The 144,179-nt window shown below is 42.5% G+C and overlaps 1 protein-coding gene across 7 annotated transcripts; it reads right to left on the bottom strand.

Annotated features, from left to right (window-relative positions):
* Nucleotides 1–42,691: 42,691 nt before the first annotated feature.
* Nucleotides 42,692–140,944, bottom strand: LOC148041858 (putative ion channel POLLUX-like 2). Of its 7 annotated transcripts, none has more exons than XM_087683364.1 (24): nt 130,812–130,906; nt 130,414–130,592; nt 130,133–130,326; nt 129,868–129,939; nt 122,492–122,567; nt 122,255–122,353; nt 118,237–118,391; nt 117,962–118,066; nt 76,963–77,049; nt 76,653–76,737; nt 62,440–62,587; nt 61,760–61,836; nt 57,505–57,585; nt 57,121–57,279; nt 56,923–57,036; nt 56,320–56,412; nt 48,701–48,857; nt 48,523–48,599; nt 48,327–48,374; nt 43,912–43,981; nt 43,652–43,725; nt 43,449–43,559; nt 43,233–43,364; nt 42,692–43,100 (listed from the first exon to the last, which is right to left on the bottom strand). In XM_087683364.1, the coding sequence occupies exons 3-23, from the start codon at nt 130,195–130,197 to the stop codon at nt 43,281–43,283; spliced, it is 2,037 nt and encodes a 678-aa protein (XP_087539490.1). In that variant the 5' UTR covers nt 130,198–130,326; nt 130,414–130,592; nt 130,812–130,906; the 3' UTR covers nt 42,692–43,100; nt 43,233–43,280. The 7 variants fall into 7 exon arrangements, with proteins under 7 accessions (XP_087539490.1, XP_087539501.1, XP_087539509.1 ...); XM_087683375.1 differs by having other exon boundaries at nt 42,692–43,167; nt 43,258–43,364; XM_087683383.1 differs by adding an exon at nt 140,682–140,932 and having other exon boundaries at nt 42,695–43,364.
* Nucleotides 140,945–144,179: the final 3,235 nt, after the last annotated feature.

Genomic DNA, 144,179 nt, shown 5'->3' with positions numbered 1-144,179 from the left:
ACAAGGTAATGAGGAATGATTATAAAGGCACAACAAGGCAAGCATGATGACAATAGCAATAATCACAGGAAGGTGGCAAGGTCCGTAGGAGAGGCTATAGGGTGTAGGCACTAGGCTAAAGGCAATGAAGAAGGTAGAGGTTGGAGGTGGTGAAGAGAAATAAGGGGGCCAAGTTTATGTTGGAGGTGGAGAAGAGGAAGAAAGGGGTGGGGAGGATGTAGACAGAGAAGAGGAGGAAGGGGCCAAAGAGGACATATGCAAAGAGGATGCAAACATCAAGGAGGTTGCAAGTGGCAAAGAAGGGGGTGGAGATTGGAGGCTGTTAGAAGGGCATAGAGAAGACATAGTAGGTGATGAGCTAGGACACATGCGATGAGGTCTGAGGAGGGAAATTTGCAGTACGATGGTAGCCAAAAGATGCACAATGATGGCAGACAAAACGCAAAAAATGAGCAATCAATAAGAAATACAAAGGGGGGCCTAGGGTTTGCCCCTCTTTATAAAGGTAAGCCCTTTTTTTTAAAATAAAAAGTTTAAAATAGAATAAAGTGAGAAAGAAGAAATGTAAAGATAATAATACTAAATTTATTAAAATATTGCCCATTGTGTCAATAGGTTCACATGCAGGACTCACTTTACTTTTTTCTTTTTTTTTTCTTTTAAAACAACAAGTAGGAGTGGATGTTTACATGCGGAAGCTCCCAATCCTTCATTGCAACACTATAATGTCCATTTTATTTTTTAGTGTGACAATGGCTCCTTCTCTTGTCCAACCCCATGCACTAGTCTCGTTTTCCAATACTCAAGGCATCTATAATCATGTTTCTCTCTCTTCCTTCTTGAGATATTCCGTTTTATATGTGAAAAGCATAATCAATACATTGTAAGGAAGGAATTACAAATAATAAATTTTTTCCTCTCCAAACCCTCTTCAAAGCATGTCTCGAAATTTTCTCTCTCTTTCTTGTTCTAAATGTTTACTCTACTCTTTCCCATGTTATGATTCAAGAAAAATGGTGTACACACACAACTTTCATGTTACTCCATAAAAAATGAAGTGTAACATTAATCGAGCTTGCAATGCACATTTCGAAGTCAATATACATATACGTAACTTCTCCTAATCCACATCATGATATGAGCAAGCAACTTCTGGCACATGTAACATTTGGTCTTGACAACTGAACTAAAAAATGTATTGTGTTTTCATGCCACATTGGGACCAAGGACATGCTCCTATTTCTTTAGGAGTTTTCACTTATGGAGCTGAGACGATCTCTCACCTAGCTCACTTGCTCATTGACAAAAAAATATACGAACTAAACTAATAATAATAGATTGATTTGAGGTGGTGTATCAAGCACACTTATGAACTACTTACCACAATGTAGTTGCAATAGGTTGATGAAGCATTGCTCCACGATCCACATGCGATACTCTTTTCTCAAGACCCTTGCTTTCAAGGTTACCACATATAGAATGAGTAGTGATATGCAAGCTTGGGAAGAAAAGAGGAAGAGAGCTTCGTGCAATGTGCCCCCTCACTCCCTCAACCTCACATACCCTTGCACATATACACATACACACTCTCTCTCACCAAGATGAATCAAAGAGAAGAGAACTTCACTCATTGTCCCTCACCCTCTCACACTCACACTTTCTCTTCTTCACTCACTCACATAGACCATTATAAAAAGATAAGGAGCAAAAGTTGCCACACACATGAATAATCTTTTCATTCTCTCTCATTGCTTTTCTACAAAAGCTTAGGGTTTCTCACCCCCTTTGGGCATCCCACCTATATTTGTGATCTCTTGACCACCCACAATTGCATGCACCTTGGTGTTCCCATGGAACTCACTAGAGTTTTAAAAGTTCATAATTACAAGTTGCACAAGAGTGACCCCGACCCTCGTTTTCCATAAATAATAACTTTATCACAAAGATAATTTCATGGCACATGACCACAAAAAATTATGCACATAATTAGTGGATGGTTCCATCCTTTAAATGCTTGCAAGGTTTAATAGAGAGAGTAAGAAAAGTTAAAAAGTTTGAGTCTAGAAAATAAGAAAAAAATATGAAAATTTAAAGAAAGAGATAGAATAAGAGAAAAATTAAAAAAAGAGAGAGTAAGAGAAACACACACACACACACACACACTTACACGGGACACATTTTGAAGGGGATATCATAGCCCACAAGGCCAAGCCCTATTCATTGTAGTCATCTTGGCATTCAACTATGCCAAGGACCAGCACGGAGAAAGGGTCGAATCCTCCAATGATTCTTGGCAAAGGACTATGTAGTCATCCTCTAACTTTAGCATGATTATGCCCTCAAACTACCCAACACTCCATTTACCTACTCCACCTCTTACTCTTTCTCTCTCTCTCTCTCTCTCTTTGTGTGTCTAGTGCAAGCCATGCATATTGGAAACTTAATGTGGCGAAGGCCTCTTGCAAAGTTATATAGCCACATGATTAGTAGAGAGACCATTAGAATTCCAAAAGCCTTGACAAGCTCTATATCTCTATGCATAATTTGGTAGTATATACCAATGAGTAAGAACGATATTAGCGATATTAGTTACCCAGCCCCAAACACAGGCAAAGGCCATCTATGTAGGAAGAAAATGTGTTATAGTGGGAGAGGTTGATCCAGATGTGGAAGCCAAGGACCTTAATGGGGGGGTGTCAAGGCAAGGCCCTCAATGTGGCAATTTTGGAGCCACAGTAGATGGGGAGGGTTTGATGTTTGCTTGATGTACAAACTTGTTTTGTTTCGAAAATAAACAACAAATTTTTCATTCATACATGTAAAGGGATAGAATAAATTGGCTGGATGTCAAGACGATTTCTTTTTTTCCTCAGTGAAAAGCATATTTTATTGATAAATCCTCTCAACACAAAGCATCCCATGGCAAAGGAAAAAAACTTCTTTTTGGAGTTGTAAAAGCTTATGGAGAGATCATAGTTATGTGAGGTATACATGGTTTGATGTTTGCCCGATTTGCAAACTTGTTCTACTTCAAAAAATAGAGAACACAGATTCAAATTCATGTGTGCCAATCGATAGAATAAATTGGCTTAGAAGAGCCTAATTAATCTCCACACGACAAAAATTGCCGATAAGGGGGTTCCAAGACCCAAAAACATACAAAAAGATGTGGCTAATTATATTACTCAGAACAAAGAAGCAACAACGTACAAATGCTCAATAGTCTGGTTGAAGTTACATGCAAAATCAAATCATATGTATACACAAGGCCTCTTAGGGTGGCTGGGGAGAATGGGGGGAAAGAATCCATGGGGAGTGTAATACCACGAAGATTTATCATCCTGCAGGGTGAAGAACAAGCTATGGCAACCGTAAGCTATCAAAGCTCTTGTCAATGGCCGTGAGAGTCCCCAAGAATCTGCTCCGAATGGCCCCTTAGGAAGTGGATGACAGATAATCCAAGCTCCTACCACTGAAGATCAATTGGGCAGTGGCGCCTTCCAGATATGCCACCCTGTGAGGTTGCCACCAATCTCCCAATGCAGTAGGCTCCAGATACGCGATGGCTGCATTAATCCTGCCATTTCGCCCCGATCCGATCCCCTCCAACATCCCATAGCTTGCTGAAAGACCATCAGGTCTGCATCCACGCAAATGTCTCTCCAAACCCTCATGGAGAGTTTGTGCATCTGCTCCCCGAGCTGCAACCTCTCTCAATCCCAGACCTATGGATTCCAGATGACTGCCTGTCCATCAATCTCCTCCTCACAAGCGGGGGGCGTTTGCTCTACAGCCTACCGCAAGCTTTGCCAAACTTGTAGCAAGTTGCGAGGTAAGGATGAGCGGGTGAGCATCCACTTCAAAGATGTTTTACACTCACCTCCAAGGTGCGGCGCCCTCCTCGACGCTCGAGGAGGAACTTCCAAGTCTATCGGCTTGGTGTGAGCCCTCGCATCACAAACTTGCTTAGTAGGGCTCTAGTTCTCTAGCTCAATAATTCCTAGCCCCCAATAATTCCCAGCCCCCCTTTCAGGGTGGTGTTTGATGATAGTTGCCAAGCCATCTTAGCATGAGAATCCCTTGATCCATCCAAACCGGACCATAGGAAGTTCCAGACTAAGTGGCACAGTGGAGTGACACATGATGGAGAGAAACACCAACAAGAAGCTATATACCTAACAAAAGACAATATTATGCATCTTTTGTACAAGTTGGAAAGGATAATCATTGTGTGAATGGCATGCTAGATGAAATATGATCACTTTATGAAAACCATGATAGATTTATAACCTCTCAATAGTTTACTTTGATTAACATTGCATGCCTATCCCTTGATTAAGCATCACGTATGAAATCTCACATTTGGAATTTGTTTCTGTTTTGAACATACCTATTCCATATGAGAGCAACCATGAAACTAAAACCTATAGAAAAGACTAACAATAACAATGGTTCTTACAATACATGCTGCTCTAGGTGGAGATCTGATACTAGATTTTTTTAAAAAAAAGGTTAACATTAGCTTTAGCGTTAGCACAATTGACTGCCTCTTTTATGACAATTTTCTGGGTGAATTATCATCAAAGATTATGAAGATGCAAGAATTTGGTCACCTAACTTGACGCATACAATAGTGCTCCATATTATTGCGCAATGAATCAATAGGAGTCTGTACTACCCCTTTTATTATTTAAATCTGCAGACCTATCAAAGTAGTAGAATGCTCTATGAACATTACAAATGAAAGTGAAGATCTTAGTAAGTAGGTTCCAGGACAGTAAATTGGAAATACTAAGTCAATTATAAGACACCTTCAGCACAACTTTAGACCCTACAAAGTTGGCTGGACAAATTGGACATTCTATATAATGTTGTGTACAAATGTAGTCACAATATACAGTATACATTGCTTATGTAGCATTGTGGTTTGATGTTAACAAATTTGTTACAAATATGGTGAGAAACCTACAGGAGGCAAACCAAGGCTCGGATGATAAGCAGACAAGTACATCCCAATCCCCTCTAATTTCTCAAATAATGAGATGTTTTTGAAGTTCAACTTGCACCCATTGTGTCATCAAATCGTTGCTTTCGGCACACCCACCTCACCAGAGAGGGTTTGTTGACATATTGCAGTAGGTTTTTCATGTGATGCAACATTCAGTCCAGTCGACTTCAGCCCACGTGGAGCCACATTTTAGCCTTACCAATGTTTTTAGGATTGTTTACAAGCTGACCAGGTTTGGCTCAAGTTTTGGAACCTTGTCCATGGATAAAAATCATATAAGTCCTTTGGAAAGGTATTGCTTAGCATACAAACAGTCATTTAGCATAGGAACATGATGACAAACTGGAGTACCATACAAAGTTTCAAGTCACCAAGTTGATACCATTCCAACTAGGCTTTCGATGCAATGGACGCCGTGCATCAGACCTTGGCACATGTCATTCAAGGCCTCAAAGTTACTAGGGGCGTATATACAGAACACTACAGCACATAGATGATGGCAAAGATGCTTTTCTTGTGGCTTGCATTCAATGTGAGCAACATCCTCCTCTATGGCTGTTTTGCCACCGCTACACCCTACACAAGTGTTGTCACTCATGTCTACCCTTTGTACATTTCTCCTATTATTAAATCCAATAAATATTGTTGAAGCTAACCTTTCCTGATAAGTCGTGCACATGACCAAGTGTGGTCATGTCACCTTAAACTGTGGTTGATACACCTCCTACATGGCTTGAATATTCATGGGCATCCCCATTCACCATGCCCCTATACGATTACCTCGGGGAGAGCTCGTGTTACACCACGCAAGTACAAGTGAGACCATGATCCATCACCACATGTTGAATCCCCATGTGTTGCTATGAAAAGCGATTTCACAAATTCCACCACTTCTCTTTCTACTGCTCCATCTCTACCCAGAGGAGCGAGGCCGCTACGCGCTTCCATTCGATCTTCAATGCTAAGAGGCTCCTCATCTACAAGCATCGCCCTTGCCTGCTTATCTAGGATTGTCAACAATAGGTACAATCTCCCTCCCTCTCTCTCTTTGTCTTTCTCTCTCTGATAAGCACACAATTGTTAGGTGTGATCTCTCTCTCTCTCTCTCTCTCTCTCTCTCTCTCTCTCTCTCTCTCTCTCTCTCTCTCTCTCTCTCTCTCTCTCTCTCTCTCTCTCTCTCTCTCTCTCTCTCTCTTTGTGTGTGTGTGATATGACGCGCACGATATGAACCCAATCGTTGGGTGCGATCTCTCTGTCTCTTGCTCTCGTGCAAGACTTTGCACGATCATCAAGACTGTGTTTGTTGCGTGTGTCATCCTCTCAAAGTAGGTATGCTCTCTCTCTTAGACCTCTCTCTGATAGTCATTATTCATAGAATTAAGCGATGCATTGAAGAAGCAAAAGCACGATCATATGCACATTCACTATTGAGTTAATTGCTTTATCTATTATCACTAATGTTTTTAGCTTTCGACCATTGTTATTAGATGAATTAGCTTTTGACTATTATTATCACTAGAAACAATAGTTTCACAACTTTCCACCATTGTTTTCAAATGAATCAACAATTGACATGCGTGACTAATTTTGATAGCTTGAAGATTTTCAAATGAATCAACATTGAAAATACGTATGCATGCAACAATATTTCAAGTTTGAGAAATATGTATGCATGCATCATGACATCTTTAGAGCTCTTCAATTGATTGAGATAAATTATGAGCATTGATGTTTCATTTAGGTAGTTAATTGCTACTTACTTGAAATCTTGCAAAGCATATACCCAAAGATAAAATAAAATAAAAGGAGAAGATACAGATATATGGTGTGCCATATAAATATCAAATGTATGAATAAGGTCTTCTTGGTAGAGACTTGATTCTAGATATAAAACAATTTATTTTTGTTTTTGAATTAATTTTATACCTAGATTTTCTAGGCTTTAACATAAAGGATGTAAGTATGGTATCTCATATGAATGTCAAGTGTACAAATAAACTCTTCTTGGTAGAGGCTTGATTTTGGATATAACATTATTTAATTTAGCTTTTAATTAATTTTATAGCTGATTTTCGAGTCTTTGACAAACTTTTTGAGAGTATCCACTTCTTATTGTTGTTTTTTAATGTGGTAGTGCCCTTTGTGAAAATTGCAAAGAACAACTATTATGTCATGGATAGTGCATAAGGATTTTTGTTTAGTTTTTGAAGTGTCTATTATTGATTGATGTGATAGTTTCTTCATTTGTGGACATTAAAATGTTGTTCTCAAATCTCGTTTTTTCATAAGGTAATGAATGATATTTGTTTAAACTAGATCCCCTCCCTTTTTCTTACTTTGGTTTGCTAATTGATGATAACAAAAATGGTTTGTTGAAGGCATTTCAATCGTTGAGAAAATTTAGAACAGAGGGGATATATCACATTATCTTTGCTAGTTCCATCAACAATTTATTAATAGTGTTTGATTTTTATATAGTAATTTATTTTAATCTTAACTAACTTGGGTTTAGGTATCCTTGGAAGAGGTGGATAGCCAAAGTTTTGTTATACATTCTATTTTAGAATTATAATGGCTAGCATTTTGAGTATGATCTAAAACTTGATGCTTTTAGGTAGAGAGATTTTAACTAATGATAAAGGTTTAACTAATATATAGGTACTTGAATTATATTTTCTTATAAAACACATCAAGTATTTCTATATTTTCACATCAATTAACACAATCATAAGTACTTGTAGGATTTCTCAGAAATGGAAGGACAAAACCCTTTCTTTCGTCCCCATGCCTTTGCTCCGTTTTGCCCCCCGCTTCCTATGACATCTAGGCATCTCCCTGCTGCAAGCATGTCAAACGGTACGACAGGCAATGGGACCCAATTTTCTAGCTCATGCTTTGGCAATGATATTGTGGAGAGCACCCATGCATCCTCTAGCAGAGTGTTGCCATTTGGCTTGACCGTCCAAACCCTGATGCATGAGGCACTATTAGAGCAACCTCCTTCTTCCCCTTCTTCGGTGCATCCCATGGGTGGTACATGCCCCTCCATCACCCAAAGAGCACTCTCACCCTTACCATCAAGCCCCATTTTGGACACCAACCCTTGTCGAGGTGTTGTTTGATCTATATGAGGACAAGTGGTTTTCCCTTAATAGGGGTAACTTCAAGGCTAATCCTTGCACCAGACCTCAATTCCAGGTGCATCTCCATATCTTCCTCTTGTATTGTTGTTTTTCTTTCATCATAATGGACCCCACTATAGTATGGGTGATGTTCCATGGCAGGTGTGACACAGATTTCTCAGTTAGTCAATGCAAATAGAAGTGGGAAAACCTAAAGAAAACATTTATGAAAGAAAAGAAAAAAGAGACGTAGTGAGGAGTGGAGCCCTCTAGCTTTCTGGGAGTTCTTCAACAGGATGGAACGCCGAAGGTGAGAGGTTTGAATGATTTCTTCCCGAGCCAAGACTACATCCCTCCCGAAGTGGTTTCTCTTGCTATGGATGAGGAAAATGCACAAGGAGATGAAGATGTTGCTATGCCTCCCCCTCTAGTTGAGGGCACTAATGAGGACCAAGACACACCAATGGCAGACAACAACAACAATAAGCCATTTCCAGGTCTAGATGTCACACACACAATAAGGGGGTAGAAGACAAAGAAGTGGAAGACGGCATTGGCATTGGATGGTTTGGGAATGTCCATGGAGTGTTTTATTGGTGCTTTAGCATTGTCTTTAGAGCGAGCTGAGTTTCGATGCATTGAATTGGAGGAGAAAAGGCTGGAGATGTAGCTTAGGATGGGATGGAACTCCTGCCTCCTTGTCATCCATCCACATCAAGTGATCAACACGAGTTGATAGAGGACACATCTTAGGGTGAAAATAAGCACACCTATTGGGCAACCTCTTTGTTTTTCCCAGACTTAATCTCTATCAATTCATTGTGCCTTGCTGAACTGAAAGATGGTATTTGTAGATGTTGAATTGATTAAATGTTTGCTAGTCGTACATGATTGCTAGTATCATTGTTCATCACCTCGAGCATTTGTTGTATCGATCATGAATGAATGTAGAGATGGTTATAAGCAAAGCCACTTATGGAATTATGACAATCAAGTTACACCAGGAGAAAAAAATGAAATGGTTGCACTTCTACTATTCCAATGAAAAGGAATGCAATAACAACAATTGCTTCAAAATGTAGGTTGGAACAACAAAAGTGATTCTGTTAAAATTGTTGTTTTGTAAGGCCATGCCAGGAGTCAAGATATTTGCATGCACGAGGTCCACTCTTGGTACACAGCTTGCCGCAATGCTTGACCCTGAGCACACTCAAACCTTGTGACATTGCACACAAAACCGCCATCATTCAAATGAGGATCGAAGTCGTCCTCTCAATGCTCATCTTGCATGTCATTCATTAGAAGATTGTGAAGAACACAACAAGCAACAATGTACTTGGGAACATGATTCATGTCCACATTAATGTCCCTAAGGATGCGCTGCCAATTTTTAAGCATTCCCAATACATGCTCAATTTGTACTTGTCCCTTTGACAAGTGGCGATTTAACTATTTTCAATCTCCAGTGGCTGGAGGGTGCCCCTCCCTAAAGAGATTGATGAGGTGTGCACATGCCCCATACCCAGAATTAGTCAAGAGGTAAGGGCGCATGTGAACTCCATGAAGTAGCATGGCTGGCTCTTGCAAGGCTTCATTGTTTTTGAAACACTTGTAAATAGCTGATGCTTTCCAATGCACCGCGTCGTTGGTAACACTAGGAGCCAATACACAAACATCCCATATGCACTTCTGCGTATTGCAAATAGTTTGCAAAAGAACGGAATGGAAATGATGTCTGCACCAATATTGTGCCGTTATGTCCTCTATGTTAGACTTCCTGGCAAGTTTGATGTGCGAGCCATCAATAGCACCACAAACGTTGGGTAGCAATGTGAGTTCCTGAAAGTTTACAATTATTCTCTGCAATTGTGCCCCCCCAGACGGAACGGAGATGATGCTTGCTCAAAGCTTTGTGGCAAGAAGATTGATCACAATGTGACAATATTTGCACACTGTGGACTCACCCATGACAAAGGTATCAGCAATATGATGTGTGGACTCATTGTGCACAAGTTGAAGAAGTGCACAACTGAGAGCATGCTTTGGCTCGATTGGTGCACAAACATAATCTCCCTCCCCTTGTCTTGGTCAATGAGGCTACAGGAGTTGTAGAAGCATCTGGAAGGAGGCATAATCAAATCTAAATCGCTTGCAAAAGAGTTGGTCATGTGCATCCAATTCACGGATCCAAACAGATTGTTGAACCTCAAGCCAAAATGTGTGTTGTCTTGGGAAGACCCACCAGTTTTGAAAATATGCTGTTGATTGATGCACAGATCCTGTAACTGTTGGGAAAAACACTAACAAGCACCAATATATGCAAAGCAAGAATGTGAAAGGTGCAGATGTGTCCTCAACTTCAAATGTGTTTAGGAACGTGGGCATTCGGTACATGTCGAGGGAGTGATCCATGTGTACAATTGCCTAGGACAATGTGCTTAGCGGCAAGAGGAATGCAATTGGAGAGGGAATTGAGGTGGGCCTTTGAATGAAAAATGACTTGAGGAAAAATAAGAGTATAACTAGGGGTATTGGAGGGGATTAGAGTGGCAGGTGTTGCTATAGTCGCACTGGCTAGTCTTTTGAGGAGGAAAGCCTGTGTGTGGAAGAGGTGACATGCAATTGTGCAATGCTACGGTACTGTGACTGCAAACCAAGTTTTTGTAATCATTTTCTACTGCTCCTACTCTGTGATACCACTAACTACAGAGTCTAACCAACAGACATGTGTGCGGGTGCTCTTATATAGTAAAACTACACTGTTAACGGAGCAACTATTGTTGACCAACCAATTGTGGTTGGTCATGTGCACGTCGTATGAGAGATGCGAGAGTTGCATTCCCATCTCTTTTTGTTGATACGTAAAAGGTAGAGAGTTTCTAGTCATAGAATAGACAAGTTGCAAGTTTGAACAAGTGTATATTTGAAAGATCTAATAGCCAGCTCATAAGGAAAAGTTGTAAAGAAAAGCTGGGTCAAAAGTGGTGACCTATTTCCCAATATCTGTGTCTACAAATTTGGCCACTAGGCTCGCAACCTACAATTTAACAAGTCAGCTTACTTTACAACTATGTGGATGATTAACAAACCATACATTTTTATTCACATGAGGAAAATTTGATGATGGATAGAGTCCAACAACCTAAGCTCCAGGTTATGAGAATTACAAGGCTTTTGATGCTTACCTCAATCTTCAACTCCTTGCAAACATCTTTAGCCATAAAAGAAGTGCAAATATTGACTATATGTCAGCACTTGATATATTTGCAAGAAGTAAACATAAAAACATTTATTCATTTCCTAAAGCCAACTGCTAAGCTTCAGTAGGTTGTTGTTCACATGTGTTGACCTTAAGAGTCACATTGCCTCGTAACTTCAGTGATCTATCTACAATAACCACAATGGAAAGAGGCATTTCTTTCTACTCACTTTATATACATGCTTGAATGAAGACCTTGGTTTTTGGTTGAGAAGTGTGAGACTTACTAGCATTCTTATATCTTCCCTACTCATAGGGTTTCCAAGCTACTTAAATTGAAAACATGACTAAATCATTTTCTCAACATTACATCCTGGTCATGTTTTTCAAAAGTACATTTTTGGCCAACACACTAACATCATCTCCTCAACAAAAGTCAACCTTTGGACCCTTCTTCCAAAACTGGATGATTATGGATATTGAAGTTGTAATGAAAGTAAACAACTCAATCTTTGTTAGAAACCTAATCACCTTCATATTTGACTGATGCCAACCATTTGTTGTACTCACATTCCTATGAGCAACTTACAAATGGTTTTAATCCTTAGCATCTATATGCATGTAGTACCTTTTAGTTACATATACAAAACACGAGAGCTCAATAAGGAAATTATCAAAGAAGCTAAGCGAGTTTAAGATAAGGAAATGATCAAAGAAGCTAAGCATGTTTAAGATAAAGACAAGATTGATTAGTTGTCCTTTGCATGGACTATTCAGTGCAAGCTTTCCATTAGCATGGATTAGGTTGTTTGTGACCCTTATTCATATTCTCAAAGCCAGGTTACTTTTAGATGCATTAGAAGGCCACAATTTAGCATCAATTGATCAACTAGGCAAGGTTGCCCCTTGCTCCTTTGTTGCAACCTCTTAATGTTGTGGTACAATTCAAATAACTTGTGAATATTGTGGATGCGTTATTGTTACTATGTATGCACTATTGTTTATTGTCATACATTACTCAATACCTCTAACTCTACCATGAATTAAACACCCTAACAGTAATTGCGTAGTGATGCATAGTATTATGGTGATGTGTATATATGGTTATATGTAATCTCATGCACTAGGATGCGATAAATCATCATGACCTATACATTTAGTACATTTTACTATTACCTATCATATTTGTGTGTGTAAAAAAAGGTTTTAAAAATATTTTAGTAAAAATATATGAATGTAACATTAAACTTTTAATATTACATCAAACCATGGAAAGTATATTTTTAATTTTTGTATTTATTAAATCCAATGAACCTATGCATTATGTGTAACATGACAAAAGTGTCTCAAATAGACCTCTAGCCACTTATTGACCCTTTGAGTTTGTCAATTTGTTTGTTGATGATAGGCAGTGCTTGGAGTTAATTTGGTTTCCATGGAAGTAAAGTGGGTTTTCCGAAATTCCCCATGAGTTTTGTATCCCTATCAGAGATGATATTCATATGTAACCCATGAAGTCTAAAAATTCCTTCCATGAACTGATTTGACAATTGTTTGGTTGAACACTAGACTTTGGTAGGTAAGAACTGGGTTGATTTGGTAAGATGATCAACCACAGCAAAAATATTGTTCCAACACTACTTAGTGGTAGGAAGTCCTGTAATAAAAGCCAAGCTTATGTCAGTTCATTTACCATGTGGAATGGGTAATGGCTGAAGTAGACCACTAGGCAATAAATTAAATTCTTTATTCTATTGGCATGGTAATCATTGCATCACATAATCCTTGACATCTTTTCAAAGTCCTTTCCAATATAAACATTTATAGAGCTTATCAAAGGTCTTAAATAAGCTAGTATGCCCTACCACACGAGAAGAATGCATCTCTTGTAATATGCATTGCTTGAATGATGTTTGAGGAGTCAAGTACACTCTCCCTTTGAACCAAACAAAGCCATTTTTTGAGCAAAAATAAATAAAAGTTAATAAGTATGGATAGGGAAGGAATTTGTGAAAAGAATGAAAAGAGACTCTAGTTTATACTTTGGTTAGAATCTATTGTTAAAATCTTGTGATTAATGGAATTCATTAAACAATACTTTCTTTCTAAAATGGCATTTAGGTCTAAGATAATAATTAGTGCATATTAATGATTTTATTAGAGTATTAGTAGATATTAATGATGAATTAGGAGTTTTGAACCAAGAATTTTCTCTAGTATAATGTTGATTAATTGGGTTTAATCAATTAAAGGTTTTAGTTCAAGATGCGAGCCAAATAGTGTCATTTGAATGGTTTCAAAGTAACTCGAATGAAATTGTTGAGTGGGATCACAATTGGATTACATGGGGGAAGTTAACATGTCTTTTATACTACTAATTTGGGATTAGAAACATGATATTAATCCATTTTTAATTCTTAATGAATACAATGGCATCACATGACCATTTTTCATATTAATTTAGGGGGCTCTTAAGGGGTTGTCACAAAAGTGAAGCTAGGGGTATCTCTTGTGTGAAAATATAGGACGAGAGAGTGAGCTTGTGCCTTGCAAGACACATAACAATGCACACAAGATAGGAAGCTAAAAACCCTAGTCCTTCTTCTTCTTCTTCTTCTTCTTCTTCTTCTTCACTATAACAATTTACCAAGAATAAAGGGAGAATATAACATACATAATATACAAGCGGTCCATAGTGTGAACGTGCTAACTAGAAAGATGACTAGATAGATATCTCATAACTCAAGTAGATGGACTAATTGATGTCCAATTATAAACTATTATTGAAATAATATGCCTATGTACATACCAACCAAGTCAGTTATATGAATGTAGAAATGTTCATCTAGGTATATGAGAGTCATCTTGTGTTGAGCTTGACATGTCAATACTCCCCTTCAATCTCGACTCCATGATTTGTACTCCAAGTAAACTTTGAAATCATCAAAGCATTTATACTTCTAGAGCCTTAATAAATAGATCTATGATGACATCCTCCTCTATGCTGACATATATGAGATCAATGTCACCTGTCGAGATCTACTCTTTGATGAAATGGTAACGAACCTAAATGTGTTTTGTGCATGTATGAAACACTAGGTTCCTTGCCAACTATATGCTACCTATGTTGTGAAAATAAATGGAAATTCTCTTATCTATCTATATCCCCACATTATCAAGTAGTTGTTTCATCCAAGCTATCTCACATGCTACCATAGTAGCATCCCTATACTCTACCTCTATGCTAGATAATGCAACAATGTTTTCTTTCTTACTGCTCCAAGTCACAACTCCACTCTTAAAGGAAAATACCTAGGCAGCATTGGTGGACTTCCTGTCAAACACATTGCATGTCGAATCTACAATAGTATAACCAAATAATTGCACCACTAAGTCGAACTCATAAAATGTATCATAATCCAATATGGCCTCAAGGTACTACAATGTATATCTCATGCTATCCAAATGAGACTTATAAGGCACTTGCAGAAACTAACTCTCCAAGCCAACTATGCAATTACAATCTAGCCTGGAGATAGTAGTGAAGATCAAACTTCCCGCTATCTTCCTATACATTGTGGGATCCTCCAATATCTCAGTCGGATCAGCACTTAGCTTCACATTATAATCCAATGGTATTGAGATTGGCTAACAATTAGCCATACTGTATTTTGTCAATATATCTAAGATGCACTATCCTTGTGAGAGCCATATCCCTAGGATCTTATTATCACCTCAATGCCAAGAAAGTGCTTGCTCTCCCAAATCTTTCTATTCTCAACTTGATCCATTTTCACCCAGAGAGGCACCTAGAGATTTTTCTATCTTAACAACAAGCAAAATGAAGTTGAGAACTCATGCAAATTTATGCCAATTAAACATAGAATCGAAGAAAAGTACTTATTGTAGTATTACCATTGTTAGGAGATTCTTATATCATGCATCATAGACCAAACATGTGAATAAAGCTCCTTCTCTCAATGCTAACATGTGTCTAGGTTCCATGTCCGAACACCATGAAAAATTTACAATTTCAATTGGGAAAGAGAATGCATGGAAAGGGGACATATACAACTCTCTTCTGATGTAATTAAAGACCATGATTTACTCAATGCTAGTAGGGTTGCCATGTGTTTCCTCTCTCTCAAAAACAAGAAAAATCTCAAAAAAATAGGTGAACACATTTCTTGATAAGAACACAAGTCTACACAAGGAAAGCTATCTTTTTGAATGAATGGCATAAGAATACATATTGACAAGATATGTTATGCCATATGAAAGAAGTCACGCTTGTGCAATTTGTGTTTCCCTTTCTTCCTTGCTTGCAAAGTGTTCACAAATACTTGCATGCCTTTAGCTTTTTCTCCCTTTGTTTGCCTCTAATATAGGCAACCAAATTGGCTTTTTTAAATGGTTGTATCATTCAAAGGTAGCAAGTTGAACTTTTCTAAAGTTACATAGATATCAAGACCCCAACTCAGGGCAACCACTCTTCTTCCATTCATCACCAAGTCTTGGGTCAATAATATTTGAAATCTACAACTAGGGAGTCTTCATTAAGAATATTTACATAATAAAATCTACAACCAATGAGTCTTCATAAGAAAATTTAAGATCTACAACCAATGAATCTTCACAAATATACATGATAAAATCCAACTTGTAGAACAACTTAGGCAAATGGATAGAACTTTGCCCAAGTTGCCAATATGCTCTCGCTATGGAGGACATAACTCCTTATTTTGCTTCTCCTCAAACCATTTGAGTTCCTCTCTATCCATGTGAAATCAAGCTTCTTCTTGAGAGCCCCATATATTTGGACAATAGAGCAATCCATGACTGCTTCCCATGAAGCAAGCAACACAACTCATAAGTGCACGATTGTAAAGCATCAGAGTGGCACATAGCATCAGCGTAGCACATAAAAGATAGCGGAGAGCATATAGACTCTCCAATGTCAATCATCGAAAGAGGGCCAGCATCCCGGAGGCAAGTCAAACGGGGTCTCAAGACATAATGCAACCTCAGCAAAGCGGAAGACTGACATACGGTTGTAGAATTAGCCATAAAGCGCACTGAACGCGCATCAAGAGGCCTGAGAGGTGTCTGTGTCTCATAAAAGATAGCATGATGGCTGCGTAGAACCTACTAGACATCTAAATCCCAAAACCTGTAAGCTGTAAAGTCACCATCTCCATAACGAAGGAGTATGCATCTGTGTGACATAGGCTCATGTGGCATACTGACAAATGCCTGGCATCCAAACATCCTCAAGTGATCATAGGAGGGTCTCCATGCCTCATGCAGAGTAATAACATCCAAAGAGAAACACAACGTTCAATTAACCAAGTAGACTTCCATCATAAGGGCCTCATCCCAAAAACCATAAGACAACCTAGCCGTGGTAAGCATAGAAGCAACCTTTGCCTATAAAGTCAGGCACATGCCATGAGCAATGCCATAATACTATGGGCATAAGAAATCAATGCCATATTGCTGACAAGAGATCCATAAGCTCGGAGAGATAGCATGACTCTCATAATCCATCTACAAGCATCTAGGCCTGCTACCAGTAGAATCCATAAATCTGTCAAGCATAGTAACAACATCCTCAATCCATACCAAAGGGTAAGCCCAAACACGGTGGGTAGCATGATCCATGAAGGTCATAAAATACGACACTCCACCAATTGACTGGGAAGGCATAGGTTCATATACTGCAACATGGACTAGAACATGATCACCATAAGCCAAAGAGGCTCTGCACAAACCATGAGGGCAAGTAGCATGGGGAAGAGTAGGCAATAAGCCCATATCACATAAAGCATCCATCTCAGTGTGTCGTACATGGCCTAGGCGACAATGCCATAACAATGCATGTGGTATCTACGTAATTGCAACTATAGAATGTCCCACATGAGAGACATGCACTATATAATCACTGCCATATCTAGCACCTTTGGCCAATACCAAGCAACCACGATAGATTTTCCATGAAGTATCCCTAAGAGAGACATAATATCTTGCACCATGCAACTAACTAATAGAGATCTGAGCGTAGGTATATGTGAGACATCACGGAGTACAAGAGAAGACCCATTTGGAAAAGCCAAGTGTATATCCCCTGTACCAATAACATGGCAATCCTGCTCCAGGCCCAAAGAAATACATCCATCAACCTCCCTGTAAGAAGAGAACCAAGCTCTATGCGGAGTAACATGACAAGATGCCATACTGTCTAAAAGCCAATCAAAGATATAGGCCATATCATTGAGCAAGTAATCTACAGGGTAACACGATGCCAGGAGTCTAGGCTCAGTTGCATCATCATGGATAACTACATGCACCATACCACTATCAACAGTGGTCTCACCTACTGTATCACTGACTCTGCTCTCATGTCTAGTGCGGCGCAATCTTTTCTGCTCTCTAATCCACTTGAAGCATTTACGCTTCACATGCCCTGTCTTTCCACAATGAAAGCAAACAGAACCTGTAAAACCAGTAGAAGAGGACAACTGCTCTGTAATAGCATGAGTAGGACAATCTAATACATCCAAGGAGCTCAAAGAATCAGGGGAACTCTCATAAGAGGGAACAGGCTCATCAAGAGGAATCTCTGCATGACTAGAAGAGCTGAAAGTCTTCATAGCATACTGCAAAGGGGACTCATCCAAACCAGAAGAGGAGAACACAAAGGCATCAACCACGGATGCAAAAGCTCCCACACGGACAAGCCTAGTAGACAAAAGCATGACGTATCCAACCACTATAGCTCATAGCCATAAAAGCATAAGCATGCCTCGGAGCCATAAATGCATAAGCATCCCCGAAACATAGGAGTATACATAACTTTGCAGTGTCTCATACCATGTACTAACATACATGTCCAGCCAAGAACGGCAGGTGGCAAATAAACCTGTAAGAATCAAGCTCCAATAAAAGCCCAAATATCTATGTAAAAGCATCAATGTAAGAGGCTCTGTAAAATACATAGCAGCAGACCATGTGCATACACGGGTGGCCATAAAGATCAACTGCTCCCTGACATACACGAGCAATAGCAGCCCAAATAGCATAGATGCCATACAACAGAGAAGCAGGACGGCCATAACTGTAAATCCCAAGTACTATCCAAGTCCACTGATCATTAAGTATCTCGCATATCAAATGCAAACGAGTAATCATAGCTCAATAGGCAACTGCCAAACAAGGGAGCAGTTCACTACTCAATACCTGTAAGTGCATCCAAGTAATAGCCAAGATCCATAATCAGAGCATCAAATCCCATATAACATCCAAAGTCGTTTTAAAAAAATCCAATTCAATGTCCAACTACTCAAGGGAATACTCAAATGAATGTCGAGACAAGCTCAAACAATTGCCATCCACAGCCAAAGCCATAAAGCATTCACCAAGACATCATAACCCGTACTGGGTAGCCTATGCATAAGCCATGTCATAGATGAAATGCCAATTGTAAAGAAGTGATAGTCAAACCCAAATCGAGCTCTAATCTCAGTTCAAAAGCATTTCGGAGCGTAAACAAGACATGTAGCATAGTCCAAATATATCATGACATCATACTGAGTAGTCGGGAGCACCCCGTGGACCAATAGGCATAACCCAACTATAGCATAAATAGCTTCAGCCCTGAAGTTTCCAGCAACAAATAACAGTCCAAAACTAAGTAAAATAATGCTCAAACCAAACTCAAGTCAAGTGCCAACTCATAGGCATACATTCCCAGACATGTAGGCACCAACCGGGCATAATCGAGCATCAAATGACCATGTAGCATGAGCATAAAATGTAATGACAGGGGGATGCCCTATTTTGGGCTGCCTGTGGAATGGCTGAGAAAGATTAGCTCCAAAACCATCTCACATGATAGGCATACATTCCCACATCATTCGGGGAGCACTCGGGACCAATCAGGTGACCAATGTCAATGCCAATGTGGCCCAAACATAAAATGCTAATGTAGCACTACTATAAATTGTCTGATAACAATCCTGGACTGAAGTAAATCAGCCCACAAATCAATGCCAAGTCAAATGCCAAGTGCCAAGATCAAATGCCAAGTGTGGGGGCTCTCATGAAGCCATTTTGAAGTGCCAAAGAGTGCCAACAAGGAGGGGAGCTAAAGGAAGAGGATCACGAGCTACTTTCAAGTGCCAAAAATTGGTGCAAACTGTAGGGAGGGTGGTGATCACGTTTTTTATGAAGGGGGGGCTCAAGGGAGCCACAAGGGAGCTCAAGGAAGCCAATAGAAGCCTCCAAACCAAGCCTCAACAAGCCAAGTTCAAGGGGGGAAGCTTCAAGCTTCAAGGGGGGAGCTCATCAATGGCTACCCCAACCTGTAAACCCTATTGTACCTATGTGGACTGAAATGAATGAGAGAGAACAAGATCTCATACCTTGTGTAGATGCCAAGAAGAGCTCGCGAAGGAGTGGCTTTGATACCAATTGAAAGGGATGCAGGAGATGCGGGAGAGAAGAGCACACACAATGTAGGTGTTTTCAACAATGTTATGATAGCCTTATTGCACTTTCATATTTATATGAATAAATAATATGGGCGGTCACTGTACACGGGTAGGCCCGAGGGCCTTTTACCCCAACATATGCAAATCAAAACTTGCATCAAAGTAATCTCACCTCCCAAACTAGTTGCAATACTATTTAAGTTACAAAACAAAAAGGATACCAACAAAAAAAAAAAACTATCTCCCTTTCTTTAGAATGTAGCATTAGAAATTTTTAGAGGTCATTTAGAGAGCCTTGTAATGTTAAGATTTCCGAAGCATAAAGGAATCTTCTAGGTGTCTATCATATCCGTGTCTAAACCCTATCATATTAATAATACATCAGGGAGATAACTTTTGAAGAGGAGAATCTAAATGGGTGCAATCTAACAAACTGGGAGCTTGTTTGCAAAAATTTTACTCAATGCCCCTTTTTGGAGGGAATCTTTCAATCAAGCTTCCTTACAAGGACCTTTAAATGACATCGAAAAGAAGATATCAAATTTGATATACTTACAAACTCATAGATTTGTAGACTTGAAAGAACACTTATGTTGAGCACTCTTGTGGGAACAACAATTGTACACAAAAGGAATCATTATTTTCTCATATGTTTGAGAATGTCTCCTTAATTGTATCTTGCCAAGCTGTAGTCTTGTGATTACCCTCCCACACATAAAATACCTATTTAGATAGAACAAGGAGTTTATAATTTTCATGGAGTTTTGTCTCAAACTCATTATTGATTTGATGCTATATAAGATTATGATTAGTCTCATGCTATATAGGATCCCAATCAATAGTGATTTTCCCATTCATGCATCTCTCCTCTCTATGACTGCTTCATAGTGAAAGAATAAAGGCATCATTGTACACATTCCTCTTCCCAAAAGCTATATTTAATCTTGATATATTGTCCATCATACCTCTTATCTTGACATGAGGGTTCATTCTACCTAATGGAATGGATGGAGAATAAAAAAAGCTAAATAATTGAGTCTTCTACAACACATCCTCTCCTATATCCATGTGAACCATATACTCACCCTCTACCTGAACAGAGCAATGAATCTCATGCTACACTATTATAGGGACAAACATTGAAGCCTCAATGTGCTAATGAGCTATCCATCCCATGAATATCTCCAACATCTTAACTTTGAAGCTTCTCATGCTAAGAGGTTGGATTCCATATTCATCTTTGTCTTTGTGACCACACTTATTTCATCAACTATAAATGCTCATTTTGATCATAAACTTGACCATCTTTGGCTCTTTTTCCCCCTCCTCTGGAACAAGGACTATATAAACCATGTTAGCTAACAAATATGTTAGAGTGCTAATAAGAGGAAATCCCGCACATCCACATAGATCCACACACAACATGCAGATACCATTCTCACAACAACACTTGTATACATACATACACAAACCACACTCATATGCACACATGGGATTGTGCTTATACATCCACTATCTTAGAGTTCATGTCTATCAAACATATACTATCTCACACAAATATTCTCATAGTGCCCAAACACACACACACACACACACACACACACACACTCTCTCTCTCTCTCTCTCTCTCTCTCTCTCTCTCTCTCTCTCTCTCTCTCTCTCTCTCTCTCTCTCTCTAGTAATATCGCGTGCACACACACACACACACACACACACACACACACACACACACACACACACACACATCCACGCACAACCACAATTATCTTGTATCCACTTATAAACATACCATGTAACCATGCAAATTATATTGAGACATTGATATACAATCTGACACAAACTCTTGAACATACACATTACACTTAGTTTCTCACACACATCCACATTCACTCTTGAACATACACTTCACACTCAATTTCTCTCACACATCCACAGTCACTGTCACAATCACATTTGATACAATCTTTCACAAACATCCCACCATAAAAATGCTCTACCTCCAACATTTTCTCTACCTTACTTAAAATTATACTCTATATGCTCATACAAAAGAGATCTAAATAGATCCTTCAATTATAGCTCCGCATAACGAGCGTACCTAGCTCCTCCTTATCAACATGGTTGTCAAGTTGACATTTGCTATATGAATCAATCTCCCTTAGTTAGATATAGACCCATAAGCAAATGATACTAATCTAGTGTTTTTGATCTTGAGTCTTGATTCTTATAAGTTATATTTGTAGGTATGTTGCCTCTATTCTTCATTTAATCTCTTCTTTTGTGACACATTTTCTACCTTCACTATATGCATGACTTTGTGGTATTGTACCATATGGAAGGGGTGGCAATTTTGAGAGAGTTTTATCTCTCTCTACCTCTCTAGTCTCTCTATATGATTGCCTCATAGTCCCATACTCAGTCCCACTTTATGCTGATTAGAGGGTGATAAGATGAGCACACCCATGGAGACCGGCCCATGGTTGTGAACATCATTGCAAAATTGGATGTCATAGACATTTGGTTGCATAGAGGCAATAGATGGCGTGCCATGTGGGTTTGTTATTGACCATGATAGAGCCATGAATATTGTAGAGGAGGTGGTCATCACGTTGAATTCCAAGTAAGGGTGGTGGGAGAAGGGCTCATCTAGGAGGTGCATAAGCTTGCAAGGAGTGGCCATTGTCAACACCATTAGCATCAAGGTGGTGCTACCCAAGCACATGAACATCACCAACATGTACTTCTTGCACATCTCATAGAAGTCAAGGCCTTGTATGGGATGGCAGTCATCGAGTGTAGGTGAAGAGATGACCTCCATCTCTTCACCTCCTCTCTTGATCCACTCTTATTTACTGAAAAGGATATGTCATAACTAGTACAAATACTCTTGCTACTAAAACAAATATTGCTAAATAGAACGTTTCTCAAAATGAGGTACATTTATGTGCCCTACTTCGAGAAACCTCCTTTTTACAATGCCCTGCTTTGATAAACCTTCTTTTTAGCTAAGTCTCATACTACTGAGACTTAGACAAAGCAACAAGCTATGCCTTGCACTCTAAGACATTGTTTGCAAGCTATACCTTGCAAGGTAAGTGTATGACTTACCATTTTTCATTTGCATTGTTGTTTATATGTGATGTTAATAGTACCTTCCCTTTCTAAAAGACAAAATGGCATTGCTTTCTCTTAGTTTTTGATGGACTATAATGTTCACTATTGCATTGTTTCATTTTGGTTGCTAGGCTTTTATGTGCAAACCTTGTGCTATAGCCGCCACCTTGGAGTTGCTAAAGCATTTTTAAACAACACAAGGCTTTCACATTCTAACTTAGAGGATGCAATCCATCCTTAATCACAAGTAATGCATTTTGCTTTCTTTCTGCTTCTCCCTCTGAATTTCTTTTTAATTCATAGTCAAAGCTCTCTTTTTTTCTAATAATGTGCATTGTATTAAATAACAAAAATATTTTTATCAAAAATAGTTGAAAACAAGTCAGAATTGGCCCAAGGAAATCACATGCTTTCGCTACCAAAGAAAAAATTGCTCAAAGAAAACATAGCACCATGCCTTGCTTTGCACTATTTTGTTTTTATGGCAAAGTCTAGCTTCAAATTTGACTTAAATTTTGACCTTCGCCCATAGCATCCACTCATATTGGGAAAAAGAAAATACATTCTCCATATTGTGAAAAAAGGGTTGCTTTTCTTGCCCTTAACTTGAGCATAGCATGGATGTTGGTGAGTGTCTTATGTTGCATGTGCTTAGTAGGATAGTGTGTTCCATGCAAAAATTTTCATAGAAGGGAGCTTTCATGCATAACATCTTGTGCTTTAGAGGAGCAAACACCCTCATGTAGCTCAGAATAAGTTTCTCAAAGTAAGTCACAGTGCCATGCCTTGCTTTGTGGAACTTTTCCCTAAGAAATGTGTTTTCATGCTCCATGATAAACCTCACCATTCACACATATCCACAAATCATCTTAACATGGTTTTGTGTCTCATGTTTTATGTTTCATGATCCTCACACTCCATCCCACAAACACAATATCGCATCCATAATCACTCCATACATGTCTCACCATGCATTCTCAAACTTAGACTTATATTTAGTTTTGGACTTATGTATAATGAGCTTTGCTCTGAAAGCTTACATAGATATTGCAAAAAAAAGTTTCTTAAGACAAGGCATAACAATGTGCATTACTTTGAGAAACCTTCTTTAATACAACAAAACATAGCAACACCCCAACAACACATATTCTCTCTCTTATCCATTTTGTGTCAACTATATCATGAACAAATGGACTAAGAAAACCATGTGTACTAAATAATAGAAGTAAGAAAAACATGAGCTTACTTTCTAGGTGGCTTGCCTGTTGTGCTTTTTCTGGCATTATGGTTGTGTATCTAAGTGAATGGTGAATCTTACTTGATGCAAATCCAAATATCTATTTCATAAGAGATTATCATGGATAAAGTCATGAATGAAATTGGGGGGAGTTGGGTGGTGAGGAGTTTACACAAATTTTAAGCATTACTACCCCATTGTCGAATAAATGAATAACAAAGAGTCCCTCAAACTTTGCAAAGTGCATCAAAAACATCACTGCTAGGGGTTTGGAGATAGTCATATATATGAAGGCCAAATGTAGGTATTCTTTAATCCCTAGTGTTTTGTTTGTAAGACAATTGAATGAGCAACATCAACCACAACCTTTTAAGATATCTACAACACCACCTAGAAGTGGATTGGATCTTGTGAATAGTATGGAGCTCGAAGGAAACATGGAACAAATGTTGGTCCATTTTGATCATGTCCATAGGGTTTTAGGATGTCCAACAATGTCCATTCATGTGTATGATGCTTGTGTGTGTGGAATATTGGAAATTGCAACTTGTAATTTAGGGTGGAGGACAAGCATACTCACATCAAGTTTTGAAATATGATTAATGATGTAGTGCAAAAACATGCATTTACAAACCTTGAATCTGGAGGATTTATGGGGGCTGATGAGGATAATTCCAATTGGATTGCACTTTTTCTAGGAGGATGATAAAGTCTTGGGTTGCAAGTGGAAAACTCTAACAATGTTGTCAAGGTGGGAAAAAATGAAACAAGAAAGTTTTGGCACTTGGAACAGACAATGGAAGTTGGAATGCCTCCATTAGAAACTCAAGTATTTGTATGCCAACGAGAAACTTCTGAGAGACTAAGCATACAAGTATTATATTAGCTTTATGTTTCAAATATGAGTGAATTATTAAGGACATAGCCCTTGTGATGTTGCAAATTGTGACATATAATATCTAGCTTAAGGCATGTTATGATAATAAGATTGGGTATTCAGGACCTAGGCAACAAATTTTATACAAAGGGAGTAATGATATCATCATGCAGAAGTTAGTGGACCTAGAACTCTCTTTGCTCTAGATAAAATGGGTCTATATAGTCCAAAATTGAATTGTGCCAATGTATATGCACATATTGTACATAAAAAATAGTGCATTTTGGTTGATCCTGATGAAACATTAGAAGAGAATGAATTTGTGATTAGCTCACAAATTGCAAGCTAGAACTCTAGGGCTCTTGATACTACAATGGATTTTAAGCTTCTCACCTAAGAAAAGGGTTATAAAAATAATGTGGCCCTTTCCTTTAATGGAAGGGGAAAGAAAAACAACCTAATTTTGAAAAATTTCGAAGAATGTTGAAAGATGTGGGTGTTATATTAATAACGGTGAGAGAAGTACCACAATTGGGATGCATGCACTTAGCTTCTATGACCATTGAAAGTATCTAGCAACTAGGTCCCAACCTAGTGGAATGGTTGAATGATACATAGAGTTTTGCAACTTGTATGGTACAAATTCATGGAACGTTCATGACCTTTTGGTTGGTCCACTAAGGCCTGAGTTAAGGATCTAGCAATAGTAGAAGGGATTTGTTGGCTTTCCCATGAGATGTAGTTGCTACACACTAATGGATTTGTTCCTTTTTGAGGAGATTGTATATCTATGCCTTTGAGCATGGAATGTGTAGGGAGAGTGCCAAGTGATCATCAACCTAAATACAAAGATGGGAATATCTTAAACTAGATATCAAAGATCACCTAAAGGATTTTCACACAAATATAGAGATGGGTAGAACATTGAATGCAAAATTCAAATGTGAGATGATTGTAATCTATTGACCTAAATACAAAGATGGGTATAAAATTGAATGAAAAATTCAAATGTGAGATGATCACAATCATTGACCTAAACACAAAGATGGGAAGATTGTGAAGTAGAGATAAAAAACTGACAAAAAAATTTCACAAAAATATAGAGAAGGGTAGAACATTGAATGCATAAATCTAAAGTGAGAAAATTATGGCATCCAACAAGTCTCACATCTTTTGTCTTTGCACATAAGGATCAATTGCAAAATTGTTCAACAACTCTATGCCTGTTTCAAGTTTCCCTAGGTGTTCTTGTGAGGACATATAGAAAAGAGAGAGTAAGTGTTTGACATATATCCTATGCAAGCAAAAGCATTGTGTTTTCTTGCATATGTCATTGCTTTTTGCATTGTTTAGTCCTAATAGCATGTCTTTTAAAACATCAAGTTTTAAAAGTATCCAACACAAGATCCATGTTGTATATGCCAATTAGTCACTCCAAAACAAGTCACATTAGTGAGTAGTAAAAAGATTGGGCATTTAGCAAAAAGTAAGCTTCATGACTTTATTGTTTCTGTCATGGCCCTACCTTGACAATATGTCTATTAACAAAATATCTCTTCTTTTGGAGATTTTTATAAAACAAAGAGATCTATAAATTTCCTTTTTGGCCTTTTTGATGGGCCTCGCTCGATTATTGGTGCTTGTTTGAAAATTGTTGTGCACTATTTGGAAATATTTTAGATTTGCAATTTAATCAAGGTCCCCCTAATTATCATGAGGAATATTTGTATTCATCATCAACTGCTCCACATGGAGCTCTTTTGTTGGTGTTTCTAAAAAACAAAGAGATTCCAAAATAGATGTTTTGTGATGGCTTGATGACTAGCTCTTCATATGTGTCAACTTCCATATGTATCCATCCCAAGATCTATCCTCACCCCTCCCCTATTGTTATGTGTTGTCGAATTCTTTATTTTAGTTGTCAAGTTGTTGAGTTATTGTGCTAGGTCAATTAATGTTAATGCTATTGATACACCGTTGTTGAGGTTGAGTTGATGGAGAATTGAGTTGATCAAATGAGTTACTAGAGTTCACACTAGTGTCGACATTAGTGGGCCTAGACTGAGAAGTGACAATTTGGGGTTGCACCACCATATTATGTGTGTTGAATAGTAGAGTAGAGGTGATGTTGAGTGCAACAAAACTTTCATGATGTCTCAACACCAATGGGCATAGATGAGGAAGATGCTTTATTTGACATGTTCCAAGTTGGAGATGCCAATGCTGTTGTTGTTACTTTGAGAAGCACGATGTCTTTCTTGACTCGCCTTAACAACTTTTGATGATGATTGATTAAGAGAGATTGATAGTAGCTAATGGTATCATGTACCTTTTTTTTTTACTCCTCTTCCTTAGTTTTCCTTTTCTTCATTGTTTGATTGCACATCAAATCAAGAATGCCCAACCCAGCCTAGAGAGTGGGCATACAATTTTTGGCAAATATATGGGCACAATGCCTTTACACATCAAAAGGTCACATTTTACTAAAAAGAAAAAATATATGTTTAGTATTTGTTTGATTAGCAACAAAATGCAAAAAGTGCACCCTTGTTCATCACTTTATAATCTGGGGGAGGGAGACTCCTACTCGAAAGTGGGTAGGTAGTTTATCTATTTAGTAGGTAAAGAACATGTCATGTCCTCTTTGATGTGTAAAGAAATGTAGACACCCAACCCCTAAATAAGTACTTTGATTGGTTAACACTTATAGATTGGGCATCCACCATTTGGTGTATAGCCAACTTGAAGCTTGTGAATAAAAACATAGAGTCTTAATGTGGGCCTTGAGAAGCAAATATGATGTGACAACATGCTTGAACTTAAAGGATTGCAATATGATAATAGATGACCTTGTAGATTCAAGAATAGGTGTTTCAAAGGGATGACACCAAGTAGAGATGAGATCCCATTGTGTTCGCTTCCTTAGTGTTTGGCCTTATGAACTTGTATTGAGCTAGATGTAGAGTTATAGCTCGTTAATCTAATGTTCTATATGTAGGGGAGAGAACATGAATCAATAAAAATCCATGACATAGGCTATAAAATGGTGGAGAGAAAATTGCCGCATGTTGGAATAATGCTTTGTTATTGTAGGGGATTGCCACTAGGGCTAAGTATGAATTTAAGTCCCACTCCTAGTTTTAAGTAATTGAGGATAGATACACACACATGTATATAAGTAGCATTGAAGATGGATAGGTGGATGGTTGTGGTGCAAGTGGATGTTCCTACACATATATTATCTAGTATCCACTAGTATCTCACCTAACATCAAACATATTATCTAGTGCGCAATATTATGTTGACTATCACTTAATGTTACCTATGTTTGTGTTCTTGTGTACAATGCTTTGATCATGGATACAATCTATCAAAACACAAGAGATTGTTATAAAGGCCCAAATATCTAAAGGGGAAGAGGGAACCTTACACTCACCCCTAATAGAAAGAGCTTGAAGTCATTTCAAGCTAATGGTCCCTTTATCGCTAATTAGATTGTTGTGCTAAACTAGTGTAATCTAGTTAATAAAATATATATGGTCAAGGTACATTCTAAGTGTTTGTTCATATTTAAGATTCTCCTTGAGCCCATTGATGAAAATGTCCTCCCTATATTTACAAGCTTCTAGTTATGTTATCTAGGTTTCTTCCTTGAGAAACTAGCACTTCCATTTGGCTATGTATTTAATGTATCACTTGTGGTTGTGAAACTTTAGTATTTTCAGTATTTTCTCCATATTGAAGGGAATGAATAAATAGTACATGCCAACCCCATTGAGAATCCATGTAAAACCTATGTAGTAAATGAGAATAAAAAGTGCTATTTGTAGAAATACTTTCTAGCAACCCATCTTTTAACTAATTCAATGAGTACTTTGCAATCCAATATGGCTCTCTAGAGAGTTCAACTGGGGTATCTCATGTTCTTGGGTAGCGACATGTGCTTTGACCTAATGAGAGGATCATGTCCCCCTTGGTGAACAATACCTCCTTAAGAAGAGTTGGGCTTTCTCCTTGGCCATAAGTGAGGCTAGTGCAAATGAAGTGAGATTCTTTCAAGTAGTAATCTAGCCAAAGCTCAACTATAAAGTCTCTAATAATATGTCCCATGGGTAGCTTGGCGTAGGCATTAATTAAAGAAGCCCTAGTGATTTGGTTATTGGTGTCAACTAGCAAATTGGATGACATGTTGTCAAATATTCAATCACTTTCACCTTTATATTATGCCAAGAGCATTTCTTTCTAAGTGCTTGCAAAATCTTATTTTTACCATTTTGCCCTTGAAACTTCATGAGCCTTTTTTTACAAAAAGAAAATTATGTTAAGGAAGCCCCTTTGGGACAAATTGCATCGAGGCACAATAAAAGAATTGCTTTGTAAGAGACTATTAGAAATAAAATAATTTTTATTTAAAATCAAGTAAAAATATGCTATAAGGCTTAAGAAAAAAGTTAATCATGAGAATTATAATGCTAAACCATGTGTGGCTCAAACTGAAAAAGAGTGCCAAAAGCATATATCTTGAGAAAATAATCTCCCCTCTTCATAGTCGCTAATTAACCAATATCCTCTCCAATTTCCTTTCAAGAGTATGGAAAATCTTTGTCAAAATCTTGGAGAGAGTCTTTGCAATGGAGAACTCCAATAGATCTATGGCATGGCTACATATGGCTAACCAAATATACCACATAGTGATTTGAGCTATGACCTCCCACATGTTGCACTATCCTTGAGTACACATTAACTTTGAAAATTTGAACATGGTAATCCTACTCAACAGTGAACCTAAAATGAGATAAGCATGACTTTCCTACATATCCTTGTTGTACATCCTCACCATATAATAGCAATATTCAACAAAATTATAGAAAGCACAAAAGAGACTAAGGGAATTGAAATGAAGGAGGTTAGGGATGAGAGAGAAGAGTGTAGAAGAGAGAGAAAAGAGAAGAGAGATGCTAACGAGGAGAGAGAAATACTAGAAAGATAGGAAAGAGATGAGATAAGCCATGAAAGTTGAGAGAAGAAGGTGAGATGAAGACACTGTACTCTTATATTAATGGATGTTGAAAAAGTACAAATCTCAATACCTTATATACTTATGCCATTGTGACATGGTATTATCAATCTCTCTCAATAACATAACATCTCTTCCCAATTTCTTACATTTCATCCTTGCCCTAAGGCTTTTACCCACAAAAACAAATTGGAAAGTTATTACAATTGCTGAGAATATGGACATAACAAAATACTACTTTGTTTTACAACCGTACAAATGATAGAAAATGGATGAGAAAATTGAAGTATTTAATTGAGATGAAGATATAAGTAGAAGCCTCTACAATGTATAACATCATGATGTCTTCAAGAAAGAGGTTCAACCATTAAATCTGCATGAAAAGGTCCTTAAACTCAGTAGGTAGCTTGTTGTAATAATAGACCTTATTGGGGACAAAAAGTCCCATAACTCTTCAAAGAGTAGTCCAAACAAGGTGTGCCACACATCAATATGAAGCTTGAAAAGAGAAATTTGGACCTATGTAAGTGGCACTTCATTGAAAATAAGATAGAATAAAATCCTTTCTAAAATAAGCTACTATCTAGGGGCTATCTACAACACATCTGGTCCAACAAGAGCTATGCATCAGTAGCCACTAAAACATCCCAAAGATAGAAAAACTCATCCAAGATAAATTCAAGCCTCAAGAAGCTTTTTCAAGTAGTAATCCTCTCTATTTAATCACGTATTCAATGATGGGCTTGGACCTTCTTCTCACATTATCATATGATCTCCTTAGTGATATATTGTATGAGACATTCTTCATCAATGGGAGATAACTCTTCCACTATATCAACCTAGGTGCCATAGAATGGTTTGAACTATTGATAATATGAAACACATTGTGAATCCTAGTAGAAGATGATAGTTTCACTCTCTCTGCGAAGTCCCCTATGCGTTTTAGACATCTATATGCTTCATAAGACCTATGAGCAAGCTTATTACTAGAGCCATCTCTCAAAGTGGAGTAGCGAGACTTGGGTACTTTTACCACAACCAACTCTCCTTCCTAGACCTCCATAGGATGCCTCTTCTCATTAGCATAAATCTTCATCTACTCTTGAGCTTTTCTAAGATTCACTTTACATTGTTGAAGAAGGGTCTACATTTGCTCTAACTCCTCTTTCCCATGAGGGTTAATCTTCTCACTGAAAAGAACAATGGAAAGGGGCACTTTATAGCCATACAAGGCTTCAAAGGGAGAAACTCTAATACCAGCATGGGTAGAAATGTTATAAGCAAACTTAACCAAGTGTAACTAAGAGTTCCACGCATATGCTGCACATCATGATGATAGAAACATCGAAGATAGGTCTCTAGCCACTTGTTGACCCTTTCTTTTTGGCCATCAATTTGTGGATGATAGGCTATAGAGGGAGTCAATTTAGTACCCATGAAGCTGAATATGGGCATTGTAGATATGTACATTTGTTTTGGTGACTAGCCATATTGGAGTTGAGCCATATAAACTCTGATTATGTAGGACATACAAATAGTAGGAAGTCCATATTTGGCATGTGTTTATCTTTGCTGGAAGTGTTGTTTCTTGGATGTTTAGGGTGCAAAATGTGTGGCCTTGTTTACTACCAAGATTAAGTACATTATAGCCATTGAGGCTTGCAAGGAGGTCCTATGGTTATAAGCTACCTAGTTGCAAACCTTGGTATGATTATGACTCCTACATTACATTTGGATTCTATGAGTGCCATTTAGTTGGCATGTAATTTGATCTTTCATGCAAAGACCAAGCATATTATGGTCCATATTCACTTTGTAAGAAAGGTGTTTGAGGGCAAGTAGATAGAGCTTGTTAAGACTTTGACTAAGGGGAGTCCTACGGATCTACTCATTAAAAGTCTCTGAGTGGAACGTTATGCGTTCCTTAGGAAGATAATGGATGCATGATGAGATGGCATCTGTTCCTCATCTAGTTATACTTCTATGTACACACTATACTTTGTCACTTCTTTTTTGTTTTCTCCAATCTCTCAAGAAAATTTACATTTAAGTGTAAAGTCATTGAGGGTTAAAGACTATGTGTGTCTAGCCACCTACATTTACTTGTACTTACTACCCACATACTTGTACACTACAAGTGGAAACCTCTCATCACACTGTCTCTTTATTCTTTATTCTTTTTATGATAATAGAATTAGGAAAGATAGTCACATATTGTGACTATTGGAGTTCTCATATACTGTCTTACTCTCTCTTGCTTGAACCTCCATAGCTCTTACATCTTCTTATTAATGATTGTGGACTGATCTAGCTTTGGTTTGTTCACTTTGGACTTCCTCCTATCAGATAGGTCTATCAGCTTGAATCTACTTTTTGGTAATGTACTTGAGCTTCATTATTCATATGAAGTGGGTTAATTGTAGATTGATGGATCTATATTGCTTTTGGGAGATCTCATATGCATAGTTGGCTTATGTACATGCTACACTCTTGTTTGGGATTGCATCTATGTCTCTAATATCTTTGGGTCTCTGATTGTATTTGGTACCTCGGTCGTTTATGCTCTATTTTGCAGCACTGTTGATTACATTGTATATCTTGGTTGCTACTTGGATATTCTTGCAGTGGAAGCTTTGTGTTTTTCTTGTTTGCCAAAAGTTACATATTCTTGCAGTGGAAGCTTTGTGTTTTTCCTGTTTGCCAAAAGTTACATATTCATTTATTGTAGTTTTATGACCAAGCATACTAAATTTTTAGTTTTGAATAGTTCTTTGAGAGCAAAGATTTGTTACAACATGCATTCTATGGCATCTCTTTTCGTGGACAACTATATTGCATTATACCCGGCCTCTTGTAGTTGGTTTTAGGCTAATTTTGGAACTTCTTAATTGCTATTACAATAGTGCATTTACTCTTTTTTTTACAGTTATCATGATATCTACTCTACTACTAGGGATATGCCATCATTAGCATAGACAAGTTGGACAGCATCAACTTCAATTACTAGAAAACCCAGATTTGGTAGGTATTGGTGCAAAAGAAGCAAATCCGATTGTTGAAATGCAAAGGGATAAAGCCTAAGGAGTTTGGCATAAATATATGGGCTGATTCGGATGAGCTATGCAAGTCTTCCATTTTGTCGTCGTCCAAGCATGTTTATTTCGATCATTATTGAGACAAAAGGTGGTGCTTATGATTTATAGAAAAAGATATGTGAGCTTTATTGACAAGAAAAGTGTTGCATCTTACTCATATTAGTTAAAGAAACTTTTGGAGTTTTGCATCAAGGAGGGCACTTGTATGTCCACTCATTTGAATTTATTAAGGTTGGTGGCCAAAACTAATATCTTCTAGAAGTTTTTTGATGTCGATTACTTCTTATGCTACCATATTGCATGCCAAATATTTTGCTTTGATAGTAGAAAGGGCTATTGATGTTTGTTGCTTTGTACTCCAAGATATGGGCCCACTTACTAGTGTGAAAATTAATCCTATAAGAGACCTCCCAATATCAAGGTCTCCCCCCTAATTTGTATCCAAATAATCCTTCAAAGTTAATTCATTATGTGCCATGGTAAAGCATACTCCCATGCAAGCTATGGCATTGAGATACCTCAAGACTCTTTTGAGTTGCTTGTAATGCTCGTGTGTTTGTTGGTGCATAGCTCTTGAGAGAATATGTCTTGCATAACACAAATCTAGTCATGTACAAGTGATTAAGTACCTTAAATATCCAATTACTTCCATGTGTGGGATAGTTTTTATTTCTTTGCTTGCTTAATTGAGAGAGAATGAGATTAGAGTAGCATGATCATATGATATTTTGGAGAGAGAGAAATATATATATATATATATATGCATTCTAATGAAAATAGCTTATCTATTTCAATTCCAAGCCAATAATACATAGGGTCCTAGTTGGTAATCGCAAACTGTGAGGAGCATAAGATTAGCTTTCTAGGATGGGTATATCATCAACATAAAGTCATAAGATGATGACAATATTTCCTTCCCTAAGAATATAAATGTTATGATCAATGTTGAGTCTTCGAAAACCATGGGATACTAAATGGACATGTATTCGATATACCATTGTTTGGGTGCTTGTTTTAAACCATAGAGAGCTTTGTTAAGGAGGTACACATGATCAAGACACCTTTGATCTACAAAATGTGGAGGCTAAGAAATGTAAATTTCTTCTTCTAAATGGCCATGGAGAAATGCAGTCTTAACATTTACATGATGCAAAAGCAAATGGAAATGAGTAGCCTTGGAAACAAGTACCCATAAATAAGTCATAAATAGCATTGGAGAGAAGGTACTCCCATAATGCAAGCCTTCTATTTCTTCAAATCCTCGAGCTAACAATCTAGCTTCATACTCGATCGTACCATCAAGTTTTAGCTTCTTACAAAGAATCCACTTGCAACTTTTTGTGGACTATTGAGGGAGATGAACCAAAGTCCAAGTGTAATTTTGTAATAGAGCTCAATACTTTTCAAACATGTCAACTTGCCGATGATGAGCTTTAGAACTTCAAAGAGCTTGAGTTATCAATGGGAAAATAGGAGGCTCAAGTACGTTGGCTTTGGGAGAATCTCTAGCTTTTGACCAACAACAATGTTTACTTTGACTAAAAGATCATCTAATCCTTCGAAGCATGGGCATGTATTGATAGCACTTCTTTTTTATTTAAAAATGATGAACTCAAAATCATGATGGATTTAAATGAAGAAGTAGGTGAAGGAGGATGAATGATTCTTATCATTAGAGCAATAGTGAATATAGTGTTGTTGGTAGAAGACATGGCATCAATGAGGCCTGATCTCCTAGGCAGTTGAATTGTTGAAGATGTCTCTTTGCTTCTATGATCTCTTGCTAGCCTTGGAATGGATAATCCAAGGGTTGAAGCTACTAAGTATGGCCTTTTTTGAGCAAAAGGTAAGGTTGTTTTATCAACAAGAGGAGAATATATGTTACTACCTTACGTTTTTGGACTGTTGGATATGCAAAGTGGTTGAACCTTGTAAACTGTCAATCCACTATCAATTAAAATGCACATTTTCAACATGTGGATTTCCCCATGCTTCTAGCATTGATTGATTGACCATGTTAACTCTGATTCTTATGTCTATGATCCCTCTTCCTCTTCTTGGTGAATCACCTATGTCCTCCATGGGAAGGATGGCATGATGATTAGCTCCTGCCCAAAAAGTATTGACTCCAAGAGCTCTCAAAGAAGGATTTGTTTCATCCATACATGTATTATTTCTATGGATCACATAGAGTGGTGGTTCTTGGGTTTCCATTGCTACCTCTATCCAATGTTTAAATGCTCTCAACAGGTCATGGGTATTGTGCATTAACAACCCAAGTGGTATTGTTACACTCATCGAGGCCAGGGTGGCAATAAGACCGAGTTCCACATCCTTAGGGTGAAACTAGTGACTTGGCTAGCTGTAAATTTTTCAAGAATTGCGATGCTTTGGTTCATCATAAGGCCATGTGAGTGGAAAGTTAGTTTTCTAGTTCAGATTCTTGACTTGGGTAAGTTGAAGGCATAATGCTTGATAGCCCCGTGCCACATATTCTTGGGAGTGAAGGATTTGTTGCTTGCTCAACCTCTTGAGCTTCATGAACCCACTTTTTGACTTTGTCAATTATCGCTAATTGTCACTCTACATTGAGATATTCCTTCACTTTAGAGACATTTTGTTTCCGGGTATGAGGAGAGATTGTAGCACTCTCAACAATAGACATGACTTTATTTGTTGTTTCTATTGTAATTCCTTTGCTTTGTAATAGGAGATGTATTCTTGGTGTTATTTTTCCCAATTATAGATCAATTAGCGATGGACGGTTTGGATATGCATACTAGCTTTCTTGTTTTGGGCCCTACTAATGACATTGACAAGTATGGGTATTGTGTCCTTTTTGTTAATCATCTCTACCCCAAAGATAGAAAAATGGCATTGCTAGTGTTAGCCTTCCTCCTAGTGCAGCTAGGGCGGTACATATGAGTTATCTCACATTCAAGACATCACTCATCTAGTTGATTATCCTTAGAAGGCTTGGCTCTTTGAGGGCATCTTGAAGACACATGTGTTGGTTGTTTGCAATTCCAACATTCAATGGGATCCTTATATTGGATAGGCACTCTAACTCTTCCTTGCCCTAAAACCATGATTGGAACAAGTCGATAGTCCATGAGAAGCATGTTACCCTCCTCGTCATAGGTCATGTAAGAATATGAATATTCTTTCATCTCAATTGACTCCTTGGTATAGTGGGTAGGAGTGTCACTTGGAGGGTCAATGACAATCAATGTTGGGGGTCAAGATATTCCGAATGGGTTGATTTCTACTCTTTGAGCTACTATCCTAGGCTCATTGGGACTAACAAGGCTAAATATAGTGGTTTAGGGTAATACAATGCCATAGTCTTCTATTGTATAAGTTGCTATTGAATGGTTTTGTATAGGGTAAGTAGCTACTAGGCGCTTGGCAATAAGTCGTGTCATGTCCAACACATCCACTGTGCGTACAAGCATGTGGGGTTTTAGAACCTTCAAAAGGTAGGAAATTACCTCTATAATGCACACACTAAATATTTGGATGATAAGGTGGCAATTGATTTAAATCATTTGTTAGCCTTGCTAGTTCACATCAATATTTCTTAAATAATGTAAGAAGGTCGTGTGCTACACTCAGCTCATTATTGCCCTATGATGATGCAACATCAAATCTTTCTTTATGCAAATCACATATGTGCATGGCCTTGTCTAAAACCACATTCAAGTCACACCTATCAAGTGTTGAGTTACTAGCCATGGCCTCATAGATGAATTCATCCTATGTCCCCTTGACAAACACCTTGGAGATAACCTAAGGGTTTGGCCTCTTAGCAAAAGGGAACCCTTTGTACAAGATTTAGACCTTGAAGGAATATTCACGTATGTCTTCTTCTTCCTATTGTTGTAGGTTCATGAGTCCTACGATGAGGTTATCCCCATATTTGGCTTAAGCACACCCATGATGAATAGCTCCTTGAGATTAGATAATCACATATTTTCATTTTCATCAAGTCATGTGAACCATGTTCTACCTTTATTACTCAAGCAAAGACCAAAGGCATGGACCTTCTTAATGTTGGCAGTGGTGAGGTTGTGTGCCTCACACATCTACTCAGTTCAAATTACTCTACATAGTTATATGGGTTATTGCCATCTCAATACTTATCTATCTAACCAATGGGATTTTTGCTTGGCCCCTCGATCTTGGCACAACTTTGAGTTGCCAACAACAAGGTCACCCGCATGTGCTCCAATGTGAAGGATGTATGAATTATTTACCCGTCTTCATTGCTATACTAAGTCTATCATCAAATCAATAGAGGATCAAAAAATGTTTACCTTGTTTAACAATCATCTTATGTCATCTATCTCTTGCTGCATGCTTTATTTCTCGTGTTATGGGCAACTAAGTTCAGATCCGAGTGTGTTGCCCTCATAGCTTGTTGTTTGGTCCTTGCAGAGATCACATTTAATTTCACAAGAAGTGTTTTGTGCTCAATCAAGCTTTAGTTCTTTTCTCCAAGTAGTGTAACATGCAATGCAAGTTATTCAATGAGTGCTTGTGCTGAATGAGGCCATTCACTCTCTTTTTCTAAACAAATGTGATCTTACAAACAAGTAATCTCAATGTTAGCATTCACTTTCCAATTCAATGATCACGAGCAAGATGATTTTACAACTTTCAAAATGATGTAGTCTCCTACCTTAGCTAATCCTTTATCCATGCACATAGATAATTGGTCAACTCAGAGGTTGATTCCCCCAGATGGATAGGATAGTTTCCCTTAGAATCAACCTTTCAATAAAAGAGTCCTAGTTATGGTGGCTCAGTCAATGAGTCATCTAGCTCATATGTTAGCAAGTTATCAGGCTACAAGATTGGTTTGTGATGCATGTATAAGTGATAGATAATGGATGTGGTGTATCACAATATTCAAGATCAGATTAGCAAGTAGTGGATTTCCATTGATGATTTCTTGTTGTAAGGGTTTGGAAAGCTTCTATCTTGATGCCTAGATGAATCTCATATATTGCTTGGTTTAAGCGTGGCAATGGATGGATTGATGATTAATGCATGTCAAGCTATCCATGGTTAAGACCCCAAATCTCACATGTTAAGATGATAGTTGAGGTTCTCCCTTATCAGTGGTTTGATAAGTATGTTTAGGTTGACAACTAAATAGATAGAAGAGTTGGCTCTTGTTTGTGTTACTAGGTTGTGAGGGTCCCTTGATGGGTTCTTATCGATAGGTCTATGTTGATAGGTTCTCACCAACAAGTTCATGTTGATGGGTCCTCATCGATAGGTCCATGTCGATAGGGTTCTTGTCCACAAGTCTATGTCAATAGATTCTTGTCAATAGATCCACATCGATAGGTTTAGATTGATAAGTTCACGTTGAGAGATTCACATTGATAGGTTTTGGTTGATAGGTCTACATTGATGGGTTCTCATCGACAAGTTCTCATTGAGATCCACATCAACATGTTTACATTGATGAGTTCACATCAACAAGTGCAAACTATTAGTTTGGCAAGTCAATTTTGATAAGTTGGAATGACAAGTTGTTATTGACGATTTCAAATTTTGACAAGTTAGGGATCATCAAGCTAGGATTGAAAATTATGACAACTAAAAAAGTTTAAGGATGACACGTGTGATTGAGAGATTAGGTTGATAAGTTGAGTCGAAGAGTTTTGGATTGCTAAGCTTGTTTTGAGATATTGGGGTTGACATGTTGAGATTGATAGGCTTGATCTTGTCTAAGTAGTTCTATTTGATGATTTTAGTTGTCTTTTCCAATAGTGGTAATGATGGCCATTGTTGTTGGGCAAACTGCTTAATTACTACCTTGGAGAGAGATTATCAAATATTGGCTAACCATGGTTATTATTAAAGAATTTCTAACCATTATTCTTGTTGTTGCCAAAAGAGTAATGACCAAGTGAGTTAGCTCCATATGGATGATGATTATGAGGGGAATGAAAGGGTATTATTTTCTCAAGATTATCATCATGTTGAAATATATTCTCTCTTCTTGAATCTTCATGAAGGTGTTGACAAGCACAAGTGCCAACATGAGCAAGTCTAGACTTGGGCATGTATTAGAATATGGTATCATTGATGAGCAATGGTGTTGGGGACTGCACCACAAGGCGACAAGGAACAACTCGATGATGACAAAGGCAGCGCAAGGCAAGCTTGATGACAATGACAATAATCATAGGAAGGCCGCAAGGTCTATGCTGAAGGCTATAGGGTCTAGGCATGAGCCTAAGGGCAATGAAGAAGGTGGAGGTTGGAGGTGGTGAAGAGAAATAGGGGGGACCAAGTTTATGTTGGAGGTGGAGAAGAGGAAGAAAGGGGTGGGGAGGATGCAGATGGAGAAGATGAAGAAGGGGACAGAGAGGACATATGCGAAGAGGAATTAGGGGGCAATGAGGTTGGAAGTGGCAAAGAAGGTGGTGGAGATTGGAGGCTGTGAGGAGGGCGCAGAGAAGACATTGTAGGTGATGAGCTAGGACACATGCGATTGGGTTTGAGGGGGGCAGTTGCACTAGGATAATGGGCAAAAGGTGCTTGGTGATGATGATAGATAGACGATAATGAACAATCAATAAGAAATACAAAGGGGGGACTAGGATTAGCCCCTCTTTACAAAGATACGCTCATGTTTTAAAATATATATATAATAAAGTGAGAAAATTGAAATTTAAAGATAGTACTAAATTTATTAAAATACTAACCATTGTGTCAATAAGTTAACATGCAGGACTCACTCTCCTTTTTTTCCCTTAAAATCCACATCACAATATGAGTGAGCAACTTCATGGCACATGTCATGTGGTGTTGACAATGGAACCAAAGAGTGTACTATGTTCGCATGCCTCATCCAGACTAAGGACATGCTCCTATTTCTTCAAGAGTTTTCACTTATGGACCTGAGACTATCTCTCACCTAGCTCACTTGCTCATAGATAATAAACATATATTAACTAACCTAATAAGAGTAGATCGATTTGAGGTGGTGTATCAAGCACACTTACGAACTTCTTACCACGTTGTTGTAGTTGCAATAGCTTGATGAAGCATTGCTCCACGATCCACATGTGTTACTCTTTTCTCACGACCTTGTTTTCAAGGTTACCACACATAGAATGAGTAGTGGTATGCAAGCTTGGGAAGAAAAGAGGAAGACAGCTTTGTACAACACGTCCCTCACTCCCTCAACCTCACATACCCTTGCATATATACATGCACACGATCTCTCTCACCAAGATGGATCAAAGATAGGAAGATGATGAAAGAGAATATAAATTCACTCCTTGTCCCTCACCCTCTCAACACTCTCACACACTTTCTCTTCTTCACCCACTCACATAAACCATTACAAGAAGATAAGGAGAAAAAGTTACCACACTTATCAATAATCTTTTCATTCTTTCTCATTGCTTTCTACAAAGACTTAGGTTTTCTCACCCCCTTTGGGCATCCCACCTACATTTGTGATTCCTTGACCACCCATAATTGCATACACCTTGGTGTTCCCATGGAACTCAATAGAGTTTTTAAAGTTCATAATTACAAGTTGCACAAGAATGACCTCGACCCTCACTTTCCATAAATAATAACTTCATCACAAATATCATTTCATGAACATGGCCACAAAAAATTATTGCACATAATTAGTGGATGCTTCAACCCTTTAAATGCTTGCAAGTGTTAGATGCTTGCAAGGTTTAATAGAGAGAGTAAGATAAGGCAAAAAATTCGAGAGAAAATAAGAGAAAATTTATAAAAAATTAAAAAAAGAATAAGAGAAAAGTTAAAAATAAGAGTAAGAGAAACATTTGAGAGAGAGAGAGAGAGAGAGAGAGAGAGAGAGAGAGAGAGAGAGAGAGAGAGAGAGAGAGAGAGCACAAGGACACATAATTTGGAGGGGACACCATGGTCCACAAGGTGAGGCCCTATTCATTGTAGTCATCTTGGCATTCAACAATGCCAAGAATCAGGGTGGAGGAAGGGCCAAATCCTCCAATCATTTTTGCCAAATGAATATACAGTCATCCTCTAACTTTAGGATGACTATGTCCTCAAACAACCTAAGACTCCATTTCCTACTCTACCGCTCACACACTCTCTCTCTTTGTGTGTCTAGTGTAAGCCATGCATATTGGAAAGTTAGTGTGGGGAAGGCCTCTTGCAAAGTTATATAGCCACATCATTAGTAGAGAGACCATAAGAACTCCAAAAGCCTTAACAAGTTTTATATTGCTATGCATAATTTGGTAGAATATACCAATGAGTAAAAATGATATTAGTGACACTAGTTACCTAGCCCCAAACACAAACAAAGGTCTTCTATGTAGGAAGAAAAGGTGTTATGGTGGGAGAGGCTGGTCGAGATGTGGAAGCCAAGGACCTTAATGAAGGGGAGGGGAATGTGGAGGCAAGGCCCTCAATGTTGCAAATTTGAGGCCATAATAGATGGGGATGTTAAAGCATACAAGGCAGCTTTCAATGCCCTTCCTCATGACATGTTTCTCTTTGAAGAAGTCGATACCTAAGAATGTGCAAGGAAGAAAGGCGCAATAGGCACAAGCAAAGCTGATGTTAGTCTATTTGAATGTATTTGTATGAATGTTTTTTCATTTTAAGTTCATCTTCTTGGTTGAAATGTGATTTGTGACTCTTAGAAATGCACGAGTGGAATTTGAGATGCATTCAAATATTTTGCAAGGATTTTGAAAAATGAAAATATGTGTTGCTGGCTAGCTTGAATGTAATGGCTCATAGTTATTTTGAGTAGAAAGATAATTTAAAAGGGGTTTGAAATATTATTACTATAGTATCAAAAGTCTAAAGGTGGAAGTACCTTGCCAAATATCAAGTAGGCCTTTGAAATTAGTAAGTATTCGAAGTAACCAATGAATTATTTGAATTTTGAAAGTCTACACATTCATCACCACAAGATTGTATAACTTTTTGAAGTTAACACATGCATCACAAGTGCAAGTGAGCAATGGCTGCACATGATTTGACAATGTTAGTTGCATGCAAGCTATGGTTGCATGTTTTAAACAATGTATAACGTACGCAACTGAATAAGTTTTTCCATTCCCATTTTGATGTTGTTCTAAAGCAGTTGTGAGAACAATAATTTGAATAGTGTCTACCAAGACTAGCATGCTAAGCATGTACCTATCTTAGATACTAGAAATGAAAGCTAGAATATTTCCATGATCAAAGTTAGAAGATTTTCTTCAAATGCATGTTCAAGCTCTCATGCTATCTATTACGAATTCAAGAAGATCAAATAAATGCATGTTGAAGCTTTCATGCTATCTATTAGGAATCCATCATATCATAACTAAGCATATGTGTGCATGTAGAATTTGGTGCATTTCTAGCATTATACAAAGCTTCCTATGTGAGATGTATTGCCTTGGAACTAGAGTTGATATGCCTAATATATAAATTTGATTTGGGTGCATGTGAGATGGTGCCTCTCCTAGATGAAATGCTTATAAATTTATTTGCTCTTTACAAATGCACTACATGCTCCTTTTGTAGATAAAATCATTGAGGCTAATAGTAATTGGGTTTTCAACGCTTAGAAGGCTAATATTTGGTTGGTTGTGAGGTAAACAAGAGAAAATGTTGAAATTTTTTTGGGTCCTTTCATGGGTTTCGCTTGAACTTTTAGGTTTTTGCGTTGGTAAGCACATTATCTACATATAAAGAGGTCTTATGTTTGCCTTCTATGCTTATTTACCACCTCCTCACTAAAAGTTGTTCCTGATGTTCATATTGTTTCTTACTTCCACATTTTGGAAGGATAATAACTCTTGTTCACATGATATTCATGCACTCTTTACCTCCCTCCCTGTAGGCAGGACCAATCTTTGGTATGTGGCCTAGAAAATAGAGTGACTCCTGCCTCAGATTTTGTCCTTCCATTTCCTTGCCACCCACAGAGACAAATCATTTCCATTTCTTGTTTCTCAACATATGTTGTCCCTTTCAGAACCTGCAGTTTAGAGAAACCCTAAATGTATAAAAGATGTGGGCTTAGTGAATTTTGGGCATTCTTACTTGTGCCTGTGGTGAGCGTTGGCACCTTCATGAATATGAGACCTTTACTCAAGCCTCAAACTCAGATATAACCACCAGAGAGTCTCCAGAAGAAAATTTTAGGGGCATACTTTTCAATGGTGGATTGATCACCTGTGTTTTAGGCATACAACAACATTGACAATTAGGTCCCTGGAAGTTGAGATTCATACTTCTGCCTGCAAATGCCACACTCACAGTTCTATTTCCCATCCGATATCCGATGGCAACCTCCTCTTGTAATCTAGCTCTCTCTGTTAACTCTGCAAACGATGCTGATTCACCTTCCTTTAGATAACGCTCAATGTCCTGAAATCAGCAATCCTTTGCATGAGTTTCCCCTTAACAAGGTTGCTCACTTGCAATTGCAGATATAATAAAACGATTAAACTTGAAGCTACCTTCATGTATATTTCATTTCCCCAAGAGTTTAAGAGCTCAGTCCAGACATCATTCAGTTCACACTGCTCGGCAACTGCGACCAATGAACAGGCCGGTGAGAGAGTATTCTGGGGTTGATTCAGTGAGAAGTCTATAACATTGGTAGAAAGCTTACAATTTACAAGGCTTCAAATACTAACTATGAGCAAACATCACACCTAAGGCCAGAAAACTTCAAATAATTTGGTTAAATTTATAAGATAGTTCGTAATAAGGATACCTTGAGCTGTGACCAGTCCTGTGATTTCATCTGTCCCAATAACACTAAGATCAGGCCGTAAATCCATCACCTGAGGATGACAGAATTCAATGGTTGATTCTGGTTGTACAATTTTAGTAGGAACAATCATTTGGAATAAATCAGTCACAGTTTTTGGAACTCCCAAGTCACAAATCAAGCTGGTCACTGATGTAACATGCAACACAAGATGGTCGACCATGGCAAAATTCTATTCAAACGCTTCCTACTGCGTCCAACAATGAGTACTCCATGATTGCATTGTCTCCAGTCTGCTGACAAATGTCTCTTGCAAGTATTTCAACCAAGCTGGGAAAATACCCTCCTCTCGAGGGCCATGCAGAACATAGTTTTCTCCATCAAGAACGGTGTCTATCAAAAGCTTCATCCTGGGCACCCCATATGACAAACATGGATTCTTCAGTTGAGGATGGCCAATAGCAGGGCTAGGGTCATGTACAGGTCGAGGACTACTTTTGGGCCACATGATAGTTAGAATATATGAATTTGTTGCATGGCAATGAATTAGAGTCAACGTAGATGACTTACCGGTTCACAACTTTGTGAATTATGCTCTTGTCAAAAAGCTCAAGGTTTCCAAAAAGCAAGTGGACAACAATGTCGTTTTGACAACGATAAAAGGAGAGGACAGAAAAGTTTATGATACTATTTTATCCAATTTGGAAATGGAGATCCAAGGATACATGAATAACCTTGATTTTCACGTCACGAAGATGGATAGGTCTGATATTGCACTGGGTAGAGAATGGTCATGGGTGTTGAGCCATCACTCATTGTCCGATAAAGATAAAGTTTTCTTGAGTTATAAAAGCTTACGGAGGATAGGCATGTGAGATATCTTTGGTTTGTGTTTGCCTGATGTACAAACTTGTTCTGTTTCGAAAATAACTTCTTTTTGGAGTTGTAAAAGCTTATGGAGGGATAGGGATGTGGAGGTATACATGGTTTGATGTTTGCTCGATTTGCAAACTTGTTCTACTTCAGAAAATAGAGAACACAGTTTCAAATTCATATGTGCCAATCGATAGAATAAATTGGCTTAGATGAGCTTAATTCATCTCCTCACGACAAAAATGGCCTATAAGGGGGTTCCAAGACCCAAAAACATACAATAAAGGGGAAATTTTTTTATCAGTCCAAAAAGATGTGGCTAATTATATTACTCAGAACAAAGAAGCAACAACGTACAAATGCTCAATAGTCTGGTTGAGTTACATGCAAAATCAAATCATATGTATAAAAGGCCTCTTAGGGTGGCTGGGGAGAATGGGGGGAAAGAATCCATGGGGAGTGTAATACTGCGAAGATTTGCCATCCTGCAGGGTGAAGAACAAGCTATGGCAACTGTAAGCGTGGAGAAACTGCTATCAAAGCTCTTGTCAATGGTGAGAGTCCCCGTGAAGCTGCTCCGAATGGCCTCTTAGGGAGTGGATGATGGATGATCTAAGCTCAGTCAAGGTGGCACAAACCAAGACGCTCCTACCACTGAAGATCAACTGGGCAGCACACCTTCCAGATATGCCACCCTGTGAGGTTGCCAACAATTTCCCAATGCAGTAGGCTCCAGAACGTGGTGGCTGTTGATGATGGGACTACTCCATGTCATCCTGCATCAAGATATGTCTAGCAAGCCATGTTCTGTAGGTGAAGAAAATCGCAAGCTTCTGTGAATGTTCACCGTTGTTTGGCTCTTTTGTTTGGGTGTTCAGATATGGGAAGCTTCCTTTACACAAAACTTGATGAGGAAGGCCAGCTACACTATTCCAGTCCACTCCATCTAAGGCCTGTCCTCCCGAATCCAAAGTCGCCATTCTTGGATATTTGACCGAGCAATGTATGGGTCAAGCTACCATGACTTCCCTTAGAGTCCTATCACTGTGAACCTCCTCCAAAGGATGTTGGGGAGAGCCAAACCCTACTGTCCTCTAATTGGTCACCCTTCTGCATGACGAAGGTGTCCAGGGGTGCTTTGACTTCACCACAACTTGCACTGGTATACCCAGTCATGAAAACAGGGCTACCCCACCATTGCCTGACTGCATGAGCTCTCAATGGGAAGGGGCCAACCACTCCTAGGTGATTGCTTCATTAATCCTGTCATTTCGCCCCGATCCCCTCCAGCATCCCATAGCTTGCTAAAAGACCATCAGGTCTGCATTCATGCAAATGTCTCTCCAAACCCTCATGGAGTATGTGCATCTGGTCCCCGAGCTACAACCTCTCTCAATCCCAGACCTATGGATTCCAGATGACTGCCTGTCTATCAATCTCCTCCTCACAACCAGGGGGCGTTTGCTCTAGAGCCTACTGCAAGCTTTGCCAAACTTATAGCAAGTTGTGAGGAAAGGATGAGTTGCATGGGGTAGTCAGTGCCAAGGTGAATATCTACGTCACAGATGTTTTACACTCACCTCCAAGGTGTGGCCGACATTTTCTGGAAGTCCTCTTGGAGGAGGAACTTCCAAGTCTATCAGCTTGGTGTGAGGCCTCGGATCACAAACTTGCCTCGTAGGGCATGGCTCTAGTTCTCTAGATCAATAATTCCCAGTCCCCCCTCTGAGCGGTGTTTGATGATAGTTGCCAAGCCATCTTAGCATGAGAATCCCTTGATCCATCCAAACTGGACAATAGGAAGTTCCAGACTATGTGGTACAGTGGAGTGACACATGATGGAGAGAAACACCAACAAGAAGCTATATACCAGGTCGTCCCTGACAAAACTCAGTCAACCACTAGAGACCTAAGAAAAGACAATATTATGCTTCTTTTCTGGAAGTTGGAAAGGATAGTTGGTGTGTGAATTCCATGCTAGATGAAAGATGATCACTTTATGAAAACCATGATAGATTTTTAACATTATTTACACCTCTCATAGTTTAGTTTGGTTAACATTGCATGCCTATCCTTTGACTAAGCATCTTGTACGAAATCCCACATTTGGAATTTCTTTGTGTTTTGAACATACCTATTCCATATGAGAGCAACCATGAAACTGAAACCTATAGAAAATTCTAACAATAACAATGGTTCTTACAATACATGCGGCTCTAAGTACAGATCTGATACTAGAATTTTTAAAAGAAGATTACCATTAGCTTTAGCATTAACACAATTGACTCCCTCTTTTACGACAATTTAGATGCAAGAACTTAGTCACCTAACTTGACGCATACGACAGTGCTCCATATTATTGCCCAGTGAATCAGTAGGAGTCTGTACTACCCCTTTTATTATTTAAACCTGCAAACCTATCAGAGTAGTAGAATGTTCTATGAACATTACAGATGAAAGTGAAGATCTTAGTAAGTAGGCTCCAGGACAGTAAATTGGAAATGCTAAGTCAATCATAAGACACCTTCGGCACAGCTTCAAACCCTGCAAAGTTGGCTGAACAAACTGGACATTCTGTATAATGTTGTGTACAAATGTAGTCACACTATACAGTATACATTGCTCATGCAGCATTGTGGTTTGATGTTGACAAATTTCCTGCAGATATGGTGAGAAACCTGCAGGCGAACCAAGGCTTGGATGATAAGTAGACAAGTATATCCCAATCCCTTCTGATTGCTCAAATAATGAGATGTTTTTGAAGTTCAACTTGCACCCATTGTGTCATCAAATTGTTGCTTTCTGCACAACCACCTTACCAAGTAGAGGGCTTGTTGACATATTGCAGCAGGTTTTTCATGTGATGCAACATTTGGTCCACAACTCCAGCCCATGTGGAGCCACATTTTAGCCTTACCAATGTTTTGAGGATTGTTTACAAGCTGACCAGGTTTGGCTCAGGTTTCAGAACCTTGTCCATGGATAAAAATAATATAAGTCCTTTGGAAAGGTATTGCTCAGCATACAAACAGTCATTCAGCACAGGAACATGATGACAAACTGGAGTACCATACAGAGTTTCAAGTCACTAGGTTAATACCATTCCAACTAGGCTTTCGATGCAACAGACACCATGCATCAGACCTTGGCACATGTCATTCAGGGCCTCAAAGTTACTGGGGGCATATACACAGAACACCAAAGCACATAGATGATGGCACAGATGCTTTTCTTGTGGCTTGCATTCAATGTGAGCAGCATCCTCCTCTGTGGCTGTTTTGCCACCGCTACACCCTGCACAGGTGTTGTCGCTCATGTTTACACTTGGTACATTTCTCCTATTATTAAAGCCAATAAATATTGTTGACAAGTTAACCTTTTCTGAGAGATGCGAGAGATACATTCCCATCTCTTTTTGTTAAAGGCAAAGAGTTTGTAGTCATAGAATAGACAAGTTGCAAGTTTGAACAAGTGTATATTTGAAAGATGTAATAGCCAGTTCATAAGGAAAAGTTGTAAAGAAAAGCTGGGTCAAAAGTGGCGACCTGTTTCCCAAGCTCTGTGTCTGCAAATTCTGCCACTAGGCTCGCAACCTACAGAATAACAAGTCAGCTTACTTTACAACTGTGTGGATGATTAACAAGCCATACATTTTTATTCACATGAGGAAAAATTGATGACGGATAGAGTCCAGCAACCTAAGCTCCAGGTTATGAGAATTACAAGGCTTTTGATGCTTACCTCAATCTTCAACTCCTTGCAAACGTCTTCAGCCAAAAGAAGTGAAAATACTGACTTTCTGTCTGGTCTTGACGTATCTGCAAGAAGTAAACATAAAAAGATTTATTCATTTCCTAAAACCAGCCGCTAAGCTTCAGTAGGTTGTTGTTCACATGTCTTGACCTTAAAAGCACATTACCTCCTGACTTCAGTGATTTATCTGGAATAACCACAATGGAAAGAGGCATTTCTTTATACTCAGTCGATGCATGCTTGAATGACGACCTTGGTTTTTGGTTGATAAGTGTGAGACCTACTGCCATTCTTATATCTTCCCTAATCATAGGGTTTCCAAGCTGCATAAATTGAAAACATGACCGAATCATTTTCTCAACATTACATTCCTGGTCATGTTTTTCGAAAGTAACTTTTTGGGCAACACACTAACATCATGTCCTCATCAAAATTCAACCTTTGGATGGACCCTTCTTCCAAAACTGGACGATTATGGATATTCAAGTTGTAATGAAAGCAAACAGCTTGATGTTTGTTGGAAACCTAATCACCTTGATATTTGACTGATGCCAACCATTTGCTGTACTCACATTCCTATGAGAAACTTACAAAAAGTATTAATCCTTAGCATCTGTACGCATGTAATACCTTTTAGTTACATATACAAAACATGAGGGATTGATAAGGAAATAATCAAAGAAGCTAAGCCAGTTTCAGATAAAGACAAGGTTGATTAGCTGTCCTTGCAGGAACTATTGACTGCATGGGCTTTCCATTAGCATGCATTAGGCTGTTTGTGACCCTTACTCATATTCTCATAGCCAGGTTACTTTTGGATGCATCAGAAGGCCACATTTCAGCATCGCTTGATCAGCTAGGCAAGGTTGTGCCTTGCCCCTTGCCCCTTGCCCCTTTGCTGCAACCTCTTAATTTCATGGTACAATTCAAATAACGTGTGAACATTGCGATACATTATTGTTACTGTGTATGCACTATTGTTTGTTGTCATACATTACTCAATACCTCTAACTCTGCCATGAATCAAACACCCTAGCACTAATTGTGTAGTGATACATAGTATTATGGTGACGTGTGTATATGGTTATACGAAATGTCATGCACTAGGATGTGACAAACCATCACGAAGAGGTTTATGTCCTGTACACTTAGTACATTTTACTTTTACTAACATATTTGTGTGTGTAAAAAATGGTTTAAAAATGATTGCAGTAAAAAGATATGAATGCAACATTAAAATTTTAATATTACATCAAACCATGGAAAGTATATTTTCAATTTTTGTATTGATCAAATCCAATGATCCTATGCATTATGTGTAACATGACAAAAGTGTCTCAAATAGACCTCTAGCCACTTATTGACCCTTTGAGTTTGTCCATTTGTTTGTTGATGATAGGCAGTGATTGGAGTTAATTTGGTTTCCATGGAAGTAAAGTGGCTTTTCCAAAACTCCCCATGAGTTTTGTATCTTTGTCACAAAGATAATCTTCATAGGTAACCCATTAAGTCTGAAAATTCCTTCCATGAACTGATTTGACACTTGTTTGGTTGAATACTAGACTTTGGTAGGTAAAAACTGGGTTGATTTGGCTAGACGATCAACCACAACAAAAATATTGTTCCAATACTACTTAGTGGTAAGAAGTCCTGTAATAAAAGCCATGCTTATGTCAGTCCATTTACCATGTGGAATGGGTAATGGATGAAGTAGACCACTAGGAAATAAATTAGAGTCTTTATTCTACTGGCATGGTAAGCATTGAGTCACATAATCCTTGACATATTTTCAAAGTCCTTTCCAATAGAAACATTTATAGATATTATCAAAGGTCTTAATTAATCTAGCATGCCCTGCCAAAGGAGAAGAATGCATCTCTTGTAATATGCTTTGCTTGAATGATGTATGAGGCCGTAGATATTCTAGATATTTGGTTAAGTTTAAAAATCATCTTGTTGAAGAGGCCCAATGGATGCACTCCCGCGATCTAAGTGCTTACCCCTCAATGCTCACTCCACATTAAGCTAATAGCAATTGAGGACAATTGCTATCCCACCCTGAGGGTATGCCAGCAGGACGTCTAACCAGAGGTTTCCATTGTGCGTCCCTTCTAGGAGAACCTATCTATCACGCTGCTGTGCTACTGGAGGGGGGAATTGCTGCAGGGGGAGGGAGCAACGAGGGGGGGAGGGGGGGGGGGGGGGGGGGGGGCGCAGGGTAGGGCAGGGCGGGTGCAGGCGATGGCGCAGGCAGGGGGGGAGTGAACAGGCGCTGGATGGGGCAGCAAACAGGCGTTGGACGGGGCCCTGGCGATGGCGATGGGGAGGGAACAGCGGCCCTAGCGATGGTGATGGCAATGGCAATGGGGCCCTAGCGATGGCAATGGCAATGAATCCGGCGGGAGGTGGCACGACGATCGGACGGGGCGGAGGTAGCATGTGCGACGTGACAAGGTCCGTGAGTATGGTTTTCTAGGAGGAAGACCTTAGTGTTGGAGCTCACCCAGAGAAGTGAGCAACAGTTCAAGAGTCAAGTACACTCTCCCTTTGAACCAAACAAGGCCATTTCTTGAGCAAAAATAAAGAAAAGTTAATATGGATAGGGAAGGAATTTGTGAAAAGAATGAAAAGAGACTCTAGTTTATATTTTGGTTAGAATCTATTGTTAAAATCTTGTGATTAATGGAATTCATTAAACAATACTTTCTTTCTAAAATGACATTCAGGTCTAAGACAATAATTAGTGCAGATTAATGATTTTATTAGAGTATTAGCAGAGATTAATGATGAATTAGGAGTTTTAAACCAAGAAGTTTCCCTAGTATAATGTTGATTAATTGGGTTTAATAAATTAAAGGTTTTAGTTCAAGATGCGAGCATGTCATTTGAATGGTTTCAAAGTAACTCGAATGAAATTGTTGAGTGGGATCACAATTGGATTACATGGGGGAAGTTAACATGTCTTTTATACTATTAATTTGGGTTTAGAAACATCATATTAATCCATTTTTAATTCTTAATTAATACAATGGCATCACATGACCATTTTACCTGTTAATTTAGGGGGCTCTTAAGGGGTCGTCACAAAAGTGAATTGATCTTAAATGTGTTCTTTACAGTCCACTAGTCCAAAACAAATACTAACCAAAGAAAGAGAGCTAAAAGTAGGACCTCACCTCACTTATAAAGCTAGGGGTATCTCTTGTGTGAAAATATACGAGGAGAGAGTGAGCTTGAGCCTTGCAAGACACATAACACACTTAGAATGCACACAAGATAGGAAGCTAAAAACCCTAGTCCTTCTTCTTCTTCACTATAACAATTTACCAAGAATAAAGGGAGAATATAACATACATAATATACAAGCGGCCCATAGTGTGAACATGCTAAATAGAATGATGACTAGATAGATATCTCATAACTCAAGTAGATGGACTAATTGATGTCCAATTGTAAACTATCATTGAAATAATATGTTGATGTACACACCAACCAAGTCAGTGATATGAATGTAGAAATGGTCATCTAGGTACATGAGTGTCAACTTGTGTTGAGCTTGACATCTCAATACTCCCTCTCAATCTCAACTCCATGACTTGTACTCCAAGTAAACTTTGAAATCATCGAAGCATTTATACTCCTAGGGCCTTAATGAATATATATATGACGACATGCTCCTCTATGCTGACATATATGAGATCAATGTCACTTGTCGAGACCTACTCTTTGATGAAATGGTAACGAACCTCAATGTGTTTTGTGCATGTATGAAACACTAGGTTCCTTTTCGACTATATGCTATCTATGTTGTGCAAATAAATGGAAATTCTCTTATCTATCTATACCCCCAAATTATCAAGTAGCTGTTGCATCCAAGCTATCTCACATGCTACCATAGCAGCATCCGTGTACTCTACCTCTATGCTAGATAATGCAACAATGTGTTTTTTCTTACTGTTCCAAGTCACAACTCCACTCTTAAAGGAAAATACCTAGCCACCATTGGTGGACTTCCTATCAAACATATTGCATCTCGAATCTACAATAGTATAACCATATAATTGCACCACTAAGTTGAACTCATAAAATGTATCATAATCCAATGTGGCCTTAAGGTACTACAATGTATATCTCATGCTATCCAAATGAGACTAATAAGGCACTTGCAGAAACTAACTCTCTAGGCCAACTATGCAATTACAATCTAGCCTGGAGATAGTAGTGAAGATCAAACTTCCCGCTATCTTCCTATACATTGTGGGATCCTCCAATATCTCACTCGCAACAGCACTTAGCTTCACATTATAATCCAATGTTACTGAGATTGGCTAACAATTAGCCATACCGTATTTTGTCAATATATCTAAGATGCACTATCCTTCTGAGAGCCATATTCCTTGGATCTTCTTATCACCTCAATGTCAAGAAAGTGCTTGCTCTCCCAAATCTTTCTATTCTCAACTTGATCCTTTTTCACCCACAGAGGCACCTAGAGATTTGCCTATATTAACAACAAGCAAGATGAAGTTCAAAGCTCATGTAAATTTATGCCAATTAAACATACAATTTAAAAAAAGTACTTATTGTAGTATTACCATTGTTAGGAGATGCTTATATCATGCATCATGGACCAAACATGTGAATAAAGCTCCTCTCAATTCTAACATGTGTCTGGGTTCCATGTCCAAACACACCATGGAAAATTTACAATTTCAATTGGAAAAGAGAATGCATGGAAAGGGGATATATACAACTCTCTTCTTATGTAATTAAAGACCATGATTTACTTAATGCTAGTAGGATTGCTGTATTATGGTTACACAGCTGAGCAACAGTTACACAGTTTTACTATTTCAAATGACATTCTGACATTCGATCTGACAATTGAGAAAATCAGAATTCACACTAAACTTCATCTTCACATCACAGGCATTTCACTTTCTACATCACTGCTTATCTCACTATGCTCAGATATGAACTTGCAAAGGATCAGAATAGAGGAAATAAGACAACACAGGTTGACAAACTGCATCTGCATCTTTCATTCAGAAAATCCGCCATAGTTACATAATGATCCGCCTGAGCATACATGCGAACATACCTGAATGCCAGGCGTGCTATGAAAAGCTACAACCTTCCATTTTCAAGATTCCAAAAAACATCAAAATTAACAAATATCCAAAATAGACAAAATACCATGCATATTACTAAAATGACTTCTTCTAAGGTCTTCTAAGGCCTAGCCTAAACACCTAGCACAGCTCGGTGGCTTGAGCCAACAGCTGACCTCGGAGCCACAGTCCCTTGATCCATGCCGTCCCTTTCTTTATCTGCAACCTCCGATGACTCCTTTGCTGTATCTTCAATTCCGCCTTCCACTACTTGACATCCGACTAAATCCGCCTCTGCTTCCATTTCTTCAATCTACACTACCAAGTTCTCAGCATCCTCCTTGCCCTACACTTTATCATCCACAATTAGTTTATCAAAAGCCTCCAAAGACATCTGCATCTTAACTTCCTGCCTTACTACTTCCAGCTGCATTTCCAAATCCACAATCTTTGCCTTCATCTCTGCATTCTCAGCCCGAAGTGACTGTTCTCCTGCAGTCTCAAACCAGGCTTTGAACTTGTCAAAAGGTGTCGCCAAATGCTCTTGAAAAAATTCAACTGCCTGGCCCCAGAGCTCCTTGATGTATTCAAACACCTTTGACTTCAATGAATCTGCATCCGTGTCAGCCAACAATACCCCGGTTACACCTTGTCCATCCAAGGCAGCTTTCTCGAACTCCACCAAAGGCGTCAACTGATTCGTCAGGAAGTGGTTATCTGAAATGAGTTGAACAATCTTATCCTCCACGTCCCGAAACTGCTTCTCTGTGGCCATTTTCAAACCATCCGCCCAGCTTTTGAAATCATGCGCTGCTGTAAGCAATTCCACATAGCGACTCTGACTCTTGGCTTCTGCATGAACTAAGGCCTCCTAACAAGCTTTTCCATCATCCATCAGCTCCTCCACTTTATCTTGCAACCTCTTAATCTCTCTTTCCATCATGTCGACCTTCTGTTCATCCCCTCAAGACAAAGCTGAAGTTTGAAGAAGGATCAACAAAGAATGGCATAACCTGAAACAGGCTCCTAACTCTTTAAAGGTCTATATTCGAGATTTTAGAGAGGCGTCTCTTTGCATGATGTCTTTCAAGGAGATCTTTGGAATTGAGAAGGTTGATAAGTTTATTGCAGGATTAGATCCATTCATTGAGAAACGTATGGACTTATATCCATGCACTACACTACAGCAAACAATGGATTTAGTCATCTTTGAGGATTTGCAGCCTAAGGGGCTCTCGTAAGATGGAGCTTAGTGATTGGAAAGCTAAGCAGAAAGAAACCAGATATACAGCAGATTTACAGCTAAAGGTGAGGCTAAATCACAGAAACCAAGGTGGCAACAATGAGAAGAAAAGGAAGCTGAATAATAACAAAAGAAATAGAGATTGAATAAAAGAGAATGATTTGGTTGTGGCAAGAACGGGCATGTGCATGCTGATTGCACCATAAATGCACTTCAGCGATCAAACAGAAAGACCAATGACATAGAGAAAGCTCCTATAGCTACTATCATTATTACTAAGGGGAAGTCTAATAGTAGTCCCAAAGCGAATCCATCCTGACATCAACTGCTGTGACTGTAGGGAAATTTAGGAAAGTGTATCTTACATTAATAACACCATCTTACATTTTAAATAACAAACGTGCTTCACACAAACGTGCATCTTACATTAATATATGAATGTTGAGTTAGCTCCTAAGTTGGGGGTTACACTCAGTTCAGCCGAAAATGGTTGTTGATGCTGCTTTTGAAGGATACAGACTATGCAAGAGCATTGTTAGACAAGGTGAGAACCTAAAATCAAGGATATACTATAAAGTGGAATTTTTGCTTGTACCTTTGAAGACATGTGATGGGCCATTTAGAAATGTCTCGGCACTACAATTCACAGCCTCATTTTAGTCGCACAGAACTGTCCAGTTTACTCACTATACAAATCCTTTTAGAAGGAAAGACACTTGATAGGGGTGTTTCTGGCTGCGGAAACAATGGTGAATAGGAGAATAGCATCTGCCAATTTCCCAAAAGTACTTCATTTATGGAAACAGTGCAACGTTTTCTCTGGACATATCCTGACAATCCAATGAAGATGTTTGCTATATTTCGGCTCACATTTCTGGGACTTTGTTTTTGCAGATTTTTGGCAGAAATGACACAAATCTAGCTCAATCTTCAGTATCTCTTGCATGGACTCCGTGACGAAAGCTTCTAAATGTATGGTTTGAAATTATGCACTGTTAAGAGGCTAGTAAGGGGAGCTCGAACAGCACACAGAGGGTGAGGAACAGGTGTGAGGCCTATCTGTAAGTTTCGGAGCCAGGTCCTTTTGTATGGGATAGAGAAGAAGAACTGTTTATACTAGGGTGCTTCCTCTAGAGTGGCAAGCTTGGGAGAGCCTTTTTACTTCTTGTCTGACTTGAGGTGTCTTGGTTTCCCTCTCAAACTTTTAGGACCTGTATGGAACCTTGCTACCCTACCTGGCCCTTTTCAACGAAGAGAAGGATCTACTTTTGAGGACAAAAGACTGTGCATAGATTTGTTTCATATAAGTCATGTCTTTAAACTCAGTTTTCTTCATGCAAATAACTGTGACAATGATGAACAATACAGTTAGGTCATAGACTCCATGGGTATGCTGATACACTGCAATCATGCAAGCTTACAGAAACTAACCTGCTGTATGACACGGACATTTTTCAGCCCCTTGCATATCTTGCGATTCAAAACACGCTGCCTTTCCTCAATTGGTGCTTCAGACAATATAATCTGCAGAGATGGTTTAATCAGAACTATTTAATTACTACCAGCAAAGAGTGCTAGACAAACTATACAGACATCCAGTTCGAGGGCCTCATTCTTGAGTACAGATCCGACTCATTCTTGAGTACAGACAGTATGATACAAAAAGCTCAATAATTATCCAGATTCCAATAATGTTTTAGTCAGAATTAGATCTTTACTAAACATTAGAAACATAATGCTCCAAGAAAAATGTGCATGCAGTTAGAAGAGTAACTCAAAAGGTGTAACTTAGCAAGAAATCAAATTACAAACAGACCTTAGAGCATAACAGATTGCACAATGTAAAACGTAAGCTGCTGAGCTCAAGTTAGAGGAATAGACTATGGATGTGATCAATGTTCTGCATGCAACTTCAGCAACATACAAAGAGCTTATGCCACATCTACCATGTCAAGGATCACATGGATTAATACAAGTTTCAATACAGAAGACTTATTAATAAACAGATGTGTACTTCCAAGCGAGAACCAATACCAGCTCACTGCCAGGTCCAACATAATCATCATACTCTGTTACCATTTCGTCTATACTTGAGTGCCATCCCAATATCAAGATGCGTTCTCTTGGTCCAATTTGCCAGTCTGAAGCCTGAAATAGAGCACAAAACTATCAAATCATATCATTTAAGACCTTCTTAAAATGTATACAAGCTCTGGAAACTAACAGGAGCACCTTTGACTGCCGTTTTCCAATATGACTGGGATGAATATCCCCTGGAGTTGCTGTCAAACCTGAAGTATTTCTTGTACCAGAGTAAGTTTGGTTGTCACTCAATCTCATAACGGCTTCAGGAGCCTGTTTACATTCGTCCTTTTTGCAGATTATCAACAACTGGAAGTTCCCAAAGCAGACGGTATGATTGTTTGGACAGAGACTGATTCCACAGAATAGACAGATCACAGATATGATCTTTAGGATATTTTTATTTGTCACATCTGTGTAGATGGCATGAAGACAGAGACTCCTTATTTTATGTTCTTCTATTTTCCAAAAACGAAATGTGCATACTCTTCCATCCATGACTATATGTACATGACCAAGGACATAATGAATTACCTTGTCAGTGGACTCCAACTTTAACTCATCCTTTGGGTGAAAATTTATCTTCCCATTACGTATCACACCACAAACAACTGCCTGGAAGACTAGGCAAATATGAGTTTTTTTTCCAGAGAAAGACAAACATCAGCATAAACTTATATTAAAGAACTCAAAACAACATACCAATGGTTCTGAAGGATAATTAAGCTAATTCAGTAGGACAGAAAGAGATTAAAGTTGGACTAACATCCATCTTGGTGCAGGGTTTTGAGCCTCACATGGTTTTAATCTGATTGTTGATATCCTGGACATGTCCAAACCTCACATTATTTCTGTCCATGCGTTAAGCTCTTGCCCTCCATCTACTTTGTCATCTTTTGGGATTTGTGACTTACAACCCTTTCCAAGTTTCGACCTTTTCCCATTAAGTGCAAGTGACCAAAATGTAGATGACTACTCTGTTTGCGTCATCTTGGAGAGTCAAGGATGATGCTTCATGCATGCCCATGCTAGATATCCCAAGTATCTGCAATATAACACTGGTGCGCAGGCTAGGGAAGCCTAATAACTCAGGTACTCTTTGATGGATAAACAGCACTAACTGAAGGATTCCTGATAGTTCACATCTTTAAAATTGTAAAAGAAGGGACCAATACTTTTCAGGAAGAAACACAATCTTGCTCAGAGACCAGGATAGATCATGGGCTGGATCAAATCCATAAATCAAATTGGACTTATGAACCGATTCTTCTCAATAGATGGCATGAGCCCTGAAATTTCCTCCATCACTTCAAAAGTCATCATGGAATCCATTTCAAGGAATGCAAATCAGACTTCAAGAGAGACTGGTTTGAAGAATATCCTTGGAGATCCTTGGGATACTTCAGATCCAGTTAACTTATAATTAAACTATGTGGCTTCAAGGCAGTGCATCCTCTTGGCTAAAGCTCAGAAAATATGAAACATATACATCTGCTAGCTGCTCCTAGGTAATGATGTTACCAAAAAGGATGCTGGTTTGCACTTCCCAAAGCATATAAATCAATATTTTCAAAAGAGATCAATGCTTAGCACCATTATGGACTTATTAGTGGGGACTAAGGGTTTTCTAAAAATAGCACTAGGGCTGAAAACTGACCCTAGGATGTGAGAAATTGGCAGGTCAGGACTTTGGTGGAGAAGACAAGAGGTAGGGTTTGTATGCATTGGCAGGACAGAATTACATTGACAGACCTCACCAATAACAGCCTTGTAGGAGAGGAAACTTTCTCTAACAGCTAGGAATAGACTTTCAGTAAAGGGCATAGCGAAATGGTTTGCAAGGGAAAAGAAATATCAATATCAAGAAAGAATACGAAAGGTCTAAGATGTCACACTCTAAGAAACTGAAGTTGCAATGGGAGGAATGCATCAGAAGCATCAATCCACATGATCCATCCCACGTGACAAATCTCCAAGAAATGGGCCAAATACGTCAATGTAAAGATACCTTTAAAGATGATGCTGATTCTCCATGTGCTATATGATGAGGCCTTTCCAACACTGACTTAAGAGAATTGCACTACAAGGCCAATGCTAAACAGGAGAGATATTCCTCACTACATGGGTCACACAGACATAGCATCCTCTCCACAGCCTTTCTTTTTGAGTGAGCTTGCTAATGTAGCAGGCCAAAGGTTCAGATTAACTCTAGCAAGGCTGTAAATCAGCTATAGCAAGGCTATGGATCAGTAGTGGCTCAGCTTGAGCAAGGTACGGCAAAAGACATGGACCGTCCCCCCTAGCTTTTGGATGATAGATAAGAAAGCCCTAGTGGCAATTGTAGAGTTTTTATTTTTGCAAGTAAAATGTGGCTAATTGTATTACTCAAAAGGCTGATTACAACGGAGTGCTCATGCTCAACAAACTAGCTGGAGCTGATGCAAAGTCACGAATACACTACACAGCCTTCGGGATCAATATGGGAGGACTCGTTCTAGCCCAAATAAGGTGATGGAGATTGCCACCGACTATTACATGCGCCTTTTCCAACAGGAGACAGCTTCAGCTAGAGGACAGATGTGGACAGTAGGTATGGGATCACATCCCGTCCCTTGTCATAGAGGAGATGGGACGCTCCCTCCTAGCCCCCTTCACAGAGAAGGAACTAGAGGAGGCTTTCCATACACAGGATGGGCAAAAATGCCCAAGGGAGGATGCCCTCTCTAAGGCCTTCTTCACTACCTACTGGGAAGTGGTGAAGGAACCCCTACTGATGGCCTTCCAGGAGATTTTCACTTCTGGATAGATGCCAGGGAGTCTCTCAGCACGCCTTATCAGTCTTCTCCCCAAAGGGGGAGACCGGTTGGAGCTTTCCCAGTGGAGACCGATCACCTTATTGTTAGTGGCCTATAAGGCACTGGCAAAGATGATTGGTAGGCAACTACGCCCCGTGCTTCCAGATATCATCCATGACACACAGACAGGCTTTGTCCAGGATAGGAGCATCCTAGACAATGTATTTACCTTCTTTGAGGTGACAGAATGGGCTCAACACAGTGGGTAGAGATTGGTTGTACTACTCTTGGATTTCGAGAAAGCTTATGACAGGGTGGACTCGGATTTCCTAGAGGGCACCATGGTGAGGTTGGGATTCTCCCAAGTTTGGATTCGTGGGGTCTCTGCCCTTTACAGATCGGCCACCAGCAGGGTTCTCATAGGTGGAAGGTGAGGGGAGGAGTTTTGGTTGGAGAGATCGGTTTGACAGGGCTGCCCGCTGGCCCCATACCTGTTTCTACTCTTCGTAGAGGCGATGTCTCACTTCCTCAGGTCACGTGTGAGCCAATTACGCGGCCTCTGACTTCCAGTGAGAGAGGAGACTGAGTTGTTGGACTTAGAGTACGCAGATGATACAACCCTCTACATAGCGGACGATGAGTTGATGCTGGAGAGAGTGATGTTGGCTCTTGATGTGTTCTGTTCTACAACGGGAGCGAAAATCAACTGGCGAAAGTCGGTTGGTTTCCTCAAAGACCCGAACTCTAGCACAAAGTGGGCCGTCTACCTGGGATTTAGATGGGTGAGCAGAGGGCAAACCGTCCCCGGTACCTAGGGTTCCAGGTGGGACTCGACATCACTCCTGCCTAGCGGTTTCTTCCTCCCTGAGCATAAGAACGTTCCTGATGATCCATTGTATCTTCCGAAGTATGCTTGGTGCGTTTGCCCGCTGGCTGGAAGTTAGGAGCAAGGGGCATCTCCTCTGTGCAAGGAACCAGATCCTCTGGTTCCTCTATATCAGAATCCGGACCAAGGGCTGCCACCGTTTGGTCAATAAAGGCCATATCCAGACCAGCCAAATTGTATCACCACTTGTGCAGGCCAGATGCAGAGCCACGATCCGCAAGTAAGACGACCTTCAAGTAGGGTGTGGTGAAGACAGCCCGGACAGCAGGACTGTTTCTGCCTAGGACAGAGCTGTCCCTTCTCCCAACGTGGCGTCTGTGTCTCAGGAACAGATCTGGGCGCCACACGAACAGGTTGCAGGCGTGCACGGGCAGAGGTTGCAGAAAGCAGGTACCGATGACAGGTTGCAGGCGTGCAGGGACAGAGCTCACAGGATGACAGGGAAAAAGCAGAGCTCACAGAAGGCAGAAACGGCGCAGGCTCTCTCTCTTTTTTTTTTTTCGTAAAAGGTAATTGTATTAATTACGAAAAATACAAGATTACTTGATTACAAGATAGTTGATGACACTAAGCCATCAGGAGAAAAAGTTCTCTCGCTCGCTCTCTCTCTTTCTGATTACAAGAGGCACGAGGGCCGTAGGCGCAGGCTCTCTCTCTCTCTCTCTCTCTCTCTCTCTCTCTGTGCACGTTCTGCGCGACTGCAGATCCAGGCTATAGCAGGTCTGCAACAACACAACTGCCTCAAGTCACGAGCAGATTCGCCATCACCATCTGTGTGTGTGTGTGTGTGTGTGTGTGTTGGATGGATGTTTAGCTTGGGAATGTTTTATTTGAAGCAAAATGTTAACCAATTACAAAACATTCATTGTTTTAGGACTGTCAATGAAACAAATTTCGGCAATCCAATCAATCTGTACTTACACTAGAGCACACATGTGCGCACACCATTTTAACTTGTTTAGAAGGGTGTTGTAAACTGGCACTGAATGCCTCTAGGGGAAAAAAGGTTGTTGAATTCAAAATGGAAAAATATGAACCAATTACAAAACATTCATTGTTTTAAGACTCAATGGAACAAATTTCAGCAATCCAATCAATATGTACTTACACTAGAAAAACATCTGCGCACTTCACCATAAGTTATTCCAGCAAGACCAGTAAAGCTTCTCAAGTTAATGGCTTGTTCTGTTTCAACAAGGTAATGCATGTGTGAAAGGCAATTAGAAAAAGTAACAGATCAGCATCTTAGGTGATGTGTAGAACTTCTTTCAAAAGCACATCACAGACAAACTACCATAAAAGGTATGGCTTGCAGTTGTCAGAATTTTTCTCACAGTTACCATTACTCCTTTCCTGTTTATACCAGATTAACAGATGGCATGCTTGACCTGCAGATATAGTAATTGGGGGAAATGCCACCAGTTTATCCTCCTAGAAAAGTTAATCCTCGTCTAACTCAACATCTGAATGTTATATAAACTCTGTTAACCAATTCCCATGAAGATCAATTGCATCCTACAGTACTTACGAATGAAAGTACTGTTCACTGGTGCTGCAAGCCTGTATGAAGATACACACAGCTTAAAACTTGCCATTGTTCGTGGATTCTGTATTGACTACCACTCCAGATTGTTCATTTATGTTTTGCATGAGCTTGTGGTGCATAATGTTCAAATTCACAAGGTATTGAGTAAATGCGTCCTTGTTTTCTAACTACACATATCAGTGCTCTCTTTCTGCAAAGATTTCACAAGTATAAAAATCCAAAGAGGTAGCACAGAAAATTACTATCATGATCTAATAGCTCTCTGTAAACATCGATAAGTCCTCGCTGTCTTGAGCATTGAACAAAGATTTTCGATGAAAGATTTTGTACCAAGTTCACCTTTACTCTGGTATCCGACTTCAAAAGTTCTGCCGTGCTGGGATTGAGAACCTATAATAACATTCAAATAACACCTTATTTCAGATACTAATGCAAAACACAGTCATTATACTGCACAAGCTGCACCTTATAGAAAAACATAGAAAGCAGACCTGCTCTGATTTATTTATTTATTTATTTATTTTTGCAAATAAAGTGTGGCTAATTATATTACTTCAGAAAAAAACCTGAATACAAAGAAGTGCTCCTGCTCAACAGACCAAGCTGGAGCTGGTGAGAGTCACAGATACATCATATATACAAGCCTCTCAAGGTGGTCTGGGGGGATAGGGGCAAGAAGCCATGGAGGGGGGGTGTATCGCCATCTGGGGCTCCTTGCCTGCATCACGAAGAACGGGTCCTGGCCGCCCCAAGTGCGCATGAAATGACCTCGGAGCTCCTAACGAGCCCTGGGCTCGCCCTGCACTTGATCCCATTGGCCTCAAAGGGAGTGGATGATGGAGGTCCAGAGCTCCGCTAGGGTCGCCTGTACTGAAGGTCTCTCTCCGCCGAAAGCCACCTGACACCGCGCCTTGCAAATATGCCAACCGGTAAGACTCCCTATGATTTCCCATACCAAAGGGTCTAGCCGCCATGTCTTCCCCTGAAGGCCAACCACTCGGATCCTCTTCCATGAAAGGACAGCTATCCCTTCGTCTTGCTACCCTCTGTCAAGAGCTAGACGCCCCCCCTCTTGCAATGTGAAAAAGGTCCCAGGTGGAGCGGCACCCACTCTTCTTGCCACCTGTAAGGGGATGCATGCTGGTGAAAACCTAGCGGCCCATACCTCCCCGGGCTCTATAGGCTCTCGGATCGGGGGAGCAAGCCACTCCTGAGGTATCGTTGCGTCTATCTCCCTTATCCTTAGCTCCACTCCTCACTGGCAGCCTAATGCTTGCTTCAACACCTCCTCGTCCGCCATCTTGTACACCTCCCGCCATGTCCTGATTGTACGAGCCGGGCCAGCCTCCCAACCAGCCCATTGGATGTGGGGGCGCTCGTTGATCTGTGCCCCTTCCTAGTACCTGACCTGGGGGTTCCAAATCACCAGCTGCTGATGGTCTATCTCCTCCTGGTAGCCTAGGGGACTCTGGATAAGGGCCTTACGGAGGCCTTGCCACACACAGAGCAAGCTGCGTAGTAAGGGTGATCTGGGGGGGGGTGATCTGCGCTGTCGTGAAGATCCATCTCAGGGACGGCCTCCACTCACCACCAAGCCTCGGTCTACAGTCCTAAAGACCCTCCTGCAATAGGACCTTCCAGGTCTGCCCTCCCTGTGTGAGGCCGCGGACAACTAGCTTGCCTAGGAGGGCCATACTCTGATACTCTAGGTCTATGATCCCAAGCCCTCCCTCTGACTGATGTCATATAATGGTCGCCCACGCCACCTTGGCCCTGCAATCCCTGGAGCCGTCTGACCCGGACCAAAGGAAATTCTGCACTAGGCGGCAAAGCTGTATTACGCAGGAGGAGGAGAAGCACCAACACGAGGCGATGTACTAGGCCATCGCTAGGAGGACCTGGTTAACTACTAGGGCTCGGCCGGCTAGTGAGAGGTGAGCCGTGCTCTAGTAGGTCACCTTCCTCCGAATAGAATCAAGGACTGGAAGAAACTGTTGGGCGGGAGTGATGTCGAGTCCCACCTGGAACCCTAGGTACTGGACAGTATGTCCTCTGCTCACCCATCTAAATCCCAGGTGGATGCCCCACTCCGTGTTGGAGTCCAGGTCTATGAGGAAACCAACCGACTTTCGCCAATTGATTTTTGCTCCCGCTGCAGTACAAAACACCTCAAGAGCCAACCTCACTCTCTCCAACATCAATTCGTCGTCCTCTATGTAGAGCGCTGTGTCATTTGCATACTTTGAGTCTAACAACTCAGTCTCCTCTCTTACTGGAAGTCGGAGGCCACGTAAACCGCTCACACGTGACCTGAGGAAGTGAGACATCACCTCTACAAAGAGAAGGAATAGATACGGGGCCAGGGGGAAGCCCTGTCAGACCAATCTCTCCAGTCGAAACTCCTCCCCTCGCCTCCCTCCTATGAGAACCCTGCTGGTGGCCGATCTGTAAAGTACGGAGACCTCGGAAATCCAAGCCTGGGGGAAACCCAACCTCACCATGGTGCCCTCTAGGAAATCCCAGTCCACCCTGTCATAGGCTAACTAAGAATCCAAGAGTGGTACGGCCAGTCTCTGCCCACTGTACTGGGCCCATTCTGTCACCTCAAAGAAGGTGAATACATTGTCCAGGATGCTCCTATCCTGGACAAAGCCTGTTTGTGTGTCATCGATGATGTCAGGAAGCAAGGGGCATAGTCGCCTACCAATCATCTTTGCCAGTGCCTTATAGGCCACTGACAGTAAGGTGATCGATCTCCACTTGGAAAGCTCCAACCGGTCTCCCCCTTTAGGGAGAAGACTGATAAGGCTTGCCGATAGACTCCCTGGCATCTGTCCTGAAGTGAAAATCTCCTGAAAGGCCAACAGTAGGGGATCCTTCACCACTTCCCAGAAGGTAGTGAAGAAAGCCTTAGAGAGGCCATTCTCTCTCGCGCATTTCTGCCCATCCTGTGTATGGAAAGCCTTCTCTAATTCCTTCTCTATGAAGGGGGCTAGAAGGGAGCGTCCCATCTCTGTGACGAGGGACGGGATATTATCCCAGACCTGCTGTCTACATCACTGTCCTCTAGCTAAAGCTATCTCCTGCTGGAAGAGGCGACTATAGTAGTCCGTGGCAATCTCCATCACCTTGTCTCATCTCTGTGACGAGGGACGAGATATTATCCCAGACCTGCTGTCTACATCGCTGTCCTCTAGCTAAGGCTATCTCTTGCTGGAAGAGGCGACTATAGTAGTCCGTGGCCATCTCCATCACCTCGTCTCGGCTAAAACGGGTCCTCCCATATATTGATCTCGGAGGCTGTGTATCTACTCTTCAGAGGTGCAAGGCTGGTGTACCTGAAAAAACTCCCTGCACATCGTGTCCCCCTTCCGTGCCCAGAAAGCTGCTGAGGTGCGGAAAGAGAACTCAGAGCGTCTGTCCTCTAGGCCAGCAATGGCTGCTCACGCGCGCACCTCCTGTGCGTGGAGAGTGGGATCCCCTGGGGCCACCTATAATAATCTCTGCGTGGCTGCAAGGTCCCGCAGGAGTGCTCTCTCCTCCTCCCAGGTCCGATGCCTAGCCTGTATGGCTGCCTCTTGGCAGATTCTACTCGACTTAGCTAGGGCCTCTGCAACCTCCTCTGCGATTTGGCCCCTGCTGCCCTACTCTCTGGTCCAAATCTGCTCTATCTCTTTCGTCACCTCCTCCCTCCTGTAGATCGAGTCAGGGATCTGACAAGATCGTGAGTCTAGTGCAGATGCTGGCAGATCTAGTGTCAGGAGAACCGGGCAATGATCAGATAACGTGGTGCCCGCCAACTACCCAATCTGGCCTCCCCAAGAGCCTCCCCACTCTTCCACATAAAACCTGTCCAACCGCTCCAGCAAAACTCCACCTAGCCGCCTGTATCCCCAAGAGAAGTCTGGCGACCTCTCCCTCTTGTGGAAGGCAGGGTCTCTCCAAGCATTGCGTGCTCCTACTGCCAGTAGAAACACCTCCCATGCCTCCTGCTCCTCCCCGGCCATGCCCTGGTAGTTTCTCCCTCTGCCCTACTGGTCCTCCAAAGCCTCCAGGTTGTTCAAGTCTCCTCCAACAATCTAGGAGTCCACCTCTGGGAGTCCTTCCGCGATCTCCACCCGGAACGTGCTGCGTGCCCTAACCTCCGTAGGGGCATAGATATTAAGGACTCCAATGCACGAGTCCCCAATATCCAATCTGATCCGGACCCTTCCTGCCACTATCATCCCGTGGTCTTGAACACAAGCGGTAAGACTCAGACCAATAGAGGTGCATACGCCTCCACTCCTACCGTGGGCACCTATGGCGTGCTTCCAGTAAGGGGGCGAGCTGCTTGGGAGTACCTTCCCTACCCGCTGGGCCTAGGTGGGGGTGAGCTTGTGCTCCTATAGAAGTAAGATGTCGATCCGTCCGGCAAGGGCAGGCTGCAACTCCTACCGAACAATCAATTTCCTGGAACCATGTGCCCCACTGTAGTGGAGGCTATTCACGTTCCAGGATGCAAGATGTAAGCTCATGGGGAAACCTGGGACTGCCCGAACAAGCACCTGTTCGGTGTGGAGGCTGCTAATGACAAGGAGGAGCTATGAGGCATGCAGGTACGCTTTGCCGCCGGTCTGGATGGCGAGCTCCGTTCCCCCATGGTGGCCCTCGGCCGGACCAACGGGGTGATAGAAGTTCCAAGTGATACTATCAATGTATCTATCAACCATGCTAAGAGTCGAAACTCTGTAGAATGGTAGAAACGGGCCGCCTGTGCCAAGGGCCACTCAATCACATCCCTCGAAGCTCTCCACTGTGGAGGGGCTCGAAAGATAATGCTCGGGTGAGGGACCTTGGCACTAGCCCACCAATTAATGTCCATCATGCAACCACGCCACTGCTGTGCAAACAGTGCTAATCCTTCTTCTCCCATCCATTGGGAGGTGTGGTCCGCCACCTGACTTTTCAACTCTTCCTCTATCTGTGTCGTCGTCCACTCTCGTGAGTGAGAGGACTAAAGAAAAAAGGCGTAGTTTGGTCCATCCGGTGGTGCTAGTAGATGGACCTTGCTTCTCCTTGACTTACGAACCACGAAGATCCCCACCTCTAGAGGTAGTGGGAACTCTCCGCACTCTCAAGTAGAACCATTGCGGAAGAACTCCTGTGGCAGCAGGTGTGCCTGTCTCGGGCAGGAAGGTGTGACGAGCGGCAGGGGTGGATGAGCTGGTGGTTGTATGGGAGGGGGAGGACTGCTGGTGCGAAGAGGATGTAGGCGTGTGTGGCTCATTACCTCCTGTGGGAGGCGGGGGGGTGGGTTTGGGGGGGGATCACCTAAACCAGGTGCGGATCAGGGGAGGTGCTCGGTACGGGAGGTGGTGGGGGGAGGATGATTGAGGGATGGTGGGGTGGACAGAAGTACATGGCGGGTGTGGGGGGGAGGGGGGGCTGATGGTCTTGGAAGTGGGGGGCTGTGGGCCAGGGTCATTGGGGGGGGCTGGGATGTGGAGAGAGGTGGGTGTGGGGCCTGTGGGGACTCAGGAGAGGTAGTCTTTGGCACAGGTGGTGGATGTGGGGAGTTGCGGTCCTGCTGGGTGGGGGGGGTAGGAGGGGGCTATGGAGTGCTCTGCCGAGGGGGCGTCGCACGCCCACCTGCTCCCTGCTGCTGAGGCTAGGTCTGAGACGCAGGCTGCTCCCCCCCCCCCCCCTTGTCGTCTCCCTCTCTGTCACCTTTGGACGTGTGAAGCCATCAGCGTCCACCTGTGGGCCTGTCGGCGGAGCCACCTTGGTTCCGAAATGCGTGCAACTTGCTGCTTGATGCCCAAAGTCGTGACAGCGCAGGCACTGCCCTGGCTGCCCCGTCACAATGACCTGCTGCCTAAAGGAGTGCCCGCCTGCCTCAATCTCTAGGAACTGTGGGGTATTCTTGACCTCTTTCACTACCACCCGTACCTTTGGGACTCCTATAGCTGTCACTACATCCGCGAAGGACGCCGGAAGGATAGTGCTAAAAAGCCTTCCAAATTCTTCCACCAACTGGCAATACTCAATCGCCAAGCCAGGGAAAAGAAGAGTGACCGGATGCCGAAGAAACCTGTTGTGGAGTGCAAATGCCTCCACAGTAAAGCCTCTGTACCAAAGGACCATGTGTATGACCCCCTTCGTGGACTCATATGGTGAACTGGCGAGTAACTCGCGAGCTGCGTCTCCCGAGCTGAGCCGGACCATGAAGATCCCTTGGCCCAATAGGACCGCCTCCTTGATCTGCGCTATCCGGATGCGCAGCGTGGAGTGTAGCCAGTTCCGAAGCTGGGCCTTGGCTGGGGAATGTCCTACTACCTGACCATAAATCGTTGTTTCCATTGGCTCCAGCTCCTTAGCTCGGATGGCTAAGAGGTGTTCCTCAAAGAGGACTACGCGCAAGGTGTTTGACTGGGGGGCACTCGCTGAGTGCGCCGGCGTCTGACCAGGGGTTTCCATTGCACGTCCCTACTGAGAGGACTAACAATCACGTCATGGTGCTACTTGGGGGGGGGGACGACGGGCAGGATGATGGCCAAGGCGGGGGGGACAAGTAGGGCAGGGCGGGGCAATAGGCAGGGCGAGGCGACGGGCAGGGCGGGGCGACGTGCAGGGCGGGGGCAACGGGCAGGGCAGGATGGGACAATGGGCAAGACAGGTGATGGGGCAGGGCGACGGGCAGGGCGGGGCAGAGCGGAAGACTGGCGGGGCGATGAGCCACAGGCGGGGGCTCAGGCGGGGGCTCAGGCGGGGGCTCAGGCGGGGAAGGAGGGGGCACCAGCGCAGGCGACGATCAGGGCGGGCTCAAGCGTGAGGGATTAGTCGGGAGGTGGGGGTAGCAGGCGATGCAACGGCCCTCTAATGAATAATTAAAATCTGATTCTTTTCTTTCCAGGGCTGCTCAAGTCAACTTCTTGTACCAGCAGCAGGCTGATACAACAAGTATTGTTTCACTGAGCTCTCTCCCCATTCTATGATCTTGGATCCTACACATACTTGTTTGGACATGAATCACTATTGGAATTTTGGTGGGTGATTTTGGCAACTACCCACAAATGTTCCCACTACACCAATAAACTTGAATTTCATATTCTGATTGATGCTACTCTTGGACCCAAGGCTGGATCCAAGAGTTCATCATTCAGCCCATCTGTAAAAACTCGTCATGCTGCCTAGCCATGAATGTTTGGCCTTACATATATCCCTATCTTTTGGCTGATGGTACACCAGAGCTTTGTTGTGGGCTAGAACAAGCCATGAGCTTGAGTACCATTAATGTGGCCACCTTATAAGAGTTCCCAATCTTGTCTATGGGATTGCATACACAGATATGCCTAAGAATGTTCTGCCTTCTTTTTCCTGTTACATCAGTTACTATGATGGTTACATTGGAGAAAAAAGCATGATTGGCTTCTCACTAAGGCATAGCCTTTGGTCTTGAGGACATTCGTGATAGTCTAGAGGATCTGGTGTCTGCACATTACGCTACAGGATTCCCTTTGGCTACAAGGACATTCTTTGCAGTCATAAGAAACTGCTGTCTACACAATTCTTTTTTTGTTATTAAACCACTCTTTCTATTACTGTAATACACAAAGAAAGGGTCCTGCAAACTGAAGGATCATCTCATATGTTACAGAAAAATGGAAAAGAAATCTCATCATAGCTGGTCCATATTTATGACAATAGTACAAGGATTGGCACAAAGATGAACCAAAGTAAGAGTACTTGTATATCTATGAGGTTAAGAAACCCTTCCATGATGGTCAGTCAAATTTTACAGGGGACCCCAATCTGGTCAATGCAAGAAAAGGAATAGCCCTGCCACGATACTTATATCTGATCTGGGCTCCTTCATAGTATCTACCTCTGCTTTGGTGGCATGCATCCTCTCAACCACCCACCTACATTCTGGCTGCCTTTCCTCCTCTCTCTGAACTGCTGCCAAAGAGAGCCCCCTCTCCCTTTGTATCCACAACTCACTCCCTACCTCCCTCTAGTGGGTAACCAGTATCTTTGAGACCATATCCTCCTCTCTCTCCTTTACAAGAATCGCTCCCTCCTATTGACTGCCAGGGACATGAGAGACCAACTAGTCAATAGAAGCCTTGGTTGTGGAGGCAACCACAGATGCAACTAGCACATCAAGCATTGTCATAGGTAACTTTTTTGGGCAGGAGAGGAAGGGGCGTTTGAGAAGGCTACTCAGTCCCAGGTGGAATTGTGGTTGCCACCCCCAATGGTAGCAGTACAAGTACTAACGCTGCCACTGGGTTTCTTTTCTAGCCTGTTATTGAGCCAGCAAGGGTGTTGAAATATGGCCCTTCGAACAGCTCATATGAGTAAACCATGTTTCTTTTCTAGCCTGTTATTGAGATAGGGACGGTGTTGAAACATGGCCCTTCTAACAGGCTCATATGAATAAACTGTTAGCTAGAGATGAGATTATGACATCATTGCCTTACTAAAACTGGAATGATATCATCTATGGTGTCATTACCCCACTTGTCTCAGCAGTATATCCCTTTGTTACTTGTGGCTTGGGAGAAAACTCAGCCACAGTTGTCTCAATCACCACTGATGCCACTGGTGCAGCTACTGCTGCACCTCTGCAAGCACTAGGCCTGAGCTCTCTAACCATTATCCATTTTCTCATAGGCTGTTGCTCCTATCCCTGTCTCGCTCTCTATCTCTGTCTCTATCTCCTCTGTCTAGTGCCTCATTGCCTCTACTACTTGTTCTTACTCCTGCAAGGCATGGATCCTCCCCCCTCATCCTAAAAGGAGGCAAGATGAGGCCTAGCAACCTGTCTCCTCTGCTAAGTCCTAGGAGGCCAGTAAAGTATGCCATCTAGAGCATGGAACCCTTGTGCACCAAGGGGATCCAGATGGCCTATGAAAGAGAGCCCAATGAAGAAGTCGAGACCATAACTCTAACTAATTCATGCTGAGGGCACTCCTCTATCATCAACAAAGGTCTTGTCCCACTGAATGACACAACCAAACGATTTGCCAATTTGGGCTATCTGGGGTAGGAAGAACTCATCGAGGTTGGAAAAATGAAAGGTGTTAGTTGTACTATCCCCAAATGTAGAGTAATCCTTTTCCTGAATCTAAAGTTGGAATTCAAAAATAATCTAAAGGGTAGTGATCATAAAGTAACTTCCACACATGAAATAAATCAACAAATAAACAAAAGACACTAAGCACGAGACCTAGAATGCTCTTGCAAAGAGATGACAGATGATAGGCCCCAAAGGTCGGTGCCCCTTCCACTATTTATTTATGATTGTTCAAAGCCTATACAAATCATAAGTAACCGGTATCACAAACAAGCACTCTCTCAATGCCAGTGATTCGCATGTGCTTTACTCTTGAATCAACCAAACATGTCTTCAATGTGGTATCCTTAGTTTCTTTCACTAGCCTTGACCCAATGCACAACAAATCTGTCCATTTACACTCTAACAAGTGTAATGCATTGGAATGCATGTTGCCCTTGGTCCAACAGTTATATCAGAGGTGCAGATCTCATCTCACATTGTTTTGCCTTGCAAACAATGTGAATACATGCAAATCTCATTTCTAAACTAATCCAATCCGTTTTACAAACCCTAAGCCTTGTTCATGCATCAATCCTAGTGATTTTCCCTAACCTTTGCACACCAAATTCACTGTCAAACTGACTTGGACTTCAAATCTGTACCAGCATTCAATTCATGCCAAGGGAAATTGCTCTAATATCTTATTCTGCATTCCATTAGGTACTGCCTTGCATTTCTCTAATTTTCCTATGCATTTCCCATGCTAGAATGGCTGTACTTATGCCATCTCACATAGCACACCTGACCTGGGCTTGAATGACAAAAAGCTTGAAAGCTCCCTGCCGCTGCTATGATGTGCCTCTTGCTCCTAGGTGATCCTAGACCTTCCTACTCACAATCCCTTTCTCCAACCCCTCTCACTATTCCTATCATACCCATCAACTTTCTTAAGCCGCTCTTGCCATCCATGTCATACCACCAACTGCCTACTCCTCCTACAACACTTGCAACTCTTTTGCCACTTGCTCATGTACCACTTGGGTAGTTCCATCACCTGCCAGCTCCTATATCACACCTGTGCACCATTGCTATAAGCTTCCACCTATCTATCACTTTTTATTTCCTTTCCAGTGCTTAGCTTGCCACTGGCTTCCATACCCTCTCCATTGGTAGCCTTGTATCAAGCAGTGACCACCCTCTCCTTCTCAATTCTCTCTCCCCTCAAGCAGTCACCTCCACCCTTTCCTCCTTGATTCTCCCCTCCCCTCAAGTCACAAGACTAGAAAGGCTCAAAGTTTCATGGATTACAAGAGCCGGCATACTAGCAAAATGAAGGAGAAACCTTGATTTGCAAGACACTACTCAATCCCTCTTCTTTCTTAAGGGATTCTAGTATTGCAGCCCCTACACCTTCCATGGCTGATACTTTCCCACAGATTAGGTTTCGTCCTCATGCAGGACTAAAGATCAGGGAGAAAGTGGCAGCCTTGGAGGTGTCATCTTCGGTGTGCCAACTGCTACATGACAAATCACCACTGCACTCAATGAAGGACATGATATAGGCAGCTCTCACAGGCACCCCTCTTAATGGTTACAAAAGTAACCTTCCTTGAAAACGGGTGTCTTAGCAACACTTTCAAGATACTGGAGCAGTCTGAGGTTGTACATGCCACCAACCAGTTGGATGTTCTGGCTGCATTGGGTTCCATGGGCATGTGGTTTAGAGGGACAAGACCTTTGCACATGTGGTAGTGGAGGGTTTCCCTCAGCACCTATTAGCCAGGGAATAGATCCCACTTCTTCACTTGATTCTCTACCTCGAGCCAAAGGATGCCCTCAGTGCATTAGGGGTTCCTGCTCCAAACAGTATACTACATTGGCCTCCCATGGAAATGTTTCACCTGCAAGACGATAGGCCACCTTGCAATGGACTACCCAAGGATGCATAAGAGAAGACGGATTGTTAGGCCTCGCCCAGCCTCCTTTCAAGATAAGTGGGAAGGATGCTTGCCTTGCAGAAGTGAGAGAGTACAAGAGGCCAGAGAGAAAGTGGGGAGTTTTCAGAGACCACAAGCATGCTGCTAATACAGACGTGGTAGTAGCTATGACACTTGCATCCATAGAGGCAGAGGCAACAGCACCGGCGTCTCTTGGGCCACCAGCAGCAGCTGAGGGACTCCTAGTCCCCCCAGCCATCTCTGACAGTGTAAGACGCGTCAATACACTCAGCACTAGTGATAGTAGAGATAGTTGCACCTTAACTCTCCTCTCATAAACCATTAGAGATTGAGATGCTTCAGCCCATTTAGCTTCCCCCTCAGTCACCTGTGACACTACCTTCACCACTGCTTCTAGTGGCCAATGCATTTGCTAGTTTCATAGGTCTTTGGTACTCTAAAGCAGAGGGGGTTGTTGGGGGGAAGGGGAAAGTGGGGGGTTGGGGTGGTGTTCCCATCATGGAAAGGGAGGAGGAATTGTTTCATGACCCTAGCTGTTGAGCAACCAAACTCAGTAAGTACATTAACAAATAATTGTATTACATTAGTTCCCTAATTCTGGTTTCCATTTACAGCCCCAAAAAGGCTTTATTTGTATTAGTTGGAATCTATGGTGCACCATAGGACGAATGTGTAAATTTTTCCTTTGAATAGGATATGGGCATTATTGTCTTGATTTGGCACATTCATTCTTCATCGGTTCCTTCATTCCTCAGCAATCTCCATGGCTGTCCACACCTTGAGACAGAGGGCATCTCAGTTTGTGGAGGTCTCTCGCATGCTGCCCAGCTTGGCACCCTGTTTTCTTCATTATCAGGGCTGCAACTTTCTTCAGATCTGACCACCCAGTTGTTATCTTTTCTGCTGAAGTCTGGTGACAATCTTTTACATACTGGCAACTCCTCTTCAGCCCATGGCAACCTGCAGTTTTTCAGTCTTGATCTGCATTTTACAGTGATTAGGTTTTTGCAGCATCTATCATCATATGCAATCCATTTCAGGGCATGGCCTGGCCACCCAGCAGTATTCTTCAGACTGCTACTGATTGAAGCTCAAGATTAGCTATCTCACCTTCATTTTTCCTTGCTGGAGACTCCCTGACTACTGGCAACATCATCCTTCAGATTGCAACCAGTCATCAGCCCTCCTCTGCTGCAGTTTCAGTGGATAGAGACATCTATGCAGCAGACATCAAACATCAAAGCAGCTTCCTTTCCACACTGACAATCCCTGAGGAATACATTTCACTTCATCTACTGCTTTCTATTATCTTCCACTGTCTACTTTGACATCCCACTGCTTGGAGGACTGTGTTTTGTTCCCTCCATAGAGCATCTTCATCCATAGGTGCTGCGCCTAATCAACCAGGACAGCGCAAGCATCTCGAACCTCCACTCACCTCACTTACCAATCCCAAAGACACAGCCACTTTGAGGCTCACTCCATTGTATCAGCATTCAGCATGATTCAATGTTCATTATTCTTCATTCTTTCGTGTTTCCAAGTTTTATTTGTCACAATGTTTGTCATACACTCTATGTTCGCCATACACTCTATACCTTTCTCCCTACAAACCCTACCATTCTCGACGTAGTACTAGAGTAGGGGTACTCAAAGAGCTAAAGATTCTCTTTTTCAATGAAGGTGAATAAATCTTTGTGGGATCAGTAATAGTCTGGACTCTCAGATTCCAGTTTTTTTATTTCCACTCCACCATCAAGGCGGATACTGTTGTCTTCTCCCTCCCACCTCTCCCTTTAGAGTTTTCACACACTAGTATTATGACTTCTCCAAAGAGGGAAGCACGAGCCACTGGGTGCTCCTCCTGTGGCAAAAACAGTCACAAGACCGAAGACTGCCATCATCAACCATTGCTCCCTATGCCACCGGAGTATATGTGTCTTCCCCTTGACACTCCTTGTGCAATCCTGCTATTTTGGCCAACAGAGATAAATGTTTCATAAGCTACCCCAATTCTATGCTCAAGGTAGCAAGAGGTATATGATGTGCACTAATCCCCTGGAAAGCACTCGGAGGCTCTAAGATTGCACAAGGAAATAAGGCTTCTTGGAGACCACTGCAATGAGCTATGGGGGTTTCCCCCACCTACTTTCGGGTCTAGTGGCTTACATGACCCATGGTTCTGCAATTTACTCCACCAATACACAAAGATTGTTGGATAGCACCTTTTTGACAGTCAGCTCCCCCAAGAGATAAAGCCTATTGAACTCTTATCAACAGAGGTTGTTACCCACCCATGGCTCCACAAGAATTGCACATTTCCATCTAGAATAGAATATTCGCCATATATTTGATAACATAAACTTATGTATAGGTTCTTAAAGTTATCATTGAAAGAAGGTCTACTTCTTATGGCTAATTGCTCTCAATGGCTTCACAATTGACACCTCATTGGCTCAAATGTAGCAAGACAAGGTTTGTCAAGGATGATTGAGGCAATCCTTGGAGACACTAAAGCATTGTCTTTTGGCATGTGAGGAGGCTTTACTAGTCTAGAGAAACCCCACAAAGCTAAGCCTGAAGTGCATCACCCAGGAAGTTTTTTGTTGGTAGTCCATCAGCCAAGGTTGCCACCTACTCTATGAGGCCAAGATGCATGATATAACTTCATCAATAATTTTGGGACATATGTAAAGATGATGTTGGAGCTAGCAAATCCCGGAGATTGCCATGCCTTGATCAAAGACTTGAGAGGTTATTGCAAGCTCCATAATGTGACATATTGGAAGGCCAATGGAGAGCTCTCTTCAATATATAACAACTTGGTAGAGCTAGAGACTCCCAGGATCTATTCAGATGGATGGCAATGGGATCAGATTCAGAATTACACATGTAACAAATAAGAGCTCAGACAACCTTTCCTCCACACTTGCAGACAGGCATTGTCACATGTTCTTAATGTTATAGGGTGATTCCCTCTCAAGCTACTATTCTGCTCTGCCTAGCCCCTATATTCCTAGACCGACTTGAGAAGCTTCATACATATTTTATTCACACCAATCATGCTAAGAAAACATACTAAGTTGGTTCGAGGAGGGACTTTTTTGAGATGACCTTTCCATTTTTATTTGCATAAGCACTTGTATGAGAAATCACATGTTGGATTATTCATTTCCAGAAGCTTCTAGAAAACACAATACATTTATGATCCAAATGCCGCCAATCTACATATTAACTCTGGAAATTATTGGCTGTAGCTTTTAATCAACTTTGCAAATTTAGAGAAGGTGTCTTACTATAACAGTCAGTCTAACTAGCTACTATATAAACTTACACATATGTAGCTATTTACTCCAAAAACTCATGGATATGTAACTATGATTATACAGATATTGGATAATGTTTTCTTAAATGCATAAGTAAACAAAAGCACATGTAAGTGACAAGAGAGTGCCTCTACAACAAGCTTCCCTGTTGAACCCTCCAATAAAGGTTGTAGTGCCAACACCGTCAACACAGAGTCTGCATCTGCTTCATATCTGATATGGGTTGAAAAAATGTTGAGAGAACCTATCACTCTAGAAGAAAACTATCAATTTCTAAATCATGATGAAGCAATTGCAATGTTTGAAACAATTTGCAATCAAAGACTGTTCCTTACCTATCTTTGATGAGATTATCTAAACTAAAACGATCAGAAAACATTTTCTGAAAAATAAACATCTCTCAAATTACTGAAGGAAAAGTTTTCTAGATCAGCATACCCATAACCATCTTGAGCTAAAACAATAACCGAATGAGCTTTATTTGCTGCGACTTTTTGAAATGACACGGTGTCACTTAAACTCCCTCTGTAACAAAAAAATTTGCCATTTTTGCAGACACTTGAAACCTTGGAAGATGTGGAAAGGAAATAAAGCTATAAGATAATACAAAAATATCAAGAGGCAAAAACTTAGCCAAACTCAAACAGTAAGTAAAGTTCAATCACTAGGTACTATGCAACCATTTAAAGTGCCCTATGTAAGATAATGTGTGAAATATCACTTGTTCTTTAATTTGTTTTCATGTTTACTTTACTACAGATTCAGAAACATTGTCGAGGATCTCTCTCTCTCTCTCTCTGGTTCCGATCACAAATGCCTTTCTGAACCCTGACTGGCAAAGTCAGAACTGAGCTGGAACTGCCTCTTTCAGGCACTATGTGGAAACTGTCTACGTAGATGCAGAAACAATGGACAGTCTATTGCTGTCTTTCAGTTGGGCGCTGCAGAGAGGTAGGAGGAACTGGCGTGAGGTGGAAAGGCAGGTCGACAGTTAATACTGCAGCCGCAGGGGAAAGGACAGGGTGTCCTAAACTGAAAAGGAAAACGAAAAAATGAAAGCAGCGGGTGAACCTCCTCCATGACGGAGATGGACGATCAGAGACTGCTGCCTCTTGCTCCCGCTCGTCCAGAGCTTGCCTTCACCCTGCACACTTATGCAGGCTGCACGCAAGTGGAACAGGCCAGGGTTCGATACATCGGTGCAGAGGGCCAGTCGTGACGGGCCACCATTTCTGTGTGCGTGTGTGTGTGTGTGTGTGTGTGTGTGTGTGTGTGTTCACACATTCTCTCTCTCTCTCTCTCTCTCTCTCTCATAATAGGTAACTATATTATATATATGTTTTTTAAATACAAGATCACATGATTGGAAGATGCAGGATGACTCTAGGCTATCTTGCATAAACTCAACTCTCTTTTACAAACAACACATGAAAGGAACACCAAGTACAAAAATCAGGGCAGGTTCATTGAAGAGACCGCAAGGTACCAAATCCTCTACAGACAAAGTATTTGGTACTTTGCCAGCAGCCCCAGCTTAGGCCTACAAAAAACCCAATCAAAAGGATGCACCCTAGCGCCCACCACAGCATGCCAAATGTCACAAAGGAGAAGCCAAATTTTCCGGAAAAAAGGATAAGAGATAAATCACTAACAGGAAGATTCCATTGCAGTAGTACAGAAGAAATAGTTGCCATTGGAAATACCCCGGCAGTGAAGAGCCGTAGCAAGGGGGAGACCACCCACCAACATGCGCCAAATGAATACCGTGCATTTGAATGGTGTCTTGTTATGCCATCCTTCCATGATTGTGAGCTTCCACCAAGCTTTAGTTTTCTGCAATCCCCAAAGTGCACGAATGATCTTTGATTATGAGGTGGTAAATCTGATTAACTGAGGAAGATTGGAGACTGAAGCCGCCTGCAAGGTTCCAATCCTGCCTAGGACATGCAGAATCTAGAACAGGAAAAGGTTGACGGTCCTATAAAAGTCTAGAGACCTTGCCCCAAAGGGCACGGTAACCATGAGGAACCCAAAACACCTGCCTAACTCTGTGAAAAGACATGAGTGGGCATCGAGGCAAGAGAGCGGCATCAGCCACCACTGAGACCAATCCAAGGGGCAAGCCATGAGATTAAATTTAGGTCTGTCCTCTAATTTGTCCTCCCATGAGAGCACACAAGAAGTTGCCAGAATTTCCATTTCGAAAGAATTAGTAGCCAATCTATCCTCAGCCAAGTGCCATTGTACCTTGGAAAGCACCATTTTCCATGAACATACCAAGTGGGTGATAAATGTTGAAGCAAATGTAGAGAACTGAATGTTAGCGTTAAGGACATCCACCAAGAACCTTGAATCGTCATATTACCCTGCCAAAGGCTGCGATATTCAAGAAAAAGGCACATCCACACCACTGGGATATCCCAAGTGCTGGCCAATATCATTGATTTTTGAGCATTTATATGAAAGCCCAGGGCTAAACCACTAACACATGCCAAATCATCCTTGCCCAATTCACATTGGTCTGGCCAGCCTTAAGAAATGTAAATGAATCATCTGCCAACAATTGACCCAAAAGTTGGGGACCACTAGGAAGGGATAAACCAACAATCTCCCCATCACCACCACCAATCCTATCTAGCAAAGAGAACATTGGATGAGTGATCAATGCAAACAATAAAGGACAGAGAGGGCATCCTTGACACAAAGAGCCAAATAAGACAATCTCATCTATGACTCCCCCATTAAGTACAACATGTGCCGTTGCATCCCAGCTGATAGTGTCAATAAGAGAACTCATATGGGCACCAAAGCCCATGGTGGATATCAATTGCCACATGAAAGACTAGCTGATGTTATCAAAAGCCTTCTCAATATCTAGCTAGATCATGACAATCTGTTGGCCAGAGGCTTTGGCATAATCAATCCTCATCTAAAACATTCAAAATATTATGCATAATGTTGCGTCCCTTAATGAGACCATATTGCTGTGGATGAATCAACTATGCAACACTTTTTGCAATCTGTTTGCATCTAGTTCATTCTGTCATGGGCTATATAACCTCAATAACTATGAAAAATGTGTGAAGGACATAGTATGTGCTGTTGCAAATTCATAAACTATTTCAAACCCAAAACTTTGGCATGCGTGTTTGATATGGTATCTTGTCATCTCATTCAACACCCATCAACCTCCTAAGGAAGGCAAAGCTCTCTGTAGAGAGGCTTTTTGTGAGCAACTTTGTAGGATTTTGGTTAGTTGAGATCTTGACAAGGTCAACAGACCTCTGTCCTCAATGACTACAAGGAGCCCATAACAAAAATGGGTACAAGGAGCCCATAACAGAAATGGGTCTCCATTGTTTCAAAGTTCATGGTGAGGGAACCTTGGGCAGCAAATGAATAATTGCAATCTTCCAATCCAAAGGCATTGATCCAAATCCCCACACATGCTAGCAAAGGCGAGTTAGAAGGTCCTTAAGCTGCTCCACATTGACTGAAAACAACTCATTAGTGAAGCCATCCCAACCAGGGCTTTTCCTACGTGGTAAATGGGAAAGCACTTCCTCTAGTTCCTCCTCTGTAATATTGACTTTCATCAAGTACACCCATTCAAGCTTAACCTGATTATGAGATAGGTCACATATGTATCAACAAGTAAAATGCAGTCCTCCATAATCTATATTGCTTACTGCTCAATGAAATCCCGTTGATATTCCATAAAGCGAGTTTCATGATGAGCATAGAGGGGAAGAACTACTAGATTACCGCTTTCCCTTTGAATCCACAGATCTAGCAGCCTTGAATCTCTCCATTTCACTACGAATCACATCCACAAATCTGCCCTCTGCAACCCAACAATCGGAGCATGGGGAGGGAACTGATGCTACTGAGCATGGAATGCATCACGAGAGGGCAAGAGCCACCACAAGCATCAAACCTCAAAGAAAAATCAAAAGCACCTTTACCAATCACTGGAGTTACAGGCACACGAGATGATTGAGGTTGGGGTTTAGAGTAGAATACTTTATCCCTACATTGAAAAGTTTGTGTGATATTATCACAGACTGAATGCGCACAAATCAAATGAGCCTCCTAGTGAGCTTGGCGTTTCACCACAGAAACCCAAGAAGCATCCTTAAAAACTTGACCCTATACCAACAGGACACGACTCTCTAGCAAGTCCAACCAAAAGTGAATCTATATTAGCATTTCTGTGCAAGCTAAGGGGTGCAGGGAGATGAACAGATTGTTGCGGCATAGCATGGGGTTCACACTCATGTATATCCACCTCAAGATCCAAACCATGCTGCAAAATCTCTAGAGCATGATCATGTTCAAAGACAAAATGACCTAACTGTCCACATTTGAAACAATGTCCTGCAAAAGTTCCCCATTTTAAATCCAAAACCAACGTATGCAATCCTACCACCTCGAAACAATTTTTTTTAGCCGAGTGTTTTTCCAGTATCCCAAATCATGCAAGCTCTATTCCTTTTCTGAGAGGCCAAATGAGGCTCCACCACAAAACTTGACCAAGAGATCTCAATACAAGAGGAAGAAGCCGCCAAAGGTGAGAAGGAAAATTAACCACTTCTACCCAAATCAGGCATGCTTGTCTAGGGATATCCTCAAATTCCTCCATGGGCCTCCATGGGATGGCATGAACCAACTGACCATCCAGAAACAATGGGATACACCGTATTATCCATACCTGAGCATCTGAGAATGAAAGAAAATCTCAAAAAACCCTTAGGGCCATCATAAATCTCCTCTACAAGAGGGGCTTGCACTTTCCCTAAAGCATCAGTTTGACACACATCATCACTCAATAGCATTGATTGCAACTATGCTCTAATACAGGGGAGCAAAAGAGTCCTTCCTATCAAATAAAAGAGAGCTTCCCTCTCATGGAAGGCTGCAATCTGTTGTAAAACTATATCTGTCCCCATGACAGCCACCACAGGATCACCATCATGTAATGAGCTTCCTTTCCCTTCATTTGCACATGCATAATCATTCATCAGATTCTTTGCACTGGCAAACATAAATTGAAAAGACTTGTTGGTCTGCATGCAAGGAATACACACAACCTATTGAGGCATCGCACCCTGGTACATGACCCCCCTGCCCCTGCAAAGGAAGGGAACCACCCTGTTGCAAGGGCTTCAAAACAGTCGTATCTAGAGGATCAAGCACTATCTTGCAACATTTTCCCACTTCATCGCCTTCAATGTCTTCGAGGATGTCTTCAGCCTGAGACTTCTCATCCAAATCCAAACCATCTTTACCTTCTACCCTGGCCAAGTGCTGATCAAGAAAATCCATATTAATGCCACAAGAGGGCTCTGCACTGATGCAGCACTGTGCAGGACTGCCACCTGTGTCAACACTGTTCCACAGTAGGTCACAAGAGTAGGTCTCCTGCTGTATTTCACTCTGGGAATGCCTACGTTGCTGCCTGCTATGTTTCCCTGTCCTGGAGGGCAGCAGGTTGTTCTGTAGTCAGGACAGTGACCTGTCCTGATGACAGCAACCTCTCTCTCTCTCTCTCTCTCTCTCTCTCTCTCTCTCTCTCTCTCTGTCTGCAATCTGCTGTGTTTGTCTGCAGGCCTGCGCAGAATTTAGGCTAATACCTGCACCACTGTTGGGATCTTCTCACGTACCTGTAGTACCATGTAGCCTGGGCACCTGCTGCACCTGTATGTGAGTCCGCCAGTTTGCAGGGTCTGCACCTGTTGTCTCCTGCTGCACCTCTGGATCAGCCTGCCAGTTGACACTCTGCCTGTCATCTCCTGCTACCCCTTTGAGGTCTCTATCTGAAGACAATTTCATATCTGCTACACCCTTTGACTGTCTGAGGATGTCACTGCTCACAGGGCTGGACTGCAGATCCGCTGCACCACAAGAGTGTTAGGGTTCTAGGTCTAGTGCACCACAAGGCTGTCACAACCCTCTCTCTCTCTCTCTCTCTCTCTCTCTCTCATCCGCACCTCATCCCACCACCTGAGGATTGAGACGGGCAGATGGGAGGGTATACAGACAGAGGAACGCATATGCCCACTATGCGACAGAGAGCCAGAGACAAAGGAACACTACATCTGCCAATGCACTGTATATTATGATATACGAGGTAGATACCACTGTCTGTTTCGAGAGGGTTTTGGACCCCTGAGACGGATCATGCAGTTTGAGGATCAGAGATGCTTGGGATTCTTCCTCTTGGAGCTCCAGAGGCGCAAAGCAACAATTCTATGGAGTAGAAGGCCCCCACAGCTCGGCTCACATAGACAGAGAGCAGTCACTGACTTTTTCACTGATACGCGACAGAGTATGGTAAATACCACTACTACTGCCACACAGCCTACAGGAGTACATCATCATTGGACCTCATCTTCTGTAGGTGTCCCTTTGGATAGAGCAATGGCACTTAGCCGGTCTAGGCGCCCATGTCCACCCAGACGAAGGCCTAGACATCCACACCACAGGCAAATTAAAGCCATCATTGAGCACCACAGGAGACAGATGCCGAGACGCCTCAGCCATGCAGAGATACACCTCCTTAGAGGACAAACATCTCATTGATGGAGAGTTTTCCTTTTTCTACTTTCACTTTTAGATCATTGACATGTTTTCCTTTTATAGGACACTATTTCATTTTTTCAATCTTATAGCCATGTTTTTCATCTTTTCTCGTTCCAGATGAGAAACACACCATCATTGTATGTATTGCTTTGGTCTCATAGGCCACATTGGCCTTTTAGAGACGTTAATATACTCTCTCTCTCTCTCTCTCTCTCTCTCTCTCTCTCTCTCTCTCTCTCTCTTGTGAAGATAATTGAATTAAGTAGTAAATATTTACATCAGGCCATCAGGTCAGCAAAGAAAAAACAGACACAAATGAAAGTCTACCAAGACTTGAACACAGAAAGGACAGCTGGTGTGGAGTGAACGATATCCAGCTAGGGAGCAGCAATGTCAGGAAGAACCAGATCAGCTGACACCATAGAGGAGATCTACCATAAAACTAAACCACGAACACGGGCCACATGACCATGGATGCCCGATACAGAATCAAAAATAAAGGCATTCCGAGTGCGTCAAATATGCCACAGGGCTGTCCATCTAAGGAAATGGAAGAGGCAAGAATAATCTGAATGCAAAGTAGACATAGAGGTCATCTTTCCCATAATCCACAAATGAGCTGATATCCGGTGCTGAGTCACCAAGCACCACACACGGGAAACAAAACTCCAAATTTGTCAAGCAACAGGGCAAGAGACAAAGAGATGAAGCAATGTCTCATCACATGTAGTGCAGAATACACAAGGACTAGCAAAGATCTTGCAAGCACGCAACACATCCCCAGTTGGAAGACCCCAAATAAGCAACCTCCACATGAACACTTTAACCTAGTAAGAAACCTTAGACTTCCAGAGTTGGATGAATCTTTCTTGCCACTTCTTTTTGCTATCCCAAATATGCCATAATTTATTAGCCTTTCCCGTGACCCATTTCTTGGCCTCCACCATCTGATGATATATGTGGTTAGCTGACCTTTCCTCGAAATCATTAGGAAGCACAAACATCCAATCACGCCAGAAAGACAACGGCTGAAACACAGACAAAGGAGAGAACCTCAGAAGCCTGTCCTGTATGGATGATCAAATGTCGTGATATCCTCGAGGCACCCAAAAGTGCTAATGAATATGCCAGAAAAAATAAAGACGGGGCTGCCCAAGAATGACACCATCAAGGATTGTTTGTAACCCCAAATGAGCCATCCAATTAACTTGTCTTGTTGCAAATCTTTATCAAGCCAATCCAACAACTTGGAGGTAGCCAATACTTCTCCTTGCAGCGAATTCTCCTCCTTACGAAAATTAAAAGGGCACCAAACTACAAAACGTAACATCTTGTGCCAAGATGCAATCCAATGAGAAAGGAGAAAAGATTGGGAGACCTTAATAGGCCTCGTGGAATTAAGCACATGCCACCAAGAAGCATGAATAACTGTGCTACCATGAGAGATACCAGTCCTTTCTATGAAAAATTTTGCAATATCTGACCAAGGATAACTCTCTACACATAGTGCCTGCAAAAGAGCTAGCCTCAAAGCAGCCATATGTAAATTAACATCCAATAAAGATGCTCCCCCCATTCTTTTAAGAGTAGTCACATGCTGCCACGAAATCCACACTTGGCCCAAATGATTCCCTTTCTTTTTCCACAACATGAATCAAATAGGCTGAACCAGTTTCGAAAGAGACTTCTTAGTCCAAGGAAGCAATGGCAGAAAAAACGAAATCATACTAATCATGAGGCATTGAGCAACTTTAAGGCTCACATGAAGAGGCCAGCTTTGAGATTTCTAATACATGAACCGATCATGAATACGGGATGACATTCAATCAAGCAAGGCACAAGGAGCTACATCCACACCAATAGGATAACCCAAGTGTCTAGTTATATCTCCCTTAGAAATCACAACTCCATGTCAGCCCAAGGCCTGCAAATCATTCTCCGTACAAGAGAGCAGTGTAGATTTCTGAGCATTAATATGAAGTCCCAATGCCATAGCAAAAAGATTCCACGCAACCATTGCCTGATTAACGTTAGTGCGATCACCCTTGAGGAACATAAAGGAATCATCTCCCAAAGATTGACCCAAAAGTTGGGCACCACTAGGAAGAGAGAAGCCAACAATCTCGCCTTGATCAGCCAACTTATCCAACAATGAGAGCATCGGGTGAGTGACTAAAGCAAACAACAAAGGACTGAGAGGGCAGCCTTGCCGAAGAGACCAAGACAAGACAATTTCATCTGTGATCCCTCCATTAAGTGCAATACAAGCCACAACACCCTGACTAATGGTATCAACAAGAGAAATTGTGTGAGGACCAAATCCCATGGTGGACATTAGCTGCCGCAAAAAAGACCAGCTAACATTATCAAATGCCTTTACAATATCAAGGTGAAGAATAACAACCTGTTGGCTCGAAGCTTTGGCATAATCAATCCCCAGTTGAACATTTAAGATGTTATGCATTATATTCTGATCCTTAATGAAACCACATTGACGTGAATGAACCAAGTGTGAAAATACTTTTTGCAATCTGTTGACAATGATTTTAGAGAAGATTTTATATAAAGAACCCATAACAAAAATGGGTCTCCATTGTTTCAAAGTGGTCAAAGAGGAAACCTTAGGCAATAACCGAATGATAGCAATCTTCCAGTCTGAAGGCATCATACCACAATTCCACACTTGCTGACACAAGGGAGTTAATGGGTCCTTAAGTTGCTCTACATGGGCTGAAAACAGCTCATTAGAAAGCCCATCCTAGCCAGGGCTTTTCCTTCGAGGCAAATGGGACAGCACTTCATTCTCTGAAATATCACCCTCCATCAAATCAACCCATTCTGGCTTAACCTGGTTACTAACCAAATCGCAAATGTATTGGTGAGCAGAGTGAGCACCATCAGAAAGAAACTCGTGTGGACCTAACAAATATTTGTAAGAGTCAACACACATTTGAATTATGGAAGCAGGATCAGTCACCATAACACCTTGCTCATCCATCAAACACACAATATTTTCCCGAGAGTATTTCTAGTGTAAACAAGCAAAGAATTGATGAGATTGACCGTTATTATCATGTAAAGCTTCCGCTCTACCAGCAATTTGTATTTAGCATATTCCTCTTCTTGAAGAGATTGAACTTTGCATTTCAACCATTCAATGCATGTGAGCAAGTCATCATTGGTATCCTCTGACTAACACAGAGACAACGACTGGGTCAACAAAGATTGTGCATACTGCAATTCAACTCGTAAAGAGGAAGCATATGCTGAATACCATACTAGTAGGATAACACTCGTACATTATCCCTAAAAACAGCCCATGCCTCCATCCCTCCAAATAGGGCCCTCGAGCTAAAAGAAGCAATCGATTGCTAAATACATTCCAAAAACTGATTTTGCAGCAGAAAAGATTGGTTGAAACGAAGAGGCAAACGAGCAAGGAGAGCCTTAAAGGAATGAACAGGTTTGTTGCTCCACCCACATATCAATGACTGCAAGAAGAAAAGAATCGCTCTGAAAAATGTAGATCTATCAAGTCTAGCCCAGGTGTTTGGATGTTGAAGAGAACGATAAGTATATAAAGATTGTGAAGGATGCATCCATGACCAGATATCTTGTTTCAAAGACACAGCTCCCAGAGCATCTCAAGCCTGTCGCTTAGGACCATCCATGACCGAGTGCGGTTAAGTCGCCTAATCCACAGATACACATGCATTAAAATCACCCATAACAAAGCCTTGAAGAGCCATGGCAAGGCAGCGCAAGTCATCCCAAAGCTAATGCCGCTCCCAAGCAGTAGAAGGAGCATACACGCCCACCAGCCACAAACCTCTCTCTCATATAGAATTTCCAGTATTAGAAAATTTGTTGCGAGGATCCTGAGAAACCAAAGATGGTTGCAGGGAAGATCTGATGGCCAACATAACTCCAGATCTATGTGGAGCGCGACCACTAAAAAGACCTGTATACTTCTTGAAGAAATGCCTTTAACATTCTATAACGCAAGTCTCATGATAAATCATAGAAAAGAAAACTACCGAATCACCACTTTCTCTTTTCCTTCTCTTTTTTTTTCGTGAAGATAATTGAATTAAGTAGTAAATATTTACATCAAACCATCAAGTCAGCAATCTCGCTGTATCTCTTACTTTCCGTTACATCTAACCATCAGGTCATCCAAGAAAATCTCTCTCTCTCTCTCTCTCTCTCTCTCTCTCTCTCTCTCTCTCTCTCTCTCTCTCTCTCTCTCTCTCTCTTTACATTTTGTTACATCAGACTATCAGGTCCTCACAGAAAGTGACGAAAGACTATAGGACTATGACACAAAGAGGAAATCACACTGCTGGTGTAGAGCGAACAATGGCCAGCCAATGGGCAGCAAGGTCAAGAAGAACCAGGTCAGCTGATATCATAGAAGAAATTTGCCATAGCAATAAACCTCGAATACGGGCCACATGACCATGGATGCCCGAGACCGAATCAAAAAGAAAGGCATTCGGAGTTTGCCAAATATGCCATAAGGCAATCAATCTAAGGAACTGGAACAAGCAGGAATAATCAGAATGCAAAGAAGGCATGGAGGGCAGCTTCCCATAATCCATGACCGGGCTGTTATCCGGAGCTGAGTTGCTGAGAGCTAGACGCTAGAAATAAAACACCAGATCTGTCACGCTACTGGACAAGAGGCAAAAAGATGAAGCAATGTTTCATCACATGTAGTGCAAAATACACAACGACCAGCAGTGATCTTTCGGACATGCAGCAACTCTCCAATTGGAAGACCACCAATCAGCAGTCTCCACAAGAAGACTTTGCCCTAATAGGGAACCTTAGACTTCCAAATCTGAAGAAATCTTTCCTGCCACTTCTTTTTGCCGTCCTTAATATGCCATAATTTATTCACCTTTGTAGTGACCCATCTCTTGGCCTCCACCATCTGATGGTATATCTGGTTAGCAGACCTCTTCTCAAAATCTCTGGAATCACAAACTTCCAGTCACGCCATGGATACAATGGCTGTAGATTTGGTAAAGGAGAGAACCTCTGAAGTGTGACCTGTATGGATGACCACATTTCACAATATCCACAGGGTACCCGAAAGTGTTGACGAATATGCCGAAAAGAGTAAAGACGAGACTGCCCAGGACACCATCAAAAACTGTCTGCAACCCCAAATGAGCCATTCGATTAAACTGAGTCTATGCAAATCTTTGTCCGGCCAATCCAACAACCTGGAGGAGGCTAAGACCTCTCCTTGTAGTGAATTCGCCTCCTTGCGAGTCTCAGGAGGGCGCCAAACTGAAAAACGTAAGATCTCCTGCCAGGATGCAATCAAATGAGAAAGGAGAAAAGACTGGGTGGTCTTAATTGCTCTCGAGGAGTTGAGCACATCCCACCAAGAGGCACAAATAACCATATTACCATGAGAGATACCAGTCTTTTCAATGAAAAAATTTGCAATGTCCGACTAGGGATGACTCTGTACACATAATGCCTGCAAAAGGGCCAACCTCAAGGCTTTCATATGCAAATTAACATCCAATAGGGCTGCTCTCCCCATTCATTTAGGTGTAGTCACATGCTACCACGAAATCCAAACCTGACCCAACCGATTCCCCTTCTTTTTCCACAACATAAACTTGATAGACTGAACAAGATCCAAAAGGGACTTCTTAGTCCAGGGAAGGAGTAGCAAGAAGTACGATATAATACTCATCATAATACTTTGAGCAACTTTCAGTCTGACATGTAAAGGCCAGCCTTGAGATTCTTCAACTGATATCAGAGCCATCTTCCTCGAGAGCTGGAGTCTGACCCAACATCGCATCAGCTTGTGGAGAATACCTTCAGTTCACAATTTTCATGGCACCCATGGCTCAAGCCTGAAGTGGTATATATTATGGTTCACTTACTTCCCAACTTGTCTAGGCATATTCTGGAGCTTCATTGAGCTTCCACTGAGCTCCCCTTGAACCCCACTGGCATCAGCCCAACCAGCACAGCTCCCAGGATAGCAGGCACAATTTGCACTAACTAGGCTGCTTCTCAGATATATTGGCCGAAGCAACTTATGGACCTTTACATGGAGGACACTTCCATGTCCGTCCACTTAAATGAGTTTCATTCTATTCTCAGTCATTTGTCTTTGCAGGGAATGAATTTAAGGATAATCTTCCTCTCTTGTTCCTCTTGATTACACTGCCTGAATCATGGGATACATTTCGTACTATTATGTGTGTAAATATGCCTACTGAAGGCCTAAAGTTGCACGATATAGAGGGTGCACTCTTGAATCAAGAGGTTAACAGAAAGAATATCGATGCTTCCCGCACCTCTCATGCTTTGACAATTAGAGACAGTAATGGTAGGAGCGGTAATGACCACCGTCAGAGAGACTCTCAATAGTCTCATTCTCAATCACCTGGACAATCTCATAGTAAGTCCTGTGGCTGTAAGTCTTCATTGATTTGTCATCACTGTGGAAAAGCAAGACATATTCAGCCAGAGTGCCATAAAATGCACAAGGACAAGCGTAAGGAAAGGCCAATGGTAAAATACAAGACAAAAATGATGATCGCAACATTGTCCCTAGCAAGTCCAGCATTAAGATTGAAGAGATTGATGTCACTAACTCTGATGATGATTTCATAACTTGCAGCCGCTTCTCTTGATACTTCAAAACTGGCTGATGCCTTGTCAGGATATACTCAATGTTGGTTGATAGATTCAAGGGCTTCCTTTCATGTGACTCCTCATAGAGAGAGGCCTCACTCGTATCATAGTATGACTAGATCTGTCCGTTTGGGTAATGACCTGGCAATAGAGATAGTTGGTATTGGTGATATCCATGGTTCAAGTAGCATGTTCACTCTTCATGATGTATGTCATGTACCAACTCTCACAAAGAGCCTTATCTCTGCTAGCACTTTGGATGATGCAAGCTATGTTGTCTTCTTTGGTGTTCCTCATGGAAGATTACCCGTGGGAATCTTGTCATTGTATGTGATGCTAAGTCCAATACTCTCTACCCCTTGCTTGTCTTTAGGCCAGTTGACCATGTTTGGGCAGTAGATGTAATTCCACATGTATCTCTTTGACATTGTCATCTTGGGCACATGTCTTTGAAAGGAATAAAAATGCTTACCCATTTGCAATATTTCTGTCCCTTGACTATAAGTAGAGGTGAGTATGTCTCTAAAGCCTTTGAGCAGTTTTTTTACGAGAGGGGTATTAAGCGTCAGTTATCCGCCCCGGATACCCCACCCCAAAATGGTATGCCTGAGTGCATGAATAGGATAATTTAGGAGCGAGTCCGTAGTATGCTTAGCCAGGCAGGTTTACCATAGCATTTTTGGGCTAAGACAGTTACTACTTCCGTATACTTGATTAATCGATCCCCATGTATTGCTCTTGACTATCAGATTGCAAAGGAGATATGGTCTAGAAAACCTCCATCATATACTTATCTGCGTGTCTTTGTTTATAAGGCTTTTTGCCATATTCCCAAGGACAAGCACAATAAGTTGGATCTTAAATCTGTGAAATATATCTTTCTTGATTATGGAGATGCAGGTGAGATAGGCTATCGCCTATGGGATCCACAAGCTTGGGGTTATTCACAACCATGATACTGTTTTCCATGAGAAGAAAATGCATAAGCAACCTGAGCATATTGCTGAGGTACTAGAACTCTCTCTCGTTGTTTTTCTTTCTCGCATGGTAATATTTCAGGAGAAGCCTCCTACTACTATATAGCTAGCTAGATAGCCTGCAAGCGGCGGCTCATGCTCAAGTGGCCAGGTCCTCCTCCACAGCCATGATGTTGTTTTAGATGAGGAGAAAATGCATAAGCAACCTGAGCATGTCATTGAGATACGTAGGGTGATGTTTCAGGAGGAGTCTCCTGCTACTATACAGCCAACTAGACAACCTGCAATAGCGACTCATGCTCCAATGGCCTAGGTCGGTGATGCTCCACAAAATGTACAGGCTCCATGGCCTATTTTGAGGCAGTCTACCAGAGACAGACGACAACCTAAGCAGTTTGCTCCCTCTATGGGATTATGTTATGGTAACAAATGTTGGTGAGCCGCTTACTTATGATGAGGCCATATGCAAAGATGATAGTCACTCTTGGAAGAGGCCATGCATTTAGACTATGACTCATTGCAAAAAAATCATCCGTGAGATTTGGTTCCTATGCCTAGTGGAAAGCATGCTTGCCATGCAAGTGGGTATACAAGTTGAAAAGTACCCCTAGATGCCCCAAGCCGGCATATAAGGCCAGATTGGTTGCGAAGGGTTTCAAGCAAGAGCATGGTATGGACTTTGATGAAGTCTTTTCTCTTGTTGTGAAGATGACTATCCTACGCTTAGTACTAGCTTTGGTTGCTCAACTTCACTTGGATTTTTATCAAATGGATGTCAACACAGCTTTTCTTCAAGGGAACTTGCATGATGAGATTTACATGGAGCAGCCTAAGGGCTTTGCAAAATCTAGCAAGGACCACCTAGTGTGCAAATTGAGAAAGAGCCTTTATGGCCTTAAGTAGGCACCTAGGGAATGGTACCAAAAGTTTGATGCTTTTATGCATTCACAAGGATATTCCCATAGTAATATGGATCCCTATTTATACACGAAAAAGGCTCATGATAGCAGCCTTATGATTTTGATACTCTATGTGGATGATGTTAGCAGTCATGTTTGTCATGCCTTGTCATCTCCTGCCTGTGAACCTCAGTCCAAGTCAGACGAAGACTTTAGGAGCTCTGACTTGTCTATCACTTGTTTTGACAGAGGAGGTAGCTCATTCTAGAGCACTCAATCTATTACATTTCAATGCATTTTCTCCTCTAGTCAGGATTTTATGTGCATTTCCCAAGGCAGTTTCCGCATTCTTCAGCCTGCCTCACATGCCTGACATTGTCCACCCTTTCCAAGATTTTTCTGAGCATTCCTGGCATTTTTACTAGCATTAAATGCTGGTCATACATATTTTTTGCCTCAAATTTCAAGTCGGCCAGTTTTTGGGTTTTTTGGCTATTTATAGCCATTTCCCACTTCGCAGTCAGTTGTATTATCATCTTCCCTCCTTCCTTGGCAGATGGACACTCCGACTCTGTCATCTTCCTCCGTCTTTGGTGCTGCCATCATCATCAGCCTAATCTGGTGCCCTCACTGACACTCCAGGCCACATGCAGAGACCGATCAATCCACAGCTTTGTATTCAGCATTCATTTCAGTTAGTGCAGTATTTCTTCCTTCATTTTCTGCTCTGTGTGTGTGTGTGTGTGTGTGTGTGTGTGTGTGTGCTCCTTCTTCCGATGCACACTCTCACATGGTATCAAAGCCTGCCTGAGAGCATGGAGGAGAGCTTCCATTGCAAAGGATGACACTACCAAGTGCAGCCCTTCTTCCCTCCTTTTCAGCCCCTGGCGGTGCTGTCCAGGCTGAAACGCAGTCTTCCATACCTACATTTTGATGTTTTGCAGCATCAAGAGGAGTAGGCGACAATTTTCTAGGTGTTTGCAGCTTGCGTTTGCATCAAACGCAGCCAACAAGAGGTCGTCCACATCAGCAGAGGAGGCACGTCATCATTTGGAGGATAGGCGACGGTTTTTCTCTCTAGGCGGCAGCATTTTCTCTCTCCTCTTGCAGGCGACAGCATTTTCTGGGTCTTTTCTGACATAGGCGGATCCATCTTGACTGTTTGTTGGTTGCAGACTATTTGATGATTGCAGATATATACGAAGATGTCTTATCACCAGTTCCTTGTTGATTTAGAGGATGTCTCTATTCCTTCCTCTGAGAGACGGAGAGACTTTCGTGCTAGTTCACCCGACGACCGGAGGTCACCTAGCCCATTTGTACAAGATCCCTCTATTCCCCATTCTCGCCATGTTTCATAGAAGGCTCGTTCTGCTGGCCTTCATATGCCTTCCATGGCACCATCTATACACTTGCATGTACTCCCTTGTTTGCCCAAAGAAGACCAACTTGATGGTTTCAACTACTCGCTTTGGTCGTGTAAGGTGGAGTGTATCCTTGATACCTTCGATCTTTGGGAGTTTGCTACCTACTCTATTCCTCGTCCAGTGGAGGTTCCCACCATTGGATCATCGATGGATCGTGCGGCCTTATGGGATCGTCTCAACTCGAGAGCTCGATCTTTCCTCTTTATGAGCTTACAAGATTCTGTCCTAGTGCATGTGCACAAGTTGCGGAAAGAAACGGAAGTGTGGACAAAGCTTGCTTCTTTGCACCATCAGAAGACATTTGCCCATCGGATTACTCTCGAGAAGAAATTACGGATGTTCGTTGTTGATGATTCTTCTTCCATGAAGGATCATATCAACAGGTTGGAGGACACGAGGGATGAGCTTGCGTCCCTTGGCAGGATGATCTCTTCTGAGGATATGGCCATGATTCTTTTGACTCAGCTGCCATCTCCCCATTTTGATGTCTTTTACACCAGCCTTTTTACATCGAGGACCCGTGAGAAGCTTCTATGGGAGGAGCTTGCCCCGCTTGTTTTGGAGCATGATGAGCGCGCCAAAGAGGTAGCCTGTGGATCCATCTCCATCAAAGCTTTTGTTGCAGGTTTGGGAGGGGAGACACAGAAGAAAGGGAAGTCACAAGCTAAAAGACAAGAGAGTTCTTCAGGTTTTGACTCCAGCTCAGAGAAGCCTAAATGCCTATACTGTGGGAAGGGGATACATCTAGAGGAGAAACGTTGGAAGAAGTACCCTCACCTTCATCCGAGAGCGAAGGATGGCCCTAAGACATCCGAGCCTTCTACTTCTACTCCAGTGGTTACCCTTGAGTCAGTGTTCCTTCATATTGTTGACTTGGAGGAGCCTTCTTCAGTGGTTGCCTCATCTTCTGAGAGGCCTTGGCTGGTTGATAGTGGAGCTTCTAGTCATATGACTCCCCGAGGTGATTTGTTGCAAGATATATACCTTCTAAGGGTTCATTTACTGTTGGTGACATTGTTTCGGTGCCTATTTGTGGTGTTGGCACTTTGCCTTTATTTCCCGACTACGCGTCGAGCTCCCTTTCACAGGCTCTTTATGTTGCAAACTTGAGCTTTTCCCTCCTCTCAGCAATCTATGGCCTTACTAGACTTGGTACTCGGGTTGTCTTCACCGAGCAGGCCGTTTGTATTGAGGATTCTTCTATAGGGGCTCTTATCGCGACAAGTTGGAACGAGAGCGGGCTTTACAAGCTCCATTCCCCTTCTCTTATGCAAGGTCCTCCAAGGCAGTTGTCTATTGCTACACCCGTTCCCACTTGTGCACCCTCTTTTCCCCAGGTTCCTTCCCATCCCCCACTCTCTCCTCCGGTGGTTCCCTTGTATCCCCCATCCCTTTCAGAGGGGGATGATCTAGGTGATGAGGCTACGGATTTCCTGGCCCATAGTGTTCTAGAGGGGGTTTTCCAAGATCGTGAGGAGCTTCTTGATCGGTAATCTTCATCGACCGACTTCATCGACATTGGCATTCGTCTTGCCACCCCAAGATCCGTTTCTCCCTTGGCCTTCCGCCACATCCACGATCTGAGACGGGGTGTTAGGAGTCACGTTTATCATGCCTTGTCATCTCTTGTCTGTGAGCCTTACTTGTCATCTCTTGTCTGTTAGGAGTCAGACGAGGACTTTAGGAGCTCTTATTTGTTGATCACTTGTTTTGACAGGGGAGGTAGCTCATTCTAGAGCACTCAATTTATTGCATTTCAATGCATTTTCTCCTCTAGTCGGGATTTTATGTGCATTTCCCGAGACAATTTCTGCATTCTTCAACCTACCTCACCTGCCGGACATTGTCCACCCTTTCCAGGATTTTTCTGAGCATTCCTGGCATTTTTACCAGCATTAAATGCTGGTCGGCCCGGACATAATTTTGGCCTCAAATTTCAGGTCGGTCAGTTTTTGGTTTTTTTGACTATTTATAGCCATTTCCCACTTGGCAGTCAGTTGTATTATCATCTTCCCTCCTTCCTTGGCAGGTGCACACTCCGACTCCGTCATCTTCCTCCCCCTTCGATGCTGTCGTCATCATCAGCCTGATCTGGTGCCCTCACTGACACTCCGGGCTGCGTGCAGAGACTGATCAATCCACAGCTTTGTATTCAGCATTCATTTCAGTCAATGCAGTATTTCTTCCTTCATTTTCTGCTTCCTCTCTCTCTCTCTCTCTCTCTCTCTCTCTCTCTCTGTGTGTGTTCATGTTCCTTCTTCCGTTGTGCACTCTCACACATGATATGTTGGTTGCTGGGAATGCTCATAATGAGGAGCTAGATGCTTTGAAAGGTTAGCTCAAGAAGAGCTTTGAGATTATGGACATGGGATAGGCCTCACATATTCTTGGGATACGCATTATGCACGATCGCTCTAAGGGGCTCCTTTACTTGTCACAGAAGGAGTACATCCAGAAGGTCCTTGAGCGGTTTCATCTATAGGATGTTAAGCCTATTGGTTGTCCTTTACCTTCTCATATGCGGATTGGTCAGGCTGATTGTCCGTAGTTTGATAAGCAGAAGGCCAAGATGGCCAAGATCCCTTATGCATCTACCATGGACAGTTTGATGTATACCATGATAGCCACTTGTCTTGACATAGCATTCACAGTGGGAGTTGTGGCATGATATATAATACACATGTCGACGGCATTGGGATGCCGTCAAGGGTATCATGAGGTACCTGAAGGGCACAACAACTATGTGCATCTGTTACCGTGGCTAGGATATAAGAGTCATTTGTATGCTGACACTGATTATGTGGGACATTCAGACAGTAGAAAGTCCACCTTTAGCTATGTCTTCACCTTTGCTAGAGGTGTTGTTTCTTGGATGTCCAAGGTGTAGAAATGCACAGCCCTATCTACTACAAAGGCAAAGTATGTTGCAACCACTAAGACTTGCAAGAAGGCTCTCTAGTTAGGCCATCTTGGCATTATTGATGTGGTCTCTATGCTGCATTCCGATTTTATGAGTGATATTCAATTGGCCAAGAATCCGGTCTTCCATCGGAAGATGACACACATTAAGGTGCATTACCACTTTATTAAAGAGGTTGTTGAGGACAAGTCCATTGAGCTTGTCAAGATCTCAACTGACCAAAATCCAATAGATGTGCTCACTAAAAGTCTCTCAGCGGAGCATTTTGCCTTCCTTAGGAAGATGATGGACGTAGGATGAGATGACATCTTTCCTCATCCTAATGTACTCCATGTACACTTGTACTTTGTCACTTTTTTCTTGTTCTCTCCTCACTAGGGGTCCATTTTTCTTTAAGTGGGAGGTTATTAGGGATAAAGGTGCCTATGCCTAGCCGCCCGTGTATTAGTTATACTAATAGTACCTGCACTGTATATTAGTTACCTGCACACATGTACACTTCAGGTGGCAAACCCCCATCACAGTCACTTTATTCTTTATTCTTTCCATGACATTTTAATAAAGGGAAGACCAGTCACACATTGTGACTATTGGAGTTTCCACATCCTCTCTCTCTCTCTCTCTCTCTCTCTCTCTCTCTCTCTCTCTCTCTCTCTCTCTACAATAGCATCAGGAGGCATCACAATTGACAGAGCTACAACGCTACGCAGAGCATGATGCCCTAGAGTACCTACTCGCCAACATAGGCGTGCCCATATGCGCCACATTTGCATCACGATTGCCCATTACAAAGACAAATTTGCGCGATGGCTCGGTCAGAGGTAGCTTGCAGAGTCTTGGTGGATTCCATAGATTGAGGGGGAGATACTCTACACTCTTAATCTTTTTAAACTTAGTTTTTTCCAACTTTTTCAGTTTTCATACTTCTCATTCCAATATACCATGTAAACTTACACATAAATTTTCTCTCTTCTTAGCTGATGAGAGATGATGATACCAGTTGTATTGCTTATGGTCTCATAGGCCACTCTGGCCTTTTAGAGACGTTAATAGATCTCTTTCTCTCTCTTTTTTTCGTAAAAGGTAATTGTATTAATTACGAAAAACGGTACAAGTTTACATGATTACAAGATACACGATGGCTCTAAACCATCGAGTTACAAAAGTCATGGCAAAGACGCAGAGGAAATTGCCATATGCCAAGGAAGTAAGTCCTCCCGAGGGAGTAAGTCAGAGTGCCGAATGAGATCTATCTGCCAATGCAGGAGACCTTTAAGCCTCGCAATATGTCCCGGAACATTAGAGGCCGAATCAAAAAGAAAGGCATTCCGAGGGGTCCAATTGTGCCAGCAGCCCCAGTATCTAAGAAAGTGAAACAAGATCTTCATATGCGACTATGTCGGTGAGGGGTATTTGGGCCGTACAAAAACGCAATCAAAAGGGCTTAGCGAGAAACCAACCACTGCTCGCCAAAACCACTGACAAGAGTGACCAGATATTCTTAGTGAGAGAGCAAGAAATAAATCGATGACGAGCCGATTCCACACTGGTGGTGCAAAAGAAACAATTGCCGTTAGAGATTCGATGCTTGGAAAGGGTTGAAGCAAGAGGAAGACCACCAATCATCACCCTCCAAAGAAAGACCTTGCATTTGAAAGGTGTCTTGTTCAACCAGCCCTCCATCACAGTTGCTTTCCACCATGACTGACATTTACGCAATCCCCATACAGTATTAGCTTTAGTAACCAATCATTGATGATCTTTAATCAGAATATGATACACTTGGTTAGCTGAGGCCTTTTCCAAATTCAACCAACCTACAAGGTCCCAGTCCTGCCAAGGACGATCCAAAGCAAGGGCAGGAAACGGTTGTCTGCTCTGGAGCACTAGCAAAAGCTGTTTCCATAAATCACGGTATCCACGAGGGATTTTGAAAAGCCTCCTGGCTGTACGAAACGATATCAACACATTGCGACTGGCAAGGGTGGCATCTGCAAACTGAAGTCAAGCCCAAACGTGCCATGTGGTTAAATTTTGGTCTGAGCTCATGTTTGTCTTCACAAGAAAGTAATCGCGAGGCTACCAACAATTCCAGTTGAAAAGAGCTGGTATGTAAGCGGTCCTCCGCTGGATGCCACCGAGCCTTCTGGAGAACCAATTTCCAGGAGCATACTAAATGAGCAAGCAGGGATGAGGAAGGACTAGAAAACCGAGAGTCTGCATTAAGAACATGCCACCAGGAGCTCCGAATTTGGGTATTACCATGCACAAGCCCGTGATCCTCAAGAAAATAACGGGCTATAACGACCCACGGGTGATGATCCAAGCACATGGCACGAAAAAGAGACCAACGAAGTGCCAGCATATGAGTTTCGGCATCCAAAATAGCCCCACCACCCATGCGTTTGGGGGTACATGCATGCGACCAAGTAATCCATGAAATACCTGCATGCAAGGAGTCCTTCCATAACATGAAACGAATGTACTGAGTAAGAGCATTCAAAGTAGTAGTAGACCAAGGCAGCAATGGCAAGAAATATGTGAGCATTGGCAACATAATTGTCTGAGCCACTTTGAGGCGAATATGGAAGGGCCAAGCCTGCAACTTCCAATACAGAAACTTGGCTACCAGTTTCTCTGAAATCCACTCTAGTAGTTGCTTGGGCCGAACATGCCTGACAATGCAACCACGGGGAACAACTAGTCCCTGCCAGCCCAATGACTGTAAATCTGACTCCGTGCAACTGAGAATGGCTGATTTGAAAGCATTGATATGAAGACCAGACGCCTGACCAAAGAGCGTCCAAACATCTAATGCTTTGCGAAGATTATCCTTATCCGCATGCAAGATCATAAAGCTGTCATTAGTCAAAGATTGACTAATGAAGTGTTGTCCAAAAGGAAGAGACAATCCAGCCAACTGAGTCGAAGCTGCCATAGAAGATAACTTCGGAAGAACCGGATGAGTCGCAAGGACGAAGAAAAGAGGAATCAAAGGGCAACCGTGTCTCACAAAGCGTGCAAGGGCAAATGGCTCGGGAACACCACCATTTAGCATAACTCGCGAAGAAGCCGCAGTACTAATGGTGTAGATCAAGCGGAACATCCGAATACCAAAGCCCATAGTAGACATAAGTTCTGCAATGAAAGACCAGTCTAAATAATCAAAAGCCTTTTCCAGGTCCAATTGAATCAATACCACTTCCTGATTAGAGTGCCTTGCATAATCAATAGCCATTTGCACATTTAAGATATTATGCAAAATGTTTCAGCCCTTAATGAAACCATATTGAAAAGGGTGCACAATGGCCGGAAGATGCTTGTGGAGTCGATTGGCCATCACTTTGGAAAAGATTTTATACATCGAACCCATCAAAGAAATTGGTCTCCAATGTTTCAACATCGACGGCGAAGGTTGGAAGCAGTTTGATAAGACCTTTCCATGAGAAAGGAATGAACCTCGTTTCCCAAACCTGCTGAAACATAGTCGTCAATGGTTTCACCAGTTGAGTAGCAAAAGCCTCAAAGAATTCATTGGTGAGACCATCCCAACCGGGACTTTTATCATTGGGCAGGTGTAACAAAACATCCATAACCTCCGCCTCACAAATATCAGTCTCCAAAGTAGTTTGCATGTCATGTGGAACCTAATTGCGGACCAAATCATAGAAAACTGAGCATGCATGAGCAACTTGGTCAGAAGGTGAAGGAGAAGAACCAAGAAGGTCTAGAAAATAATTCCTGCACATATTCACAATAGTCTGAGGATCAATGACCATTTGATCTTCTGGATCCTGAAGTCTAGCCATATTTTCTCGAGCAAGAGATGCATGTAGAGCTCGAAAGAACTTATGAATCTGACAAGCACTATCTTGCAAATTCTCAATCAAATTGTGCAATTTGGCCTGCTGATAAGATTTCAACTGAAACTCTTTAATAAGATCAGCCAAACGCATCGCCAGTGGCAGCAGAAATACATCATTTGGAGTGTCCACCAGCAGAGAATGAACCAAAGCCAGTAAGTCCTCCGCTGCTTGTCGACGCCGCCGACAAAGAGAGGCATGATGGATCCCATACTGCCGAACAACCCGCTGCACATTAGAGAGCAATCGTTTAAACGAAGCATTGCCCTCAGAGGAGAAGTCCAATAAGAATCTATCAATCAATTGCTGCATATAGCCCCGAAAGATTGAATGCTTCAAATAAGACGAGTTGAAACATAAAGGGAGTCTATCCAGAAATTGCTTAAAAGGTGCAATGGGTTGTGCAAGCATCTCAAGCTGTAGAGGAAAATGGTCCGACAAGGCATATTGCTGCAATACTTTCACTTCCAACATTTCAAGAAGAAAATCATCATTCTGCATGATGTACATGTGGTCCAACCGCAAGCATGTGATTAAAATTCTCAAAATGGAAAGTAAACCCTGTAGAAGAAGGGTGTAGCCAAGACCAGAGATCTTGCTTAAGTACGGCAAGAGCAAACGCATTCCCCACACGACTTTCCGGAGCGTCCATCACCGAATGCTCTGATGTGGACTGTGAAGAATCAACACACATATTAAAATCCCCCATCAAAAAACCCCGTCTGCCAAGTGACAAGGAGGTCTGCAAAGTATTCCAAAGCTCCCGGCCGGATAAAGGATCATTCGGAGCATAGAGGCCCAGTAACCATAAAATCTCTCCTTCAAATAAAACTTCAATCACCACAAAACGGCCATGCACATCATTTTTAATAAGAACAAGCTGATATTTCTCATGTACAATCATAAGCACACCAGAATAATGCATGGCATGTGTCCCTGCATAAAACAAGCGAAACCCATGGCAATCCACAAGTTTTCCTGCTTCACCGTGACTCTTGTGCTCAACAACACACAAGACATCCCACTGATTCTCATGCAGTACAGTCCACATGGCATGTTGCTTATGGTGAGAACAAATGCCTCGGACATTCCACGTGGCTATCTTCATGTGTATTCAAAAAAGAAAATCAAGTACGAGGCACAGCTTGCCTCGATTTAATCTTTTCTGCTAGAATGTCAAGGACTCCCTCATCCAAAAAATCAGCTAACACGGCAAAAGAGTTATGACGGCCAGATTTAGAGGTAGACGGTATATCCATTGTCTTAGGGATGGAACGGGGATAACGACGATCCCATGGAATAATCACGTTACCTCTAGTATCAAAAGCCAACTTAGTAGGTGGACCCTTTGGACCATCCGTATATACTTTCCTAGTAGGCTGATTAAGGGGAGCAAAAGAAACCATAGCATGAGCAGTGTGCTCTGAAGACAACATTTCTTTCCTGCGCATATAAGTGCGCATGGAATCTTGTGAAGCAGTAGGCACAGTATCCGTCATGCCAACATCAAACCTTTTACCTTTTTTTGCACGTATATCTACCCAGTCATTGCCACGGGAATCCAAACCCGAAACATGTTGTTTATCTTTATCCAAAACTTTAGGTGGTTGGGTTGCATCCTGCAACGGAGCATCAAGCACCATATCTTCCATGGGCCGCACAACATGCTCAGCATTTGAAGTCGGTTGCTTCTCTGGGCATTCGGCCATAAAATGCCCCAATTTTCCACACGAAAAGCAATGCCCTGCAAAGTTACCCCATTTCAAACGAAAGTGCAAAGGACGCATACCAGAGCAATTAAGACGTAGCCAAGCATGCCTTTTCCTAGCTGTGTCCCATAACATACACAAACGGTTACAATTCATAGCCCTGAGGCTCGGGGGGACCAGAACAGTGCCCACAACGGCCATGGCATCCTTTAACAGTGGCCAATAGACAGCTGGACAATCTTCCACTTCAACCCACACCGGGCATTCACATTGAAGCAGGCGCTGAAAATCTGCCATTGGGCGCCATGACACAACATGGACCAAACGCCAATCAAAGAACAATGGCAGTTTAAACAGGAGATCCGCAAGATGCTTCTCATATTTCAACAGCACCTCATAAAAGCCTCGGGGCCCAACAAAAATCTCTTCAACACACTCCCCTTGTAGCAGACTGTGTAGCCACTGGCGAATACAGAAAAGCACTAGGATCCTACCAGTGAAGAAGAGTATAACAGCATGTTCATAAAACACTGAAAATGAGCGCAAGACATTTTTCAGGTCCACAATGGCTTCCAGAACATCTTCAGTTCCAGAGTCAGAAAATGCTTCATGATTATGTTGAACATAATCGCCAAGCAGAGTGTTGGCAAACTCCAGCAAATGCTCCCAGTCAACATCCTAAGAATCCACAGAATCAGAGGCAACCTGAGCATAAGAACGTTCCTGATGATCCATTCTCTCTTCCGAAGTATGCTTGGTGCGTTTGCCCGCAGGCTGGAAGTCAGGACCAGGGGGCATCTCCTCTGTGCAAGGAACCATCTCCTTCTCTCTTCCGAAGTATGCTTGGTGCGTTTGCCCGCAGGCTGGAAGTCAGGACCAGGGGGCATCTCCTCTGGTTCCTCTGTATCAGAATCCAGACCAGCCATGTTGTATCACCACTTGTGCAGGTCAAATGCCGAGCCAGGAGCTCACGGGAGGCAGGAACGGCACAGACCTCTCTTTTTTTTCGGCGCAGACCACTCTCTCTCTCACTCTCTCTCTCTCTCTGTAAAGAGGCGGATCTGCTTTCTTTGTCTGTGCATAGGTGTCTACAGCCTCTGTTCGTCAGTAAGCTCCTGCCTTCTGGGAACAGATCTGTCCTTGTAGAAGGTCTATCTGGCTGTCCCTGTTACTGTCGTTGCCCGGTCTGTGCAGGGTCGTATTCTGCAAGCACACCCGTTGAACCTGGCAATTCTGCAATACGCTGGACAGGGCTTCCACGCTGCAGCACAGCACGATTTGAGATAGGCAGTATGCAGGGCACGAAAAACTTGGCGGGCCAGGACAGCAGAGTGCAGGTCGCGATGGCAGGTGCCAGGTGCCAGGGGCCAGCGCAGGCGACAGCGCCCAGGACTCCCTCTCTCGCTCTCGCGCTGTCTCTCTGTCGCAATCTGTGCTCTCTCTCTCTTTTCGTAAAGTGCGCTCTCTCTCTCTCTCTCTCTCTCTCTCTCTCTCTCTCTCTCTCTCTCTCTGTGTGCACGTTCTGCACGACTGCAGATCCAGGCTGTCGCAGGTCTGCCACAACACAACCGCCTGTAGAATCACACAGAATACACAGTGTGGAGGGGCAGGATCAGAATCCGGGTCCCAACGACACGCTGCCCTAGACAAGCAGGAGGTGCAGGGAAAATCGCCGCAACAGGAACCCCACGTCACGAGCAGATTCGCCATCGCTCCTCCATGTTTTTTTTTTTTTTTTTTTTGTAAAGGGTAATTGTATTAATCACGAAAAAAGTACAAGTTTACTTGATTACAAGATACATGATGGCACTAAGCCATCATGTGAAACAGTTCTAGTTCTACGAGTTACAAGGTCATGGCAAAGATATAGAGGAAATTGCCATATGCCAGGGACGCAAGTCCTCCCGGGAAAGTAAGTCAGAATCCTGAAGAAGATCTATCTGCCAATACAAGAGACCCTTAAGCCTAGCAATATGCCGCTGAACATTACAGGCGGAATCAAAAAGAAAAGCATTCCGAATGGTCCAGTTATGCCAACAGCCCCAATATCGAAGAAAGTGAAACACGAGCTTCATATGTGGTTGTGCTGGTGTTGGGTATTTGGGCTACACAAAGACCCAATCAAAGGGCCTTAGTGAGAAACCAACCACTGCTCTCCAAACGGCTGACAAGAACGACCATATTTTCTTAGCGATAGGGCAAGAAATAAATCGGTGACGGGCAGATTCGACACTAGTGGTGCAAAAGAAACAAGTGCCATTGGATATTCGTCGCTTGGAAAGAGCTGAAGCAAGCGGAAGACCCCCAATCATCACCCTCCAAAGAAAGACCTTATATTTGAAGGGTGTCTTGTTCAGCCACCCTTCCATCACAGTTGCCCTCCACCATGACCGAGATTTACGCAATCCCCATAGCGCATTAGCTTTAGTGACCAGCCAGTGATGATCTTTAATCAGAAGATGATAGACCTGGTTAGCGGAAGCTTTGTCTAAACTCAGCCGGCCTTCAAAGTCCCAATCCTGCCAAGGACGATCCGAAGCAAGGGCAGGAAATGGTTGTCTGCTCTAGAGCACCATCAAAAGCTGTTCCCATAAATGCCTGTATCCACGAGGGATCCTAAAGATCCTCCTGGCTGTACGAAATTATATTAACACATTGCGACTAGCAAGGGTGGCATCTGCGACTGAAGTTAAGCCCAAACGTGCCATACGGTTGAATTGTGGTAGAAGCTCTTGTTTACCTTCCCATGAAAGTAACCGCAAGACTGCCAGCAATTCCAGTTGAAAAGAATTAGCAACTAAGCGATCCTCCGTTGGATGCCACTGAGCCTTCCGGAGGACCAGTTTCCAGGAACATACCAAATGGGTAAGCAGTGATGAAGAGGAACAAGAGAATCGGGAATCGGCATTAAGGACATGCCACCACGAACTCTGGATTTGGGTATTGCCATGCCGAAGCCCCTGCTCCTCAAGGAAATAATGGGCTATAACGACCCACGGATGATGATCTGAGCACATAGTACGGAAAAGAGACCAACGGAGGGCCAGCATGTGAGTTTGGGCATCCAAAATAGCTCCTCCACCCATGCGTTTGAGGGTGCACGCATGCGACCAAGAAATCCAGGAAATGCCTGCATGCAAGGAATCTTTCTTCCATAACATGAAACGAATAAACTGAGTCAGAGCATTCAGAGTAGTAGTAGTCCAGGGCAGCAAGGGCAAGAAATATGTGAGCATCGGCAACATAATGGTCTGGGCTACTTTGAGGCGAACATGGAATGGCCAAGCCTGAGACTTCCAATACAGGAACTTAGCTGCCACTTTCTGAGAAGTCCACTGTAGAAGCTGCTTTGGTGGAACATCAACGCCCAAGGGGTAGCCAAGATGCCTGACAATGGAACCACGAGGCACAACGATACCCTGCCAATTCAATGACTGCAAATCCGACTCCGTGCAGCTGAGAATGGCTGATTTGAACGCATTGATGCAAAGGCCGGAAGCCTGACCAAAGAGAGCCCAAACATCCAATGCTTTGCGAAGGTTATCCTTATCCGCCCGCAGAATCATAAAACTGTCATCAGCCAAGGATTGACTAATGAAATGTTGTCCAGAAGGAAGCGACAATCCAGCCAAGTGAGTGGAAGCTGCCATATGAGATAACATCGAAAGAACCGGATGAGTCGCAAGGGCAAAGAAGAGCGGGCTCAATGGGCACCCCTGTCTGACAGCCCGGGCAAGGACAAATGGCGCGGTAACGCCTCCATTCAACATGACTCGCGAAGACGCCGCTGCACTGATGATGTAGATCAGTCGAGACATCCGATCACCAAAGCCCATAGCAGACATAAGCTCTGCAACAAAAGACCAGTCCAAATAGTCGAAAGCCTTTTCCAGGTCCAATTGAATCAGTACGACCTCCTGATTAGAATGCTGTGCATAATCAATCGCCAGTTGCGCATTTAACACATTGTGCAGAATGTTTCGGCCCTTAATGAAACCATATTGAAGAGGATGCACAATGGCAGGGAGATGCTTGTGGAGCCGATTCGCCATTACTTTGGAAAAGATTTTGTACATAGAACCCATTAAAGAAATTGGGCACCAATGTTTCAACATAGACGGCGAAGGAACCTTCGGAAGCAATTTAATAAGTCCTTCTTTCCATGAGGAAGGCATAATCCCCGTTTCCCACACCTGCTGAAACAAAGCCGTCAATGGTTTCGCCAATTGGGTAGCAAAAACCTCAAAGAACTCATTGGTGAGACCATCCCAGCCAGGACTTTTATCCTTGGGTAAGTGTAACAAAACATCCATAACCTCCGCCTCACAAATATCTGACTCCATAGTGGCTTGCATGTCTTGCGGAACCTGATTACGAACCAGGTCATAAAAGACTGAACGGGCCTGAGTAGTTTGGGCTGAAGGTGGAGAAGTGGAACCAAGAAGATCGATGAAATAATCCCTACACATATGCACAATAGTCTGCGGATCAAGGACCAGGTGCCCGTCTGCATCCAGAAGTCTAGTCATATTCTCTCTAGCAGGAGAGGCATGGAGTGCTCGAAAGAATTTATGAGTCTGACACGCATTATCTTGCAAAGTCTCCGTCAAATGCTGCAATTTGGCCTGCTGATACGATTTCAACTGAAACTCTTGAATAAGATGAGCCACACGCATTGCCAGTGCTAGTAGAAATGTATCATCTGGAGTGTCCATCAGCAGAGAACGGACCAAAGCCAGCAAGTCCTCTGCTGCTTGCCGGCGCTGTCGACAAAGAGAGGCATGATGGATTCCATACTGGCGAGCAACCCGCTGCACATTAGAGAGCAATCTTTCAAACGAAGTAGTGCCCTGAGAGGAGAAGTCCAGTAAGAATCTATCAATCAATTGCTGCATATAACCCTGAAAGATTGCATGCTTCAAATAAGATGAGTTAAAACGCAAAGGGAGCCGCTCCAGAAATCGCTTAAAAGGTGCAATGGGGTGTGCAAGCATCTCAAGCTGCAGAGGAAAATGGTCCGACAATGCATATTGCTGCAACACTTTCATTTCAAACATCTCAGGGAGGAAATCATCATTCTGCATGATGTATATGCGGTCCAGCCGCGACCAAGTTGTTGCATACTGAGCGGAATGGAAAGTAAACCCTGTAGAAGACGGATGCAGCCAAGACCAGAGATCTTGCTTAAGAACAGCAAGAGCCAACTCATGCCACCTACGGCTTTCCGGCGCGTCCATCACCGAATGCTCCGATGTGGACTGCGAAGAATCAACACACATATTGAAATCTCCCATGAAGAGGCCCCGTCTGCCAAGTGACAAAGAAGTCTGCAAAGTATGCCAAAGCTCCTGGCGCGATAAAGGATCATTCGGTGCATAGAGACCAAGTAACCATAAGATTTCTCCATCGAGTAAAATTTCAATCACCACAAAGCGGCCATGCACATCATTTTTAATAAGAAGAGGTTGATATTTTTCGTGTACAATCATGAGCACACCAGAATAACGCATGGCCTGTGTCCCTGCATAGAACAGACGAAAGCCATGGCAGTCTACAACTTTTCCAGCTTCACCGTGACTCTTGTGTTCAACAGCACACAAGACATCCCACTAATTCTCATGCAATATAGTCCACATGGCATGTTGCTTATGGCGAGAACAGATTCCTCGCACATTCCAAGTGGCTATTTTCATGTGTTTTTTAAAAGAAAATCAGGTACGAGGCACAGCTTGCCTCAAATTGACCTTTTCTGCGAGAATGTCCAGGACTCCCTCATCCAAGAAATCAGCCAACACGGCAAAAGAGTTCTGCGGACCAGATTTGGAGGTAGACGGCATATCTGCTGGCTTGGGAATGGAGCGGGGATAACGACGATCCCACGGGGTAATGACGTTGCCTCTGGTATCAAAAGTCAGCTTAGCTGGTGGACCCTTTAGACGATCCGAATACACTCTCCGAGTGGGCTGAGGATGGGGGGCAGAGGAAGCCATCGCAGGAGGAGAGTGCTCTGACGGCAACATTTCTTTCCAGCGCATATAAGTACGCATGGAATCTTGTGGCGCAGAAGGCACAGAATTCTCCATGCCAGCAATCACCCTGTTACCTTTTTTTGCGCGTACTTCAACCCAGTCTGTGCCATGGGAGTCTAAAACCGAAACCTGTTGTTTACCTTTATCCAGAGCTTTAGGTGGGTGAATAGCATCTTGCGATGGGACATCAAATACCATATCTTCCATGGGTAGCGCAACATGCCCCGTATCTGAAGTGTGTTGCTGTTCTGGGCATTCGGCCATGAAATGCCCTAATTTGCCACAGGAAAAGCAGTGTCCTGCAAAATTGCCCCATTTCAAACGAAAGTGTAAGGGATGCATGCCAGAGCAATTGAGACGTAACCACGCAGGCCTTTTCCTAGTAGTGTCCCATAACATACACAAGCGATTACGATTCACTGCCCTTAAACTTGGAGGGACCAGAACCATGCCCACAGCAGCCATGGCGTCCTTCAACAGTGGCCAATAAACAGCCGGGCAATTTTCCACTTCAACCCATACAGGGCACTCCCGTTGTAGCAGGCGCTGAAAATCTGCCATTGGGCGCCATGGTACAACATGGACCAAACGACGATCAAGAAACAAAGGCAGTTTAGACAAAAGAGCAACACGGTGCGTCTCAGATTTTAACAACACCTCAAAAAAACCTCGGGGCCCCACAAAAATCTCTTCAACACATTCCCCTTGTAGCAGGCTGTGCAGCCACTGGCGAACACGGGAAAGCTGGGGGATTCTACCAGTGAAGAAGAGTATCACCGCGCGATCATAGAATACTAAAAAGGAGCGCAAGACAGATTTGGGGTCAACAGTGGCTTCCAAAACATCTTCCGGTGCAGAGTCAGAAAAGGCTTCCTGATTATGTTGAACATAATCGCCAAGTAGAGTGTTGGCAAACTCTAGCAAATGCTCCCAGTCAACATCCTGAGAGTCTGCAGAGTCCGAAGCAACCTGAGCATAGGAACGATCCTAATGATCCATTGACGCCTCCGAAGTGTGCTTGGTGCGTTTACCTGCAGGCTGAAAGTCAGGAGCAGTGGGCATCTCTTCATTGCACGGAACCATATCATCGGGTTCCTCGGTTTCAGAGTCCGGACCAAGCGCTGCCACCGTTTGGTCTATAAAATCCAGGTCCAAGCCGGCCATGGTGTATCACTGCGTATACCGGTCAGAGGCCGAACGAAGATCTCACGGGAGGCAAGAATGCACAGGCCGTTCTTCCTCTTCGCAAGCAGAGACGGGCTCGTTGCCTTTGCTGGCTCACGTTGTCGCGCGCTCTGTGTGGCAACCTGGGTGTGACTGGCTGCTGGCCCTTGGTGGCAAAACGGGCAGATCAGGGCGGGCAGCAGGCAGGGGGCGACGGAACGTCCAGGCAGAGGGCGAGCTCTCGCTCTCTCTCTCGCTCTCTCTCTCTCTCTCTCCCTCTCTCTGCGGTGCGCACGGTAGGGCGACTAGCTGTTCGCAGACAGGCAAGGACAATAGTGAGGGCGAACTGGTTATAAGGATAGGTGGCGCAGCCAGTGGAGGCGAGCTGGTGTGCAACAGGTGACCAGGGGCGACGCGATTGCTTGGCGGACTCAATCGGGCCCAAAGCCAACCATTGACGGGCGCAAGTCCAGGCGACGGGCGCAAGCCCAAGCGACCAGGCGACGGACGCAGGCGACGGGCGCAGGTCTAGGCGTTAGCGGAGAGGGGGCGCAAGTCCAGGAGACAACGGGACGGTGGTACAGCGACGGCAGGGTTCGGCGGTAGGGGTCGACGTCAACGTAGCGGCCAAAATCCCAGCGCTAGGTCACAGGGGCGCTTCCTGCCATCTCTCCAGTTTTCTCCTCCATGTTCTCTCTCTCTCTTTTTTTTTTCGTAATTCTCTCTCTCTCTCTCTCTCTCTCTCTCTCTCTCTCTCTCTCTCTCTCTCTCTCTCTCTCTCCACTGTAGCTCTTGCTTCCACTCCAGGGCTCACTCCCTTCAAAACACGTGTCATGAAACAAGAAACAAACTAGTATCATAATAAATGATGTTAAATGAGAGAAACATCTCAATTGAAAGAAAAAGAAAATGGATGCCAAGATAAGGAAAACAATGCCCAAGACCCGATCTAAGAAGAGAAGATACTATCTCCATCTCCGTGCTAATGGAGGCAATACACACTAAGGCAAGAACCGAAAAAACCAAACCTTTAGCCCACCTAGGACAAGTAAATACCTGCAATGTTGGTCCTAAATTGGAATACAAAAGCCAACATAAAAATATCAGAAAAAAGCCAACATACCACTTGTGTCATATTGAGATGCTCTAGGTACTATGTTGAAGGGAAAAAATAAATCTTAGTGAGTGTAGAATGCATTGGAAGTAAATGAAAAAATGACTGTGTGTATGCAATAGAAGACGTGAAAAGAATGTGAGAGTATGGCTAAGCCTATTGTAGCCTAGAGGAAATGGAGCTAGCCTAAGGTTCCTAAGGATGACCTAGGAGTCTAAGAAACTCGCCTAAGGGAAGATAATGACTCAACCAGTTAGATATACAGCCATATACCATAAAGCACTAACCAAGGAGGGAGATCCACAATCCAATGCACCAATGCTCACAAACATAGATACTTTTGCAAATAAAATGTGGCTGATTATATTACTCCAAAAAACTGATTACAACGGAGTGCTCATGCTAGACAAACTAGATGGAACTGATGCAAAGTCACAAATACATCATGTATACAAGCCTCTCAAGGCAGTCTAGGGGGGATGGGGGCAAGAAGCCATGGAGAGAGGGTGTATCGCCATCTTGGGCTGCTTGCCTGCATCATGAAGAACAGGTCCTAGCCTCCCCAGGTGCATACGAAGTGAAAACGAAGCTCCTGATGAGCTCGAGACTTTCTCTGCACCTGGTCCCACCGGCCGCAGAGGGAGTGGATGATGGAGGTCTAGAGCTCAGCCAAAGTCTCTTGTACTAAAAGGCTGTCCCTGCCAAAAACCTCCTGGCAGCGTGCCTTCCAAATGTGCCATCCAGTAAGACTCCCTACAATCTCCCATACCTCATAGCGGTCTGCTGTGGGCTCCAGTACTTGGCAGCAAGGTAATGCCTCCAAGCCAACCAATGTGCAAGACCCAGCCTCAATGATGAAAATCGTGTCCTACATCCCGGCCTCATACAAAAGGTAACGGCTGTGACTGACTGCCTGCCAGTAGAAAGCTCCCCATGAGATACATCCAAGGCTATGTGCCAGACGGTGGAGAATGCAGCATGCTCCTCTCCAAACGAGTTGTGCCGCCTCGCACGACCAAAGGCAGTGCTTTGGAGTTTCATAAGCTGCTATGTGTGCAATGTTCACATCCTCCATCCTGCTACATCTGGGCTAGCCAACTCCCCACTACCAGACCTCCATGTGCCAAAAGCCATAAGAAATACGATACCCTCCTCGGCCTCCAATTGTCCCATAGGCGGTGCCAGAAAGTCCAACTGAAGGCATCCATGATGTTGTGCTCTGCCCAGTATCCGCTATGCAAAAACACCCAATCCATATCCTCCTGCATCAGTACATGTCTGCCAATCCTAGTTGTGTACTCCAAGAACCTTGATGGCTTCTTGGCGACCGCGGTGGCTGGCCATAGCCACTCTCTAGGGTCCCAATCCAGCTAATCAACTAGCCTGCTCCCATATCCAGAGCACCACTCCCGGAACTCCTCCAAAACACATAAGGATCCAGATGCGAAGTCTTCCCTTGAAGACCAACCACACGAATCCTCCTCCATGAAAGGACAAAGATCTCCTCATCCTGTTGCCCTCTATCACGGACCAAATGCCCCCCCTCCTACATAGTGAAGAGAGTCCCGTAGGGGGCGCCGCCCACTCTACCTATCACCTATAGGGGGATACCTGTTGGTAAAAATCTAGCAGCCCATACCTTGCCAGGCTCTACCGGCTCTCGTATTGGGGGATCAAGCCACTCCTGAGGTATCTTTGCATCAATCTCCCTTCTCCTCAGCTCAACTCCTCTCTGACAACCTAATGCCTGCTGCAACACCTCCTAGTCCACCATCCTATACACCTCCTGCCATGTCTTGATGATACGAGCAGGGCCGGCCTCCCTAGCAGCCCACTGGATTGGGGGTGCTTGCCAATCTGTACTCTGTCTCGATCTCTGACCTGGGGGTTCCAAATCACCAGCTAGCGGTCTATCTCCTCCTAGCAACTGGAGGGGGCTCTAAATTAGGGCCTTGCAGAGGCCCTACCACATACAAAGTAGGCTACAAAGGAAGGAAGATCTGGGGGTCGTGATCTGGAGCGTCGTGAAGATCCATTTTAAGGATGGCCTCCAGTCACCACCAAGCCTTGGTCTACACTCCTGGAGACCCTCCTACAGTAGGATCTTCTAGGTCTGCCCTCCTAGTGTGAGCCCGCGGACTACTAGCTTGCCCAAAAGGGCCAAGCTCTAGAACTCTAGGTCTATGATCCCAAGCCCTCCCTCAGACCGATGCTGGATTATGGTCGCCCATGCCACCTTGGCCCAAGAATCCCTAGAACCGTCTGACCCGGCCAAGAGAAAATTCTACACCAGGCGGTGAGGCTAAACTACACAAGACAAGAAAAAGCACCAATACGAGGCGATGTACCAAGCTGTCGCTAGGACCTGGTTGACCACCAGGTCTCGGCCCACTAAGGAAAGGTGCAGAGTATTCAAATAGGTCAACCTCCGCCTGATAAAGTCGAGGACTGGAAGAAACAGTTGGGCAAGAGTGATGTCGAGTCCCACCTGGAACCCTAGGTATCAGATGGTCTATCCTCTGCACAGCCATCTGAATCCTAAGTGGATGCCCCACCCCGTGCTAGAGTCCGGGTCTGTAAGGAAACCAACCAACTTTCGCCAGTTGATTTTCGCTCCCGCTACAATGCAAAACACCTCCAAAGCTAGTCTCACTCTCTCTAGCATCAACTCATCGTCCTCTATATAAAGTGCAGTATCATCTATATACTTTGAATCTAACAACTCCGTCTCCTCTCTCACCGGAAGTCGAAAGGCCACGTAGCCCGCTCACACATGACCTGAGGAAGTAAGACATCGCCTCTACAAAGAGTAGGAACAGATACGGGGCTAGAGGATAGTCCTGGTGGACCGATCTCTCCAACCGAGACTCCTCCCCCCTCCTGCCACCTATGAGAACCTTGCTTGTAGCCGATGTGTAAAGTGCAGAGGCCCCACGGATCCATGCCTGGGGGAAGTCCAACCTCACCATACTGCCCTCCAAGAAGTCCCAGTCAACCTTGGCATAGGCTTTCTCGAAGTCCAGGAGAAGTACAGCCAATCCCTGACCACTGTGTTGGGCCCACTCAATTGCCTCAAAGAAGGTCAAGAGATTGTCTAGGATGCTCCTATCCTGGACAAAACCTGTCTGTGTGTCATGAATGATGTCTGGAAGCACCGGGCAGAGTCACCTACCAATCATCTTGGCCAGTGCCTTATAGGCCACTGACAACAGGGTGATAGGTCTCCACTAGGATAGCCCCAACCGGTCTCCCCCTTTGGGGAGGAAACTGAGAAGACCTACTGATAGACTTTTGGCATCCGTCCTGAGCTGAAAATCTCCTGAAAGGCCAGCAGTAGGGGTTCCTTCACCACCTCGCAGTAGGTAGTGAAGAAGGCCTTAGAAAGACCGTCCTCTCCCGCGCATTTCTGACTATCCTGTGCATGGAAAGCCTCGTCTAATTCCTTCTCTGTGAAGGGGTCGAGGAGGGAGCGTCCCATCTCCTCTGTGACGAGGGACAAGATGTGGTCCTAGACATGCTGTCTACAGCGCTGTCCTCTGGCTGAGACTATCTCCTACTAAAAAAGGTGTCTATAGTAGTCACTGACAATCTCCATCAACTCATCTAGGCTAGAGCAAATCCTCCCATACTGATCCCGGAGGCTGCGTATCTGCTCTCGTGAGGTGCGGGGCTGATGCACCTGGAAAAACTCCCTACACATCATGTCCCCCTTCCGCGCCCAAAAGGCTACTGAGATGCAAAAGGAAAACTCTAAGCGCTTGTCCTCGAGGCCGGCGAGGGCTGCCGATGCACGCATCTCCTATGCGTGGAGAGTTGGATCCCCTGGTGCCTCTTGGATTAGTCTCTGCGAGGCTGCTAGGTCTCGCCAGAGTGCTCTCTCCTCCTCCCAGCTCTACTGCCTGGCTTGTAGGGCTGCCTCCTAGCAAATCCTGGTCGACTCAGCTAGGACCTCTGCAACCTCCTCTGCAATCTGGTCCCTCCTCTCTCACTCCCTAGTCCAGAGCTGCTCAATCTGCCTCTTCACCTCCTTCCTCCTCTAGACCGAGTCAGGAGGACACGATCGTTGTGTCCAGGGCCAAAGCTGGGGCATCGAGTGTCAGGAGAACCGGGCAGTGATCAAGCAAAGTGGTGTCGGACAACTGCCCTACCTAGCCTCCACGAGAGCATCCCCACTCTCCCACATAAAAACTGTCCAGCCGCCCTAGCAAAACTCCGCCCAACCGCCTATATCCCCAAGAGAAGTCCAGCAACCTCTCCCTCCTATGGAAAGCTGGGTCTCTCCAAGCATCAGTGGAAGTCGCTGTACCAAGGAACCATGTGAGTGACCCCCTTCATGGAGGCATAGGGCGAGCTCTCCACTAACTCCCGAGCTGCGTCCGTAGAGGTGAGACGAACCATGAAGATCCCACAGCCCATGAGGATTGTCTCCATGATCTACGCTATGCCAATGCGCAGCGTGGAGTGGAGCCAATCCCGAAGCTAGGCCCTAGCTGGAGAGTGTCCTATTACTTGACTGAAAATCGTTGTTTCTTTAAGCTCCAGCTCTGTGGCGCGGACGGCCAAGAGCTGTTCCTCAGAGAGGACAACGCACAAGGCGTTTGATTGGGGGCACTCGCAGAATGCACCGGCGTCTGTCCAGAAGTTTCCATTGCGCTTCCCTACTGAGAACCTACCAAACACACTGTTTTGTACTACTGAAGGGGGGTGGAGTTGCTGCAAATGGAGGGAGCAACCAAGGGGGTGCGAGGGCCATGGCGGGGGGGGGGGGGGGGGGGGGTTGCGGGGGCGCCGTGTTGGAGGGATAGCTTGATGGCAGGAGCCACAGGGCAGGGGGGGCACAGCGTGATGGCGGGAGTCACAGGGCGAGGGGCGCATAGAGGGGGGGCAGCGTGATGGCGATGGCAAGGAGGGGGAAGCGCAATGTGTTGGTAAGGAGGGGGAGGCGCAGCTTGATGACGAGCAGGGGGGGCAGCGTGATGGCGAGGCAGGCGAGAGGGACGAGGGAGGTGCAATGGCCAATCGACGGGGCGCACTTCAACGGGGCACAGGGGCGAGAGCAACGACGCGTTGGTAGGAGCTAAGGATCAAGTGGTTACTTTAGCAATAGTTTTACTCGTCTACATATTCTAAAGTTAGCATTATGGAATGTTAAGGGCATTTTGTCTAATAGTAAATGGTATAGGATTGGAGGATTATTTTTTCTAATAATTGGGATGTATTATACAAAATGGTTGTGAACACAACCAACACCTCATGACCGGTGCCATGTATGTATATTAGGATTACACTATTTTCTTTGATGGTCATGCTCCTCATAGATTTTTTTATTTGAACACAACCAACACCTCATGACCGGTGCCATGTATGTATATTAGGATTACACTATTTTCTTTGATGGTCATGCTCCTCATAGATTTTTTTTTTTTTTTTTGGGGGGGGGGGGGGGGGGGCGGGGGTTGTTGTGGTGGTATATATGTTGGCTGATCATTCTTCATTGCAACCATCATTGCTTCATCAAGATGTCTGAGGTAAATTCTTGATAGTGCAAATTAAGTATGAGAGCAAGGTTTTATGACTAGTGGGAGTATATACACCCAAAATAGCTCGGAATCATCGTCAACTCTAGGAGGGCCTGCACTGTCTCCTGAGTCTCTATGGCCTGTCCAAGATTTGTGATGGTCAATTTTAATACTTGCAAGAAGTAGGCAACTTGAAACTTCCCCTCAATATGTGATAGATGGTCCAAAGCATCATGCCTAGGATGCTTTGGTGGCTTCCTGAATCCTTGCTGCAACACGAAATGTCGACTTGGCTCCACCCTTTTGAGCCTAGATTCACATACCATTCTCTTCAGCACCCCACTCCTTGGGCTAGATTGGACAAGATGTATGATTGCAAGAGTGTCTTTTCCTTCCAGCAGTGCTTAGTATGTGGGTGGGGCCATGATATGTTCTTTCTAACCACTACCCTTTGGTGTTAGAAATTATCCATCAGTCAGTGGGATGCTTTCAAGGCCTTGCTTAGCCGTTTTCCTTTGCTATTCAATCAGTCTTTTTTTCTACATGATCAATTCCAACAGTATATGCTGCAACCGATTGCTTCTTTTGGAAGATGGGTGCTCTCTAAGGGTATATATGCATGGTTGATTTTACAGGAGAATGCACGTACTTGGCCTCGAGAATATGGGATGCAGCATGTGTCTATCTATTAGAGGTGAATCGCAGCACTTGCGATCTTTATTGGAGCATCCTATAGCCTTGCAGCAGACTAGGGCCTTCAAGGTAAGCAATATGCAAAATTTCAATTGTGGAAATTGAAGATTCCCTGCAAAGGTAAAGTTTTTGTCTAGAGAGTTTGATGGTCTTCCCACAACTGATATAATGCAACGCTGCAAGATCTCCCATGGCAACTTTTCTTTTTTTTTTCTAAATGTGATGAGCCTCCACGTCATCCTTTTATTTCTTATCTAGTGGCAAGTGAGGTGCAGGGCTTTTCTCAGGTGTGTGTCTTTTGTGACACATTAGTGCACCACCATCCATTCTTGGGTCTCAGGTAAAATGGCATCGGCTGCTAGTCAGTTTGCCAAAACATCCCCATCTCTTTCAGTTTTCTTGTTCGACTAGCCTTTGGCATATCTACAAAGTGCTTTACATTCAATTCAGCTACTAGAGTCCATGGTCATATTGGTCATGTCCAGGGATGGTTGTTGTGGCAAGTGAGTCCTATGAGTTCTGTTGGTATTGTCCTTCATAAGATTGCTGCTCCATGGATGGAAACAGTCCATTCAACTCCAATTCTACTTCTTTCTTGAAGTGTCTTCTTTTTTTATAGTAGCCTTTAGGCCTTCATTAGGTGACTGCTCCATGGATGGAGATAGTCCATTCAACTCTAAGTCTGTGTCTTTCTTGAAGTGCTTTTTTACAGTAGACTTGAGGCTTCTTATGTTGCTTTCTCATTGGCTTTGGTTGGTAAGCTAGAAGGCCCTTTGTATATTTCAATATTTTTAATTCATCAATCTTCATGGAAAAACAAGGAGAGAGAATCTGTTTTTCCGCATGCTAAGTCATCACCATGGTTTTCTCCTCTATCACATTCATTCTCCATATCCTTTTCTGCAAAGTCATCCCTTCTTCTTGGGCCTGTTATCCTCATCTTTTCTAGCACAAAGGACCCTGTTAGCTTGCAGGGATTATTTTTCTTCCCTTCTTCTTTTGATGTTCTTCATACTGTCCTATTTTCTTTTGTCCACTTCTCTTTAATCCCAGATCTTCAACATGTTGTGTATGTGTATTTGTGTTGCTGATGTCGTGATGTCAATTTTGTTTGCGGAACATGTATATAATCATGTGGATCCAAGAGCTCCAGTTATAAATACTACTATTAATGGCCACTTGTTGAATGAAGTGCAATTAGATGGTGGCTCAGTCATTTATGATGATTTTCTTGAAGAATTTCAACATGGCAGACATCGTTGGGTGGATCCTCCCCAATTCACAAAGTCAAACCCCCTTCAAAAGATTTCCTGACCCTGCAGTCATCATTTTCTTTCCTGGCAAGTGGTCGGTGCAAAAAAGATTGGGCAATGGGCAATGGATCCAAGACTCCTAGGAGGTCTGCATGTACAAAGTCAAGTTTTCTCAGCAGGGTATTTTCAATGTGCTTCTTTCAGCTGTAAACAGAAATAGGTTATGCTGGAAAAGTCAAGTTTGCTCAGCAGGGTACTTTCAATGTGCTGATTTCAGATGTAAACAGAAACAGTTTATGCTGGGAAAAACACCTCTGGTGTTTGGACATCAATCTGATTGACATGCTTTGATCCGTGACCCCCATGATGATACATGCATGTGTCAAATGGACCAAGCCTGCTCCTGAAAGGCAAATGCTACTGCACTCGTATCTTATATACTTTTCTTGAGGGTGAAAAGCATTGACTTTGACATATCTAATTTATGACTTATGATCACTTGTTAAAAGGAAGAAAAACCTTTCTGCGAACCATATCCTCTAGAATTGATTCTATACTTTCACTGAAAGATAGATTCATGCAGATTAATTCTTTAATTCATGAAAATTAGACTGACCTTCGAGTAAGTATGTTGAGTCGAGGACACTCCTTAATTACATGAGACACCATTTTCTCAGTGTCTTTCCTTTCATGTTCAGATAATAACAGAACTGTTTGCTTACTGCAAGACCAAGTTTGCTTTTAGCATTTAATACTATTGCTATTGCACTTGATGTCAGCATCTAAAAATTATGTTTATATCCAATTCACCACAGCACACATAGTTCTCCACCAAGTACTTCCAGTGCATGAAAGAAAACATCAGCAAAAGCTAAAAGTCATAATAAGTACCGTGGCAAAGACAAACCATTTTGAATTGCTAGTTCTTGTGACTTGTTTAACTGCTTCAGTATTGTTGTAAGATGACTGTTTGTGCCACAAATTACTATGTGTCTTTCCTCCATTACTTCTGAATGAGCTCCCTCTTTGAGCCACTCCATCCGACTCTTCAAAAAAAAAGATTGAGCATGAAATACCACAGAGGAATTCATATTTGGATGAAAAGTAGTGTATTCATGAACATAAACAGACAGTCCAAGCTTCTTGAGAAGCTTCATTCAACCACACTCATTCATCAAAAGTATGAAAGCCATAGAATTTTGATTCCTCTAGAAAAGCTATAGCATATTGTGATAAATTATCTACAAGCACAAATTTCCAGTACAGCATCACAATCTCTTAGGTCCAGGCATTTGCGATGGTTTATCTCATTATGTTAGGCACAGAAAAGGAAACATCTAACGTACCAGGAAAATTTTATGGTCTCCCATTTTGAGATAGGGTATCATTGCAAGCACGATTTCTCAGAAATCATAAAGTTGATAATAACATCAACCATTTCATTGGCTAGGTGAAGCCCCTCATAATAACGGACCCTGTTTGGTCAACAGATGGGAATCCTGGCCAGGTGGAAGAACCTTTGAACATCGTCATGGAGCCTATAAACAAGCAGTGTGGGGACTATTCATCTAGATTGTCAGTGGAGGGCTTTATTAATGAAGCCCATTGTTACAGATCTACCAAGTAAGGAGCCATGGATGCTGTGGAGATCAGAGATCATCCAACCTATACTTGGAGGCCCATGGCAGCCGAGCCTGCACTGGAATTTTAGCTTATCACAGCCAGAAACATTGACAGGTGATTTGTGGTCAAATTTCACCTGCTGCTTTTTGAGTTTGGAGACCAATTGCTTCAACAGCTAGCCCCAACCCTGTTGAAGAGAAGCTGAGGTAGTCAATTTTACTCAACAATCTAGTCACACCTTGGACTAGAACATCCACCACAAGGTTGCTACCACTATAGGAGAGTGCCATGTCTTCTTGGATTTAGTGGATGACATTCAAAGATAGAGACTCCAAGCTTTTGAGGATCTAGGACAATGGTAGACAATTGCGGAGGGAGTGGAATGGAGAGCAGGCACTATCATGTCCCAGACTTGGATTTGTTTCTTTTCTAGAGGAGACATCCTTTTTTTTTTTTGCAAGTACAATGTGGCTGATTATATTACTCAAAAAAACTGATTACAACGGAGTACTCATGCTCAACAGCCAAGCTGGAGCTGATGAAAAGTCACTGATACATCATATATACAAGCCTCTCAAGGTGGTCTGGGGGGGATGGGGGCAAGAAGCCATGGAGGGGGGGGTGTATCGCCCTCTGGGGCTGCCTACCTGCATCACGAAGAACAGGTCCTAGCCACCCCAAGTGCACATGAAATGACATCGGAGCTCCTGACGAGCCTTGGACTCGCCCTGCACCTGATCCCATCGGCCTCGAAGGGAGTGGATGATGGAGGTCCAGAGCTCTGCTAAGGTTGCCTATACTGAAAGTCTCTCTCCGCCGAAAGCCACCTAACACCGCGCCTTCCAGATATGCCAACCAGTAAGACTCCCTATGATTTCCCATACCTCAGAGCGGTCTGCTGTGGGCTCCAGTACCTGCCAGATGGGTAGAGCCTCTAAACCCACCACTGTGCACGACCCTGCCTCGATAATGAATATCATATCCTGCATCCCGGCCTCATACAGAAGGTGATGGCCCTGGCTGACTACTTGCCAGCGAAAAGCTCCCCAAGAGATACATCCAAGGCTGGGTGCTATGTGGCAAAGGATGCGGCATACTCCTCTCCACACGAGTTGTGCCGCCTCACACGACCAAAGGCAGTGCTTTGGGGTTTCCATAGACTGCTGTGTGCAGCGCTTGCAAACTCCCTCCGCATCTGGGCAAGCCAGCTTCCCACCGCCAAGCCTCCATGTGCCACCAACCATAAAAAATACGATATCCTCCTCGGCTTCTAGCTGTCCCATAGGTGGCGCCAGAAGGTTCGTCGGAACAGCTTTGTGATACTATGCTCCACCCAGTGCCTGCTACATGACGGCGCTCAATCAATATCCTCCTGCATCAATACGTGTCTGCCAATCCTGGCGGTGTACTCCAGGAACCTCGGTGGCTTCTTGGCGACCACAGTGGCCGGCCAAAGCCACTCTCCCGGATCCCACTCCAACTCATCAAGTGGCCGTCCTTCCCAGATCCAGAGGCGCCACTCCCTGAGCTCCTACCAAAAGACCAAAGGGTCCAGCCGCCATGTCTTCCCCTGAAGGCCAATCACCCAGATCCTCTTCCATGAAAGGATAGCTATCCCCTCATCTTGCTGCCCTCTATCAAGAGCCAAATGCCCCCCCTACTGCACTGTGAAAAAGGTCCCAGGTGGAGCGCCACCCACTCTTCCTGCCACCTGTAAGGGGATGCCTGCTGGTGAAAACCTAGCAGCCCATACCTCCCCGGGCTCTATCGGCTCTCATATCGGGGGAGCAAGCCACTCCTAAGGTATTGCTGCGTCTATCTCCCTTCTCCTCAACTCCACTCCTCTCGCTGGCAACCTGATACTTGCTGCAGCACCTCCTCATCCGCCATCTTGTACACCTCCCGCCATGTCCTGATGGTACGAGCCGGGCCAGCCTCCCAACCAGTCCATTGGATGTGGGGGCGCTTGCCAATCTGTGCCCCTTCCCAGTCCCTGACCTGGGGGTTCCAAATCATCGGCTGACGGTCTATCTTAGAGGAGACATCCTACTTCGGGTGATTGGGACTAGCAAGGAGAGAGTTTTCATTTTCACAGTCAAGGAGGGCAACAAATTTATGCAAAAGGATTTTGATCAATCAAAGTGTATAGGTGGTTCTCTCTAGAGGATAAGAAGAGTATCTCACTGTGATAGGAGCTGGCACATAGACCTTGGCTCAGTTCCTTGCATGGTGGATGGATAAAGACACTAGGCCTACCAAACGAGACCCCTTCAGAGCTATTGTTGGATCCAAAAGAGAGGTATGGAGAGATCCTTTTCCAGACAGATCTTGTGATCTCTCGTTCTTTGTCTATTCCACAAAGTTAATGAGGACGATTCAGATGAGCACGGTCAGAATGATGTTTGCTGTCAGCCAACACTTGCACAAACATGACCTCTCTTCATGTTTCCTATCTAAGTTCTCGAGGATATTACACAACATTTTCAGACCTAGGAATATTTCCCTCTTTCTATGGTCAATAGCACACATTTCTATGGTCAATAGCACACAGGAGCTTTGCAATTCGGACATGGCTTGGTCATCATAGGCTCCCAGAAGCATGTGCCAGATGGAAAGAGATAAAACAGAGACAGAAAGGAACTGGCTATGAGATTTCCCTAGGATCTAGGAAGTATGAAGGAGAGCTCTTACGACGATCATCGATGGTATAGTTTAGACTCTGATAGTGACTTGGAGGACAGTAGCATCAGCCATGGACAAAGGTCCAGCATGCCAGTACAAGGACCTTCAGGCAAGTCTGCCCTTTCTTATTTATAGAGCAGCTAAGCATGATTCTGACACCAAATTTCTCGCGGACCAAGTGGAACAAGGCTCATTTTCATACATAGAGTTCGTTCTTCATATGATCCCTTGTTTCATATGGATGGCGAGATGAAGTCAATGCCATTGGGCAACATATGTATAGCATAGACCCTGTCTACATCTATACAGATCATCCATATGCTCAGTGGGAAATGGGAAAGACAATAAGATGCCTCTGAGCACATAAGAAGGAGAAGAGATGCTTCTCTTGATACTCGGGAATTTGGCACATTCTTTTATCTAGCACAGCCTTGTATTGGACCATCTATTGTTATCTTGTGACTAGTGTTCTCTCTTATACAGGGTTTGTATTCTATTTTTCCTTAGTCTCTTTTGAGTAAGGTGGTTATTAATAGAATTTCTCTCTTCTCAGAAAAAACAAACAAATACCACAACAAGATTATTCACAGTGAATATGACAAACCTTAAACTGAGCTGTCATGGTGCTTGTCAAAAGAGAGTAGAAAAGCAGACCACCAATTGCTAATGTGAGACCTATGGCACGCTCTGAACGTGTCTTTTCCTACAACAACCATAAGATTCGTTCTTCAGCTCAAATGTAAAAAGAATCGATAAGATGTTATGTCAAGCTATGTAATATGATAGCAGCACAATTTAACATGGTAATAGCAATTGGTTTTAGGGAAGGTAAGAGACAAACCCTCAGGTGTGTATTTGGAGAACATAAGCATGCCCAAGAATCCCAAAATGAATCTTCTAGTGCTTGTTTGTAGCTCCTACATGCATGGGGTTTAGTTGAGCTTTATGTGAAATGCAATATTTAAATCAGAAAGGCATTTTGTTTCAAAGTGCACATGTCACAATTTCCAGATGGTGTAAGCAAACACACAACAATCTGCAAGTTGAATTATTTAAGATGTTTCAACTCACATTTAGACAGCTGTCCTATCTGCAGGATGCAAAAAATGGCTGGCCAATGATTAAAAACCAACTTTTCTTATGAAACCTTTTCCTCAGATAATTGTTTTTTGGAAATCCTGAATTTCTTCTTTTTGTATTGTTTCAAATTAGCCCCACACTATTTGTTTCAGAAATTGCAATTACGTTTCCCCCACCCTCCCCCCACCCACAACTTTTTTGCTTAATCTTGTTTTCCCAAAATTCGAGTAATTGAGCAGCTGATCACGAGCTGGGAAGCAGGACCCCGTCCCTGAAAGTCACTACTGATGCTAGACACAAACTGCCTGGCTAACGTGTCTGTCCTAATGTGAACTGCTCTGGCCTTTTGAAGAGATCACAGCTGCTCTGCCCGCTACCATAGCCCGCCACCTCAGCCCTGCCTCATCAGCAGTAGCAACATCTACTCTGCCTGCTATTGCAGCTTTTCTTGCTACTCTGCCTGCCACTGCAGCCTTTCTTGCCACCTCAGCCCACCCACTAGTTGCGACAACTACTCTGCCTGCCACTACAGCCTTTCCCATCTTAACTACACACCCTCCTCGCTTCCCAGTCTGTCTCGAATTCACACCCGCCTTAAACCAGCCGGCCCAAATAACCTCACCACTCCAATCTGCAACTGTCACCATAGTTGTGCTCCCTTCCATCCAAGACATGGACATGTCCTCAGCTCCTCATCCACCCTTGCAGCCTTCATACAATTCCTCGCACAGGTAACCCTCTGTATTATCAAGATTCCCTCCATTCATGGGGGCTTCCTCATTCAGCCTATCTTGTATAAAAGCCTCCTTGGTCAGCACTTCACTTGTAGAATGATTGTACATCTTGCAACAAAATGCTCTAGGATATGCCAGTGCCAAACCTCCTTCATGGATGAGGGAGGTGGTAGACCCAAGATGCAAAGTTATGCAAAGCACCAAAGATAGCACAAGGCTAGACAAAGAAGGAGAATATGTCATCGAGGGCAGGATGGCCCACAACCACAAAGATTGATCGAGGGACAATGGAGAGTGATCATGGACCTTAGGCCATCAGCCCATGCAAAGCCATCGCAACCCCACACAGCTCCCATAGACACTCCCCTAGATGCCCAAGATCCAAAGATCTCACAACCCGTGACTTTGGCAACACCAGAATAACTAATGCAAAAACTAATCCCAAAAGTGACCATAAATGGTTCTCAAATTGATCAATAACTAAGCTGAAACTGATTAGCATTTTTTCTCAAATCGAGGCAAAAACACATGCCAAATTGATCATAAACTGATGCAAAAGTATAGTTTCAGTGCCCTGGTGAAACTCATACTCATCTGCACACATCTCATAATGACTAGTACACTGAGCAGTGACCCCATGGTAGACATACTGTTAGCACAATACCTTAGATGCATACTGAATACATCCAAGATTCACTACATATGAGAGCTGTCCACAACTAGAGGAGTGGAAGTGCTATCTCTCCCTTGAGCATCACACAATGCTCCGGACCCTTGCTCTGTTGAATCCGACTGAGCCCTAACCAAAGTCAGCTCTAACTGAAAGGCATCTAGGTAAAGCTGCAACAACTAAGGATGATCTACCAAGTCATCCTCTTCCATCCATTTTGCATCTATTGATGAAACAGTGCTGAAGCTTCACCAAGAAGCATATGGAAACTTTACCTCTAACTTTACTTGCCTGAAGCCTCCACTAGGTTGTAGGCCTTTCTCTGAAACCAGCCTTTCTCCTTGGATAGGGTGGTAAATAACTTGATTTAGCACTAATTATAGCAAGCATAAAATTCACATAAACTGAAAATGCATACTTTATCACTTTAATCTTGGACATTGGACACCCTATTGGCTCCAAAACTGGAGTCCCTTGTGGTATTTCTTTAGCTTATATTGCAAATCGATGGAGTATAATTGAGATCCTGTGATCTCCTCCGCTAATCCAAGTGCCTATTGCTATCAAAACTGACCAGCAAGCCTCCAAACCAATTTGCCGCTGGGTTTCCTTCACTGTGCTTCTTGAAAGACAAATTCAGCCCCAAATCTAATATTGGCTGACTGGCCTCATGAATCTCCCTGAAATTCTTCAATTTTAGTTGCTAGAATGCAAGCCCTAGGTCCTCAATTTTGAGCATGCATCCCAAGGTGGTTGTCAAACCCTAATTCTTATTGTAAATTAGGGTTTACAGCAAAGATTGGCTGAAGTCTCTTCCTCTGATGGCTCAAACTACTAGAAAATGCTGAGATAACTTAAGAGATGACTAGGGGATGAGACAGAATGCTGTAGAGAGAGGAATTTTAGAGTTTCATTGTGAGAAACACTAAAAAGGTATTGCTGCCGTACTCAAATAGCCATGGAAGCTAATCAATTTTTTATCTGGTTGGGGTCACATCTGCAATAGTTTGTGATCAGTTCTCAGATCAGTAAATGATCAGTTTATTATCAAATTATGTTTAGTTTTCAATGGTTTACAGCTGGTTCCATGGACAGCAGCATGTTAGTAAATTCCATTGACAGTTTTAGCCATGGTTTATGCTGAGAATATGCTTTACTATGGTTGTGAAGTCAGAACAATTGAGAAACACAAGTTATAGATGCATCCAAGGGGTTTCTAGCAACAATTCTGGACTGTATTTCAGATTTATATCATGTTTATGCTGGCTGAAAATTTTCAGCAAGGTTTGGGGCATGTGGCATGGTTGGACAACTGTGGCTAATGTTGTGACTATGATGCCTTATGGAAATTCTAATGCAACATGCTTTTCCTTTGGCACAATGCAATGCAATCAAGGACAATTGCAAGGATTTCAAGGAGAAGGATTTCAAGGGAAAGATCTATTCATGGGGACATGAAATTTTGAGATGTCATAATCTTGCCGATAACATTTTCTTAAGATATTAATCAAATGTGCAAGGTTGTTTAGCACATGGCAGCTATTTCATGATAACAGGCCAAGGACCTCAAGGATGCAATGGGTGTCAAAGGCAAAAGTTGTAAGAAGCTATGCCTAACATATACTAGGTGGTACTTTGTGTCAGATTTCGGCCTAGACCAATTTATTGGCCACTAAAGTCGGTGGTGACATTAGAGACTAAGCATTAATTAATTAATTAATGCCGCTCTAAGGGCTAATAACTGCACAAGGATACTTGGAAGACAAATTGGCCTAACCAATTTAATTATTGGCTCGTGAGATTAATTTTTTGAACATTAGAATAATTATTAAATTAATTTTCAAAATTAATCTAGATAATGTTGGATAATGGGATTAGAAGGCTGCAGTTGGCAAAAATAGCCTATACAAGTGGAAAAAACGTTTTTAGGGACTGGTCGTAGTCTATTCCAACCATTGTGAGAGAGAGAAGGAGACTGTTAGAGAGCAAGGAGAGGCTGCTAACGTGATTTGTAGCCACCAGGGATCAGTCCTGCAGCATGTGATAGCAATTTGGAGCCCTTCAAGAGCAGGTGACAGCAGCCCAAGGTCCTTTTGATACAAATGACAGCAGATAGGAGGAGGCAGTAGTCTTTCTAATGGTCCTAAGCTGTAGATGACAGCTTCCATGGTTGTTTGAGCTGGGCAGCTATCTCTCTACAGCGTTCTATCTCATCCCCTAGCCATCTCTCAAGTTATCTCAATATTTTTCAGCAGTTTAAGCCATCAAAGGAAGAGATTTTAGTCAATCTCTGCTCTAAACCCTAATTTACAATAGAAATTAGGGTTTCATAGTCACCTCGCGATGTGTGCTTAAATTTGAGGGCCTAGGGCTTGAATTCCAACAACTGAAATTGAGGAATTTCGGGGAGATTCAAGAGGCCAACCAGTCAATATCAGATTTGGGGCTGAATTTGTCTTTCAAGAAGTAGGGTGAAAGCCAATCCCCAAGCAAACCAAGGGGCAAATTGGTTTGGAGACTTGTTTGTCAATTTTAACAACAAGAGGCACTTAGATTAGTGGAGGAGATCAAAGGATCTCAATTGTACTCCTTTCATTTGCAATATAAGATAAAGAAATACCACAAGGGGCACAAATTTTGGGACCAACCAGGTGTGCAATGTCCAAGATTAAAGTGGTAATGTGTACATTTTCAATTTATGTGAAAATTTGTGCTTGCTCTAATTAGTGCTAAATCAGGTTATTTACCACCCTATACAAAGAGGAAGGCTGGTTTCATTAATAGCCATGGAGACATTTTGTAGAACATTATGAGTCCTACTTAAGTGGCACAAATCCTATGGATTTTGGGTATGTGACACTAGACTGCCAGAGTCGAGACCACACGAGGATTTCACGTGGGTTTCCCATGAGATCGTTATGAGATCTCGGATGCCATGTGGGGATTGAAATAACCTCAAAGTAGCAATTGGCACCTCTTCTTTAAGCATTAGAGAGAAGCTTCTATACTAGAGATTGACGAGACTCTCATTAGGAGGGAAAGTAATGGTCACAAATCAGGTTTTTCTGGCAACCATGTGGTACATCACTTCTTGTTAGGCATTTCCTAGGTCATGCATCAACCAGGTGAAGTGCATCATCACGCACTTTATTCGGTCAGGAGGAGATCGGCGGAGCTCAGACAAAGCAAAGGTAGCTTGGTATGTTACATACAATCTATAGATCTAGAGAAGGATTAGGTATCATAGACCCAGATAGCCAAAGAAAAGCCTTATTGACCAAGCTCATTGCAAGGGATTTGCGTCAAGTGAGGAGCACTAGAAGAAACTCCTAATGGGGAGGCTATAGCATATGACACTTACACATGGAGGACCATGGCAACCCAACATTCACTGGATCTTTCAGGAGATTAGCACTAGAGACTTAGGAAGGAGCTTTGAGGTCAAATTTGCAACTGCCATTATTGGAGCATGGAGGTCTATATCTTCAAGGCTTCATCAGCTTCCCGCGACTACTATTGAAGAGAATAGGAGGCAGCCTCTTCTCTTCAATCATTATTTGAGATCAAAGTCAATTGCCACACTATTGGACAATGGACATACTTGCCATGGGGAAGATTCTCTACACAAGGCACTACATTAGTGGGGGATTGGTTTGCATTTCAAGAGTTACCACAAGAGACTCAAAGGCAAGGATCTTAGGGAGCCAAAGCTACGATTGAGGCCGTGATGGAGGGGGTTCCACCAAATTGGTAGATAGATGCAACTACCTCCCAAACTTGGATTGGTCTCTTCTCTAGAGGGGACATTCTTCTAGCAATCATTGCGTCTAGTAGAGATAGGACATTCACTTTCCTAGTTAACGAGGATGGCTGCCTCGAGTGAGAAGATCTTGACCATATAGCACTCAATGGTTGCTCAAGGCAAAGGATCAAAGTAGTGGTACACTTCAAGAGGAAGTGGCACATAGACCAAATCCAACCACTTGTCTTGTAGATGGATGGAGGTAATGGGCATACCAGAGGAGGCCTCTACAAAGACTACAGTGGGATCCCATAAAGTGGGTGTGGAGGGACCCTTTCCCTGACAAACCATGCGGCATACCCTTTTTTCCTTACACTACTAGGTTAGGGAGGAGGATACAAATGAACAGGATCTGAGCACAGCCACCAGCCACCCTCCATTGTCACAAAGAGGGAATCTTAGATGAGTTCCTATATGGCTTTTGAGGAGGCTACATGACAGGTTCAGGCCTAGGAAGATATCTATCTTTCTATGGCTTGTAGCCCACAAGAGTTTACCACTTGGCACCTGGCTTAGATATGGCGGGGACCTAGTGGCATGCATGAGATGCGGTGAGCCAAAGGAGACACATAGATATTGCCTATGGGACTGCCCCAAACTCACAAACTTGTTCTGCAAGTGGGGTCATCCATCAGGTGACCATCTTGACAAATTCCAAGTTAAAGTAAGAGATTGATGAAGGTTAATTTACAAGAATTTAATACAAAAGTCAATTTCTGCACAATGGCTAGAAGTCTGAGAATGACTGAATGCCATGTGAAGTCAAGTGCCAAAAGCTGTGTACAGCTATGACAAGTGCCTCGAATGCAGTCAGGACAACAACAAAGTCTAGGGGGCCAAGGTCACAAGGTGTTGTGCTTTAAGTGTTCATAGTAAGTATTCACCATTACCTTATCCAACTTGGCCTATAGTAGCTCTGCATTGTCTCTCAAGACCCTAGCTTTTTCTCTCTTGTGTTCTTTGCACAAATGCTCCAAGGCAAGCAAGTTTCCTTTTGTGATTGTTGCTTGAACTCCCTACTCTTGAGTGCTAGCTATGGAGTCATCAACTTGTCCATCTTTCCTAGAGGCTACTTCTTTTACTAATCTCCCCTTTTTCAACTCAGAAAGCTTAGCTTTCATGGCTTGGACATGTTCAACATCAATCTTAGTTCGAGCAGTCCCTAAGCTATGCTGCTAGCAAATTTATCTACTCAAGAAAATGTGGAGAGGGAGCCATCAATTACTTCCCTCTCATCATTTTCGTCTGCTAAAAAGAAAGAGGACTTGCCATTTGAGAAAAGCCCACAACATGAATTTCCTTTTTGACAGAAACATATGTTGGGAACTTGAACCAATTAAAAAATTTTATGCAATCAGTTTGAATATTCCATGGACCAGGGACCATATGGAAGATATCCATGTCTAAAAAAGGTGGATGCAGTTAGAAGGATGAAGAAGATTTGTATTTCTACTTGAAAAATATGCATGTCCTTGTGTCTTCTACATTGTATAGATTCTGCATATTGCTCATGTTCTAGATGCACCTCATCAATTATTGAGGAAAGATAAAAGGTTCCAATGTGATGAAATTCATAACAAATCAATGAAAAGGCTAAAAGCTTTGCTTTAAATAGTACCTACACTGACAAAACATAATTCATAGATCAGGGCGACACCACCCCCTTCCCCTCCAGGCATACATGAGATGCATAGACCAAGAATTAATAACAATCTCTTTTTGAGCAACTTCACACGATCAAACTGCATCCTTTTATACAATATGTATTAAGCAAACTAGTAGACTTGAAACAGCCTTCTTTCATAACCTTGATATGAAAATCTACAGTGGATGAGCTCTTTGAGCAGCAACCCTTCACCCAGACGAAGTTTTCACTGACAAAGGAAACAGCTCAATCATGATATACACTTTCACTGAAAAAGCCTTCTCACCTATGTCTTGAAAAGAGTATGCCCCCTACAACTAAAAGAGTGCAGCACGAGAGCACCAACAATAATATATACCTGCAACAATCCAGATGCATTATTATAGTAAATAATAATAAACCTTCTTTTACGAGCAATGTTTCTTTTGCATTGAATGTAATGATTATGATATCTACAAACTCAGCTCTTTAAAAGTATCCAAATTAAAGAAAGAATTTAAAAAACATGGTAATCTTTCAGGTTTAACAAATGATAGATAGATATGACTTACGATAGTGGATTTCTCTCTAGTAAAACATCTATTTTGTAAGACATTCGAGGCATTATGATGCTCATACTTGCTGCAGTTGCTATTGAAGCAATAGGTGGCTCATGGAAAGCAGAAGGTAACACTCTCAGTTGGCTATTTACCCGCGATTCACAACTGGCATTATTTCCGGTGTCTACAAGCCTTGAGGAAGAATCCTATGAAACATAAAACCAGTTTCTTTTAAATGGAAATCATGCTATTTAGCTCTTTTCTTTTAAAAGGAATTCATGCTAAAATATTACTTTGGATCTCTGATCAGAACAGAAGTCACCATTCACAAAATCCTTTACAGATTTTCCATGGTTGGAATCCCTTTTCTTGCATATAGATAACAGATAGTGCCAACTGTCAGTTGGCAATTTGCTGCACCACACATGATACTTAACTGTTTTCAATGTCTGCTCATCTTTCTGATCCTGTCCTGATAAAGGCCATAGCTCAAAGTTAATTCTGAAGTGACAGAGCAAAGAAACTGCAACTTTTTTGTCCGTAACACAGCAGGTCACTTATGAAAGTGCATCTAACCAGATCATGCTGAAATTGAGAATTAGGAAAACAAAAGCAAGCGCAATTTGTAACATTTCATGTCACTTTGGAAAACTGAAAATAAAAGATTTCCTGAGATTGAGAGATGTGGTACCTCTTATGTGACAGAGAGAAAAGATGTCCTTTGAAAAAGTTTGGCCCCTGCAGAAACTACTAAAACCTTTGTATTGAGAGCTAAAGCTAAGCTTTCTGTGCAGAGAAAGGAGAAAATGATAGATTAGCAAATGAGTAGTAAGTTCTATCTAGAAGCAGGACACCAATCACACTATGAAGAAATCAAAACTACATAATAAGATTTCTGCATAGGGGCTATCAGTCATGTCCATCAGATTATCCTAACCTCACGACAAGAATATGACAAAAGCAAGAAACTTGCATGATTTTTTATGATAATATGTGTGCTTGTCAGTTATTGATACCACATGTTTGTGACTCAACCCTTGGAATCTTGAGTTGGATGATGCATGAATTGACAAGTTTGCATGATGTATAGGTGTTTTAGTCAAAGGACATCACTGGGTGCAAGGCCACAGAAGAAGATGTTGCTTCATAGACTATAAGGATGCATTTCAATGCTCGGAATCCCATAGGAGCCCAATACTAGATGAATTTGCACAAAGATAAGAGCTCAAGGCCTAAGCACACAGTCTGAGAGATCACATTGCTTCAATCAACATAAGCGCTTGGAAGAATCTCCAGCCAGCTCTCTTCCATGCTTGTCCTCAGCTGAATGACAAGATTCAAAAGTAGGCTAGAGTCTAGAAAACCTTGGGACAGCACAAGCCACATGGAAGTGCCCAGGCCTTACATCTTGTGGGGATGTATTAGCTTTGTTCCAGCCAGACCTGGAGTTTTTGGAGGCAATTCACACAAGTTCACAGCTCTTTCTTATTGGGTGCGAGATGACACACTAGCAGGCCTCAGAGGAGCAGTGTCTGAGAGTACATATTGAGCATACCTTTTACTCAACCAACTTTCTTGAATCCTCCCCCAAATGGTTCAAGGTTGATTTCTTGTTTGCCACCCCAAACTCTTGATACATGGTAATCTCACATGAGAAAATTGGGACCACATGGGTATAAGCAATCAGGGCCATATTAATGAAAAGTCGGTACATCTGGAATCTGAAATAATTTAGATGGTTGAAGCAAATACTCTTTTGTGGTTGTTGAGTAAGTAACAACTCCCCCTCCTTTGTGACTGCAAGCTATTGGGAACCGAAACTGGCCTTTGGGCACCCAAAGCATAGTAAATTCAGTAACTTAAATCCACATACAACTAGAGCTAGAGTGCTCCTACACCCAACATGACACCTGTTGGCCCCAAACCTTTGCACCCCTTTTGGTATTTCTTTAGATTATTGAAGAATGCTCTGAATTTTTTACAACAGGCTGGATTTCCAGCAGTTTCTTGCAAGACAACTAATCCACAAGTGCTCAATGACTTTCACTTTCATTGTTGAACTCTAACCAACTCTGAACTACTCAAAGATCCACCTAAATACTTCAGTAATTAAGCTCCAAGTCGAGGAGCATTTGCTTAGATGGCTATTGAGCACAATCCCCATGAATCCCTACACTATTCCTCTAACAAAAGAATTTCTCACAATATACCCATTATCAAGTCACTTTCTCCACAACAAATTTCAAGAAAGAAGGGTGATGAAGTGTGCTCACTTAACTCTTTTCCAGCAGCTCATTAAGTTAACTCATTTTTTCATGTTATTGGACAGCACTAACTCTGTAAGATGGCCTGTTCACAGGCATACTACTACACACTAGGCCAATGGAATGATCTTCTATCCTTTCAAGTTGTAATTCCCTAGGTATCCCAAGGTAAAGACTCAGAAAAAAAGTTAAGAATTTTTTCCACTCAGTATTCAGCATTGAAGCATCAGACTTAGTAGTATGATCTGTACTACCATTGCAAAACCCAAGTATGCAAAAAGATGGTTTTTCATTACTAAAGAAATTGTTGATGCAGATACAAGAGGAATGGACTCTCCCTTCAATTTTACATCAAGAACATGCTACCTTCATCTATGGGTGATAGACATTTTCATGCAAAAGACATCTATCATAGCATATACTCCATGACATCATGGAATATGCAGTAATACATTGCAATCCTCTAACAACAAAGTGAAAATTCTCAGTATCCACATATGACTAGACTACAAATAAATATGGAGTTTTCCAAAGATAGGGGTAACATACTCTACATGTCCAAGACAAGCCAAATAGCCACACCCATTAGGCCCATCTCATCATCTATAATGCTCAACTCGGCTGCCAATTCTGGAAAATTGAAATTGCCATGATCACCTAAATCAAAGAAAACCAAAGCACATTGATCTCTAACTTTGCCCCATGCATGGCATAGCTCTAAAGCATCTCCATTTGGCTACTCACCAACAAGATAGATACCAATCCAATTGTAGTTTTAGGCTCCGCTCCTTTCTAATTCTTGTTTCACATCTGCATGGTCTTTAGACTTGTGTTTTGGACAATGGTATACACATCATTCTTCACAAACAAAGCATTTATTTGCAGCATCAAACAATGCCTTTCTTCAATAGTTTTTTTGCCATTATCAAATGGCATTTTGCCCTACTTCCCTACCTAAGAGGATACTTAGATACATTCCCAGCTTGTTGACCCTTATTGAAGGATTTAAACTGTTGTCCTGAAATTCAATCTGTCATTATTTTCAGAATTGTCTTTTGTAGCAGCATTGTTGCCCTCAAATTCTATAACATGGCCTTTCATCACCAATGTACAAGCATTCAATCAATTATGCCATGCTGGTCACTTTTGTCTTTGTGTCATGGTTTCTTTAGATAGACCACAACAATAGGTCTCTACCTACTTTTCATCATGACCTCACATCATCCAATTTGTACCAATTAGTTGTTAGATCCACTTCAAAGTGTTTATGACCCATTGGGAAGAGAAACCTATTTAAAATGCACCCAACTTGCTCGTGTTTTGCTGCATCAAAAGGGTTTTCCACCACCAAAAGTGCATCCCTCTTAAGAAGTGCCTGCCTTGTGCACTTTTGAATGCATAGCCTCAGACATTGCAAGATTATTTATCAAGGAGATATTCAAGCTACATGGGCAACCCAGAAGAATCATTAGTGATCGTAATTCTCTCTTCACATCACACTTCTAGAGAGCTATCTTTGAAGCCATTGGGACTCAACTCTGCTTTAGCACAGCTTACCAACCCCAAACGGATGGCCAAACAGAGCGAGTCAATCAAATTATCGAGGATGTGCTTAGGACATACTGCTACATTGTCAAATGAGATCAAAATTGTTAGCCTATCCTATGCAATATTGAAGGTTTCAATTTGACCATTGTCCGACCTTCTTTATGATCTTTGACCTTTCCCAAAGGTGCCAAATTATTATATATTGGTGGCTGCAAAAATGGTGACCCAAGTCATGCCATTGCTATGTTTGAATTTAATATATCCTTTGCTACATGCCAATGTTATTATGCATGCCATTATGCATTTTAGACTATAATACCCATGAAAATTACCCTGAACACCTTGTACAGGTGGCCTAAAACCAGCTATATTTTGCATGCCAACACTGGCGAGTGTAGTGGCATCCTTAGCCTAAAACACTAAACCACCCCAAAATAACAAAGATGCATAGATGGTTGAGAAATTCTTTGTTATTCATAAATGAGAAATTATTTGCTGTCCATAAGAAACATGTTGCACATTATTCCCTAGTGGACAAATGTACTCTTCATTTGGAGTTCCTACATGCACAAAACCATTATTAGCTCACATGACCATGATGATCTATGCTTGATGAGGTTGGCTTCCTCTCAAATAAGGCAGTATGGGGTGAGAGGTGAACATGGGGGGCATGTGCCAGGAAGGGGTGATCCCCCAATAGGTTATTTGAAAATGACAATGAAATGGAAAGGTGAAGAGAACATCTTCTCTTCTCTCACACATTCTAATTTTTAGCTCATGAGAGATAGAAAGAGAGTTAGGTTTCCTTATCAAAGAAAAGTCTTTATATAGAAGCTTCTTATTAAGGGTCTCCTCACAAGGGATATGCTAAGTGGTCAAATCTCTAGTTGTAGATGTATCTTCTATACTATATATCATGAGACTCCATCGTTTAATCACTAGACAGATTTGAGGTCTCACTTCCCAAGTATGGACTTCAGAGACACGCAATCATCCGTTCTTGGGTTTTTTGCAAGATGTCATCCACAGCCACTTTATCACCGGACATACCTATCTTTTCATCTTTTGCGTTGGGCTGGTCTTTCGCACATCTTGTAGACATGCAATACCTTTATTTTTTATTTGGCCTCAAGTATCTTGTGGACATGCTATTATGGAAAATTACTTCAATTTTTATGCTTGTAGACATGGATTCTTTAAAAGGTATGGTCATCTTTGATGTCAAAAGAAGTTGTGGTCTACAATCACAAAGCATCGATGTATTGATGCTACTAAGAAAGTAGTTAAGACTCCATCTTTTAATCTCTGGCCCAGTTGCTAGATAGATCTGAGGTCTCACTTCCCAAGTATGGACTTCAGTGACACGTAAGTGTATAGTCATCCGTTCTTGGGCTTTTTGCAAGATGTCATCCACGGCCACTTTATCACCGGAACATTCTTGTTTGTGTTGGGCTGGTCTTTAGCACATCTTGTAGACATGCAATGCTTTTATTTTTTATTTGGCCTCAAGTATCCCGTAGAAATGCTATTATGGAAAATTACTTCAATTTTTTGCTTGTAGACATGGATTCTTTAAAAGGTATGGTCATCTTTGATGTCAAAACAAGAAGTGGTCTACAATTGCAAAGCATCGATGTATTGATGCTCCTAAGAAAGTAGTTAAGACTTTGTTTAGACAATTTGAGACAAGAGATGGATCCTTTTGTAATGAATTGGCATTGCCTGAATGAAGCTATTGGGTTTGTTGCATCCTTTTGTCTTAGTTTTGAGGCTTACTATGATTGGTGTGGTATACACGTGTTTCTATAGCTTTGCTTAGTCATTCAACAACCTTGACTAATGAGCTTTGAATGTATCTTAATTACACACTCAAACTAATGTAGCTTCAGCCACACAAAGCTGTAATCACTCCAATGTTGACCAACATGACATTGAGAAATGCATCCATGGTATCTCACTATTGCCACACTGCAAGCAATGCTCACTGGATAAAACTTTAGCTCAAGGGTTGCTTAATAACTTAGGTGCTCTAAGTAAGCTGCTTAGGGGGTAAAACTTTCAATGTAACTCAATTCCGAGGTGCAAACTTTCAATTTAATGAAAGTTTCACATTACACCTTGTTCCTTTTGCCTTGCTCTTGTACCACATAGTCTATAGACTTGTCCACCACATACTCAATGTCAAATCCTTCACTGCCAGTGCAATGGTCACTATGCCAAGATCTAGGGATACCAAAATTAAAGTTCAGTTTCATTAAAAATCTTCATGAAGTTTCTCATTCTAGTAACATAATCCCTCTTGAAACATCACAAGTGACCTTGATTACATATAGTTAAGATCCAATGTGGTATACGAAATGGCCAATATACGTTTCTAGCAACCAAGCATATTGCTATTGCTACATGTTTTCCAACAACCAAGCATACTACCATTATAGCATGTATTGTCAATGTACACTTGTTCATACATGTTTCCAAGTAACCAAGCACGTTGTTGTTCCTCCATGTACTACTAGTGTACAATTGCAGACGATGGTAGTCACTATGCTAGTAAGCACTCAATCACAACTATACATATTCATGGCTATCAAAGTGGTACTCATTGCACTAAGTGTTGGTTTGTGATAGCCATGTTGATCACACGGGCAAGCCACAAGTGGTTTGTCTAATGGCTCATCCTCAATATTAAGGAAATACCATAAGGGGCGCTCACCTTGAGGGCCAATCAGGTATTGTCTACTATGAAAGATTGCTCTCGCTCTCTAGTTCTTTGTGTCATTTATTTTCTTTGTTGAATTGAATAGTGTGTGTATTGTAAGTCTACATTCACTATCCTATAGATCAGATCTACAGGCCAGTTGCATGGTTTTGCCACCGGGACATCACCATCTTTCCAAAGGGGGTAAGCTCTAGTTGTCTCAAGGTACACACACAAGTTTTGGCTTGCTGTAATTCAGTGTACAGCAGTGAATTTCTAGAATTGAGCAAAGATTTCTCACAAGGAACAACCTACAAGTGATGACAACTCATTGTCCTCTACTCAGGAGCAGTCGTTGCAATTGAAATCCATGACATCCCATTGTTTTTTCAGTATCACCATGACTCCTGTGTTCAATAGCACATAAGGCATCCCATTTATTCTCATGCAAAACATGCCACGTGTCATGTTGTTTGCTACGAGAGCAAATCCCCTGAACATTCCAAGTGGCAAGCTTCATGAACTAACAAAATGAGATGTAAATTATATTCAAGGTTGATCTTGCCTCAATTTGACCTTTTCAGCCAACTTTTCAAGTACACCATCTGCCAAAAAATCAGCCAGTATTGCAAAAGCATTCTGCCCCTAATGGCCAAACCTAGAGGAGGAGGGCTTACCCTCATTTTTCAACCCCGACCAAGGATATCTACGATCCCATGGGGTGATCACCTTACCCTGTTTATCAAAAGCTAGGTGGGCAGGCGGATCTCGAGGACTCTCACCATGTGTTCACAAATGTGTGGGCTGTTTTGAACTAGAAGCAGTGTCCACCTGCGGGCCTATCGGCCGAGCCACCTTGGCTCCGAAACACATACAATCTGCTGCCTGATGCCCAAAGTCGTGGCAGCGCAGGCACTATCCTGGTTGCCCAGTCACAATGACCTACTACCTAAAGGAGTGACCTCCTGCCTCAATCTCCAGGAACTTTGGTATATTCTGTGTCTTTCACGGCCACTCGTACCTTTGGGACTTCTGCACCTATCATTGCATCCGCGAAGGAGGCAGGAAGAACTCTGCCGAAGAGCAGCCCAAAGTCCTCCACTAACTGGCAGTACTCTACTGCCAGTCTGAGGAAAAGTAAAGTGACTAGGTGTCTGAGAAATCTGTTGTGGAATGCAAAAGTCTCCACTGTGAAGTCGCTATACCAGGGAACCATGTAAATGACCCCCTTCATGGAGGCCTAGGGCGAGCTCTCCACTAACTCCCGAGCTGCATCCGCAGAGGTGAGTCGAACCATGAAGATCCCTCGGCCCATGAGGACCGCCTCTACGATCTGTGTTGTGCCAATGTGCAACGTGGAGTGGAGCCAATCTCACAGCTGGGGAGTGTCCAACTACCTGACCAAATATCGTTGTTTCTTTAAGCTCTAGCTATGTGGCCCGAACAACTAAGAGCTGTTCCTCAGAAAGGACGACGTGCAAGGTGTTTGACTAGGGGGCACTCACAGAGTGCGCCGGCATCAGACCAGAGGTTTCCATTGCGCGTCCCTGCTGAGAACCTACCTATCACGCTGCTGTGCTACCGGAGAGGAAAGTTGCTGCAGGGGGAGGGAGCAACTGGGGCGGGGGGGGTGGTTGCGGGGAGGGGAGAGAATGAGCAGGCACTGGACAGGGCAGTGGCAACGTGCCGCAGGCAGGAGGGGGCTCTGGTGATGGCGACGGGGAGGGAACGGCGGGGAAGGCGCGATTAATCCGGCGGGGGTGGCGAGACGATCAGTCGGGGGCGGGGGTAGCATGTGCGACGTGACAGGCTGGAGCAAAGAGGTAGTCTTGCATATCTCCAGACAGACTGAAGCTATGCCTCAGTCAGAATGACACGCAAAGGGGCATCTGCAGGATGCTCCAGCATTGGACCAGAGGTTTCCATTGTGAGTCTTCACCGAGGCCCTTTTGAGCATGCTGCTGTTCATTGGGGTGAAAGCTACCACAAAGAGAGGGAGCACCTGGTAGGGACCTGTCTCAGCCTAGAAAAAAGAGAAAAAAGGGAGGATGATGTTTTTTTTAAAATCGGGTTGGATTGTGTGTGAAGAAGCGGATGATTGCAACAGCCAGGTGGGGAGGGGGTGATGGGGAAGGGGCAGTCCTGTAAGCAGCACTAGCAGCACAAGCTGGTGGTGTGTCTGTACCCAGCATGACAGTGGTGGGGGTGGCTGGGGGAACGGCAAATGTGGAGGGCGACCAGGGTTGGGGGGTGGCACATGCAGGGGAGGGCATGGAAAGGCACACAGGGGCAGTCCTGTAGCAGCACAGGGGGGCAGTCCTGTGGCGGGGGGCAGTCCTGTGGCAGCACAGGCAGAGAGGCATCCCAGGAAGAAACAGCGCCAGCAGGGGTGGAGGTGAGGAGGCAGAGGTTGTGTGGCAGGAGATTAGGCAGCTGCAGTAGCAACTCGGAAGGTCAGCGTCAAGGGCCAGTCATGTTCACTCATCCAGGTTTGGCACTTCTCGATTGATAAGCATAGTTTTGTACCAGAGCCTGGGGTTCGGCAATTTCAGGCAATCAAGCACTAAGACCTGGTTCTGCCAATTTTAGTTCAAGGTGTGCTTTACACATGGAGGCCATGTTAGATCTTCCTGGCTATTTGTGAAGATCCTTCAAGTAAGATCCTGCAGCATTTTCACCATCTGCAGGCTGGTGGGCAATCTGGCTTGTGAACTTGAGGAGCTCCCTTTCAGCATTTTGCTTCAGCAATGCATAGCTGAGTCACATTCACCCTGAGCAGCATAGTTTGCCTGGATCAGATTATCTTAATGGAAAGTCAAAGATCAAGAACCACTTTGTTGCTAAGGAAGATTCTTACAGGAAAAATGGTGAAGCCTTTGGTCCTGGAACATCCTCAAAGGAGGCAGACATCAGTGCTGAAGATACATGATCCCCATGCTGATGTCTTAGAAGGTAGCTGCAGCTTGGGAGGACAGCGATGCACAGGTGTTTAGCCTAATTGCTATGGCCACAGTAAATTCACTCGTTCCACTCATCCAAACTGTGAAAACTTTTGTTGTTTTGTTGGGGCCTGGACAATGTTACAAAATCAGGTTGAGATCAAGGCTCAGCTTATCAGAGTTATCAACCTTGAAAGTCCACTATAGAGGTTTTCTCAATGACAGGAATCCGGATTCAGTTCTCTCTTTTAGTATACAGGTTTAAGGATTTAAGGGACAAGTTGGCTACCACGGACTACAAAGTTGACAATATGCAGCTTGCTCATACTTTGCTACCAATCTTACACTTTGGCACAAGGATAAGCCTCTCACTTTGACAGGGCACCCTTGCAAGTCAATTGTGCGTAGACTATTTGCATATGAAAGTCGGTTCATCCAATGCAGTTGATTAATATTAACTAGCTACGGTTCTGGAGATTGGAGGAGATCAGACTGACATTGGTGGGAGTAATGACACTGCCTGTGTTGCTGCACTTGTGTGCATTTTGGTTCTGCCAGTGGTCTTCTTTTTCACGAGGTGTCTAGGATTCTTATTTCGATGACAACCTGGTGTTAGCATCCCATAACATAGTGAGCCAAAAATCTAACAGTATTTACACATATTCCTATTTTATTACTCTTCCTACTTCAACTTCCAACACCCTCAGCGCCTTATATCCATACAAGCTCACCAAAAAACATTGATAATGTGAAGTCATTTGGTAACTTTTTTTAACACTAACTACAATACTAACATTTTGGTAATTGCAGGGACCCATTTGAGAGCTTCAAATTTGTGAGCTAGTGTATGACAAAAGAAATTCTCGCTTGATGGGAAACCATGGATTCCACAACATTGGATTTAAGAGTTAACTTGTTGCATATCTGACAATTCCAGTGACACTATGTTGAAAAAACACAGAACGCAGTCCTGCGGCATGTTTTTCCACTTCCCAGAGATCCGACACAAGGTTCCCAAAGAAAGCACTGTCATGGGAGACTGCAACAAGCGTATGGCCGGGTGAGGATTCCATGAATGCATGCACGTGGGGAAGCCTAATGGGGAGGCTCACCTGGTAGGGTGATAAGACGGGCCATCAGGAGCTTGGATGTCGTGGCAGAGACGCTGAAGCATGGCGGCCATGGAAATGAAGGTGGGGGAGCTGTCGTATGCTCTCATGAGCCTGAGCTAACGAGCAGATATTCTCTGGCACTGTGGTCTCACCATCATCATGATAACCACCAACACATACACCACCACCACCACCACCACCATCACCATCACCATCATATCTGCCTCTTCGTCTTCTTCATCATCGTCGTCGTCTTCGTCTTCTTCTGCTTCCTTCTTTGGTCTTGTACGCCACCTTTCCAACCGTATTGGTCGCTTTATTAAAAGTGGTTGACTCATACGATGTCAAAGCTTTCAAGTTAACGGGCCCTTTGATTCATCCGAAAAGTGTGGCATTGCCAAGCCTTAAAGCCTTTACCCTTAAAGCCTTAAAGCCTTTACCCTTGGTTTACACGAAGGCCTATAGGATCATTCATACTAATGAAGGGTTTAATATTGTAAATTAAGGTATATCTCTTATACAAATTAGAAGTTCAAAGTAAGGTGATTAATGAATCAATGGAATTTTGAATCACACCTCTTCTTAGAACTTATCTGCATGAAAATAGACCAACTTAGCTTCGCAATCATGCTTACCGCGCAAAGCACAAGCCAGCTACTAAACTTTACATGCATGAAAATAGACCAACCTACACTAACCTCATTGTTGACAACCTTCTTACTAGCATGTAATAACATTGTGTCTGCATTACAATAAAATCAAACCCATTCACATTTCTCTTCCAGAAACACACGCACCATTTACCTATGCAAAACATGTGCACATGTAACTTGTAGCATAAATGTCTATTGGCTTGGTTAAACTACATATTACGCATCATGACCTTAAGAAGGAAATTTTATTAGAGCCTTAACATAGATACTACTTTTTTACTACTACAATCAGAGCTTAATTTTATCTTAACGGTCTTTCTATTTAGTTTGGTTATGTTTGTCTTGAGATGTATTATTTATTACTTAAAATACAAATACGCATTATTTTAAAAATTGGCCAAGATGTTTATGCATCGCTAGTAGGTTCTCAAAAGGATATGTTATAGTTTTTGTGATCCACTTTTATCTATCATTAAATTATTCCCTCACCCCAAGTAAGTCTTGAAATCTTGCTCTACTATTATCTTAGAAGGCCCATGTGATAATATCACCTTGCTTTTCTCGCTATGTATAGCAATTATTTTTGCAAAGATCCAATTGATGTTTACAAAAACCCAAGATTTTATTTGAAATTTAGTTATAGAATTTCTATGGAAGATATAACACCATCCTGCCTTTTCACATAATCAAATAATTATGTTTTCTAAGTTCCAATCAATGTTCACAAAATGCTAAGGTTTAATTTCAAAAGAGTCATAGAATTTCTAAGAATTTCAAAAAGTACAACTTTTATTTTTCTCTTCATGACTCCAACTTGGGAGGAAATATCAAAATGGAAAGGAGGGTAATTTTTGAAACATGTCAAAAAGCTATAGTAGGGTCCCATGTTCCATTTCAAGATGGTTTATAACATTGACCCACCATTTTGCATGTGTTACAATAACTCAACCAATTTCAAATTGGTTTGGACAATCTAGCCTCACCTAGTTTTGGTTTTGTGGGTCACTAGAATAGCTCCATAGCTCATAATATAGACCCCGAGAATAGTTGGAAACAAGACAAATTTAGAGACATGTGAGGTCTATTGCAAATGATGAATAAGAAACTAACTAAATGACATCAATACTTAAAAACACAACATTAATGTTTGTGGAGGAACATCATCCTTATAGGTCAAAGGAGAGTGAGTGTGATCATACTTTTCACAAAATTGTTACTCAATTGAGCATGGTGTGCCACATCAGAGGAATTTGTCACCTAGTTGGCCCCTTACATTAGTTATAATTATGAGATCCAATCTTTTTTTTTGTTCCAAAAAATTAAGGTTAGTATTAAGAAAATTCCAAATTTTGAAGGTTTTAATATAACTCCAAAGTTTCAAGTTCAAGGTTTTTGTATATATAATCTCAAAATGATTTTTGTGAACATTGATGAGTTATCAAAGTTAGAAACTCTTTCGATTAAGCATCAATACATTATCAAGTGGCAAATTTGTCTACTTACAATATTGCACACAGAACCAATTTAACCAAAAGGAATTAATGTTATATGCAAGTCGAGTCAATGTTACCAAACTCTATCATGTTCATAGAATCATCCCTTTTGAACCTAGATAAATGCTAAGATCCTATTAGTTGATTCAATCATGAATGGAGACACATTCAATCATGAATAGAGACACATTTGACTATTGCAATTGTTCACCATTTCAATGAGACCATAGCATCAATGCATGGACCATTCTAAGGCATACATGTATAGAAGTTAAGGTTTTCACTTTTCATCCTATGGATGGACCAACTTATTTATGGGACATTGATGGATGTTAGACTAAAACATGTGATCATGTGACAACCTTGGATATTATGACCAATGATGCAAAGTGAAATGTCATGAAACAAATAGATTTTTGCACCCTATGCTATGCTTTGCATGATGAGAATATTGTCCACATGTAGGCATCATTATCATCATCATCATCATCATCTCTCTCTCTCTCTCTCTCTCTCTCTCTCTCTCTCTCTCTCTCTCTCTCTCTCTCTCTCTCTCTCTCTCTCTCTCTCTCTCTCTCTCTCTCTCTCTCTCTCTCTCTCTCTCTCTCTCTCTCTCTCTCTCTCTCTCTCATATGATTAGGCTTGCATATGGATTGAAGTCATGTATCCATTTGTAGACCCTTGTAATTGCTTAAGAATCTCTATAAAATATAGCTTCGTATTACTTTGTTACATGCATCAAATATTCCCCCCAAGAATGTACCATTTTACACACCAAACTTTAGTAATCAAATGCTTTGTGTATATTTTGATACACATGTATTTTACATTGCATTACATAAATATACTATGAATATACTACACAATATTATAAAGAATTCGTTCTATTTTGAAAGTTAAAGAAGTGCAATGCATAAGGAAAATGAATATATTTATTGCAAACATAAAATTGCAATCCAATTCCATTGATGGAGAATGAAATGGTTGTTCTCTAACAAACTCATGGTCTCCCCAATGAAAACTTGCTAACTCTATTAGATAGGGAAGCATATGTTCTAAGAGGACAGTATCCATGGGATTTTTCTCAAAGTAAATGGGTATATAAAGGAGCTAGGTGGGTTGCTTTGCATTTTCTCTATATTTTCATCCACAAATAGTGTCATTGTAGGGCTAAAGTGTGGCCAATCAATATCATCAAAATATTTTAGGAAGAACTCTCTTTCCCAAAGATTGAATTTTAGAAATTGTCTTGCACTTACCTTGACCATACATGTAGTTGCATTTCAAACACAAATATTAATATTACCTATTGCAGACCAAAAAAGGAGCCTCCATGTTTGATAAAGTTACAG

The sequence above is a fragment of the Lygodium microphyllum genome, chromosome 1, assembly GCF_053477565.2.
Source record: "Lygodium microphyllum isolate KBCC chromosome 1, Lygodium_microphyllum_v1.1.10, whole genome shotgun sequence".
In the NCBI taxonomy this organism is placed as follows: domain Eukaryota; kingdom Viridiplantae; phylum Streptophyta; class Polypodiopsida; order Schizaeales; family Lygodiaceae; genus Lygodium; species Lygodium microphyllum.
The sequence above is the reverse complement of the archived record's forward strand: the minus strand, read 5'-3'. Positions and strand labels throughout refer to the sequence as shown.

What these genes read in the sequence shown, in the direction of transcription:
- LOC148041858 (XM_087683383.1), bottom strand. Translation starts at nt 140,788, where the DNA reads ATGAGAGCATACGACAGCTCCCCCACCTTCATTTCCATGGCCGCCATG. An exon ending in AATGGTTTGTCTTTGCCACG is followed by an intron (nt 118,067 to 118,236) that starts GTACTTATTATG and finishes TTGGTCTTGCAG; the next exon opens with TAAGCAAACAGTTCTGTTAT. An exon ending in TAAATCACTGAAGTCAGGAG is followed by an intron (nt 48,600 to 48,700) that starts GTAATGTGCTTT and finishes TACTTCTTGCAG; the next exon opens with ATACGTCAAGACCAGACAGA.